Raw genomic sequence first — 144,179 nt, forward strand, 5'->3', positions numbered from 1 at the left:
AGTTTTTCATTGCGAGAACTACTTTCAGAATCGAGTCGGGCGGATCGCTCCCACCGCCCCCACTGCTCTTGCCTACGCCAGGCTAACCGCCAGGAGCTTGGAAATAGTGGAAGCTGGTCTTCCTAAATTTCATGGAAGCGGTTGGGGGCGATGAGCTGCAGCCCAAATTTAGCAAAGTAATACCTCTGAACTTCTTAGGAGTTGAAGGCCAACGAGTGTGCCACAGCCTCAGCGCAACAGGAGTTCCGAAGATCCTTGGGCAATAGTCACCTCAAGTGCTGACGGAGACTTCTTCAATGCTGCTCTCGGAACGCTGGATGCCCACTTCGCAACGATAGCAAACCACCTTGTGGAACGTCACCTGTTCTGTCAGCGCAAGCAACTACCCGGTTAGAACTGTTAAGCTTACGTAAATGGTCTTCGAGAACGTTGCACTACATTTAATTTCGGATCTGCAACTGACCGTATGACCTGTGACCAACTACGTGAGGGAACAAGTTCACAAAAGATACAAGAGCGCTCACAGTATGATGAAGCGTTTTATTTGTTGACATTCGAAAGCAGATCGAGCAAGCAGGAAAGCAATTAGAAGTATTCACCGACAGCGCTTCTGTGAACCGTGTGTTGCGACAGTGACGCCACGCACGTTCGACCCACGGACGTAATGCGCGCAGACCCTCTCAGGGGTTCCAGCTCTGTGCTCTGCTCCGCTGCGAATTAGCTCTCGGGTTACTGGGCCGTTCCGACCTCGGACATCTGGTGGGAGAGTGTGTGCTGAGAGGGACCGAAAGGACCGTGCCGCCAAAGAAACGGACCCCTTTCAGTCAGTGTGTGTTCTGTACGCCATGCGATCGATTTCTTGTGAACGTAGGGACAATAAATCTGTTCCGTTGCTTTGTTTTGACGACTGTGTCGACTACACGTATTCGCAAAAAAAATTGAAGCATTCAATCCCTTGCATGGTACCCGATACCGATGTGGGTCGGCTCCGCACCTCGAAGATATCTCTGCATGTCCAGCAAAAGCCAGACACTGCCGCAACTGTGGAAAGATTGGTCATTTTGCACACCCGGCAGCTCAAGGAAAAAGAAAAGCGCAAAAACCAGTGCCCTGCCAGAAAGCTGAGACAGCCGACGCCATCACAATCCTAAATGTCAGTAATCAGGATGGCCCCTCGAAAGAAATTAGTGCCACAGTTTCAATAGGGCAACATCCTTTTTCTCTCGTTTTGACACTGGCGCTACAGAATTTCTTGTGAGCAAATACCATTACCGAAGATTCTTAACGGACGTCCGTGCGTTGTGCTCGCATGCTGTTACCCTCCACAGCTACACCGGAGAGGAGGTAAACGTCATCGGAAGCTTTCTGGCCGAAATGACTCATGGCCAAACCACCGCCGGCGTGGTGTCCTACATCAGAGGCGGCTTTGCTGGATCTAGACGTCATACGCAGCATAACCATCATCTGTTCAAAGTTGGCCTGCTGAAGCGTCACGCACGCTGACTCCCCCCTCGCTCTCCACCGAGCTGAGGAAAAGCTGTCGCACCTCTTCACGGCGGACTTTGAACTCTTAACGAACTTCGTCCACCTCATCCAGCTTCCCTCTTCAGTGCCGCGGATTTCGTTTGAACAGTGGAGCATGCCCCGACTCTGCGAGTGGAAGTTTGAAGGCGCTGCATTGTTTGCAATCAGGGGGTGTAATACAACCCGTGTCTGCGTCGAAATGGGTGTCTCCCGCAGTCTTCGTGCGAAAGAAAGAGGGCTCGCTGCCGTTGTGCGTGGACCTCCGGGTGGCTAACAACACTGTATTCGCTATCGTGTTTCCATTCCCGCACACGGAAGAACTAAATCAACTAGCAGGTGGACATATTTTTAGAATCTGGACTTGGCACCTGCGCACCACCGAATCGAGCCTACACCGGAGAGTATCGACCTAACAACTTGTATTACCCATGATGGTTTGTTTGGATTTGAGAAAGTATGTTTTGGTCTGGCCTCTGCTCCTGCGGCTTTAGAAAGAATGATGCAGCTGTTGTTAAATAACTGCAACGGTGTGCTCTGTTGCATTGTGACAGAAGCGTCTGGGGAAAGACATGCGAGAAGCATATGAAAATTTGAAACAGGTACTTCAACGTATAAGTGCTCCAGGATTGAAGCTAAATGAAAAATACCGTTTCGCTGTTCCTGAGCTGCACGTTTTGGGACATATCGTTAGCGGGAAAGATTTGTGTCTATTGCGTTCCAATGAACTCGCTGTTGTGAATGCGCCTGCCTTTCATGACGTTGCAACGTTGCGTTCTTTCCAGTGACTTGTAAGGTACTACTCCGTTTTATACCCCGATTTCGTGTCTAGTCGAACAATTCAGGAAACATTTGAGGTCAAATCAAAGGTTTGCTAGCACTGAGGAAGCTCAACGCGGTTTTGATCTCGTCAAAAACGCCTTGTCAGCTAGTCCCGTAATTCAGATGTTCAACCTATATTTGGATGTAATCTTCACCGCACGCTATGGAAAAGAGTTTGGATGCTATCCTTCAGCAGCGCGATGTAAGAAATTTGCATTGCGAACCCTGATCGCCGAGGAACGAGGATATTCTATGGGTGAACGAGAGGCCTTTTTGGTATGTCTGCTGCGTGCGAGCATTGGAGTGTCTACTTTCGGGGATAAAAATGAAGAACTGAACAAGGGTAAATAGGGCACGCCTCAGGTCGCAGATGAGCCAACGTTTCGACAAGTGGACTTGTCTTCGTCTGGGCATAGCGATCATCACTGGCAGGGGTTTAAATACGCTTTTGCTTCCGAAGAAGAAAAGCTGGGGAGGGGAAAGTGGGTGCGAAAGAGTGGGGAGGAGAGGATGGGTGAGAAGAAAATGGGTCATGAAGTAGAAAAAAAAAGAAAAAAAAGAAGAAGAAAAAAAAACATCTTGAGTATGTACTTGTCAGCCATGGAACCAGGGATTCTGTAGCCTGCAAAAGAAGTAAAAGCGGCAGTACCAGGAAAAAAACTACAATGCCGGTTAGGTGATTAGTCACCACTAAAGACAGTTTGGTGAAAATACACCTTACAAAGGGAGGCTATGCGAAGGGCTTTGATAAGGCATATATCTAGGGGGATAATTCTTAAAAGGAGGGGGTAGGGCGGGGAATACATAGTCACAGGATAATAACCGCATAGTGAAAATAATAACCTTAAGTATGTATCTCAACCTAGAACCGAAGATCCTGTGGCCTACAAAAGAAGTAAAAGCGGCAGTAGCAGGAAAGAAAAAAAGAAAGAGAAGAAATCACAGTACTGGGTAGATGATTAGTCACCACTTAGGCGGGTTTGGTGCAGATACACCTTACAAAGGGAGGGTTTGCGAAGGGCCCTGATAAGGCATATATCTAAGGGGGACAATTCTTAAAACTTTCTGCAAAGGGGGGAAAATACAAAGTCACAGGATAATAAGCGCACAGGGAACCACAACTGACATGAGAAAATAAAAAAAGAAACAAAGAAGAGAAAAATGATAAGAAAAAATTGTTCGAGGACAAATTCAAGCAACAAGTGATAAGGAGGAAATGTGTTCAGAGGAACAGGGTTATGCTATTGCGGAAGGGAATAGGGTGTACATGCGTTGTGAATAAACTGTACAATTAAGGCTATGTGAGGTTGTTTTCCCGAATAGCTATGATGGAGAGGGAATATACCGGAGGGATTCTAACGTTCCCTTAGATATATTTATTCCTGCTGGTTCCAATGTTCTAAATTTATGAATTAGATACGCCTCTCTATATTTTCTGTCCCTTGCAGATTTAAAGCCTGACTGGAGAATATATAATTTAATTTCTTCGAACTTATGGTCTTTCTGATTTAAATGCTGGGGAACTGCTTTCGGGAGGTTTTTGCCTACGTCTGCCCGATGTCCATTAAGCCGCATGTTCATTGGTTGTCCTGTCTCTCCGATGTACTGTTTATGGCAAAAGGAGCATTCTAGAATGTAGATAACGTTTGAAGATGTGCAGTTAAAGCCTGATTTTATGTGAAAAGTGAAATCGCTTGCATTGCTTTTAACCTTATCAGGGCCCTTCGCAAACCCTCCCTTTGTAAGGTGTATCTGCACCAAACCCGCGTAAGTGGTGACTAATCATCTACCCGGTACTGTGATTTCTTCTCTTTCTTTTTTTCTTTCCTGGTACTGCCGCTTTTACTTCTTTTGTAGGCCACAGGATCTCCGGTTCTAGTTTGAGATACATACTTAAGGTTATTATTTTCACTATGTGGTTATTATCCTGTGACTATGTACTCCCCGCCCTACCCCCTCCTTTTAAGAATTGTCCCCCTAGATATATGCCTAATCAAAGCCTTTTGCATAGCCTCCCTTTGTAAGGTGTATCTTCACCAAACCGTCCTTAGTGGTGACTAATCACCTAACCGGCATTGTAGTTTTTTTCCTGGTACTGCCGCTTTTACTTCTTCTGCAGGCTACAGAATCCCTGGTTCCATGGCTGATAAGTACATACTCAAGATGTTTTTTCTTCTTCTTTTTTTTCTACTTCATGACCCACTTTCTTCTCACCCATCCTCTCCTCCCCACTCTTTCGCACCCACTTTCCCCTCCCCAGCTTTTCTTCTTCGGAAGCGAAAGCGTATTTAAACCCCTGTCAGTGATGATCGCTATGCCCAGACGAAGACAAGTCCACTTGTCGAAACGTTGGCTCATCTGCGACCTGAGGCGTGCCCTATTTACCCTTGTTCAGTTCTTCTTTTTTATACCGTGCAAACCATCTTCTTCCTTTCGTTCTACCTACTTTCGGGGATGAATGTTTGCGCTGCAACCAGGCCATCAGGCTTGGACTGGCATGTCACCCGCGAAGCTCCTACATGATTTTCAACCCAGATTACGGCTCAGTAATGCTGGATTTTCCTCTGGGAGCGACGTACACTCCATGGATGTGCTTAAACTAGTTCACGAAAGGTTGCAAGATAAGTGATCATACACAAAACAGTGTACAGATAGGAGATGTGGTGCTAGGGCCCCAACAATTCGAAATAGTAACATCTGGCGGGTAAGATTTCCCACAGCTGGAGGCAAGGCATTCCTTTAATACATGGGTCTATTTTAAGCCCCACCATGGTGTTGCAGTGGTAAGACGCCCGACTACTGTGCTGGAGTTCCCAGGTTCGATCCTGGCCGCCAGCGTCTCCGTTGCGATGGAGGCGGAACGAATTGGCGTCCGTGGGCTTCAGTGCGCGTTAAAAACACCCAGAGGGTCAAAATTACTCCAGAGCCCTACTACGGCCTCCATTTCTTTCTTTCCGCTCTCACTCCCCCCTTCCTCCATTTCCTTATGGCGCGCCTAGTGTGTCCACAGAACTAGTGTTTCAGATACAGCGCCTTTCCTTTCCTGCGAACCAATAATTATATTTCAAGTAGCCACAAAGGCCGGCTGGAATTCCTTTCTCCTAATTGGCGATCGCATCTGGAATGCATCTAAATTAACTCTCGTACCAGAAAACAGCTCTGACACTATATTGCCCTGGGCACTTTCTCTAAGCAGTCAAATACTTGTGGAGATCGCTCAGAACAACCATCAGCTGAAACAACTACATCTGAGCCGTATTCTGCTTCTCCAGCGGTTAAAACAAGCTCAACTCTTGCGTGAAGCAACAACACGGGACAAGGGCTGCGTCGAAGGGCAAAAGAGCGTCGTCCGCCTGACAGACTACAATACTGACTCTTCTGTTTCTGTTCTCTTGCTTCCTATATGCTTGCACATGTGTTTGGGGTTTTTTTAAGCGGGAGGTGATGTATCCTGCAGAAGTTTCGGTTGCGTTTTGCTTCGTCCCTTGACATCATCATCACCACATCTCTCTCTCTCCTTGGGTAAGCACACGGTCATACACACTGCTGTAAATTAAGAGTCTACTCTTACTGCCGCCTGCGCCTCGAAGTTCCCTCCGTTCAGATACCGGAGACCACAGCCACTAGACAGGGGATTTCTGAGGAGTACTACTTCCATATGACCCCGAATATACCGTAATTACAAATCATCTGGAGTACACTTAATCTGCTGCCTTTAAGGGCATGACGCACCAGATTTAGTGATTCCAGCTTACGGCTGCCTTTCTGATCATGATTCCTGTACTTCTTATCTGCACCATTCATAATCACTAATCCCATAATGTGTGCCTGGGGTAGCTCGAAAATCCTGTTTAGCCTATAGTATATATAGTAAGTTATCTATGGTATATATAGTTGAGAGCGTAGGCGGGAGACAAGGCTTTCACACAACGGGCCTTTCCCGCAGGCACCAGCCGACACGGCTCGAACGTCGTCGTCGTCCACGCCCAAAAACTACCGAGATTCTTCTTTTTCCGTCTTATGCGCATATCAGTGCACGCATCACCTAACGTAACAATATTATCTCCAGAATCACCAGAAACATACAGATCCCGCTTCAACCGGGCCGTAAGGCCACGTATGCAAGGCCTAGCTGTAATACCTCTGAGCGCCGAGGTAGGTAATTCGCACGGCTCAATTCCTCTCTCACCATCGTCCCTGTTCGGTGCTGAGCGAGCTTGCTGGCAGAGCAGTTCCGATCATGTCGTGTGGTCTCGTGACGCCAATGAACCTGCCGAATTATCAGCTCCTTCTCATGCCACGTTCGAAAGTGCACCTTCCAAAAGCATGCCTGTGATTTTCGCCGAGATTGATGCCGCCTTTAACGATGATGCGGGATTTTCAGCAGAATTTGGCTTTTAATGATGTCGCGTATAGACAAGCTGCTGTAGCAGACCGTGAAAAACTCAGCCATACTCCGATCCGTGACGGATACTGGTGTGCTTTTGCTGTGTGAATAAAATAATTAATTAGTTCGTTTTTCTGCAGCAAGCAGGATTCTTTTCTCAATTTGGACGAGTTCTAAACAAAACATTGCAGTCAGCCCGCTACGCCAGTAAGGCTCCGCCAGCTTTTCTGAGACGCTTTCCTACGCAGCTGAAGAGGAATGGGGATGACATACCAATGCAGCTGCCAGAGCTGCAGCATCCTGTTCCGAGTGTGCCTCTTGAACCGTCAGAGCTAGGCTCCCCCGGTGAACCTGTCGTTGGCTCGCTGACATCCTCGCTCGCCCTCGTCCTCGGCCCACGGGAAGCTGCACGGTAGCGGCGAGCAGCCAGTCATTAACGCCATCTGCGTGGTCCATGAAAAGACTGTTTCTAGTCAACCGATCCCAATCGCCTCGAAAAAAAGCTCGAGCGAAAGTGCTTCGTTTTCTTCTAGGTATGAGAGCTACACGTGTGTGTTTGGCGTTCATTATTTTCTTCTAAAAGGTAACTCGTTACTGGCTGGTGGCATGGGGGGCAGCTTGTTATTTTTATTTCCTGTCGTGCTGTGACGCATGATTCTTGGCTTCTGTGCTCAAGGCAAAAGCAAGACGTGATGATAAGATGTGTAAATGCAATAAACCTAGTGTTTCATTTATACTATATTCAGTCCTATAGTTTGCGCGCACCACCTTTCTTGCGATGGTATTTAAAGACGGGTGCACAGGCAGTAAAGAAGCAGCAGAGCACTACTGAGCAAAAACAAATCCTAAAGGGACGTTTCTATTATAATCAGGGTTGTGAATCCGCTAGCAGTAAGGTGTGCCGTCCACTCGGGCCGCTTCTCCTCTATCACTGCTGCTTGTCGCTTACTATGGCCCTCTGCAATCGATGATACTTGACCATACTTCCGCGATCGTCCTCACCCCATGCTGGGATTTTCCTCCTGGGCATACACACGCGTTGTTGATTCTAGCTCTGTTCCCACTTGATACCGAAGTTTCGGCTGACTTCGGGTCGACAAGACGAATGCTGGATGGATACTTAACATTTATAAATAACTTATGATTACGCTGTCGTTGGGTAACTTTTAACCATAAAGGAAGCTAGATATAAATACATCTAGCACGTAGCGCTTTGCAATGTGTGCTTTGCCTCGTATTGCGCTTTATCAGTGTTCTGACATCACTAATCTGCCACATCACGCAAAATTCTCATTAAGTTTGCAGATTACCTAAAACCATTCGTGCTCTAACGAAGCACCATTTTAGCTGAATGATGTACCCCAAACTGACATTTTTAAAATTGAGTTTGACCCCATTTTGGCTAAAATATGGCCCAAAAATTGGAAATTGTGAAGCGGTGGCCTTGTGGTAGAACATCTGCCTCGCGTTCGGGAGCTACCGGGTTCGATACCTGGCGCCGCCGGTTACCCACCGGTTTTTCAGTGGGTACAAGCTTTCCTCCGGGCTGGTGCTCGGCTCGTCTGGGGTGAAATGCTTGGGAAAAGGGGCACGGCCCAAATAGTTGCGCCGATGTGGCAGTGATCCTTTCCGCCATCGGCCAACAATAAGTCCGCCTCGCGTGGCAAAAGCCGATTATGTGGCCCTTTTTTTATTGTGCTTACTCGGCACGTCTGCATGGGCCCGTCAACAACTCGACGACTGCGCGAAGTCTTGAGTCAACTGCCCCCTCTCGCACGGTCGAGCTACCCTCAGCCTGTGGTCAACTCATCATTGAACTTCTCGAAAATTGCAACAACCCCACATGGGGTCAACACAATACATCGTCGAACTCTGCAAGTTCCAACCGATGGTAATCTCGAACCATGCTTACAGGTTGAAATGTTCGAAACTGATTCCATTCCGGAGAACACAGCGGGGTTAGCGAAGCTTCTTCCAAGCTCACCCCCTGAAGAAGCTGGGCGCCAGGCCGGGGGTCTGCTTGTACCCATTTTTACCGGTGGGTGTCCGGCGGTGGGTTTCGAACCAACCACCTCCCGCAGCCGAGACGGACGCCCTAACCACTAGGCCACGAACCAACATTTTTGGTTCATGGCCCCTTTTCCCAAGCATTTCATCCCAGAAGAGCCGAGCACCAGGCCGGGGGAAATCTTGTACCCATTGGAAACCTGTGGGTACCCGGCGGCACTGGGGATTTAACCCCGACCTCCCGAATGCGAGGCGGATGCTTTACCCCAAGGCCAAGGCTCTTTCCACCATACTTTACATCATCACTTGATCATCAACATGTCATCATCAATCTCAACTTAATCTTGAACCACCCTTGCAGGCTGACGTGTTCGAAACTGATTGTGCCCCGGAGGGCGCAGCGGGGTTAGCGGAGCTTCTTCCAAGTTCACCCCCTAAAGAAGCTGGGCGCCAAGGCCGGGGGTTCGCTTGTACCCAATTTCTGCAGGTGGGTGTCCGGCGGTGAGTTTCGAACCAACCACCTCCCGCAGTTGAGACGGACACCCAAACCACTCAGCCACAGTAAGTGGCCAGAGCTTACGATACCGCAGAGAGATTAGCTGATATTTGTGGTTCTTTGATTTTTGTTCCTCCGAATAATGTACTTACAACTCTTTCAAGGCTCGTTGTTCATCAAATTACTTCGGGTTTGGTCACGTCTAGAACATAGATATGGAAAATTCATACAGGAAAACAGCCATGGGATTGAGGTCTCACTTTTTTTTTGCTGGTGGTAACCACACTAACGACTCTCTGCTACAAAGCTCCGGTTCTGTTACAATGATCGTTGTAGCTTCGTATGAAATAAAGTGCCCGCAGGGCAGATTTGCGTGGACGTGAGCATACCATGGCAATTTCCGTGAAGAGACTATTGCATTTAACCAAAGGAAATACAGCGCTAAATTTTTGTCAAGCCACACAGAAAGACCAACGGGACAGGCGCTGTCTCAAACCAAGTTTATTTCTCTGTGTGGTTTTTCAACAACGCTGTATTTCCTTTTATTAATCAAAATGTCACACCAACTAGCCCAATAAGAGATACTGTAGACTATTGCAGTAACCTAGAAAGCTTTTGGCTTAGGCAATTATTTCCTGCTCAACATAATATTTCCGCCTAGTTTACTCAAGCATTTGCAACAAAATAGGGTATTGTTTGTCCACCACAGGAAAAGAAGCTCGTAATAAAGGGGTTCTTGCTTCAATAACTTACCCAAAACACGAAATGATGGAAGCTTATCCTTTTAAAAGGGACGTACAATGATAGTATCCTAAGGAATATCGCCTCAAATGACGTCTAATCCACCAAGTTTGCAACCAGAAGACGTGAAAAGCAAAGGCCGTACACATAATACACCAACTGCTTTGACTTCATTTTTTTATTGGAATCCTTTTTTTCCCTCCAAGCCCTGGGGTCGACGTTATTCCAAACTATCAGGGAAGTTTGGTCACTTCATATTAACAATCCATTGGTTAAGCGATGTGTAAGGCCGGTCTTGTAACAGTGCCGGCATAAATTCTTTGTTTTTTAAAAAAGAAAAAAAGCCTTCTCCAATTACCGAATTGAGGTCTACGTGCTTAACGAGTACTCGTAAAACAACCTTGGCTTCTACGTTTTCTCTGTAAGCTCGGATATATAGAGGCGTCCCCTAGTAGAGAACGTATTCTCTGTGTGTCTGTTTGTCAGAATGTTGTCAATGTGAGTTTGCTTTTCTAACCTACCGTTGCCCCTGTATCTTCTTGTAACGACAATTCGCGTTTTGTCCTCCAGCATGTACACCTAACGATCAGTCATTCCCTAATCAGCGTTTGGAGGGGACTGAACCCCTTTGAGGAGCTTCAACTGAGACATGAAAAGTTACGCAGCGTTTGGGCGCAGACAACCTCCTTGATGATGGGGATTAGGAATGGCCCTTCTCCACTGCCGGCGCTGCAGTTCAGAGGTGACTTAGTGCTCGAACTTCTGCACTGGTTCCCCGTAGCACGAGTGAGAGGCGTAGGGAGTATAATCCCCTTAACCTATTAGGTAGTAACGGTAGGTGCGGATGGCACAGCCTGGCTACCTGCAACTGTATACCGAGTGGTCTTCTGTATATATATATATATATATACAGAAGACAACCCTATATATAAATATATACGCGGGCGAGTTATGCACAGCGCACATATCAATTCCGGTGGCACTACTCAAGCAGCTTCGATTACGTGCCTCGTAAAGTTTACACCATGGTGAAAATGGCTGGGTCACTGGCGCGGGAATTCGTAGGGCATCTCTGTGAACCATGACGTTAGTTCGCGATGCGGGGCTGCTGTTACTGCCACCACCACTCGCCGGATTTTATCCCCACCTCTCCCTCTACTGGAGCCACGCTTGCCACTCGAACCTCGAGGCAGGTATTTGTGAGTTCGGTCAAACAATTTGACCCACAATTCTGAGACACCTTGCAACAGAGAAGCGGTTATGACATATTTTGAGATGGCGTTAAGCGTAGGTTTATACGGATTGTCCCAGATACCGATCATTTGTTTCTAAACTCTTCCTGCGCCCGTAACGAACAGTTAACGAAGCCTTAGAAAAGCAGCGGACTGTGTTATCTAAAAAGGCCTTTGGGGCAAATGTTGAAGATAGCAAGACCCTTTTTGTGCCCATACAGACTGGTACTGAAGGAGCTTTGTATGATTTACTTTTCGTTTTTTAAATTGAGATTTTTGTCGACAGAGTAAGCCGAATTTGCCCCAAAGTTTGGAAATAATAATAATAATCATCATCAGCCTGACTATACCCACTGCAGGGCGAATGCTTCTCCCATATTTCTCCAATTAACCCGGTTCTGTGCTAGCTGCATCCACTTGACCCCTGCGAACTTCTTAACCTCTTCCGCCCACCTAACTTTCTGCGGCCCCCTGCTGCGCTTTCCTTCCATTGGAATCCACTTTGTTACCCTAAGCGACCGTCGGTTATCCTCTCTTCGCACTACGTGTCCCGCCCATGCCCATTCCTTCCTGATTTCCACTAAAATGTCAGTAACTCGAGTTATGTCTCTCACCCAATCTGCACACTTCCTATCTCTTAATGTTACCCCTACCATTTTTCGTTCCATAGCCCTCTGCGTTGTCCTCAACTTAAGCAGAACCCCCTTGGTTATCCTCCACGTTTCAGCCCCATAGGTGAGTACAGGTAAGATGCAACTGTCGCATACTTTCCTCGTGAGCGATACCGGTAAGCTGCTAGTCATAATCTGCGAGTGCTTGCCAAATACGCTCCATCCCAATCTTATTCTTGTTGTTATTTCCTTTTCATGGCCCGGATCTGCGGATACTACTTTTCCTAAGTAGACATATTCGCCTACTACTTCCCCAGTGCTTCGCTAAATAATGTAAACTGCTGTTCCTTCCCGAGGCTGTTGAATATTACCGTAGTCTTCTGCATATTGATTCTGAAGCCTACTTTTCTACTTTTCCTGTCTAGGTCATCAATCATTATTTGCAGTTCATCCCCCGAGTTACGTATCAAGGCAATGTCATCAGCAAATCGCAGATTACTGAGGTATTCTCCATCTACCCTTATCCCTAACTGCTCCCATTCCAAGTCTCTGCATGAATACTTCCTCTAAACAAGCTGTGAATAGTACTGGGGAGATCGTGTCTCCTTGCCTAACACCTTTCTTTATGGGAATTTTGTTACTTTCTTCTTGCCGAACTACGATTGCTGTGCAGTCCCTATATATACCTTCAAGCACATTCACGTACGGCTCGTCTACCCCCTGTTTCGCAATGCCTGCATCACCGCCGAGGGTTCTACTGAGTCAAATTCTTTTTCGTAATCAAATAATGCTATGTATAAGGGCTGGTTATATTATGAGCATTTTTCTATCACCTGGTTGATGGTATGGATATGATCAATAGTAGAGTACCGTTTCCGAAAACCTGCTTGTTCCTTTGCGTCATTGCAGTCTAAGGTTGTCCTGATTCTATTAGCGATTACCTTAGTAAATACCTTATACGTAACAGACAGTAATCGGATTGGTCTGTAATTTTAAGCTCCTTAGCGTCCCCTTTGTTATGAATGAGGATAATGTTTGCATTCTTCCATTGTTCCGGTACCGTCGATGACACCAGGCACTGCGTATACAGGGTGGCCAGTTTTTATAGCACTATATCCCTCCCCCCGTCCTTCAACAAATCTATAGTTGTCTCATCCTCTCCAGCTGCTTTTCCCCTTTTCATAGTTTCTAATCCTTTCTTGAACTCATCCTTCGTCACTGGTGGAACGTCTGACTGTTTTTCCTTACCGCCAATCTCAATACGGTCCTGACTACTTTGGCTACTGTAGAGATTTGTATAGAACTCCTCGGCTACTTTGATTATCTTGTCCATATTCGTGATGACGTTGCCCGCCTTGTCGCTTAGCGCATACATCTGGTTTTTGCCTATGCCTAATTTCTTCTTTGCCGCTTTAAGGCTTCCCCAGTTCTTTACAGCAAGATCAATTTTCTCCATGTTATACTTCCTTATATCGGCCACCTAGCGCTTATTGATTAGCTTTATATCTCGGCCAATTCTATCCGGTCTGTTCGATTGGAAGCTTTCATACACTGGCGTTTCCTAATAAAATCTTTCATCTCCTTAGACAGCTTACTGGTATCCTCTCTAACTATCCTACCACCTACTCCTGCAGCGCACTCAGTGATGATATCTCTGAAATTATTGTTCATTGCCTCTAGGGTAATGTCGCCATCACGGTTAGAGCTAAATATCTATTCTGTAGCGAGATCCTGAACTCTACTGCCCTCCCCCTCATCGCTAAATCGTTGATGGGTTTCTTTCTTACTAAACTGTTGCGTTCCTTCTTGAGATTTAGGCTAATTCGGGACCTCATCATCCTGTGGTCATTGCATCGGCCTTTCCCGATTACCTCTACATCTTGCATAATGGTGGGAGCTGAAAACAGTATGAAGTCAATTTCATTTTTAGTCTCCCTGTTAGGACTTTTCTATGTCCATTTCCGGTTATTCCGTTTGCTGAAGAAGGTATTGAAAATTTTTACATGATATTAAGCTTGATATGAAAGCACTAAAAAGTGGGTTGATATTCATGACACCACTTGTGCTCGAAGTGGTAAAAAGATGCGAATAAATGATGAAGGTGATACTCGATGTGTTGACTTACAAGTGAGTTCCCCTGCTATATCGAAAGTATGCAAGAAACTTTAAAGCGTTAGAAGGACACTCTCACTGAAGACTCATTTCAAGCCGTATATAGCGACCCATTGAGGCTCTCTCCGGGAAAGTAAGGTTAATGTGCGAAAGGGAATGACATATGCTAGATGCGAGGGCAACAGCTAGCGGCACATGACTACATTGTCAAGAGCGACGTTTCATCTGAGAGCAAAATCAAAGCACTGAAGGAAGTGATGGCATCTCCTACCATCCCATTTCCCACTGTCACATATTCCGGTTTACCTTACGCCCCTGAATATATCGTTTAGGTAATCAACTTCGGGTGTGACGCTTGCTCTATTCTTCTTGAAACTAGCGAAAGAAGCAGCCCCATGTAGTACGCTCTTCTACGAGTACAATATTCTAGTGGACTGCATTATGCGAAACCAGAGCTTGTTGCCCTATTGGACAAGCTTTTTTTTTTTAGAAAAAGCTGCCGTGCACCTACTGTACACACAAATGTTCTCGAAGTACTTAAGATCCTTATTCAGTCAGCATTTCAGAATTCAACACTGAGTTGCCCGAAAGGAATTGACAACAGCTATGTTATTAGGTCCGCTTCTTTGATATTTGAATCATTTCTCAGAATTCTTCTTCTCAATTAATTATACCAGGAAAGTCACAGAGAAGACCGAGAGGCCAATTCCTTATGTGAACAAGCCGTGCAGGAAGATTTTGAGACTGAATTTTCTAGACGCAGGTCGCGTTTTGATGAATTGATGCACATATAGTGCAATGTGTAACTTTGAAGGACAATTTTTTTATTGTTTGCAGCTCTTTTCGATTCTGCTTAACTGTTTATGCCGATTTCCTTGATTAAAAGTAGTCGCGAGACTACATATACATCTTCGCACTGACGAAGCTAGAACAGCCCACTCCACTCGACAAGTAAAATTTTTACTATATGAGTAAATTTTTGTTCTTTACTCTGAATCTGAGACGCGCCATGAATTTTTGCCCGTTCCTCTTCTGATCTAAACGAAAACGGTAGCGGTTGACAGAATCTCCACCCAACAGTTCCCCATGCACTCAAGTCAGGTCTCGCTACACCTGCTTAAAACATTCAAAGGCACATTGCATAGCCTGGTAAATTTAGTTTTGTACAAAACTTAGGGGTAAAAAATGTTTAAGTGTACCCGAAGCTTCATTCGACCGTGCACGGCCGCACTGACGAAGGAGCGCGCGCGTGAGCGGATTGTTGACTGTATTCTATTCCTCGTAAACGATAATTATTCGATGCTGATTATGGATTTTGTATAAACCATAAGGGGCGAAATGTCAGGACCTGCCGGTTGCAACTGACGCGGGCGAAGCTAAAAGCGAGCGCGCGTTTCCCTTGCGCGTGAACGGCTGTAGCGGAGGAGCAGCAGTGGGCGGTGGCGACCCCACCGAGGCGCGACGGGCGGTAGAAACAGACCCCATTGGAGAGGCCGTAAGAGAAGAAAAGCGCTCTCTCCCTCGAGACCGGCCGCGGTTCTGCATGTCAAAAAGGGGAGCCATCACTGGCTATTTTACTGGCTAAAAACGTCCACTGCTCTCCATAAACACACACACATACTGAAGCACAGTGAAGCCACCTGTTCCTGCCTACTTCATTTTCATCAGCAGCTACATTCCACTGTGGGCAGAGAAGCAATGATTTTTGTCAGTACAGTAAAAGCTCGTTAATTCGAACTTCACGGGACCTACTGTGTGCCTGTCCACCTTTCCCTGAAACACAACCAGCCATATCACAAACATCACCTTGAATATGAACAGGATATCACTATGTGTGGAGCATATTATAATTCCATATTGCATAATCTGAAGCTGGCGCTCTTCCACTTTTCTGGATTTTATATCGCTGTGAGCTATTTGTGATCTCGTCATCCTTCGGGATGGCGGGCGCATGACCCCTGCGCCCACCCGCCACCATCGAACAGGCTACGGCGTCCTCGACGGGTCACCTCGACGTCGCGGACGTGCAGCTTCCAGACTCGGCAGATGACTCCACAGTGACTGAGATGGATTCTGACAACAGCTACACGCCTGTACAGTCGCGCCGCCTGAAAAGGAAGCTGCGCCGAACATAAGTAATGAGTGAGACACCAAAGAAGAATGCTGAAAAGCAAGGGATCTTTTCCGTGGCCTTCGTATCAACAACGGCAACGGCGAATCTGAATGTGATAAACAGACAGAACCTGACCCAGTTTTTCGACCAGCTGGTTCCCGGTGAAGTTGACGAAGTCAGAATTAATCCCTGGAAGAATGTCCTGACCGTGGATGTCAAATTCCAGGCTACAGTGGACAAGCTGAAAGGAATTGGTGCGCTAGGCAACATGCCGGTCCGTTCCTTTCTTGCACATGGGAAAAAGACTACTGCAGGTGTAATCACCGACGTTGACCCCGAGATAAGTGAAAGCGACCTCTGCACGCTGATCAAATGTACGGCGCGCATTGTGGGAGTTCATCGTTTCGGCCGCTCAAAGTGCGTTAAATTAGTCTTTGAAACTGAATCCCTCCCATCCCACGTTAAAGTGGGCTATGTGAGACACCCAGGTCGGATGTATGTTCCAAGACCTGTTCAGTGCCACAAATGCCACAAGATCGGACATGTGAGCGCCGTTTGTCGAAATGAGGTGTCCTGCCGTCGATGCGGCGGTACGCATCCTCATGACACATGCCAGACGGAGACTGTCAAGTGTGCGAACTGCTCGGGTGCCCATGAAGCGACGGCTAAGGACTGTCCTAAAATTCGGATCGAAAAACGTATACTAAAAAAGATGGTGAGAGATAACTCGACTCATCAAGAAGCGGCCGCGTCTATTCGTCGTCGCAAGCACCGTTCCCGACGCCGACACAAGGAATCGGAAGGCAAGCCTAGCCTGGATAAGTCAACTTCAGAGTTAACGTCAGCTCAGGTGCCACAACATATTGAGTCTAATCCCATTAAGAGTACTCTTGCTGTAATGTCGCAGACAGTGTCACAGGCCAAGGATCAGACAGAAGCTTTTGTATTACCTACCGCCTCTGATGTTGAGTGGCCTGCTCTACCATCAAAGGCCAACGCCAGGCCTCATCCCAGTTTGGTTGCCACACGTATTGAAAATTCCGACAACCCCGACAGCCAGCAGGTAAAAGAAATGCTGGGACAGCTGGTTCGTTTAATGCGGGTGCTGCTCTCCAGCATCAACACGCAAACAGCAAATTTGCTCTTCAGTTTTTGGACGCTTGTGAGCCACTCTTGGCGGCATTTCAATAATTCACAATGGCGCAACAAACTAACCCCACCTCTGTGACGATGCACTTGCGCCGCAGTGTAGTGATGCAATGGAATGCCCGAGGCCTGCGTGGTCGGCTGAGTGACTTCCGATAGCGGGTACAGAAGTACCGCTTTCCTGTGATTGTGATGTGTGAGCCGAACATGCCGGCTGCTTTCCGCATTTCTGGATATGTTCTGCTATGGTGTAGAGAAGCAGACGAAACAAGTAAAGCGGTGGTATGTGTAAGCCAAGACATTGCGCACGTCCGCCATGCTCTGCAGCCCCACAACACGAACCACTACATTTGTTTGACGTTAACCATGGAAGGACGAGTATGTTCTGTAATTGGCGCTTATATTCCACCGAGGGATGGCTTGGACAAATCATATCTATTTTCAACAATCCAGTGTTGTGCAGCTCCTCGTATTATTGTGGGGGACTTTAATGCTCACCACCCTCAGTGGGGCAGTGCCATAATGAGCAATAGATGAAGAGACCTGGCAGACTTTATGCATACGCAAGATCTCGTCAATATAAACGATGGCTCACCGAGGTTTCTACGCGGAACAACCTACAGCAGCTGCTTGGATGTGGCGTTTGTGTCCAGAAGCCTCCATCCCTCCGTTTCTTGGTGTAGTGATGTGGAAACACATGGCAGTGATCACATACCAACGTACATATGCATCAAGTGGTTTGCACCTGCCACTTCACCTCGTGTGCAATACACAGACTGGCCCGCCTTCAGGGCAGCGGTGGAGACTTCCAGCGTGGACCTCCAGTCACCATCTCAAATAGAGGGACTCATTACTTCCTCTCTCAGTGAGCACACTCGCTATGTTAGTGTGCCGGTGTCAGTGTCCAGCATCGACGTGGAAATCGAGCGGCTTCGCGCGATCCGTCGGCGGGCTGAAAGGAAGTACAGAAGAACGAAATCCGCGCAAGATCTAGCACTTTCCCGCCGAGCTAAACGACAAGTTTTGCGCCACCTGAAGAGGTTAGGATGACAACGTTGGAGACAGTTCTGCTCATCACTGGATCCCCGTAAGCCCCTGTCGCGTATCTGGCATGTTGCGAGAAGCTTGCGCACACCTCCGCGAGAAAGGCACCCTTTTCGTGCCCTGGCCCTTTACCAACGCCGCAATGAAGTTGACGTAGCTGAAGATTTCTGTAAAATGGTGGTGGGCACAAACCAGGCACAGGTACCAATTTCAGAGGTTTTTGAACCACCTTCGCCGAATGATCACTACGACGTGCCCTTTACAATAGCTGAATTAGACGCCACTCTTGCTTCTTGTCGGCATTCATCTGCACCTGGTGACGGGATTACTTATTCAACCTTGTCAAACCTAGGCAAGGATGGTAGAACTGCACTGAGCCTGGTTTGTGCCCACAACCATTTTACAGAAATCTTCAGCTACGTCAACTTCATTGCGGCGTTGGTAAAGGGCCAGGGCACGAAAAGGGTGCCTTTCTCGCGGAGGTGTGCGCAAGCTTCTCGCAACATGCCAAATACGCGATAGGGGCTTACGGGGATCCAGTGATGAGCAGAACTGTCTCCAACGTTGTCGTCCTAACCTCTCCAGGTGGCGCAAAACTTGTCGTTTAGCTCGGCGGGAAAGTGCGAGATCTTGCACGGATTTCGTTCTTCTGCACTTCATTTCAGCCCGCCGATGGATCGCGCGAAGCCGCTCGAATTCCACGTCGATGCTGGGCACTGACACCGGCACACTAACATAGCGAGTGTTCTCACTGAGAGAGGAAGTAATGAGTCCCTCTATTTGAGATGGTGACTGGAGGTCCACGCTGGAAGTCTCCACCGCTGCCCTCAAGGTTGCCCAACCTGACCTAGGACAACTGGAGATCTGTGCCGTGCGCGTCCGTATGGGTGACACGGACATCACAGTCGCTTCAGTATATGTCCCTCCAGGAGTTCCTTGGGACCCCTCCTGCCGTATTGCCCTCCATTCCCGTCTAGGTAAGGATGTTCTTATCTGCGGGGATTTCAACACCCACCACAGGGCATGGGGCAACCAGTCCAGCACCACCCGAGGTAAACAGCTCTTGGACGCTATCAACGCTGCAGGACTTCGTTTCCTACAGCCTACCTCCCCAACCTTCATTCGGCCAGGGCGGTCTTCTTTCATCGACCTGCCTCTCATCTCTGATGCCTGCCACTATTCGTGCGCCAGAGCACCTGACTCTTTGGGCTCTGATCCTTTTCCCATCTTCCTTAACCCCTCTGTGAGGGGTAGGAGAAGGGAAAAGCTCTACCCCATTACCAAGTGGGCCGAGTTCAGAGAACGAGTTAAAGTCATCCCACTTGCAGGTGAGAGAGAGAGAGAGAAAACTTTATTTCAAAAAAAAGGGGGGGGGGCAGTGAGTGGAGTCTTCATTTCAAGACCCCAGTGGCCTGGGCTGCCGCTCTTGCCTGAGTTACCAGCCTACGCTGGGTCTCTAGATCAGAGCATTGCAGAGTGGCCTCCCACTGCGCCTCCGAATGGTTCATGTTTATGTGTGGAGGTTTGGGGCCTGTGCACCCCCATGTGACATGGTAGGCGGTGGGCTGGTCATTGCACCAAGGGCATATGTCTGTGTAGTGTTCTGGGAACATTATGTTGTATTGATGTAGGTTGGGGTAAGTGTTGGTTTGAAGCTGTCTCCATTCCCGCATTTCTTGTGCATTTAGACCCTTGTGTGGAGGGGGATAAATCCTACGTTGTTCCCGTAGGTACTTAAGTCGCGCGCCGTAAGTCGCTGGGACAGGAATGCTGGTTGTGAGATAGGGATTAGTGGCCGCTCGGTTTGTGTGACCTCGAGCTAGCCTATCCGCGACCTCATTACCTTCCAATCCAGAGTGCCCCGGAACCCAAGTGATCTGATGTTTGAGCTGTGAGGTTGTAGCCAATGGGTTAGTTGTGAAGCTAGATAATTTTTTAGGTATTCTGCCTGCAAGGAGGAGCCGACACGCCGCTTGTGAGTCGGTGATTACGTGCAGCTCTCGATTGGTCGCGTCTCCGTAGGCAATGGCCAGTACGATCGCCGCCACTTCCGCTTCTGTGATAGTAGAGTGCTGGATAGACATGCTGGAGACTTGCAGGTGACTTCCTGGATCTCCTTGGATGTTGTGCCAAGAACTCCACAATCACCTGTGCAGTCCAACTCCATACACATGTCCCGGACCTACGTCTACTCGGGCTTTGTGCCTCCAGACGAAGGGCTGAGCGAGTGGCCGAACGCACCCACCATCCCGAACATTCGAAGGCCTTCCGCAGGATCGATGCTTGCTGCCATCGACAGGCCAATCGCCGTTCCCGGGAAAGCTGGGTCAGCATTTGCCGGTCCATACAGTCAGCCAGACAGTCCTCTGCTGCCTGGCGCATCCTCAAATCCCTTGTGCAGGTTGCCCCCAGTCGACAACCTGTCCTGGGAGCAGCAATCGCAAGAGGCATTTCCTTTCAAGACTTGGCAGAGCAACTCGCCGACTTCCTTGCCAAGTCAGTCACGCCCCCTCCATCCGCTGGACTTCCAGTGGCGAATCCCCCTTCACCCCTTGGGACTACCCCTTTACCACCAGCAGCCTTGGCACAGACCATCTCTGGCCTCTGCAATGACCCCATTGCCCCTCATGAGCTTCACCGTGCCCTCAACCGCTCGAAGAAGAAATCAGCTCCTGGCGCTGATGGACTCACACTCCAAATGCTCCGTAATCTGGATGCCCCGGAGAAGAAATGCCTCCTCACAGTCTTCAACGATACATGGGAGAGCAGTGTACTACCAGACAACTGGAGGAATGCCATCGTTGTCCCCATCCTTAAGCCCCGTAAGCCGGCTAAACAACTATCTTCCTACCGTCCTGTATCTCTCACCTCTGCAGCCTGCAAGACAATGGAGTTCATTGCCCTGGAGCGACCCACATGGATCGCCAGAGCAACCAACTTCCTTCCGGAGATGCAGACAGGATTTCGGAAGCACCACTGTACTGCAGACTCTATAGCGGATGTGGTTTCCACCCTTGAGGAAGCCAAATATGCGGGCGACGTTGTCTTCCTGGTCCTCCTGGACGTCCAGTCCGCTTTTGACAACCTGCCCCATACCATCATTGAGCAGGCTCTGGATGCCCTAGGAGTGTCTGGGAAACTGCGTCGCTTTGTCACGGCATTCCTCTCCAATCGCTCCTTCCAAGTTCGAGTTGGGCAAACACTTAGCTCTCCTCGTCCCGTTACATCTGGGGTTCCCCAAGGATCAGGGCTGTTCAACCTTGTCCTAGCTGGCTTGCCGAACTTCGTTCAGGAGATCAGAATCCCCAAGGTTTCCTGCTCCATCTATGCAGATGACATAGCCCTCTGGATCCGAGCACCAAAGAGACGTATTGTCTCTGCTGGAAGGCCATGCAACAGGCACTGGACGGCGTCCAGCACTTCCTGTCATCCAAGGGATTGACCCTCTCGGCTACTAAGTCTGAGGCCCTTGTCTACCATCCCAGAGGAGCAAGGAGTTCCCGCCGTCTTGCAACTTTGCATATCGAAGAAACCCCCCTACCATGGAAACGCCAGGTGAGATACCTAGGTCTCACAATTGACGACTGCCTCACGTGGATCCCAGCTGACAAAGCCCTCGTTCCCCAACTTGACCGTGTGGGAAGAGCAGTCCGGCGTCTCCTTGCAAACGGCAATGGTTGCTCATCCACTTGGGCAATCAAGCTCTTTGAGGCAGCGGTGACATCGGTCATCCTATATGCCCTTCCCTTCGTCTCCCTTCGGTCGACTCGAGTCATTCGTCCCGACACGATTCGAAGGCGCTGGATTAGAAGATTCCTCGGAGTCCCTCAGTCCTCACAGATTCCCGCTACCCTCGCGGAAGCTGGTATCTACCCTCTGGATCTTCTCCTCGCCCAGAGGGGACTGACCCACATTGATCGTCTCAACCATGCTCCAGATGGTGCCTCACTCCTAGCACGGCTGCACAGCAAATCCCATTCTCGAATGGGCAAGCTGTATACAGTGTACAGAGAAATCATTGGTCCCATCCCAGGTTTCTCAGTCCTACCCCCTCCACCCAATTGACCCCCAATTCCTGCCTTTTTGCATACGGACGGTCACACCAAACTTCACCCCCCTGCAGCTGCCTTCCAGCAGATAACTGCAGCCCTCCTTGAGGAGTGTAGAGGATCTACACTCCTCTTTACGGATGGCTCTGTTCGACCCGCTACCTTGCAAGCAGGTGCTGCTATGACAGCACCGCAGCTAGACCAGTCTAAGTCCTGCCGCCTGTCATTCCCTGCCAGTTCAACAGCTGCTGAGCTGGCCGGTCTACATCTAGCCGCACAGTTCATCACTTCCAGTGTCCCTCCTGGACCTGTGAATGTTCTGTGTGACTCCAGATCTGCACTGCAGCTCCTGACTATCTACCACGGCACCAACCTCTTGGTGAATATTCTCCGAGCCCGTCTCCTAACCCTTCAGGACTCGGGGTATCAACTGGCCCTACATTGGGTTCCAGGACATACTGGAGTCCAGGGCAATGAAGAGGCGGATGGCCTGGCCAAAGCGGCGTACGACAACGGCGACCCAGTCACTGAGGATGTCACACCTTTCGACTTTTCAAGACCCCTCTTGAGAAGGTCGATAAGGTCCTTTCATCCTGACCGTCGTATCGCCGCTGGTGAATACCTCCAACGGCTCTCTGACAAACTTTCACGGAAGGACAAATCCCTCCTCCTACGACTTCGAATAGGCTGCACGTGTACTCCGTCCCGCATGTATGCCTGTGGCCGAGCTCCCAGCTCAGCCTGTCTCTCTTGCGGCAACACTGGCACACTGGAACACTTGCTCCTCGTGTGTCCAGCCTCCGCTGGCCATCGCCAGAAACGTCTGAAATCTTGGTCTCCCTGCTGATACGGAAGGGCAATTGCTCTTCCCAGCTCGGAACCAACTTTCTGCTCACCGGCTTCTCCTGATTTATCTGGAGGAGTCTGGCCTCAGCTCTGTTCTGTAGGCCTGCATGAGCCTATAGGGCTTCGTGCGGAAATGACGGCGAAATATGCGGCGTCAGCAACCTCCCCCTCCCAAACCTTCCCCTAATTCCAACTTCCCCTTCCCCCTGGTCACCAAGAGTGATGCCACAAAGGTGGCCAACATAAGACGTGCCCAGTATCCCCACCCCAAAATAAACCATAGTCACCACCACCAGCACAACTACTTAATTATTTCAACGATATATGGGCTTCTAGTACTGTTCCTGAACTCTGGAAAATTAGCCACCTGGTTGCTCTTTTGAAGCCTGGCAAGCCTCCTCTCGAACTTACCTTATACCGGCCAGTTGCCCTAGCAAGCTGTGTTGGAAAAGTTATGGAGCGCATGGTGCTGGAAAGACTTGAGTGGTATCTAGAGAGTAATGATCTTTATCCGAATATTATGACTGGATTTCGCCGCGGACGCTCTTCCATTGACAGCGTCATCGACCTTGTGGCGACAGTAGAACACGAAAAGCGTCACCGTCGACTAGTAGCTGCTGCATTTCTAGATATAAAGGGAGCTTACGACAACGTCCTCCATGAAGCTATTCTTGATGGAGTTGACGACGTGGGAGTTGGTGGCCGGCTGTACTTGTGGATTGTAAGCTATCTCAGCTGCCGCTCTGTTTACATGACTATGCCTGAAGGAGATACTATCCGCTTTCAGGTCGGTCGTGGAATTCCACAGGGAGGAGTTCTCAGCCCAACTTTATTTAATGTTGCGCTAATTGGCCTGGTGAGTGAACTGCCAACTAACATCCACATAAGTGCATATGCTGACGACATCTGCATCTGGGCCTCTGGTTCGACGCGCCCACAACTACGTGCGAGACTGCAACGAGCTGTGTCATCAACATCGATGTAGTTACGGCGTCAAGGTTTATTTTTAGCGGCAGAAAAATGTGCAGTGATCGCGTTTACGGGAAAATGTGTCAGCCGCTACCCGATTACCCTTCATGGAGTTGTAATACCATACGTCTCCAGGCACAGATTGTTGAATGTAATTATTGACGACCGACTATCTTGGTCCAAACATATTGCTATGGTGAAGAAAAGGCTAATTAATTTTTGCCATGTACTTCGTTACATAGCAGGCATCAAATGGGGTCCCACTGTGCGCTCCTTATTACGGCTTTACGAGGCTCTATTTGTTGGCTACATCCGGTACAGTCTCGCAGTACTCTCTAGTATGAGCATTTCCTGCTTGCGGACTTTAGAGAGCGTGCAAGCGCAGGCACTGAAAATATGCCTTGGACTGCCCAGATGCACCTCTAACAAAGGCACAATTGAAGAGGCACACGCTCGCCCAATGTCCATATACTTGTCCCACGAACCACTTCGTGTATATTTACGAGCACTTACAAGACACCGTTTTCACCCACTCAGCAAGATTCTGGATGAGAGGCCGGACTGCAGTTTTACAAGTGCACTCCGCTGCCATCAGTCGCAAGTACCGACAGGATATGCCCTCCCATATCGTCCCACCCAACCACCATGGACGATGGATAAACCTTTGGTGCACCTTCGTGTTCCCGGAATACTAAAGAAATCAATGGTAGCAATTAGTGGACTCAAACAACTTACTCTGGCACACATCTGGTCAGAATATCCCATTTATATTCACGTATACACCGATGGATCTGTGTCAGCACAGGCATCCGCTGCAGCTGTGGTCATACCAGCTCAGAAAACGACTCTGCATTTCCTTTTGGGACATACCTCTACATCAACCGCTGCCGAACTTGTAGCCATTCGGGAACCTATTCGCTATATATGTGGGGAACCACCTCAGAAATGGTGTATATTCACGGACTCGAAGACTGCATTACAAATTTTGGAAAACTTCTTACGCCACACTGCCTATCAGTCCCTGGCACTAAACATTATGGAGCTCATCACATCTGCCCAGCTGCAAGGCCACATGATAATGCTTCAATGGATCCCTGCCCACTGCGGCCTCCATGGGAATGAACAGGCCGATGTTGAAGCGAAATGTGCACTCATCAATGGCTTCCAAACAGCTGTGCCTTTTTCAAGAGCGGATACGACGTGTCTTCTAAAGAGCTGTATGAATATTGCTACAGCAGCTTACTGGGCTCAACCAGACGCCCGACACATCCGTCTAAGAAGGCTCGATCGAACATTTAAATTTAATGTTCCGCGTGATATTCCGCGTCATCAGGCATGCTTGATACATAGACTTCGTTTAAACGTGGCTTTCACGCGCAAGTACTTACATTTAATTGGACAGATGGACTCACTGGAATGTTCAACTTGTGGCATCCCAGAGACTGTGGACCATGTATTATTGGTGTGTGCCTAGAGTATGCGAACGAAAGAAATGTGCTAGCTGCTTCCTTGAAGCGTTTAGACAAGAGGCCTCTGTCGGAGGAACTGCTGCTGGGCACTTGGCAGGACAAGGGGAAGGGCGTCCAGGCAGTGCGTGCTCTTTGTCGTTATTTGAGCACCAGCGGACTTGATTCGCGCTTGTAAAGCAAGCTGCTGTGTTTGTATATATATATTTTATATGCCTTCTCCCACATCGCCACCCATCATGACCTTCTTTCTTCTCTCCTTTTCCTTCCCCAGTGCAGAGTAGCAGGCCAGATTTGAATTATTCGGGCCAACCTCTCTGCCTTTTCCTTTCAGTAAATCTATCTATCTATCTATCTATCTATCTATCTATCTATCTATCTATCTATCTATCTATCTATCTATCTATCTATCTATCTATCTATCTATCTATCTATCTATCTATCTATCTATCTATCTATCTATCTATCTATCTATCTATCTATCTATCTATCTATCTATCTATCTATCTATCTATCTATCTATCTATCTATCTATCTATCTATCTATCTATCTATCTATCTATCTATCTATCTATCTATCTATCTATCTATCTATCTATCTATCTATCTATCTATCTATCTATCTATCTATCTATCTATCTATCTATCTATCTATCTATCTATCTATCTATCTATCTATCTATCTATCTATCTATCTATCTATCTATCTATCTATCTATCTATCTATCTATCTATCTATCTATCTATCTATCTATCTATCTATCTATCTATCTATCTATCTATCTATCTCCTAAGGAAGCCAATTAGGAACCACTGGAGAACAATTTAATGTTCTCAGATGTAAAGAAAACTAGACTTGGATGAAGGCAACCCTTTATCTTGCAAAGTTTTATCCTCCACTTGGCGATTCCCAAAGAAAACTTTCTGCAGTGGATGTACGGCATTGCGCTTTTGATTCCTTTCAGCACAATGCAACCACACACTTAAACCAAAGGTAGGCTTATATGCACGCCCAATGCCTGTATACAAGTGCACTGATAGTCGGAAAATATGCAGCTCTGAAAGTACCCTGTCGCAATCACGGTTTGCTAGACTACACTGCACTCCACAAAGAAGCCATTCGATTTGGCATAAGCATCCTGAAGGCAATTACGCTGGCAGCCGAGCTTTGGGCAAAGCTTTTTATTGCAATGATACTACCTGTCGATCACAGTTATTCACAGTATGCACCACTCACTTGTTTTGCATTGCATGAATACTCATAAGGGCTTGACAGTCGGTGCAACTGGATTACAAAAGTGTATCCCCATAGGTCAGCACCATGAGCGATGGCTCACCCACGCTCATCACGACCACCCACGCTGATGGCCACTGACAATCGCTGGTGCTGACATTCACAACACGGGAACTCGGGCTCACATACATTCACACTCTTAACCACTCACATGGAAACACTTACGCCCACTTACGCTGACATCTAGTCACTCACAACCATTCCTCAAAAATGTCAGTTCGAAAATCAGAGTGGATATGCGTGCGCCAACCTATGATGCCATATATTCACACAGTAACAACATAACTACACAATACTAACAGTTAAATGTGCATTCAGACCAGATCAGGTAGATACTTATACCAATCTAATAAAATAAGCTCGGTTAACCCAATGTTTCTCGGTCACAGGCTGCTATCACCTCCAGCCTGTCTGTGGCAGCACGTTATTATAGCGGCATGTGTACTGAGTCATGCCAGCACTCGCTAAAGAACCTCAGCATGTCAAAATCACCTGGAGGCCACCACTATGATGTCGAGCACATTCTGAGTCACTTTGAAAATTTAAAGGGGCCCACAAACAGCTCCCGAGCATTGCTCGCCAACTATCTCTGTCGCTAGGTTATGCTGCGATACACATCTGAACGTAATAAAACACGTCTACGCGCAGCACAGGTACCGCAATCCTATTCGAAAATTGGCGCTCTCTTTCCTTCCACTTTTGCTGTCCCTCGTCTCCTCCGTGCAATGCGTCTACGTACACGCGTTTTCGAACGACTATTGGTCTGCTTCTTTGCGACATCACGCATCAATAAAACTACCACTTATGCCAGAATAATTGTAATACGCTTAACCTTTAGTTATCAGTAAAGAAAATTAGAATGTTTTGTAGACAGAAACATTTTTTGAAAGTTTGTTTCCTTGCACTTCCGGTGTCACGCGGGCACCGCGGTAACCACGGTAACCACGGCGCGGTTGCGCTCGGCGACCTCGTTTCAGTTCCCTGCGGGGCGCTTTCCACCTGTGTATATTCTGGTTTCTTGTGTCTCCTATGCGAAATGAACTTCGAAATCGGCTTACCGGTCTCCAGCATTACGTCGGTGCCTTAAATGCCGTGCCCCCGTGCACCGCGCCGTACGTAGTGCAGCAAAATTTCGGAGGCAACTGATCCGTTCCCGTGTCCACCAAACCAAAATACGCACCTCGGATCGAGTCAAGGCGACAACATACGCTGGTAAGTAACGTGTTTACTAGCCTGAATATAGCGCACAGATAAGCGACGGTTTCATGGGTGCAATGAGTTAGTCATTGTTGTGATGTATCAATACTATGGCGGCTTTTAAAATCCTACCGCTTCAACTGTTGACTTGATTTCATCAAACTTGCTTTGTCACGTAGTAAGTTTGTAGCGTATGAACTTTTGTCGTATAGTAAATTAGCTAAGACAATTGTACCTACCTGGCTCGGCCGTGCGCGAACCCGTAGTATCATGTGGCGTTGGCAGCTTCCGGCCCCTGATACTGGCGCAGATTGCGGGTTCGCATTGTACGCAGCAGCAACGATTTAAGCACCCTTACCTAACTTACTGCGAGCAAATAAAAGTTACCGCAATATCAAAGCTCCGTGTGCAGTTTCACCACAAACTACTGAGCGGTTAGGCCGGAGAGATACAGCGGTAAACACTTATTAGGATTCGCATGCTGTATCTGCCCCTTGCAAGGTTTCACATGACGTGCAGTGATGAGGAGGCACCAAAGAAACAAAGAAAAACAATTTATTTCGTGAGAAGGTCTACAGCATTTCTCTACGTAAGTCCTAGAGCATATTCCATTATGTCCTGAGGCAGTAAACAATTGACGTTATTAAAAAAGAATTCTATCTGCGGCGAAGCGCTGTGCTTTCTTAGTCGCTCAGCAGTATAAATTACTGCTAAGAACACAGTATTATTTCGCGTACATAATAATAATCAGCGCATTTACACTGTTGTCTTGTAAACTGTGCAGCTTAACGGATGGGGAACAGCGAGCCCGTGAAAAGAGAGATGTGACATGGTCGCTTGTGAAGTCCGCTCACTTTAATTACTTCCATTTACTTCCAGCTTGACCTCAAGAAGCTGAACAACTCTGATCGGCATAATTATTCGCTATCTAGCCTTACACACACCCTGAACCCACAGTTGCTCTGTCTTTCCTACTTTTTGTTTCAAGCGGTAGCTTTGATACAATACTTGTAGGGCCTGTGAGCGGTCGCACACCATGTGGAGTTGCCGCGATAAGCAAACAGCAACATGTTTTGTGTGCATGTTTGCTTGGCCGCAGCCAGAAGCGAAACACAGAGACACGGGTACAAGACTGCACTCACTACGACAAAAAAAGTCATATGAAACTGCGCTCCAGCAATTGTTGGTCGCAGCAAACATATTGAAACAATTGTTTTGGCTCCAGCGGCCGATGCTGTGCCTCGCTGATGCCAGTCTGTGGAGCATTTGGGTTAAGTATACTGACAGTTGTGCTGTGCAATTGAATAGTCATGATGAAGCACAAATCTGTGCCTGTGTGCAGCAATTAGTTATTCTTTTGACGGTCTTTCTTAGGCATCAGTCATAAGGTGGCGCTCTGAAGCTATGCTTGCAGCTGTGTCTCTGTGTGAAGAGCCTTGAGACCGTTTCTCCGCATCCTGGAGGAGCCTCTTGACGTACGCTGCGTGAAATAGTCATCGTGATTACAACAGTTCACTTAGTTTTTTGTGTAATAATATAAGTAGAACAAAGTTTTAGCTTACAAAAAGTATGCTCCATTTTCACTGGAGCGGCACTGAAATGTCATTTTCTTCATTTTGCCATTTTCACTTTCCAGCCGTCCTCTGCTTTCTTCTTCTGTGCTTGGAGCTTAGAAGAATTTTCATTGAAGTGAATAACAGCCAGATGTGACCTAAAAAGAAGGTAAATATGAATGAATTTTTCATACTTTGGAAAAAAATGTGTTTCTTGTTTCCTACTATCAAAATTATGCCAAGTAGGGGCTACTATAAGAAACCATTATGCTTTATATTCACATCACTGCAGCACAGATTGCTTCTGTTTTAGCTTCTATATCCAGCGCCTTTATATCAAATTAAGAATGTGATGAAATGATCTTCAAGCAGCAAATTGAATGTATGACATGGGCTATACAACTTCATATCGTGGATCACCCGTGTTCTCCCTGCTGTTGTATTCTAGCGATCATCATTAGTCCAAGTGATCAAGTGAACCTTGAGCATTCTTTCAGTTTCAATACATTAGCTTCGGGACATTCGAGACGGTTCTAGAGGGGTCGGAAACTTGCGCTGATAACTTCCAGTTCTTTAAAAACTACCTTTGTCTTGGGACTGCACTAAGATGAGGAGCACAAAAGAGAGACGAGGTGTTTTTCCAGCCAGCCCTCCATGCTTGCCCTCAACTTTGCGTCATTGCAGTGTCTCAGCTCATGTCATTTCTGTCTGTATGTATTCCTGGTGCACTGTTCTTTTCTCATCCCATCTGCCTATTCTAAAATAACAGCAATGACTTTCAATGAGGACCCTTGGTGGCCTGTGCAGTACGTTTATAGCCTCCTGTCTCACGTTTTCCATGGAAGGGGATTACAGAATGGCTAGTGCTACCATTCTACCAAATATGTTTTTACCATATTATATGAAGCATCCATGAATGTCAAAAGTGTGTACTGCAGTCTCCTCCAAATGTATGATAACTACCTTTCACATGGCAGTGTTTCAAGTTTCGAAAAGAAAGACACAATATAAGTTCAGCTAATTTTACAGCAGTGTATTTACTATCAGGATGGAAAGGATTGTGGCAGCTGGCTCATAAGTGTATTGAGTGTCTACTTTATGCAGAAGTTGGGATTGAGTTACGTGGTGGGCACTTTTTTTGGCAGATGTCAGGGTCGACTCCTGTGAATCGTAATTGTAGGGTCTCGTTTTACCTGGCCTGATAACATGAAAGCTCCAGATCAAGCACTGCACTAAGGAGACTGCAGTCAAGCCCAACTTCCATAAAAAGAAGGCGCCAAATCCGTCCAGTAACACAGCAGCTTCCCCCTCCTCAGATTAAAAAAAAAAGAAAAAACCTTTGAACTCTTTTTCTCAAAACCTCAGCAGTAGACCATGAGAAAGACTGTTTTGAGGTGCTTGAAATTGGTCACAAAGCAATTTTTCAGCCCTCCAGGGCTATTCCATAGCACAAACTAAAAGCGATCTGCTTAGTTGCAAGTTCCAATGGGCTGCTTAGCAAGTTGAAGAATCAAAAGGAGCAAAAGGAAATGGAGCAAATGATATGAACTTCAGTTTTTCTTTTTCGCACTGTGTTCTATTTCCTTTGGTCTCTGCTCCTTTTATAATGACAATATTACATACATACATTAAAAGCTTCATGCAAGGACTTATTGTTTGCACATGCCATGCAGAAAAGTTGGACTACATAGTCACACTGGAGTGAAAAATAATGTCTTAGTCTTCTATTTCATTCAACAAACCTTACTTGCATCCCACCATCCGAGTATGCAATTGATTTGGGAGCAAACCTGATGACAAAGTTGTGAAAAGATTCAAGGGAAGATGTTTGGGCTTTGGGAGACAGTTGTCGAGTGTCAATCAAAAACCGGGAGTTCTTCAGAATGGAATTCAGCTTCTTGAAAGCACATGAATCTGTTAAAAATATATACATAAAAAATTATATATAAGTATTTGGCTGATGAGTTGCAGCGTTGGTTTGTGTTCTAGTCAATCGTAGATGCTGAACCTGCTTACAGCTGCTGCGTTGCAGCTGAAAACAGTTTTAGCATCATATTCATAAAAAGACCCCAGGTTTTGTACTACTATATTACGGTGAAAAGAAATCTAAGAGATGCTGTCGAGCAAACATGCTTCACTTTGTCTTCTTTAAAATTGTCAGTATAGGACAGTATGGAAAATCCAATTGTATTTGTGTTCCATACTGGCATGTATAACCAAGCTGCCTGAGTATTAAAATATCTTGCAGTCTCAACACTCACATTTACATTATTTTGTTTCTTCACTTCATTAGGGGTTTCTTTCTCGGCTATGTCATATGTGAACTTGCTGTTTGTGCAGATGTGCATAAAGTTTTTTCAGTGAAGTTCTATTTGCATTACCTAGCTTTTAAATTTATCATTGGTTGACAAATGTCACAAGTGTGAGCCATGCACCTTCCAAACAACATAAAAGTGAAAACTTTACAAAAAAAGACCTATACAAAACAGATTATCTCTGCTCATCCATTGCCTTTTTGCAAGGAGCAAGGAGCTAATGCAGGCATTTGCTGTATGGTCTATCATGGCCATCACGCTTATCGCATATGTGGTTCAACAGGCTGCACTACATGCTGATGATCAGGTCACCATTACCCTGGCCCAGGGCAGCAACATAGACTTGTGATTGTCTGGATCCATGGTTCTATTGCTTCACAGCCTTTGACCTGCTCACAGCTTCCAACTTCTTAAATGCAGTATAGAATAATGTTATTACCATCTATTCGCCATAATTATTAAAGCAAGCAACTGCATGCATCTTTAGTAATGGCCAAGCATCAAAGTAGGGCTGTATGGGCAATTTGCTGCTCTTGCAATATGTCCGGATAGCTGGGTGGCGGTCTGTAGATAGATGAAATTAAAAACTCATTACATAATAATATATATCAGCAAATGTATCTCTTCCCCAATAGTTTGCAACGATGAAATATTTTGTAATTCAATTGTTTGTATTATATAATGATTATTTGATTCTTTTTATGTATAGACATGCAAGCAGCACTTACCAAGGGCACTCTTGGTGAGGCTGAAAATAATTTCTCCTAACAATATGCAGAAATTGTCGCCTTTTGTTTAAGACTGCACTGAGACTCGTTAAGTTGAGGCCAGGTCCCATGCTCGCACTATTGGGCACTGCAGCTAACTTCATACAGTTAATATGAATTGCAGCTTGCCAATTTTCGTATCGCAGCATTGCCTTACCTCTCCTATTCTTACCTGTTCCCATTGTAGAATATGGTCAGTCTGAATGATAACAACGCTGTACGTGCAGTACTTGGCGCTGTAGCCCGGGGAGTCGCAACGCCCATCTCCTGCGAGGTTCACTTTCATTCAATACAGCTGGCTGATGATCTGCACCCGCTGTTCCTGAAAAAGCTGGGACAAAAATAAATGTGCATTTGTGAGCCACTTGTAACATTGCGCCGAACTGTGTCACTCGATCGTTGCACTACTGCATGCGCGCGCTGTTTTTTTTCTTTTTTTTATTGCGCAAGCTTGCCATAAGGCATATAAGAACCCGTGCAAATTATTTTCCGTTAGGAACCGGAGAAGGCTCCTGCTCTTATTGCTGTCGGTGAGCCATTTTGAGAAGTCCGCTTTCCTTGTTGCGGTTTATCTCACCCCCCCCCCCTTTCCGCAGGAAAAAAATCATCATCATCATCATCAGCCTGAGTATACCCACTGCAGGGCGAAGGCCTCTCCCATATTTCTCCACTTAACCCGGTTCTGTGCTAGCTGCATCCACTTGACCCCTACGAACTCCTTAATCTCATCCGCCCACCTACCTTTCTGCCGCCCCCTGCTACGCTTTCCTTCCCTTGGAATCCAGTTTGTTACCCTAAGCGACCATCGGTTATCCGCTCTCCGCACTACATGTCCTGCCCATGTCCATTTCTTCTTCTTAATTTCCACTAGAATGTCGGTAACTTGAGTTATTTCTCTGACCCACTCTGCACGCTTCCGATCTCTTAATGTTACCCCTACCATTTTTCGTTCCATAGGCCTCTGGGTTGTCCTCAACTTAAGTAGAACTCTCTTGGTTAGCCTCCACGTTTCAGCGCCATAGGTGAGTACAGGTAAGATGCAATTGTTATATACTTTCCTCTTTAGCGATACCGGTAAGCTGCTAGACATAATCTGCGAGTGCTTGCCAAATGCGCTCCATCCCAATCTTATTCTTCTTGTTATTACCTTTTCATGGTCCGGATCTGCGGTTACTACCTGTCCTAAGTAGACATATTCGCCTACTGCTTTCAGTACTTCGCTACCTAATGTAAACTGCTGTTCCTTCCCGAGGCTTTTGAACATTACCTTAGTCTTCTGCATATTGATTTTCAAGCCTACCTTTCTACTTTTCCTGTCTAGGTCATCAATCATTATTTGTAGTTCATCTCCCGAGTTGCTTAGCAAGGCAATGTCATCAGCAAATCGCAGATTACTGAGATAATCTCCATCTACCCTTATCCCTAACTGCTCCCATTCCAAGTCTCTGAATACTTCCTCTAAGCAAGCTGTGAATAGTACTGGGGAGATTGTGTCTCCTTGCCTAACACCTTTCTTTATGGGAATTTTGTTACTTTCTTTCTGCAGAACTATGGTTGCTGTGCAGCCACTATATATATCTTCCAGCACTTTCACGTACGGCTCGTCTACCCCCTGATTTCGCAATGCCTGCATCACCGCCGAGGTTTCAACTGAGCCAAATGATTTTTCGTAATCAATGAATGCTATGTATAAGGGCTCGTTATATTCCGAGCATTTTTCTATCACCTGATTGATGGTATGGATATGATCGATTGTAGAGTACCGTTTCCGAAATCCTGCTTGATCCTTTGCTTGATTGAAGTCTAAGGTTGTCCTGATTCTATTAGCGATTACCTTAGTAAATACCTTATACGTAACGGACAGTAAGCTGATTGGTCTGTAATTTTTAATGTCCTTAGAGTCCCCTTTCTTATGAATGAGGATAAAGTTTGCATTCTTCCATGGTTCGGGTACCGTCGATGACACCAGGCACTGCGTATACAAGGTGGCCAGTTTTTCTAACACGATATCCCCCCCGTCCTTCAGCAAATTCGTAGTTATCTGATCCTCTCCAGCTGATTTCCCCCTTTTCATAGTTTCTAATGCTTTCTTGACCTCGTTCTTCGTCACTGGTGGAACGTCTGAAGGTTTTTCCCTACCGCCAATCTCATTACGGTCCTGACTACTTTGGCTACTGTAGAGATTTGTATAGAACTCCTCGGCTACTTTGACTATCTTTTCCATATTAGTGATGACGTTGCCCGCCTTGTCCCTTATCGCATACATCTGGTTTTTGCCTATGCCCAATGTTTACCGCTTTAAGGCTTCCCCCATCCGTTACAGCATGCTCAATTTTCTCCATGTTATACTTCCTTATATTTGTCACCTTGCGCTTATTGATTAGCTTTGATATCTCGGCCAATTCGATCCGGTCTGTTGGATTGGAAGCTTTCATTCTCTGGCGTTTCTTAATCGAATATTTCGTCTCCTTAGACAGCTTACCGGTATCCTCTCTAACTGTCCTACCGCCTACTTCTACCGCGCACTCAGTAATGATATCTCTGAAATTATTGTTCCTTGCTTCTAAGGTAATGTCGCCATCCTCGGTTAGAGCTGAATACCTATTCTGTTGCGAGATCCTGAGTTCTTCTGCCCTCCTCTCACCGCTAATTCGTTGATGGGTTTCTTTCTTACTAATCTGTTGCGTTCCTTCCTCAGATTTAGGCTAATTCGGGACCTCACCATCCTGTGGTCACTGCATCGCACTTTCCCGATTACCTCTACATCTTACATAATGGCGGGGGTTGAGCACATTATGAAGTCGATTTCATTTTTAGTCTCCCCGTTCGGACTTTTCCATGTAGATTTCCGGTTCTTCCGTTTGCTGAAGAAGGTATTCATGATTCGTAAGTTTTTGCGCTCTGCAAACTCCTATTCCTAGAACCAATGCCATAGTCACCTACTGCCTTGTCTCCTGCCTGCTTTTTCCCTACCTTGGCATTGAAGCCGCCCATTAGTACAGTATACTGTGTCTTTACTTTTCGCAGTGCCGATTCTACATCTTCGTAGAAGCTTTCAACTGCCTGGTCATCATAACTACATGTAGGTGCATAGCCCTGTACAACCTTCAATTTATACCGCTTATTAGGCCTAATTACAATGCCTGCCACCCTCTCATTAATAATATAGAATTCATCGATATTACCTGCTATATACTTATTGACAAGGAAACCTACTCCTAGTTCTCGCCTCTCCGGTAAACCTCGATAACACAGTGCATGCCCATCCTTCAGTACAGTATATGCCTCATTCGGCCTCCTAGCCTCACTAGGCCCTATGACATCCCATTTCATACCTTCTAGTTCCTTTAAGAGCACTGCTAAACTTGCTTCACTAGCTATGGTTCTAGCATTAAACTTTGCCAGGGTCAGTTTCCAATGGCGGCCTGTCCAGCGGAGCCAGGCTTTCTTAGCACCCCCTGCTGCGTCACAGGTCTGACCGCCGCCGTGGTCAGTTGTTCCGCAGCCGCTGGTGACTGAGGGCCGGGGTTTTGTGGAGCTTATCATTAGAGGTTGCGGCCAATTACTGCACCAGGGTGGCCAACTCCTGTTCTGGTGAGGGAGTGCGTTGCCGGAGGTGTTCACTGGCATCAGGTCGCACCCCAAACCTGTTTATGCAATTCCATCGACACGCAGATTTTTTTTTTTTTAATCTGGTGGAGGATTGCGCGGCACCGGGATTTGAACCCCGGTCTTCTTGCATGCGAGGCGGATGTTCTACCGCTACGCCACCGCTGCAGCTAGTTGTGTATAACTCCTGTCTATGCTCCTGTCAAAACCAACTCTTACACTTCCGATCGGCAGCTGATCGCTTAGGGATAAAGACGCACAACTTTGAGCGACTAAGCCAGTTCACGCGAGTAATAACGTTCCATTCGCGACCCCCCCCCCCCCCCTCTTGCTGAAGGGTAAAGACTCTTGGCACTTTTTTTTCTGTTTCCATCTCTTCATTCCTGACAGTGTCCCTCCTTTCTTCTCTTTCATCTTATCAACGCTCATCTCGGCTTTCACGTGTTTCTAATTCCTGACCACCTCGGTTGGTGAACTTGGACGCGATTCCATCCGCGCGACATTTCAGGGTGCGCTCTGTACTGTACAAACACCCCACGGCGTAAGAAAAAAGGGTACAGGGCGGGAGTCATGCTGCGATAATAATCGGGCACCGAACAGAGTTTGTTTACTTCCTGTCGGAGCGCGCGTTCGCCGTTGCAGTCAGCTGACGCTGAACCACGGCTGGCAAACTACACCACAGCGCACAACTACGCAGTCCCCTGCTCCTCATCCCCTTCCTTTTTTTTTTCTTTACAATCGATTGTTATCTTTCACGAAGGGGCCTCGTATAGTCAAAAGCAAGAGGAGCCTAAACACGAAGGTTTTAAGGTTCGGGCAAGGTGCACGAGAGAATTTCCCTCCGCAACGCCCGGAAGACCGCTCTCAGTGATCTCGATTCTGAATTTCTAGTCTTTCGCTAACATCTCATGCCCTTGCTGCGGTACAGATATTATGGGCCCCGAGCTCGAAAAGCGACTTCGGCGAATGAGTACCGAGATGGGACTCGACCCCCATAAGTACACGCCGTTGAAGAATCCGCTGCTGAACTCCGACGATGATAGTATACGGCTTATATGGGTGCATTGGTGCGTGGGGTCGACTAGCATAACATTTAAAAATAATAAAATGCTATCGTAAGCTCGCCACTGGTTTATTTTGAGCAGTGTAGTTCACAGTAATCATGACAAATCTTGCTATATGCATGCCACAACGCCGAACAAGATCGCCTGAGTTAAAAAAAAAACAATCCACAATGTACTGTGATAACGCGTCTAAAGCTAATATTATTACAATCTTTTCATTTTACACTTACCGGCAGGGTTGGAAGAAACAGCGTTGGTACTGCTCCTTCACGCAGACTCAGTCTTGTTGGGATCCCCAAATCGCGAACCACATATTCGGGTAAAGCAAACGTAGATAAACGCTTTCTTCACCGATGCTGGCTATCCGATGAGCTGTAGCCCCTGTTTCCGGAGGTTGGCGTTTTGAAGCACTTGATGCAGAATGTTTTTCCTGCCGTCACTAGCAATACCATCACAGCCAGGGACTGCACACTGTAACAACCTCCCGCTCATGTCCCGTCAACAACAACAATTCAGCGCTTCGATAACTGCCTTCGCGAGCTCAAGAGAGCGACCAGTGTAGCCCAGAACTGTCCTGCACCCGTCGCGCACACGACGTAACACAAAATCCAAAGTGAGGTCAACGCCAGGGATGTATAGCGTGGCAACAAAACTTTCGAGTTGTGCCGAACGGCGATGACGATGAAGCAGACGACAAGAGGCCCCCGGCGGCGCGTCGGCAAGCAAGCGCGACAAAACGGAAGTTGCGGCGTGCGGCGCTAAGCAAAAGAAGTAAAAGCGCAGATGCGTCAGTTGTGACGTGTCAGTGGGCGAGGCCTTGGAGGAGGGCCAGCCTTTGCGCGCGCTAAAAGGTTGAAAAGAGGAGGAAAGCCGCGAAGGCGCAGATATTCAAAATTTGATTGCAAATAACTCTGCTTCCAAATGCCGCATTTAAAAAAATATTGTGGGAAGGTTATCTTACATCGACATTCATTCTTTCACATACTAGGCATAGGGAAACTGTATCGCTAAGCCTGATTTGGGCCCCTTTAAACACCATAAATGATACTTCAGTGTTGCCTTCTATTTGCTCACTGTAGCTATCCAACAGCACGTTCCCTATCATTCACTCATATGCCCTCAGAACAACCCTTAATGCCTCACATTCACTCACAAGTTGCCATTTCCACTCACAACCACTGCAGCACTCACACTTACGTCTACTTATAAAATGACTCACTCGCACTCATAACCACTCACTCACTCACACCCACTTACTCGCTCTAACATCAACTCACACTCTCGTCCACTCATTCACACTTGACCACTCAATCAATCACTCACAAGTGAGTGCATCGACCTATTGTTCCAAGCCAAACCAAGAGACCATAGTCACACATACTTATTTCTGCACTGCATCACGCCAAACAGACTAGCAACAAGCGTTACTAGTGAGCGTGGATGCTTGGCATAGTTTAAAAGAGCTTTTCTCAGGGCTTCACCTCTGGTGTAATCACTACGCAAAGCTAATAAACTGCACGCAACACTAAGGAGGAAACTGCATGCATATACACTTGCAAACAAGGGAAACAAGAAAAATGGGGGCTCTAGGTTACAGCGCATGAACCCCCCGCCCCCCCCCCCCTTCTCCTCCATATCATACTTTAGCAATATACCCCGTCTCACTTCAAGTACAAAAAAAGGCGTGATCATTATGATTAGTTCGAGAATGATGCATTAGTTTGGCAACGCACTGAACACAACCATAACCACTAACGCTGAGATGAGGACATAACAAATAATAAGGGACTAGACCGGAACTCTGACATGACCTACTTTCCTCTGCCGAAGCTGAAGAAAGATTCCTGGAAATATTTGAGATTTACGGCAAAGGTGGTGGTGAACAAATATTTCCTCATTATCTCATCTATCCTTCCTGTGACACTTTTTCGATGTTGCTTATGTCCAGAGGATGGAGGCATTCACAGGAAGCAATGACAAACTCTTTTCCAATTCATAAGCAAGCGCAGATCACCTCACAATAAAGGGACCACCAAGAGTTGTGGGGAATAGCTGTACTTGCAGCTCGACAAGGTCTCCGCAAAACCTAAGTGAAGTCAGATTAGACGGGAGGGGCTCCTCGTTCTGATTTTCTCTCTATATATTTGTTGCTCAAGATTCCATTATTTGTGGTTCCATATGTAAAGCAGGTTAGAATAAATAGGCGCCCTGCTACTGTCCTCAGAGGTGAGGCCCTAACATGCAGCACTGGATACTACACCTGATTGCAGCCTCTTTAGCCGACACCATAATCTAGCGCTGCTTGCGAAATATATATAATGCACACAATCCAGGTAGCACAATGCTCACGAGATGCGAGTGTGCAAAACATTGACTTCGGGGCGGTTATATATTCCATTCACTTGAAATGCGTGAAGGTATGCGAGACATGCCAGCTCTATCTGCTCGTAACAATACGCGAAAAGCTCGCAAAGCAGAGCTAAACTTTTTTTTTTCTACCGAGAACACGAGTTCCGTATAGATCTGTGGACGACAGTAAAAAAGCTGTCCAGCTTTTCTTTCTGGCCACTTGCGGGTACATACGAGTCATTGCAAGGTCAAACAACGTGATTTTATGAGTGTAAAAACTGCATAGAGACTAGGATGATTTGAAGCTGACCTTTTTTGATGCATCATCGTCGCCACGTTTGCGGGGCCGCATGCGACGGCTTTTCAGCCAGCCCTCCATCTCCTCTCTTGTTTCTGAAATGTTCGCATATAAACGCGAAAATGTAAGTTGGGTAGCCACGCGAAAGATCAATATCAACGTCATAAATGCGCACCAGTCAAGTGCAGGATGCTGGCATTGTAATAGCCAACGCGGGTAGCATCGTCTCCCTCCCAAAACGCTTCATACGTGTGGCGCGGTTTGAAGTCGTCCACATCCTTTGGCACAAAGTTGGTTATTGCGCTGTGTGGCACAATGTGTTTCTCCGTCTCATTCTCGTAGCGAATTAACGCGAACATTATAACACTCTAGAGGAGGCAATGCACACAAGAACAAGCGAGCGGCTCACGAGCTCACGATCACGATGGCTCACGTTCGATGCTCACTACACAAGGCAAGGTGAGGCCGACAACGCAGTTGGATATGCCGTAGAGGGCGCTGTATTTAAGACATCCTCGTCCCAACGCTCCATGTACCATATATATATTATGGCGGCTCTCTACATTGTAATGCAAAATGTATGCGGCGAAGAAGCCTACAATGTATTGCCAGAGTATTCTAAGAACTACACTAATAAGTTCAGAGAGAAAGAGTTTGAACCAGCGGGTGAAGGCGCTCCGGCCCTCCGTCGCTTGGGGCGGAGGACGGCTCCGGGCTGTACTTTCGCATGGCAGTTCGGCTGTCGCAGCAACATCGACGAAGGTATATCTACTTCCTCAGGCGGCAAGTTTGCACTGAGATTTCCTAATGAGCATTTGAGCTCTTTTCTCGATCAACGCTCCTTATGCCTTATGGTAATCGAAACGCTTTTTTTTTACCGCGAGAGGATGCATATCCTGTCCCGTACGGTCTTATCTATTTCAAATTTGGGTTGGGCGCTCCGCAAGTACCGATCCTTATTTATGCCAGTACGGATCTGCCCCTTGGAGGTTAGGCGGCGCCACTCTGAGAAATCGTAGAGTTAATACAAGTGAGAAATGCGCACCGCACTTCCGCGAGCATCTGATATGTGGCATGGATGCCCAGCTGCAGTGTGGGAGACTTTACAGCTTTTTTAACACTCATGCAAATTACACGCTCCGATTTCTCTTGTTGCTGCCTGGAAGTGTAATACTTCGTAAAATAGGCGGTTCAACTAAATTATGGTGACTAGTTTCGGCTTCGTTTTCAATTGCGCAAAGGACGCTGTGATATATATATATATATATATATCACGGAAGAGTTGAGCCAGTTATTGTACCAACTGGCTTTAGCTCTGTTCGGCTTCGAGAATTGGTCCAAACTGTTGATATTGTAGCAGCGCTCGTTGATCAGGAGAGCGGTAGAAGAAAGGTAGAGGAGCCGCATGGCCGTGAGCGCTATAGGAGCCCGCATTAAGGTGGCGGTCGGTGATGAAAGAATAAAATTCTTTAGTTCAGATCTTGTTTTCCAACAGCTGAGAGGGGGGCCGAGGCCTTGGCACCCAGCTGAATGCTGCATTTCGTGTTCTGCGTGGAGGTGTTATCCATATGTCAAAACTGGATATAACTAAACCCGATTTAACGAAGATATCCCTATTCCCCCTCATTCGCTCATATGGCCCAATGCTTTGAGTAACTCGAAATAACGAAACTAATTTCGCTACCCGTTCCGATGTAACGAAACTTTTGATAAATATTGATGGTGAAAATGTCTATTTTTGGTCTATTTTGCATAAAACGCTCAAGAATGTACTGCTTGCGAGCCAATGGTAACACCGTGCAGCAACTACCTCCCACTTCTGCCAAACTGCGCGGTGCGAAACGCGAGTTATATTGATTGTAATTCCCGAGATTTCGCCAGCGGTACCACATGTCAACACCGGGACAAATATCTGCTGCGGCAGTTTGCCGAAACGCATGAAGGAAGAACGCACGAAAATTCCTGGCAGATGTTGCTTACGAACCGCAAGCAAGCAAAGATCAGCGATCTCTTTTCTGACAAATAACTTTCACCCACCCTTCTTGCCGAGGTTGTTCGTGTCGGTGGTTGCACGGACCGCACTTTCATTGTAGCAACATAGCATATAGTGGACAAGTTGGTATACTGCATTTAAAGATGACGTAACAGCACAGCTTCCCTGGGCCTTCGTTCAATTGAGTTGGCTGGTGCGTCCTTCCAAACGGGATTTCATTTTTAGCGCATTTACGCTTCGCAAATGTGATGCCACGTGGTACTTCCTTGATGCCTCGACACCATATAACAATCGACTGTATCAGACTAAGTGACCTAGAAATGCCTCCCTCGATTTAGCGAAATTCCCGATTTAACGAAAAATTTCTCAGCTCCCATCAACTTCGTTAAATAGAGAAGATTTGCCGGGCTAGTTCATTCATATTGAAATTGCACTGCGCGAAAAAGTAGGACAACAAGAACTGTCATATGTGCTTCTTCCTGTTGTCCTACCTTTTCGTGCAGTTAGCACAATTTCAGAGTTTAAACTGTAGCTTTTTTCGATCGTTTCAACAAGGGCCGCAAATATCACGTTCGGGGGTCACCATGCTGTAGTGCTCTGTTCGGACAGGAGACCTGGACCAACTTCTTTTTTATTTAATAACTTCGTTTATTGCATCAGGGCATAAAGGCATATAAAAAGGAAATTAGAACGGGCACTAAATGAAAGAAAAAAGGTTAGCAGTTCTATGAACAACCAGAAGTATTTATTCTTTCATCACTGGAGCGCCACTTCTGAGCCCGAGCTCTCACGGCACGCGGCTCTTGTCCCTTCTTCTACTACTCTCCTGATCTGGAGAGCGCAGCTTTTTTTTAGCCACAATAATTAGAACGAACTTCTAACTGAACCCTTAAAGTTTCAGCAGTTGGGATTTTCACCTGTCATCGCAACACCACTGAGAGCAAAGCATGGTTGCTGTGCTTCCAGGGTCGATTAAATAATGCAATATTAGCGAAAACGGAGGAGAAATGGGCTCACCGAGCTATAACAGAATATAGCTAGGTTATCTGACTGGTGAATAAAATAAAGGCAAAACGTGCTCATTGAAATAGAAATAATAAGAAAGAGATCAGAAAATGGAGCAGAGGGATGAAAGGATCAGAGGAGGTTGAAGGGTAGTGCCCGCCACATATATGAAGCCGGCTTTCGTCGCGCGATATGACGTACGCCACTGCACGTGTTGTACGTGTTCCGTTCAAAGCTCGAGTGCACTGGGCTTTGAACAGACGCGCCGTAACATCCACGCGACGAAAGTCCGATTTCGCAAGTGGTGGGCACTCATTCGGTGCCAACAGCCCCTACCCGCCACTCCCCTTCAACCATCAACTCGAGCCTTCCCCTCCGTTTTCTCACCTCTCTTTCTTCTTTCTATTTTCAGACGACGCGCACCTGGGCTCACCCAATACAAAGGAGCCACAACTCCTCCTCCTCCTTGGTTCAACTAGCTCAACCTTGTTCATCCGCCCAGCCTGGGTGTCCAGCTTTTTATCCCATCGGTGCTTCACCTGTGCGCACGGAACTTCCCTGGAAGAGCTTTTTTAGCGAGTGTGCATTTTTATGAATCCGGATAATAGAGGTGAAGAAAAACAGCGAAAACAAAGGCGAGACCACACAACTCTTCTTCGTTTTCGCGCTGTTTTTCTTCACCTCTATTATGCACCAACTAGCCCGCCAAAATGCTCTCTTGAATCCGGATAAAACTTTTTTCCTATGTGTGCCGTACAGGTTAATTAGTCTGCAGGTTGGCTGGAAGCGTCTTGTGGCTCTGTACCTCTTATTTCTGTACGCCGAGAAGTTTGCGTACCAGCATGCCACCGAAGAAGAGGTATCGCCGCTATCTGGAGCCGGGGGAGCCTTGCCGGCTCCCTAAACAGACTGCTCATTACCAACGAAACCTACAGAAGCAGCAGTATGCTGACGACGCACCCGCTGACCTTCCGGAAAATGGATGCGATATGCGTGCCAACGCCGCCAGTGCGGCTCCTGGCCTTGCCCCTGCTCTCCTGCCCCCGTCGCCGACAGTCGGGAACGCATCGCCGCGAGAAGACAATGATGACTACATGGACTGCGATGATGACACGGACGACAGCGGCAGTTTGCAAGATCGCGATGAAAAAACCAACGGTGAAGACCTGGAAACCTCCGAGCTCAAAGATTATATAGAGAAGTGCTCAGAAGAAACGTTACCAAATCAAGATTTAAGAAAAGCCCAAGCATTGCTGCTGATTCTGGCCTATGTCGTACACGCGGGCCTGTCATGGTCACAAGTGGAGGGGCTGCTGGTCCTATTGAACACACTCTGTGGCACTGATGTGTTACCACACAGCAAATATATGTTTAGAAAACTGTGGAAAAACAAGCTGAAATGACTGGACATGCACTTTTTTGTGCCACCTGTCGAATACATCTTGGCATAAGGAATGGAAATGATGACCAACAGGTTTTAGGTGTACTTCATGCCACAGTTCATATAGCCATCAACAGCTCACTAGAAAAGGCAGCTTCTTCCTTATCTTTGACATCAGGCGCCTACTTCATGATAAAATTATACAACATCTAGAACAGTTGTACAGCAACCTGCCAAAACTGTCATCGCCGTCTTATGGGGTTTACAGCGACATCACAAATGGCCGTTTTTATACACGTATAAGGTCGCAGTTGAAGATGAAGTGGTGCGACTTGATTGTGACTTTGAATACTGATAGATCACCAGTGTTCAAGTCGAACAAGTCCAGTGTGTGGCCTGTGCAACTGCTCATCAATGAACTTCCATTTAATGTGCGATTTCAAAATGTGGTCATTGCGGCCTTGTGGTTTGTCAAATTCCATCCACCAACCTTGCTGTTTATGAAAGATTTTGTTGAGGCCTTCAACAAGCATGGGGGAATTACTTCGTACTATGCTGGACAGACTATGACATCAAAGGTGCACGCGACTTGCTGTTGTGTTGACTCGCCTGCAATGGCTGCAGTACTGAACATCAAACAGTTTAATGGCTATTTTGGATGCACCTGGTGTCTTGAAGAAGGAACCATTGTAGATGGTAAGTAGATGGTGCACAACTTTCCACTGTCATGGTGCCTTTCTAATTATATTACGCACCGACTTTTCCTTTCTTAACTAAACCTGAATTGAGCAAAAGTGTTTGTTGAATGATATAGTGATTTGTTTTAGCATAAGAGAAACAGAAAAGCTGGGCTGTGTGTACTTATAGCTGCCGTTAATTATAGACAAAGGTAAGGTTGATGGAAAAACTATCATGAGATGGAGTTAAGTAATCACACATATGTATATAATAATGTGACATGTCAAATATGTGCAGTGAATAAAGCTGTGAAATGGTGGTATGTTTCTAGATGCTGTCACATTTGTATATTGCTGAAATATTGCTAACAGATAGCCAGACCTGTGGAAGGTGTGATGATGAATACCAACAAATTGTAGTAATAAGAACATAGCTAGTGCTTTGGACAGAATGTTTTTACATGCAAAAATATGGCAATGATCTACCATATCGAATCAGAAGGGAAGAGCTGCAAGGCATCAATTCTTGGTGCAACGGTAACAACAGTTTACTTTATATTAAAATGTTATTGTTACATATGCCACGGGAAAGCTTACAACTTCACTGTGTGCCGCTTGTATAATGTTTCCAGTGTTGAAGTTAACTGTGCTGAGATTTTTCGCACTCACCTGATCGACCTCTTGGGGCGTTTGATTCTTATTGTGTGGTTAAGTAATTATTTCAATTGGATGGTTTCAGCAGAGACGATGTGATGAGACGTTGAGTCTGGAATAGGGACAGCACTTAAGACAAGGGCCTCTTAATTGTTAATTTTGTAATCCATATGCTCAGTATGTTCACAGTTCTTATGCCACCTTCAAGCTATTTGCCAGTTGATACATGTGAAAGCACCACGAATTCTGGTGTGGTGTCAATTGCTTCAAACCCCCTTTTCAAGGTTGCCTATAGCATAGCCTCATTCATGAAGGAGTTTAAAAAGTACAGTACCTGGTAGAAGCAAGAAATGAAACCCAAGCACTTAACATTTGTTGTCATTGCATTACCTGGCAACTTCATTAACAAAGGCCTGCTGCCAAGCATTTGCACGTTAGAAACGATTGCTTTCCAGCACAGGTAGGCAGGTGTAGCACATATTGCAAAGTGTATTGCATGTTTATGATATTATATGCCGTAAATAATTTTTAATAAATTGGAAAACCAAATTTTTTTCTCGCATGTAATTACTTGGTGATGCCTGCAATTTTGTGTAGCAAAATCAATGTTTAGTAACAAAGCTTACGTCAGAAATGACATGACAGACTTGAATTGCAGTAAGATATCATTAATTCCAATTCGCTGGGACCGAGAAAAATGTTGAAATTAACTGAGTTTTCAATTTGTATCATCATAAAAACCTGGCCCATGTAAGTTTCATTGCGAGAACGTGGTGGAACATGCGGACCACGTGGCTAACACTCTGCCAACCCCCCCCCCCTCTCAGTTCCAATGCCTCCACCTTTGCAGTGGCACACTTCGGCAATCGGCAAGTCATACTACTGGGTGTTTATCTGTGCAGGACGCTCTAGGGTTGTGGGCGCTACGACCTATCAAGCGTAACTGTCGTTTGTGGCTTAACTTTGCAGCTCCGAGGTGCCGTTGCTTCATTGGTTTGAGGCAAAACTAGGATCGAGCATTCTAGCGAGGCACTGAAAATTTTCAAATAAATGGGGTGGGTGCAGGTGGCTCCTTCAAATTGTGCAGTTAAATTTACATCAAAAATTACGGGACCATAGAAAGTTTTTCATTTATCCAGGATTTCGAGGTGTACAAGTTAGAATTATTGAGGTTTTACTATATATGGAATAGGGTTCTTGAGAAGCCGTTTGTACTTGACATTTAACTCAGAAGAGAGAACCTATGTGTGTTTACCTTCCTAATTTCAGAAAATGAAGGGCTTTTCTGGTTAGGCGGCCTAGATTTGTGTCATTTTCTGGTAGTATTTAATATAATTTATGGCACAAGAAACAGTAGTACACCAACTTGAAAAAACAATGCTATCACAGTCTTACGGTGTTTACACCGATGTCACATAGCAATAAGTCAAAATAAAAATAAAAAGTGGGGCAGCTTAGCTGAAGCAGAATATACTTTTATCAAATGATTAGCCAGGAGAATAGGAATGTTTTTTTCTGAAACATAATACTAGTTTTCTTTTTACAGGGGTGCTTCGCTATATCGCAGGAAGAAATGCACCAGCACCAGGGACGCACAGTAGCATGCTGGAGGACATGCACGAAGCATACGTACGAAGAGAGCCAATCAGTGGAGTGAAGGGGCGATCACCACTCATGAAGCTTGAAGGAATGATTCAATCTTGTGTGGTGTATGCCTCCTGACTACATGCATTGTGTCCTTGAAGGTGTTGTTAAACAATTGCCCGAACTGTGACTCTCAGCAGTCGGAGAAGCATATTACATTGGATGCTTCATCAGAGAGTTGGACAGTGCCGTCACTAAAATGAAACCCCCAATTGCCTTCTCTCGACTCCCACGGCCTATCTCTGACCGAGCTCATTGTAAAGCCACTGAGTGGCTCTATTGGCTTCTTTATTATTCGTTACCTTGTCTGAAAGATGTGTTGCCACCGACCTATCTGAGCCACTTTAGTACACTGTGTCAGGGAGTGTTTCTCCTCCTGCAGACATCTGTCACCGATGCCAACTTGCAGGAAGCCGACAGCATGTTGTCATCATGTGTTAGCAGGGTGTACACATTATATGGAGCCACTGCTGCAACATTTAATGTGCACCAACTTCTTCACCTTGCTAAAAGTGTGGAAATGCAAAGCCCAGTGTGGGGAACATCCATATTTCCCTTTAAGAATGGCAATGGACAGCTCCTCAAACTCGTAAAAGCAGCCCAAGAAGTTACACTCCAGATTGCTGAATGGTGTGTGATGAGGGCATGGTTAGAGACAGCGAGCAAGTATGTAAGCTTGTCAACCTTTCTGAACAACAAATGGAACAAGATAATGAACACACGCTCTTGTGTCAACTACAAAGTCCGTGTCCTCGGAGCCCCACTGCTGTCTGTGCAGGTGGGCAACACAATAGAAGGCCTTTTCATGCAAAAGTATGGCACTGTTGCATGCATTGTTCACTATTTCGTCTGCAGTTTAATAACGTAACAGTTACCACTACCTTCTATACTCGAGCGGTGAAAACTTTTTCTTCTTGTGTTCACTGCTTAGTAAGTGACATTTCCTCTATATTAGTTGATACCAGGAAGATTGTGTTAGTTTGTCAGGAGCTAGTAACAACTCATTGCACTTTCAAAGGAATAATCTACATCCACAAGTGTTACTGCCCTCCGCCAGGAAGGAATCTGTGCCTGTATTCAAGTGATGACATTTCAGACCAGTGTGCTTTTCTTCAAGGTGCTGGCATTAGCTATATTTCTGCTGTGTCCAACAACTATAAAATTGACTAATTATATTCACTGTGCATAGTGGAGAAGCAAGCTGAAAACTTTGGATCTGCTACAAAAATTCTTTAAAAGTTAGTTATTTGGTTTGTTGAGTTAAATTTCCCAAAGCGATTCAGGCTATGAGAGATGCCGTAGTGGAGGGCTTCAGAAATTTCAACGATCTGGAGTTCTTTAATATGCACTGACATTGCACAGTACAGGGCACCTTTCTTTTTGCCTCCATTGACAAGCAGCTATCTGGCATTCGTGGGGTTGAACCCAATCCTCGTGTTCAGCAGCAAAGCACCGTAACCACAGATCCATCATGGCAGGCCTCTGAACAGCTGTTGTATGTGATATGATTTGGTAACAAACCGCTAGCAGAAAAATTTTAAAGTCGGCTCCCTTGTACAAGCTCCAAACTAGTGCTTATTACTCACTGCTGTTGTGTTATGAAATAAGTTCATACTTCTCGTTAGCCTAGACCTTTTACTTTCTGCTGATTGGAAACTCATAACAATCTATTTTTACTTGCAAGTTGTATTCAAATGCCTGTACAAAATTTTATGTGCTGGGTTGTGCAATGTTCTCAAGCTGTCAATTTCCTAGTTACATTGCTACTTTGTGTTTTTACCTTTGTGCTTTAGCTCATGGATTATGACATCACTAATGATGTAAAAGTTAAAGGTCAGTTTAGTTTTCCAGGTGTGCACATTGCAAATCCATTAGCTGGACTGGACATTTATGAAGTGCACTGTCTCAGGTAAAACGTATACAGTCAAGCTCACTTATAAAAATACCTAAGTGCCATGAAAGCACCACTCTTGTAACCGATAACTGTTAAAACTGGGTTAAGCCAAAAATATAGAGAAGATATGACAATCTTCTGAAAGTATGGCTCACACTTTTCACTTATTTCCAGGCAGAAATCAGTAATCAGTCAGCTTTGATTGCCTCATGGTGAACTTGTTGACATCTCTCTGCTAGGCATCCAGTTTGTGCAAGTAGCCGAGTAAAATATTCGAGCACAAATGAAGTCCCGGCACCGATTTGATCATTCTTAGTGCTTCCTGGTGTCATTTGGCCAAAGGGGTCACAATAGTATTTGTGAGTCCTTTTTTTCTGCTAGGGTTCGCACTTAGTGACCAGATTTAATGGTCATAACAGATAATCAACCATGCGAGCATTGCTATTAATAGTTTACTTTACCATAGAATACATGCTAAAGATGATAGTGCCATGATTGTTCATTGTGAGATCTGATATACTGTTCAAAGTGGTATCGTTATAAGTGGGTTTAACTGTAGTTCATCGTCATCATAAAGACCTTACAAAAAACTGGTGGCAGGAATGAATTGCATAGCAGCCCCGATCTAGGTCAGTGTTAGCAGTTTTCATGTTGCACAATTCATAGCATTTCTGAGAGCTCAATGTTATGCTGGCTGTTCTTTTCCTGTGTTGTGAAGGCAATAGGGCCTGATGTAGATTTACTTTCAAATGATGTTTCTTTGGTAGGTTAAATATTGTAAACATGTTAAAAATTGTGCCATTTCTATACTTGGTGACAAGCTTGCATGACAATTAAGAGAAGGCCCACAGGGTGCAAAGCATTCATCATGGGCATCGGTAAGTGGGCGTAAAAGGAGAACTTGCCACCCCCTCATCTCTTCTTTCTCATTTCAAATATACCCCCCCCCCCCCCGCCCTGCTATGATTCAATGGGTTCGCACACTCCAAGACAAAACCCTGTCGATGGCCATGGCATCGATAACCACCAATTTTTGCCACACAACAGAACCTTTCTCTCAATGCTGTCTGTCATTGGTGCAGCATTGGTGGTCTCATCAATGAAACTTCCCTGTAACTTCCATGTGTCTCAAAGCACTGAAATAGAGAAAGTCATCTATACCTCTGTTTTTATTATTGAAAGTTGCTGATTGTGTTATGTGTCAGAATGTAGCTTCCATGAAAGATACTGACGATCTATTGAATTTTTTTGTAATGTATATATTTCATCGTGCAAGAAGAAACTGTGGATTCAAGCTCCATAGCTTCCTCTCCACTACTGCAAAGAGTTGTTTTGGGGTGTATTTTCATCCTATATGATGTTCTAGTCTAATTAGTTTGGGATATGGTTGCAATTTGAAAATGTTACTTGTGTTTTACAACTGAAACCAAAAGCAGTATCCTCATTTAACTGTGTATAACCATGTATTATGTATTATGTACTCAGTATAGTATTTGTCCTAATTTGCACAAGGTAATATTCCCATTCCTTTGACGCTGCTGGAGACTATGTCATGCTTGGCCCATTTCATTGAATTCTTTGGATGTAGAATTTTCAGCTCCCTCTTAGTGCTCTGTGCTGTCCTCACGCATGCCCATGTTAACTGCTGCCAGCAACAATTTTGCATCTGCCTGCCAAAGAGGACTTCATATGGAGAAACCTTTGGCTGGTGTGCAGACAAGTGCTGCATCTTGTTACACAGTTGTAGATGCTTGATGCCGTTTTTTACCTGGATGCAATGGGTTCTCTTTGCTTGTGTTTTGGTGTGAACGTAGTATTTTGCTTAATATTCGGTATGAGGTAACAGATGCTTCACATGGCAGAGTTTGGAACCAGGCTCACTTGTAAATTGCTCAAATTCTCTCGAAGGGTGGGTCTTGGTCACAAGAAATGTAAAAGGACTTCGATTAGTGCCGATGTACATGTCAGGAGATCTAGTGTTGATTTGGCATTTTGGGAGGGACCCACTATACAACTGCAAAGCTTAAGAACTTCATTAATATGAGTACAATTTTCAGCATAAAAGGGGAGAGGAAACTGACCACACAGTTTTTCATTTTCATTGGTTCTCAGGGGGTGAGGGGCACCACTGACTACCAGATCTCCATTTTTATATTGCACAGTGGTGATTTCAGTGGAATAAGAGCTGATAAATGCTAATTGTACTGCATTTACTGCTCCATTTACTGCTCATCCTAAACTTTCTCTGGCTTGTCTTGCCTTCTACATATCACAAGTTTTGCTGTGTTGTACAGTCTTACAGCGCTGTGTGTGTCTCGTCCTCCCCTTTTGTCCGTGTGTAGCTTGCGCTGTTCCCCCTTGCGATGAACCAACTAGCCCGCAACGTTTTGTTCAAGTTCATTTCTAGTACATCGGGAATTCCTTCCTCTGACAGTGCTGTGTGTGTCTCGTCCTCCCCTTTTGTTCGTGTGTAGCTTGTGCTTTTCCCCCTTACGATGAACCAAATAGCCCGCAACGTTTTGTAAAATGACAATTTAAATGAAGACCTCAGTGATAGTTCAGTCACATTTAATCATCTTAAATGTGCAACTGGTTCTGCACAATTAGTCTTACCTCACTGCTACAACAACTTGACATCTGGTTCTATAGGTTGAAACCTACTGAAAACTTTAGTGTTTGTTCTGCTGGGGGTTGTCAGTCGAGAATTATTTTGGTAAACTCTATAGTCCAGCTTTTTGATGAAGTTGTCAGTAACAAGGATTGTGTGCTTTGCTTTTCTGGACTAATGTGTATGTTTAATTCTCCTCTTAAAAAGGCAATGCATTGGGGTAAGATGGGCCTTTTGTTATAGCTGCTTGCCCCATGATATGAATGCAATATAGAGTGCCACTGGCTTGTGATGATTGAATTTCATTTGTTTTTGCACTTTGAAACTATAGGCAGCAAATAAAGAGCTTTCATAAGAAAATTCTCCACTTTGTCCCTTGTTTTATTACTTTTTATATATTGTTCAATTCCATATATACCATTTTCACTAATTATAGAACATTTCCCCATGAAAAAGTTCCTTTTACTGGCTGAGTGTTGACCTTGTGAAGCCCAGCTATAAGAGCAATACAGCATTACTAAAAGCGGTGACTGAAGTTTCGGCAAGCTGTGTTAAAAAAAAACACATATCCCCTAACATAGTTCCCATTTATTGCATGTAACTTATACATACATTTGGCATTCATTCTTCAGTTATTTGAGTACCACCTTTCTAAAGCCATTTTACAACGGTAATTGTCCTTGAATGTTGAGCGGCAGATTGTCTACACTGATAAGTCTTTTAAAATCACTGGTGTATTTATAAAACTGCACCACATGAAAAGAAGAAAGCAAATTCATGATATGTCAGCACATTAAGCAAATGTAACGTTAAAATATTCCCTGAGACCAGCTTTTTAATTCATCAACTTACTTTTTCACTAAAGACATGGCTAAAACTCGAGTGCAGAAAACAATCATGGTAGTTTTATTGCAGCTGCACTATAACGTACCACCCCGCAAATTAAGCAATTATCAATTTAGTATCCATTAGAGGAATATAACGGAAAATCAATTTTGGTGAATTGTACTATAAACTGTCCAAATTTACCGCTTAAGTGGTCCAGTAATATATACTAGGTGACCAGAGCAGCAGCTAGGAACAACAAGCCATATTATGCGCAGAAAGCAGTTCGCAATTTATATACCATCAGCTAGACAGCTTACTTTCTTGAATGCGTGCACAACGGCAGAAGAGATTTCGAATAACTAAGACATGAAGCTATTGTAAGAAAGCTGAGAACACATCAGTTGCTGATGTAGCGATGATTTTTTGCACCGGGCTCGCGTGCGATGAACGTGCACGTGCGTTCGTTGGCCTAGCGCTGCATATGCTGGTGCAAACATTTACGTTGCGCAGATTTTGAGATGTGTGCCTGAAGACACCACTTGTATAATAAACGCCATTCTTGGCTAGCATACCAGTAAGGGCAGGTGCCGATCATCTACCGCACAACGCCATGCAATGACATCCGCCACGCCGCTCGGCATTTTCGAGTTATATATGTATCGCCTCAGCCGCGCAGAAGTGCGATCTGAACCAACAAGTTTTCACAATCAATGAAGTTATTCTCCTACCATGCATGCTTGATGCTTGAAATAAAATAAATTGTCTGTAGTCGAAAACACTTCAGCGCAAGCGAGCTGCTTTAACGCCAGCGCACAAATCGAGGCACACAAACTGCGCTTGCTCGTGGGACCAGCTGCATGGACAGCTCCACATATTTATCATGAGGCCGCGCCTTTGGAGACAAGGAAAACTGCGCATACGGCGACGAACAATTTCTTCACGGCTCTCGCGCAAGTAAGGTGGGCTGGGGTTGTTTTGGCTACTGCTTGCGACAACACACACGTTTTGTTGCGAAAACGGTACCTGTTGCGAAGATATCTTGTAGTCGCGACAAGACCGCCTGCCGCTGGAAAAATTTCTTTTAGATCTCTACAAGAGCATCGACGACAATATACGTCAACAACGAAAGCATACAACACGCTTTTCGTCACAACAAAGAAAAACTTGTTGTATCAACCAAATGGTTTGTAGTATGGAAAAAAACGTTTGTTGTGAGGTGGAAAAGTTTGTTGTTACAAGAATCCTTTCTTTTGTGTTTTGTCGCTACTACAAAAACTCCTGTTGGGTTTTCGATCGGGAGTTGCCCAATAAACTTAACTCATCGAAGTTATGTAGGAAGAAAGCAGATTGTAATCAAAATAATTTCCTAAATGGTTCTCTTTCGTTTTAACCAAATGTTTTTATGCTCAACGTGGCTTGAGTACACCAAAGGATCCACACCATGAGGCGCAGTTGCATATGGTGTGCCCTTTTTCATAAGCATAACCTCCCGCCATACTGTATTTTTTTGGCATCACGTCCGATTATTTTTTTTTTTTTGGAAAAGACTCGATGTGGTGATAAAGTGTTTAGCCCATCACATACAGAAGTTGTGTTCAATCGACCGATTCATCGCACAGATACTTATGGTAGACATACGTGAACATAGCTAGCAGGAAATAAAAATAAATAAACAGGAAGGTACTCTCGAAGTGACAGCTGCGTGAAAGTACACATATATTTTCACAATTTACACAGTACTGTGTAGCACCCACACCAGCACAAAACGCGAACCGCAGAATAATGGCAAGCAGCCCGAACGCCGTGCAGCTACGGACGTTTTGTGTACAATGTCGTTTTGGACTATTCACAGCTTGCTTAGAGGAAGTATTCAATGACTTGGAATGGGAGCAGTTAGGGATAAGGGTAGATGGAGAATACCTCAGTAATCTGCGATTTGCTGATGACATTTCCTTGCTAAGCAACTCGGAGGATGAACTGCACATAATGATTGATGACCTAGACAGGGAAGGTAGAAAGGTAGGCTTGAAAATCAATATGCAGAAGACTAAGGTAATGTTCAACAGCCTCGAGAAGGAACAGCAGTTTACATTAGGCAAGGTATATGTACTACGGTAGCGAAGGCTCCATAGACGCCCATACGTACAAAACATGGCGGCTCATGGGCTCCAGCGACCAATGAAAATTGGGGGGCCATGACGTCAAATGACGTCACGCATACGTTCACTTTGGCGCGAATTATAAACAAGTTCTTTTTAATAAAACCGCCGCGTTGCATTGACGAGCCTGCATCTTTTGAAGGTTGTTGCCTTTCAGCGCGCGCCAACCTTTGCCATCTAAAAGAACTCGAGTTTCTGTTGTTTACGCCCTTGTTTATAAGCAGTTGCTCCAGCACAATGAAAGTGGTTGGCAAACGTGGCGGCATAGAAAGGCAGCAACACTTCCAAATAGATGCCACGTATGCAAATTCATAATGCAAATACTGCTGCTAGTCATCCAAGTACTTTGGCCATTTACTTTGTCCCTCAGCACAGTAAGGTGCGGTCCAGAAACACTGGTGCAACGGGGCAGGCGTGCCCAGTTCGCAACAGAGTGTACCAAGTCAACAATTATGGTTTTCATACTCATGGTTTATTGCATCGACCAATACAATACAGAAACAAATCACAACAATAAAAATGCGTGTTGCAGACAGCACAAACAGTAGCGCTGTTTAAGCAGGCTAATCATCTCAATGATCACAGCCGAGGCATGGAAAAGGCTTGATGAGCCTGCCACAAAACATCACCAGATAAGAAACATGCATGTACAGAAAGCAAAGCTATGACAGCGGCAATTGAAATAAAAATGTCATGAATTAGTAGGTGCATAAAAACATACGTGGCGCATAGAGCACTGGGATCAATCTTCACATTTAATTTCTTTGCCAGAAAGTATACAGCAGTTTTCAAGGCAATTTCAAGGTTGCACCAGTCCAGATAGCTTTAGAATCACAAACGTGCTTAACACAGGAGCATTAGAGCATACATTGAGTCTATGGGCAACTTCCAGGTCTGCTCACCGGTGAAAGTCAGCCCGGAAGCGGTAAGACACCGACGGTTGAGTCCACGCTGTCGCAACGTGCCACAGAGCATCGCTTCTTCACTTTGCGCGGGCTCATCTTGCGATAAAACTATAAGCGCAATCAGTTCAGTTCAGTCGTTCAGTCGTGTCCGACTCTTCGTGACCCTATGGACTATGTCACGCCACGCTTTCCGGTCTCTCACTATCTTCCTAACATCACATAACTTCATCTGCAGTGCCTCGAGGATGCCATCTAACCATCGCGTTCGCTGCCTACCCCTTCTCCGGCGACTGTCAACCTTTCCCAACATCAAATCTTTCTCCAGCGACTCCTCTCTTCTCATCAGATGACCAAAGTAGCTGAGCTTTAACTTTAGAATTTGACCCTCCAATGAGCAGTCAGGGTTTATGGTCGACAATATCGACTGATTTGATCTTCTGGTAGTCCAAACAACTCTCAAGAGTCTTCGCCAGCACCACAATTCAAACGCGTGAATTCTTCGGCGGTCAGCCTTTTTCACAGTCCAACTCTCGCATCCATACATCACAACTGGAAAGACCATAGCACGAGTTATACGGATCTTGGTTGGCAGACTAATGTCTCTGCTCTTTACTAGGCGGTCAAGGCTAACCATTGCTCTCTTTCCCAGAAGCAGACGTCTCCTAATTTCATGGCTGCAGTCTCCTTCCGAGGTAATCTTGGAGCCCAAGAAGAGAAAATCTGTCACAGCTTCCACTTCTTGTCCATTGATGCTCCAGGACTTGATAGGGCAAGACGCCATGATCTTTGTCTTTTTAATGTTCAGTTTAAGCCCAAACTTCTCACTCTTCTTGTACGCGCATCAGAAGTCTCTTGAGTTCCTCTTCACTTTCTGCCATTAAAGTGGTATCATCCGCATATCTAAGGTTGTTGATACGTTGATACACTGCTGCAAAACGACTTCGCACTGCCCGCACGACGAAGGGGAGGAAACCAAAAAAAAACAAGGTTGCAGGGGGATAATAAATCTCACCAAACGGCGACAGAGCAGCGACCAGCAGGGACGTCGAAATCTTCGCAAAAGAGACATTTTCAGGCTTGCGAACCAAATTACGCTTTCCCGGGCGCACCAAGGCTCGCACCACAGTCGAGGAGCAGCAGACAGCGATAAGAAACCGTTTCGTGCTTCGCCAGCTTCGTTATCTTCGTTGCCTTGGTTACCTCTGGCAGCGCCTCCTGACCGATGCAACATCAAGGTGGTGGGGCGATAAGAGTGTTGCAAGATTTTAAAAAAAATTGAGAATGCATTTATAAAATACCTTACCTCATTCACAAGCGAAGTTATTAAAATGTCTATTATTTTATGTTGATTGATACTATTATTTTGTAGTAGTAGAATTAATCTGAGTGGTTGGTCCCCCGACCTGTCGCTATGCTGCGGTACCGCTGAACCACTTTTGGGCCCAGCCTTCGCCACCATTCTACTTCCGCCATGCATTAGGTAGCGAAGTACTGGAAGTAGTAGGTGAATATGTCTACTTAGGTGTCACGAAATCGGCGCACATTTTTACTAAGTTTCCATGCGGCGACGCGCGGGCCTCGCGCGTCGCCGCGTGGAAACTTCCACAAGATTCGAGAAAAGCCTCCTTCCCCGCGCAAGAGAGCGCGTAGCTTTGTACGCGTCGCCGTCGCCCTCTTTCTCGTTACCCGGCGATGACGGTGACTCATAAGTCTGGAATATGCCAGAGCTCTCCAGAAATTTCTACGGGTCCTAGCCGATGACGACGCGTGGCTCGAAGGGAGGAAAAGGAAGCGCTCTAACCAGCTAATATAAGTGTGTGTGCGCGCTAGCTTTAGCGCGCCTTGACAGACGCGGCGCGCCCTATTTATTGAGGCCACGCCGCTTGTGCGGTCAGACAGTCAGTGAATCAGTGGTTGCGGCGTGTTCGCAAGTGCGACAACTGGACTCCAGGGGATTACCCGCTGCTGGCAAGCCCACGGACTTGCGAGGGAGCGGCGCTCGTCCTGCATGGCGGCCACATCGTTACTCTTGAGGCATCGGATTGCAACAGTGCCCGGTGAACAATTTGGTGTTTGTTAATGTGACTCTCTCGTGTTTTATCTGTGTTGTAAAGCCTCTGTCTTATTGAATACCTCTGTAGTTGCATGATTAGCGCTTGTATTTTGTGAACTTCTCGTCTGTGCAACTTTAGTGTTCTTGTGTATTCCTCTGTATCGTCTCTTGCTGTGTATAAAATGTGTTTTGGTTGTTACTTCTGACTCCAACCCTTACTCTGGCTTGAACCGGCGAAAACTGAGCACCAAACGGCCACCCCCTCCTGTCACTACAAGGTATGTAGTAATCCCGATCACCATCAGCTCGCGCGCCAACCCGAAGAGGTAGACGAAGTGGAGCCGGAACCTTGTTGGCACTGCACTGTTGGTTCGAACGCTACCCCCGTCGCTTTCGTTTGCGGACGTTGCCTGCGGTCTTGGTGCTCCAATAAACACCTTACACTTGGTGGAGGTGTCTCGGTCGTCGCCCCAGTCCTCCTCGCAAATTTCACCCTGGAACTTCGGAACCGCACGCTACCGCCTTCGGTCACAAATGCAGGACGCTCCCAGCAAACCATCGGCGCCCATCCCTGGCACTCCTACCACCATCTTCTGTCCCGGAGCACAACGCCCCCGTGAACCATCTTTCTTCAGTGGTACCGACGACCATGACGTTGACGACTGGCTGGCCTCTTTCGAGCGCGTCAGCACTTACAACCGCTGCACTTACAACCGCTGGGACGATTCCATAAAACTGAGCAACGCCCTCTTCTACCTCACGGACGTGGCAAATCTGTGGTGTCGAAACCACGAAGCCGACATTTCGACGTGGTCTGTCTTCAAGAGGAACTTCGCGGATGTCTTCGGCCGTCCTGCGGTACGCAAACTCCGCGCCGAACAACGCCTCCATGCACGGCTTCAACTTCCCGAGGAAACGTTTACCAGCTACATTGAGGACGTGGTTGACCTCTGCAAGCGGGTCAATCCGTCAATGCCCGAGCCCGAAAGAGTCACACATGTTCTAAAAGGTCTCACTGATGATGCGTACTATATGATGTCGGCCAGAGACCCTACTTCCGTATCCGACATTATAACACTGTGCCAGAGGTTTGACGAGCTACGAAAGTAACGCGCTTCTACGCGGCAGGCTGCCGCACCTGCCGGCATTGCTGGCTTGGCACTGGCTACGTCGTCTGCGGAACAGTCTCAATTTATGCAGAATATCCAAGACTTCATCCGTGAAGAAGTTGCGCGCCAGCTGTCCCTCCTCCATCCAGTTCAGCCGACCGTCTGCACTTCGCAATTAGCGCCGGCCAACACGCCACCCCTCTCGCAGGCTATTCGCCAAGTTATCGAGGAGAAAGTCGCCGAAGCGCTGCCTTCTAGTGTTCCCATCGCTCCTGTGCAAGCCCCACTCACTTACGCTCAAGTAACCGCTGGAACGCGCGGTCCGCTTCTTACATTGTCTTACCAGAACGGCCCCACATTTTATGCTCCACCTCGTTTCATGGCCCCTCAGTCTCCGATCCCTCGACCGCGATGCCGCATTACGAACCCATGGCGAACCGCCGACAATCGCCCAATTTGCTATGCTTGCGTGCTCCCGGGTCACGTCGCTCGCCTTTGCCGTCAGCGCCCGCTTCATCCTGAGAACGCAGCCCGTCAGCACCACTACGATCCCGAGCCGCCCTTGAGCAACGTCTCTTCTGAATCGTCTCCACCTCGGGCTCAGTACACGACACGCCGTTCTCCTTCGCTTCGCCGACGTTCCATTTTGCCGATGCTCCGGCGACAGGGCTCTACGCAACGGGAAAACTAAACGCCACAGTTCCGGAGGCAAGAACTGCGCGTTTGACGAACTCGTTAAGTCATCTGCCTTCACCCGCCAACGTCATTGAAGTGTTCGTAGAAGGTTTTCCCGTTCTTGCGCTGATGGATACAGGTGCTGCCGTTTCCGTAATTAGTGATGCCCTTCGCCGCAAAATTCGCAAGGTCACGACGCCGCTTTCTGCCTTTTCGCTTCGTACGGCCAGTTCAGAGCGCATCACCCCTGTGGCAGTGTGCACAGTACAAGTTTTTATCAAAGACATTACGTATCTCGTCGAGATGGTGGTGCTTTACGCCTGCTCCCACGACATCATCCTCGGCTACGACTTTCTGTCGACTCACAGTGCTGTGATTGATTGTGCCCGTGCTCAAGTTGAGCTTTCCCCTGTGTGTAATGTTTCCCTGTGTGACCCGCCTGTACGCCCTGCTAAACTCCTTGTAGCTGCAGAGGCCGACATTCCTCCCTTTTTTTCTGTTCTCGTTCCCCTTATTTCGACATCTGCCCTCCCTAGTCCTGTTCTCTTTACGCCCAAACTCGCCTCCTCCCACCATAACCGCCTCCTTCCTTTCGCCGTTCGAACGATTTCTGATGGCAGCTGTGTCATCTATGCTTCCAACCCTTTTCCTTGCCCGAAGGTTGTTCTTCGCGGGGAGTGTCTCGGCAACATTGAAGAGCTGGACTCTGATCGCACTTACATGTTCTCCGAACCTGAAGTTTTTCCACACATCGCTGCCCGGACGTCTTGTGCTGCTACGAGTGATGAGCTTCCTGTCGACGCCCTTCATCGAGCTATCGCGACCGACCTTCCGTCCGGCCAACGGGACCAAATAGTCGCCCTCCTTCAGCGCTTCAGTGCATCTTTTGATGTGTCACAGCCTTCCTTGGGCCGCGCCTTGAGCGTTTATCATTCAGTCGACACTGGTCCTCATGCTCCCCTGCGGCAGCGACCATATCGCGTGTCGCCCACTGAGCGCCGCGTCATTCGTGGCAATGTCGCCGATATGCTTCAACGGGGCATCATACGACCATCTCATAGCCCTTGGACCTCCCCCGTAATGTTAGTGACGAAGAAAGATGGCACGATCCGCTTCTGTGTGGACTACCGGCGTCTGAATAAGATAACCCGCAAAGATGTTTATCCACTACCACGAATTGACGACGCACTAGATTGTTTGCAAGGAGCGGAGTTCTTTTCGGCGCTAGATTTGCGCTCTGACTATTGGCAAGTACCGATGGCTTCCGCTGACCGCCCGAAAACAGCCTTCATCACTCCCGATGGCTTGTATGAATTCAATGTGATGCCTTTCGGACAGTGAAACGCCCCCGCCACCTTCGAGAGAATGATGGATAACATTCCAAGTGGGCTCAAATGGGAAACGTGTCTTTGTTAGCTAGATGACATTGTCGTTTTCTCGAAAGATTTCCCTTCCCATCTTCTGCGCCTTCAGCGTGTCCTTACGCGGCTTGCTGAAGCCGGCCTACAGCTCAACTTGAAGAAATGTCACTTTGTCGCTACCAAGCTCACAATGCGTGGTCATGTCATATCTAAGGATGGCGTTCTACCGGATACTGCCAAACTTCGTGCCGCCGCAACTTCCCCAAGCCCACAACCTTGAAAGAACTTCGCAGTTTTGCCGGTCTATGTTCGTATTTCCGCCGTTTTATCCGCAACTTCGCCAGTATCATCGCCCCTTTAACGCAACTTCTCGCCGGAGGCCCGAACCTGTCCTCTTGGTCACCAGCCTGTGATGCTGCGTTCAGTACACTACGCCGTCTACTGGTCTCTCCCCCCCACTATACTCCGCCATTTTGACCCTGCCTGCTCGACCGAAATACACACTGATGCAAGCGGCGTAGGTCTGGGCGCTGTTCTTGCTCAACGGAAACCTGGTATTCCAAGTATGTCGTCGCGTACACTAGTCGTACCCTCACGAAAGCGGAATCGAACTATTCTGTGACCGAAAAGGAGTGTCTGGCCATCATATGGGCCATTACCAAGTTTCGTCCTTATATTTACGGTCGCCCATTCTATGTTGTTACCGACCACCACGCGCTCTGTTGGCTATCCTCCCTCAAAGACCCCTCCGGCCTCCTCGCCCGCTAGGCGTAACGTCTTCAGGAGTACGATATCCACGTCATCTATCGATCTGGACGCAAGCACACCGACGCTGATGTCCTTTCCCGTTCACTGCTTCCTAACGACTCGACGGCTGGCTTCGTTTGTGCCTACGATATGTCGCCGCTCAACATTACCAACATAGAATCTGAGCAGCAGAAGGATCCCTGGATATCCTCCCTCTTAACATTCCTGCCTACGCCCGCAGAGCTGTCTCCGTCACGTGCACTTCGTCGTCAGGCCCACCACGTCGCCACTCGTGATGGACTTTTATACCGCTGCATTTACCATCCTACAGGGCGAAAGTGGCTTGTAGTGATTCCGTGACATCTCTGTGCTGAAAGCTGCGCCTCTTTCCACGCCGGCCTCTCATCCAAACTCCTATCGCGCTATCATGGACCTTACCGCATTCTCGAACAACCTTCTCCAGTCAACTACTTTGTAGAGCCCTTGAATCCATCTCCAGATAATCGCCGCCGCGGCCGAGAAACTGTACATGTCGACCGCCTCAAGCCGTATTATGATCCCCCTACCCTTTCCTCCCCATGAGTCGCCAGGATGGCTCCTTTTCCGCCGCGGGGTATGGTAGTAATCCCGATCGCCATCAGCTCGCGCGCCAACTCGAAGAGGTAGACGAAGTGGAGCTGGAGCCTTGTTTGCACTGCACTGTTGGTTCGAACGCTACCCCCATAGCTTTGGTTTGCGGACGTTGCCTACGGTCTTGGTGCTCCAATAAGCACCTTACAGGTAGTTGAATTCCGGCTGAGCTTGCCACGCAAGTCGAGGGCATCTCCTTTGCGACCGGAACAGCTACCCCCCCTCACTCTAAGGGTGTCTGGGAGTTTGCGCACCGTTAAGGGCGCATCGTTAATAATCCTCATAATTATTAATGGGTGACATTAGGACAGGTAGTAACCGCAGATCCGAACCATGACAAGGAAATAACAAGAAGAATAACATTGGGATGGAGCGCATTTGGCAAGCACTCGCAGATTATGACTAGCAGCTTACCGGTATCGCTCAAAAGGAAAGTATACAACAGTTGCGTCTTACCGGTACTCACTTATGGGGCTGAAACGTGGAGGCTAACAAAGAGCGTTCTACTTAAGTTGAGGACAACGCAGAGGGCTATGGAACGAAAAATGGTAGGGGTAACGTTAAGAGATAGGAAGTGTTCAGATTGGGTGAGAGACATAACTCGAGTTACTGACATTTTAGTGGAAATCCAGAAGAAGGAATGGGCATGGGCGGGACACGTAGTGCGAAGAGAGGATAACCGATGGTCGCTTAGGGTAACAAAGTGGATTCCAAGGGAAGGAAAGCGCAGCAGGGGGCGGCAGAAAGTTAGGTGGGCGGATGAGGGTAAGAAGTTCGCCGGGCAAGTGGATGCAGCTAGCACTGAACAGTGTTAATTGAAGAAATATGGGAGATGGCTTCGCTCTGCAGTTGGTATAGTCAGGGTGATGATGATGATGTCGTTTTCGAAGGGCTCGGCGCACGCACGGCATTTTTCAAGCACAGCACGCACACGAACCGCGATCAACACATGTGATCGACACGTCGCAGAAACAACGTAGTGTGCTCGTTTCTGTTACGGTAACTGCGACCAGCGGAACGGGTGCCAGACTAGCTGTCACCAAGTTAATTTCCGCATTAGGAGAACACAGGGGGTAACGGACTTTGCAAGCATGGACAGTTCTCTTCCTTGATAGCAGGCAGTCGCTCAAATCGTTAACACTTTCGCAACTTTTCGATGCGCAAAGGAGCCGATTTGTGCGCATGACAATCACCATGAACTACGGTTACTGGCCTTCGACCGTGAAGATCCTCGCGGGTGTTAGAAACAGTTGCGATAATCACAAACACATAGTGACACCTGTGTCACGTGCACTTCGCCTGTTGGAAGATCACTCTCTTCCGCTCAGTGCAGATAAGAGTGGCGCATATGATCCGACTTGAGGGGAAATTTTACAGTCGATAGTAGCATTAGTATTAGCCATGCGCGGTAACTATTGTTGGTTATTGCGGGAACGCAACAACCACCTTCTACGCTTCGCTCGTCACTTCGCTTCGCACAGCACGCGGACGACAGATGCGGGTGAGCGCAATTGTTTGGCTCCTCCGAACCATTCGTCTCGGTGCGGCCGCACACGTGCATAGCGGATCAAGAAAGCGTAGAGGACGCCGGACTATGGCAACGGTAAAACAAGGATGAAGTGAAGAACGTCGAGAAGCATAATACTGAAGCGTCAAGAGGCGGACTGACTAGGCCAAATGAAGCTGGGGATACGACTGAGCAAAAAAGATTCCTTACACTTCATTTATCCATTACAAGGACGCTGAAGAAAGATCCCAGCGAGAGCGGCAACGCGGGTTCTCGCTGGCGTTCATCCCTTAGTGTATCTTCAAGGACCTGTGACGCGAATGAAATAAAATTCATAAGCGCCCCAAGTAAAAAGTGGTTCGAATTTTGATTTTTCCAAACCGTTAAGGAGAGAGTGGTTTGTAGATTTTGCCGCCTTCGACATGATCAAGGTGACTGAGATTTTTCATGATCAAGATGTCTGGCATTGATGTAGTTTTTAAGATGGCGGTTCCTTGTCATTGTGGGATTAAAAGGCAGGTGCAACGAATTCTGTCACTTCATTTCCATATTTGTCGGAGCAAAAGATTTACCTCAGTCGGGATACCTGTGATAGCTGGGTTGTTAAATGTAAAGTAAGGCTGCCAGGGTGCAATCCGTGCTGCTGGCATCAACGGCACCGACAGAGGCGACTCATATGTGTCCACACGGAGACAGAGAGCGTATTCATAGGTAGTGCCGGGCGCAGGAGAATACATTGCTCAAAAAATCGAACAGGTTCGTCATAGCCAGCACAACCATGCGACTGGTACAAATACCGATACCTTCCAATTCAAGGAATTCGCCTGATATGCAAGGAATATGCAAGGATATGCAAGGCATGTTGAAGCAATGGGTAGCTTTGTGAAATAAGAGCATCAAAGCTGACAACTAAGCGAAAGTTGTGCGTAGCGACGGAAAAAGTTTGGAAGCAAATATTTATGAAAAAGACACCGTGTAAGAAGAAAATTTTAAAGCTTAGGTATGCACACGACCTCACGTGACGCCCAAAAACCAACTTGTTGCAAGCGCTGAGCCCTTCAAAAGCATTTACTAGCATCGCACTATTGCCCGTCCCAACCGACAGCAATGAATTGGACAACAGGAGAAAGGCGAGAGTTAACCTCATGCTCATGAGTGCATGGTCCCCTGATCATGGCAAAAGGCTGCGTGGCAAGGTTGCGGTTCGGGCCGCAGAACAAAGCTAACGCACTCATCTAAGTCTGAAAGAAGCCCGTAGTAAAAGAGGAAAATAAAACAGTGTCTTCCGAAGGCGGCCGAGTTAATAGAGAGATTTAAAATAGGGGGCTTGGGGCGTCGAAATGCGCATAAGCGGAACGTAAGCCGCACTTGGGGTCTTGGGTTGACACTAGGGGCTGCCCCTATTTTTCGAAAATAGCGTTCGCCCCAAGCCGCCGTTGGGTCGCTTTTGTTACGGCAACATGACGGCGTTCGGCCAAGCGGCGGCCGCTCGCCTCGGCCACCGTGGCCTCGGCACACATTCGTCGTCACCGCTCCATGCTGTCACGCCTTCATGGAAAACGAAAGGCCAACGAAGCTTATGCTATGTCTCATGATGCCCGCACCACCAACTATTAGCGCTAAAACACACTATAGTTTCTGATTGCTTCCGGATTTACCGAGCTGCTAGGCTTAGCGAGTTCGCCTCCTTTGGTTGCCATGGGGACCAGACGGCGGAGAGCGCGGTAGATTCAAATGAGGTTTCCCAACCTCGGCCTGATTGACAATTGGCCGATTTCGGCCTGTCTGACGAAAACGATTTTATATAAAAAATTGGTTCACAGGAAGGGAAAGGCGCAGTATCTGTCACACTTGCTCTGTGGACACCTGACCGCGCCGTAAGGGAAGTGAGGAAGGTGGGAGTAAAAGTGGACAGAAAGAAAGGGGAGCCATAGTGGAGGTCTACGGAGTAATTTCGACCACCTGGGGATCTTTAGCTTGCGCTGACATCGCACAGCACAGGGACGCCACTTCGTTTCGCCTCCATCGAAGCGCAGTCGCCGTGGTCGGGTTCAAACCCAGGAATTCCGGCACGTTTTATATAACTGGTAGTTTTAAGATAGTTTTTGCACAATAATACTACTTTTTGATGAATAAAATAGCGTTGTTGGCTTTTATATATTTAAATGCTTTTCCTTGGTTTACCGTCGTGGCGTTGCAATCGACGAACGCAAGCCCGGCTCCGCTGCGTCGGGAAAACCCCTATTCTAAAACTCGCCACTCGGCTAGCACGTTGCGCCGCCGCACGCTATTTCCTTGGGGGCCCCAAGCCTTGGGTCCCCATATTCTAAAACGCCCTCATGGTACGCGTTCCGCGGACGTTTCGTGTCTGTCACGCGCCCCGCCACATAGTTTGGAGTCAGTAGTACGGGCTTTTGAGTCACCGCTCAGAAACGCCACCAAGATCGCATGGGGCACTGGTAAACTGGATATCGCAAGCAGGGATGCAGGAGAGCCGCACGCCGGAACTGTGCGCGAGCGGGGGTCCATTGAACCGAATATGGAGCGAAAGCATTAGCTGCCGGTTACCTAGAGTTCTTCGTCTTTTTCTTTTTTTTTCTCCTCCTTTTTCTTCTGTTACACCTTTCGTAATAAAAAAACAGTATGCTGTCGTGCTCCTTTGACCGAGTGTTGCGGTGCAGCGGCATCAGACGTTTGCCAAAAGAGTATTGGGTAAGCGCGAGGACGGAAGCTGGCGTGTAAGAACACTGTCGGACTAGGCAGACAGGCATGCGCTATAGAAGACTTTACGCACCGTAATTCTTCTATTACTTGTCCGTCTGCGGAAGTTCAGCGCGCAGACGATGGGATGATAAGCTCATGATGAGCTTGAAGAGCCTCGACCTTCGCTAGCAGCCGCTTGGTAAAAGAAGGTATCTTACCGAACTGCCCAATGTGAACATACGCGGTCGCAAGCTACGTAGACGGAAGTTCAAGCAGGTATGCGCCCTGCGGTAAATGTGAAACTTATGACGGATGCTGATGTAGTCTGAAAGCGGCTTAAGATGAGAAACCAAGTGCCCAAGTTCATTTGACGAGAACTCCACTTTCGTCAAAACTTGAAAGCCCTCGTTTTCGTACCATTAACCTAGCTGAAGATTTTCTAGAATACGTTTCTGCAGCCTTGTATACGTGAGCCGACGGAAGTGGGTTGGATGAGGGGGAGCCGGTTGTCGGGCTGATCAAGCCCGACCCGTTCGGGTTTGCATGAACTCATTTCTGTCGGGTAGAGATCGCTGCCACACCGTGTGTTGAGCAAGTGAACTAAGCGCAGGTGAAAGAGGAGGAAGAGAAGGAATGCTCAGACGAACAGCTCACGGTGCCCTCTCCGACCAGCAAGGAGGCAAGATAGGAAGCGCCTGCCCGACGCGTAGGCTCCTCGCCCAGCGGGTAGGGTCGAGTCGACCTACCCCCTGCAGTCGGGCTGGCAGAACCCGACCCCACGGACGTCTAGCTAGACCCCAAGCGTATAGTTGAGCCCGACAGGCCTACCCGACTCGACTTTGTCGGTCTTTTGTAAATCCTCTCTATGATGGCGCTTCTCCATACCGGTGCTGCGGTCGCTGTCAGGTGTGCAACGCGTGCTACTCTTCGAGAAAAGGGAAGGCGCTCCTCTCTTTTTATGTGCTACGAACTTCAAGAGCGCTCTTCATTCAGCCGTTAGCAGCGTGTACTGTTTGAGTATTCATGCAAGGCATTTTACGTATGATCAATTTTATCGTTTTTTGTCATGTTAGCATGCGTTTACCTTAGTTTACGAAATCCTGTCGCTCTCCGACATGGTCACCCATGTGTTGAGGCTCAAGTACGGCTCTCTTGCTGACCAATCTTGGGCCAGGCGAAGTTCTTTGGATACCTTTGTTTCTGGCACAGATCTTGTCACATTATACAGATGTTCCTGCGCGCTCTTCCGTGATTTGACGTTTTGCTATGAATCTTCTCGCGATAAGAGTGTAGTGTTCTCGCGGTCTCTTTGTTTCTTGTACCTTCACTCTCTTTCACTGCGTAATGCCCGCCTCGCCATATACGCCCGCTCTCACCACATTGCTGGTTTCGAATCCGTTGTCAAGCCCTTTTGCTTGTCACCGCGGCAAATGCGTCGCCACCATTCAGCACTTCGATTCATTTCTCTACACACGCGGTCCACCGGCTCCGGCGTCCACCCCGTTGTAGACAGACATTTTGTCGCTCTATTTATGCAACTCTTACTCCATCTCACCTTCTTGCACACCGTGAGGAGATTGGCTCCTCTTTCGATTGACGAAAACAAGTCGATTTGGGGCACATGTTGACGGTCGAGCACCTCATTGAAACCGATGCCCATGCCCTTCTGCAACAACGACCATGTCGTGCTTTCGTCAGGCAACGATTTATTGAAGAACATGCGGACGCCATGCTGAAAAGCAGTTATTCAGCTGTACCCGCCACAGCTGCGGCTCACTTCAGCAAAGATAGTTTCTCTTTTATTCCTACGCAGTCACTCCCCTTGCCTTCCCTTCTATCCTCCAAAGGTCGGCCTGCTATCTCCCCTTTCTATGCGCGTCAGGGGACTCGATGGCTCTAATGCGTACCAAGTGGCGTTAAAAACAGAAACGTAATTTATCTTAATTTTTGTTAAAATTGTTAAAAGCCGGCCAAGAAGCAGCTGGTCATCTCGAGAAAGGTCTGCCGCGCCTAACCAATCCCGACATGCGCCTTGGTGGGAGGAAGAAGGGACGCTTGCGTAGTGAAAATTATGCGAATGGGCGCCCCTGGCTTGGCGTGTTGTAACGGTCAGGCGCAGTGAGATTGAGGTCGCGTCGTTTCAGCCAGTGTTGCAGCCAGAGTTACAGCGAATATTGCCGAGAGATATTGCACAATATTGCACTGAGTATGGCTCCCGGGGTCAATACGCTGTTCGGCAGGCCCTGTGATTTGCGAGAGAGCGGCACAAGTCTGCAGGACAGCCACAACGCGACTCTCCAGACGTCGTACTGCGACAGTGCCCGGTGAACAATTCGGTGTTTATTTGTTCTGACTCTCTCGTGCATTGCTCATTGTTGTAAATCCTCTGTGTTTGCTCCAAGCCTTCTTAGATGCATGCTTTGCATTCCCTTTCTGTAAACCTCTTGGCTTTGTATTCTTACTAGTGTGAATACTTCTGTATCGTCACTTGCTGTATCAAGTTTGTTTCGTTTGTTAACTCTGACTCCGACTCTTTCTACTCTTTCTGTGGCTTCAACCAGCAAAAGCTGGACACCAAACGGCCGCCCACTTCTATGATATAGGTAAATGCTTCTGGTTGAGCTTGCCCCGCAAGTCAAGGGGATCTCTTTCCGATAGGAACAGCTACCCCCTCCCCCCCCCCCCCCCCCCCCGCCACCCAACACACGCACTCTAAAGGTGTCTGGGGATGTGGGCCCTAACAGTGGCGCATCGTTAATAAATTATAATCATGAACGGATGACTTTTATAAAGATATCATCAGTAGTAGCAGCAACCTCGAAGTATTGACTGAAGGGCAAATGCCTCTCTCATATCTCTCGAATTAGCACGTCCTGTGCCAGATGCATCAATAATATTCCCGTAAACAACTCGTCCGCCCCAAAAACGTTTTGGCGCCCTGTGAGAAGCTTGCCTTCCCTTGTAATTCTCACTGTAACCCTTAGCGATCATTGGTTACCTTGCTTTCACATTACAAGCTTTGCCCATACGATAAAAATATGCCATGCCATAAAGATAAATAAAACCTATTTTATTATGATTGGGAGACGGCGCAGATGTGTAAACAATCTGTGCTAAGAAGTGCTCAGATGCTTGACACACTTCATTGAGATGCTTCTTTCTGGTTTCTCCACCTTAGACCGTGTCTGGCCAGAAGTTAACTCAGTTACTTGCTTCGATGAGACTAGTATTATCATATAGCGTGATGATTTATAGGCTAGCAAGAAAAGAAGTAATCACTGCATATGATTTTCATGGCTCATACATGAGTGAGCGGTTCTGCATTTCAGAATGTCAACTGATGCGTTTAAGTTTGTAGAACGACTTGCTCTGTTATGCAAGTGTTACCTGCTTGAAATGCGTCGACAAGAATTTAAACATTATGGTATGTACAAACCTGTCGAAGGTATATTCGATTTTAGTAATTTTCATCTTCCCCCACATGATACATCACATCCGCTGAGTCTCCGTAAGGTGGCATCGGTGCGAAAGGAAGAAGTTGCACATGCGCGTGACAGAAGCACCTCGTTGGCAATAGGTGCAGCAATTACACCTTGTGCTGGTCTGAGCTCTGAAGGAAGAAAAGTGTAACAATGGTGAGACACATTCTTGTTTCATCGTGTTTTCGTGGCTAGCTTGATATCCAATTCTTCATCCTACATTAATCTGTTGCGGCGTACCGTATTTAGGTGAAATTTAGCTACTAGTCGGTAATGTACGTTTTAAGGCGTAGCCTTCGCCGGCGGGGAACAGACCGTCATAGCTGCATGGCTGGTTTATGTTTGCCGGTATCACTTCCGCAATTGCATACGGCTTTCAGTCTTGAGTAGCGTTTTAATGCCACAGTAGTTCAGAGCTTACGCGATGGTGGCGACGCTGTCTTGGATTTGCCCTAGCCTGAGGTTACTACTGGTTGCCGCAGAGTGCAGATAACCGCAGCACGGTGATGGCGCCGACATTCTTCTGCTCTTAGCTATTGTGTGGGAACGCCGCTTCATGTTCGTTGATACAATTTAAGCTCACGAACGTACCGAAGCAAACGCGGTGTCATGATTGGAGGCGTCAGTCACGTCCTCTAAGGGACATAATATTGCAGAGCTAGCTTTTAAAGATTTTTCGCTGATTTATGTTTACTGGTGTCCCATTCCAAAACACATATGATATTCAGTGGTAAAATATATGAAACTGCTAAATTACATAATTTCAAAGCTACCTTCTTGGGCTATGCTGCTGCAGGCCCTGGCCACCTTCATGCATGCTGCATTCAGCTCCACGTTGGGTTGAAGGCAATCGTGCGCAATCGAATTTGGATCAGGAACTAACCCGACCCTTCTTGTCTACCACGATTAAATGCAATGATTTATAAGCTTCTGCGCTATTTGACCTTTACAGTAGCAACAACATTCAGGCACGGTATCTTCAATGCAATCATTATTTCGCGAACGCATTGGCTGTGATAGCTGTCACGACAGAAAACGGCTGTGACAATTGCCAATGGCTGTTAATCCTATGCTTCCTGGTGCAGGTCGTTAAGCCTACCGCGAGCTCTAATTGTGTTTCACATTACCACGCTACCTGACATATATGACTTGTTACCTTCTCTTTATCGCTGAGTATTGACTGAGCGTATAGCTGCTCCGAATATTACGGAGCAGTAAAGAACGCGCCTGTCGCTAGCTGATGCCATTAGTGCAGAACTGTCGCTGAAGAGTAGTGCATGCACTCCGTGGACCAAACAAACTTCGATGACACATTCCAGAAAAAGGCTACTGGCTGGTTCACATGTATTTTCTTACAGAAACCTGCCTGAGTAACCTGACGTTTGATGAACACTCGGTTACTGCACGCTGCTTAGGTGCCATCTGTACCGTAAAACATTCCTTTTGTTATCCTGCATTCGAAATTGTGTTTGCTGGGTTATACTCTTAAGAAAACAAATTGATCGATTGATGGGATGAAAGGAAAAAGTTCTAATTTCGGTTTTAAAAACAACTGTTTGACAAGGCTCGAATAGATAAGATATAATACTGACAACTAAAGATAGGGCAACCATGTAGGACAGCCTTTCCTTGGAGATCCGCTGGGACGATGACCGTACTTTTCTCTAAAAACTAGGATGACGACTGGGGCTTATCCTGCGTCAGGATCTCAAAGGGGGTGCACTAAAGAGTGGAACCTCAGTGACTATAGTCCACGAAAGTCTAGAATAGAAGTGTGAGTCGACAAACGCACAATATGGCCCCGTATTGTTCCTCTGTTCCAGGTAAGCTTGAGGATCTTTACGCACTGAATTACTGGGTATAGCGACACAATTAAGGGGTTATGACGTCATGGTTGCTTGTATTAATGAAAACAGGCCTGGCTGTCGAGTGGTCGATAATCTAGATCTTCCGAATCTATCATGCAGTATTTCTACTTGGCTTATTCCTCCGCAGATCCAGCATAAAAGGTGGTTTGCTGCCGCCAAGCGCATACTGCTGGGTGGCTTGAACATGGATGAAATGCCGCTTATGGAAATGGAGACGTACTCCGTATCCTGGAAGAAAAGCCTCGCAGTAGAGATACCCTCGTCCATGGGCATCTCGCATGGTGTGAAAGAAGACTATGTGGGAAATAAGGTGGCGGTGCGTCAGCAGTGCTATCGCAGCCAGCGTTCATCCATCCCGTCGTCTGCATCCATCAGAAAAGGGGTGCAGGGTGATACGCACACACTGTTGGCCGTGCGCCACCACTCTGAAACGCCAAGGCTTCACGCGTGGTGAGTAAAACATGATGCTGTCAAACCACACAACACGGTAAAATATGTGACCCGTCGTTTTCCTAACTACCTCAAATTTGTTGCTACGTCCAAAAAATCGTTTTTTGCTTTCTGCAGTATTCACGCTTGAGGTATTTACACTCAAAGGAAAAACCAGCTCCAGAGGGAAGTAACACTAACTATGCCCATCAAAACGCCCCGCAAGTCTCTTAGATATCCCATGCCATGTCTCATGGCAAGAAAGCATGTTGTACGCAAATTGTGCCGACTAATTGCAGAGGAAACGACTGACAGAAGGACTGACCGCAGAATGGCAGAGTATGAAAACTATATGAAAAGACGTACACTGCAATTTTGCTCTTTTTTTAAAAGCAGGATCTTATTTAATGAACGCGAGAACACAACTGCTGTCTATGCTGTGGTGAATAGACTATTTTTTTAGAAAAAGGGATCGTGGAATCACTGCGATAGAGAGTTGAGAACCTGAATAAACATGTACACGATGCGCTTCAATGCACGCCGAATACGATTTTTAAGAGCAGATACATGGGATCGAATTTCGTTCTCTCTTGTCTAGGAGCGAATGTGAAACACTACTGCAAAGCCGACACATTAATAAGCGGCGATATTGGGAAACAGCAATTGCACTGCCCCCACTGTCCCTTAGTTGTCCCTTAAACAAAAAAGTGGCTCCTATCTTTGTTTGAACGTTTTAACTGGTTTCACCTTGCAGCTGCCAGTTGCTGAGGTCAGGACAATGTTAGGCCCCCCCAAAAAATGGGAAAAAGGAACGACTTATGGCAGCGAAGTACTTGGCATAAATACTACACTAATACACGGCGCGCCATCTTTCCTTTTTTTTCTTTGCTTCATAGGCTGAGTCGCTTTGAGAATCTAAATTGTATAAACGAAAGCTATGTTTTGGCTAAAGCCATTAACTACGACCGCTGTGTTTATGCTGCAGGACGTACTGCAGCTTACTGTAAAAATATACAACTGTGCAGTCAACATCATTTGAATGAAAACCAATAATTATGCTAACCCGTTTGCATCGAACTTTTGAATTTGTGTGCTTCATATATAAGCCTCCTCTTTGCCTCCTTGGTACTGCTGCTGTGGTGGAGTAGTCGTTTGCCCACAGGGTTCCCAAATTAAAAGTCGTGAGATCAAACTCGTGTCAGTGTTTTTTAAGGTGTTCTGCTGCCTTTATTATCTTTCGCGTAACAAGAGCTGTCCAGAATTATAGCCCACAAACAGCGGCGGAATTGGAGGTGATTCCGCATTTTTGTTTTTACTGCGGAAGGCTGCTCAAGAGGAGTAACTGTTGTAACAGTTTCCAAAAGACGAACTGTTCATCCCTTCACAGTTAGTGTTGAACGTCCCTTCACAACAAACTTCCATAGTCCGTGAAGAAAGAACGCCGGTGGCTGGTCAGTTACTACTGAAAAAGATTACTTTCGTCCTCTACTTCTTACAGCGCAATCCGCCTTTTGCGCGAGTTTTCTGCGCATGCGCGAAGCCCCAGCGGCGACTGATGAAAACACACTGAGCGGCGTCGACGGCGCTTCTCGTCGCCGCACTCATAGCCAACGCACGGGGGCTGGAGGCGCGGTCACGTTCAGATCAGAGCATGGGTAAAACGATGCCAACCACCTGTGCCGCTTACGGCTGCCACTCTCGAGGCGCGCCGGGATGCAAGACGCGTTTCGTTAGGTTTCCTTCGGCGAGCCGCGACCTGCAACGGCGTGGAGCTTGGATTAGGGCAACCAAGCGTCAAGACGTGAATGGGCGACCTTGGCACCCGACTGCGTGCTCTCGACTGTGCGAAAAACACTTCGTTACAGGTATGTATGCATCTAAACGAAATGTGCATGATGAAAAGTATCTACCGGAGTTTGCACCAAGCCTGTAACCCACCAGTGATAGCCGCAATGAGCATTTGTTCGGGGTGTCTGATGGCGATGTATTTTGTCGTTTGTTTTATTTATGTGCGACGGGGCCGGGTAGCGCAGATATCACAGGTGGCTGTGTGCGCTAGACCGTAATATTTAGCATTTTTTATCGCGACTGCCGCCTGACTAAAAAGAAGAAAAAAAAGGGTGTTTGTTGTGATGCACTGCCGTTCGCGAGCCTCATGACCAGCTCAACCACTCGGCTCGCGAACGGCAGTGCATTAAAACGCCGTATTTTTTTTCCTTGTTAATGAGGTGGCAGTCACGATAAAACATGATAAATATTGCGGCCTAGCGCACACAGCCGCCTGTGATATCTAAGCCACCTAGCCCTTTCGCACATAAAGATAAGAAGGGACAAAATACATTGCCTTCAGGCCCCGGTGCAACTGAAGCAATCACGCACCGAAGAAATCCTCATTGCAGCTATCACTGGTGCGCTACAGCCTGGGTGAAAACTCCAGTAGGTACTTTTCATCATGCCTATTTCGCTTAGATGCATACATACCTGTAGTATCTGTGTTCTTGCCGCTCGGAGCATATGACGCACTTGACACTTGCACGACGCACAGTATTTTTTTTAATTAAAGGCTCGCCTTCGTGCACGCCAAAGCATCCGGACTTTGTTCCTTTAATGTACGCAATCAGATGCACTTCGTTAGGGAGCTTGATAATCGTCGTCTTCGTCCAACCGTTTGCAACGGCAAGGAAACCGCCCGGCACAATAAATGAGTCTCCTGGAGGGTTCATGCTCGTTCACTTGCAGAGTGGATCGCTCTGAACGTAGAACAGGGTTGGTTCCTGACCGAGATGCGCATCCGATATGTAGGAGATTCACATGTGTCACCAAGTTGTTGATTCCGCAGAAATCGCGGCGGAGGCAGAAATGAACGTTGGAGATCCTTTCACAACAGAATGACCATTCTCTGCGCACCGAGAACCTTTTCACCACTGCGACCACATCCGTTCTGACTCCTGAGGACAGAAACCGGCTACAGCTCTGAATCATCCATTGCCAAAAAATGCAGCGCGTTTCCTGCAGGTGTGCATTCCGGCCGGGACAATGCCCTTTCCACGGGGCGTGTATATGTGACTCTCTGCCGATCTTCGTGGATGAAATCCTATAGCTGCACGGTTGTAGATGACGCGAGGAGGAAGCGACGCCCATTGCACCATGCCGGCGCCGCGGTGACCGCATTGTGCTCGGTAACTCAAGACACCCCGCGCATATGCGCCGCGCAAAGTCACAGGAGACGATTCCACCTAGCTCTGCAGCATCAACAAACCCCTGGCTGCTTTGCCCTTTGAGATCCCTCTCTCTCTCTCTCTGCCCCCACGCTCTCCTGTCTGCCGAAAACCTGCACGCTGAGAGCGTCTCATTCTGTCCCGTCGAACACGGCCCGCGCTACACGCTCTTACAATACGAATATAGTTATGCGTACGTGCGTTATGAGTGGATTGTGAAAACGCTCTACCTTCCCCCATACTGCGTGAACATGATGTGCTGCAATCACTGTCACTACTTTCCGCTCCGAGACCAAAAAAGGGGGGAAGCTTTCGCTTTCTACCAGCGTTGGCGTGGCCATTTCGTATGGTGCGCTTTCGCGTCGTCTGCTACACTGCCGCTCAATGTGTTTCCCGCCCGCTCCCGCATGATGGCGCCACATCCTCGCGCAAAAGGCGGATTAGGGACAAGCATAAAAATGAACTACCAAAATAACTTTTTGTAGAAAACTATACCTCTGCTCCCTCTGAGACGGCGTCAGCTTACGTTATAAGAATGATCAGCAACATAGTAATATAAATGAAAGCCGATAAAATAAACCTTTTCTCGCAGTGCCTGCGTTATAATGGCAAACAGCGAGGGATTAGCGTATACATCTTAAAGCTGCAGACGCATGCGCTCTACAAAAAAGAACGTGCAGCCTTCAGGTGAACACCTCAACCACGTCGTAAGAGAGGAGGCCAAGGGAGGGTTATTGAGACAGATAAATTGGAGATATATTGGTTAAGTGGACTTGTAATAATGTGCGCGAGCTGTGTAAACTTGATTTTCACTGATAACGGAGAGTACACGCAGAAAATGAACGCCATGTTCAAATCGGTCTCTGCGCCAAGTTCTGGTCATTTGTGAATGCATTGACATATCCCGCATAAAGGACTCTCCAGAGCAGTTTCTGTTTAGCTCCACTATACATCGCGAAAGCCAGAAAATGAAAGCTGGTTCTGTTAACCTTGCAGGTCTCCAACGACAATTTTCCTGTTCTCCATGATCGTCGGGGGAATCACGATAGGCATGATCGTCACTCTTGTGCGCACGTCACCGGATAAGAACAAGGGCGGAGTGCCAGTTGCGGACCACCAGCCCTACTCCAGCCACTCAGTAGTCAGCGTTGGTAGTGACGTCAACGAAACTAGCGCGTCTCCTGTCTTCAGCTCAGCAGTAGCTAGCGACAGTAAGCATGAAGACATGACTGGGGCTGACCGGAAGCAAGAAGACGAAGGGCCATCAAGCCGTGATGAGCACAAGCGATCAGCATATACGAGTCCTCGAGAGCTGCGGAGTTCAACTTTTGGTAGCGTTGTATGGTGGAATGACGACGGTTTCGGACCACAACCTTCCTTATTTCTGTCGCCGAAGCAGCAGCCCAGGCAGCTTGTCGAAGACCACCAGCGTGGCCCCGTTGCACAGCACCAAGAGAAGCCATCGACGGCAGAGAAGGGTACTATGGACATTGAACGTTCGTCAGACAAGGAGGAAGGTGTTGATGAGTACCGCAGAAGAAAAAGGCTCTTGGGAAGACCAGACAGAAAGTCTTACTTGAAGAGCGTAGACCTCCGCAAGCTACGAGATAAATGAACTCTTTAGCGATCATTTGGACATCCTAGTCACGTGTGCGAATCCGCTCGTGTTTAAAAGACCTTAAATTTGCCTCTAAAATTGCACCTTTTTCCATCGCTGGGTCACAAAAAATGACACCCATGAGAAGTGGCTTGATGTTTGACGCAGCCATAGCTCAGGCGGGATATCTCGAGGATTGACCACGAATAAATATACTCTCGCACAAGTGTAGAGTTCATGACATTATTCTCGAGTGATATAATGGTGCTCTGGGGCGCAAATAAAGCGGCAGTATAAAGCAAGAGTCTTACAAGAACGGATAATACTTGTGCTTAAGGGTAGCCATATGTACCGAAATTGAAACTGTACCGGCAAAAGGGCTTTAATTAAAGCGAATACCCACGGTAAGTTTCAAATTCATTTTCTCCGCTATCTAAAATAGATGAGCTCTCAGATTGTGGTGAGAAAGAAGCAATGGAGAAAACTAGACAGGTATGTTATTTCATTTGTCGTAAGAGGCTTTTGTGTCTACGTTAACCGAACAGGACGTTAAAGAAGCTAAACGCATTTTTCTTATTTCAGAAGCTGTTAGACTGCGGATAAAGGCACCTCAGAAAGGATTAAGCTAAACTGAAGGTGATTGCGTTCTGCGGCGAGGGATAAACAATGACATAATAGATTTGTCCACCACCGACCTGGTCTCGTGAAAAGGAAGCCGAAGGAAACCAGCAGAAAGTGTGCAGAGAAGTTTTCAGTACCCTCTCTAGGCAAAAGCTGTGTAGTTTATAAATTGTTATATCAAAGTCATGTTGTGAGAACATGAGTATAGGCGAAATTGTCTACATTTTGCAAAGGTGTGGCCCTAGTTAGGCATAAATTTATAACAATGTAGGCAATAAGAGAACAATATAGTAAGTGGGTTCTTTTGGCGATATCTGTTCTGGCTATTCAGATAATATCATTCACAATATTTGTTCGGTGACGGAAGTGTTCGTGATGACGAAAAAGAGTATCTGAATGGAAATTAGCATAAGGGGAACAGCCTTGACTCAAGAGTACGAAAGCTGTTAAAATATCCCCATCAAAATTGCAATTTCTTTTTAAACTGAAGAAGTATATTTCATTTGATAAGAGACGTGCTCCTCATTTTTTTCTTTAATTGGTATGTTCAATATCCTCGTGAAGAAAACACTTTTTTTTTCTGAATGGAAAGAAATTTGGCATTATCTACATTTCACCGAGGCGATAAAATTCTTCACTAAGCACCCCAGTAAGTGCATGTCCTCATTAATGCCACTCTCACACGGGCACTTCGGATTGCGATCGGTACCGATCGTGGCTGAAGTTCCAAGTGCGGTCTAGATGGACCGTGAAACACTTACCAACTCGATTCCGATCTAAAAGATAGCTGCACAATAGATGCGCTGCGCGCATTTTAATTATTGCCGTAGGTTTTGATCAAATTTTTTTGCAAAATTATAAATTATGAACAGGAAAACATATTAACGACTTTGGTTGCACATCGCACAGATGGCCTGACACTCTTCCGACAGCCGGCAGTAGCCAGATCCTTGTCTAGTCGCGTGGCTCATTCCACGTGTTTGTTCCCTTTATTCCTGTGCTCTGCTTGTAAAAAGTCTGCGAGTCAGCGCTACACGTGAGCGTTTCTCTACCTTTGTACAATCCCGCCAAGAGCGATGAGTGACCTTGCGGCTTAAAGGGAAGCTGAAACGGTTTTCAAGTTGCATAAAATTCGATGCTTGGAACGAAGGGGTTTTGCTAATAATGTGTGTCAACTTTTTCTGAATTCTGTCGATAAGAAAAATCCGAAATCGCTTGTTAAAAACGTGCCGTGTTCACGCCCTCGTCGCTTCCGGGATCGGTGGGGGCGAGGCGCAGAAACTGGGGACCAGGCGGATGTGACGTCAATCTCGGAATGCCGGCTTGCCGGTTAGGCAGGCCGCGCGTCTTGTACGCTTGCTTCGCTCCATGCCGCGCTTTAGTGACCAACGGATCAGCGCAATCTGGTGCCGTTTGTCTTCTCCAGTAAGGTTGTTCTGTGGTGAAGGTTCCGCGTGTTCAAAGGTCAACCAGCAGATACGCGGCTGTTGGGGAGTGGCGCGTCGCGCGCTTTTTTCGTGTCATTAGAGAAAAAAATTCTTGTGAGTGCGTAAAGCGACCAGTCACTATCAGCATGGCTTTCCTTTGTGCGAATATTGGTGGTCCAGGCGACATGGTGCTTTATAATTACAGAGGATAAGGAACTTTCAGCGCTGTGGGTCTGTATCATGAAAAGGAAAATTTTCTTGGCTTTGAATCAGCTCTGTTTTACACGCATGATTTTCTTGCGAATGACGATAATCGAATCTTGGCAGTGATTGCGGCCTATTGGGGTTCCAATTAAATCAGCGCAGCTGAAGTCCGGTGCCGTTTTGTCAATTTTCTCGCACCTAATTAAGTTAGTACCGCTTTTGCACGGCTTGCTTCACCGTCGTTACAGTTAACGGAAGATACCTTAAAACGCGTTGCGGCGCGCTGTTGTTACAAAGCTCGCTATCATTCTCGGGTACGCCAACAATTACCAATTAGGTACAGCAGATGAAACTCATGATCCGCGGAACGAAGCTGCATTTGCAATAGTCATTTATAACGCAGTGTCTGGAATGCCCTGCTGTTCGCGCGGCAACAGCGCGCTCAAGCATCGTCCGAAGACAGAACTGCCTCCAAATGCTGCGTTTGCCGCATCTTCCGCAAGCTGTCCGTGGATCCCTTGAGCTAGCGTCAAGAAAGCGGGTTCGAACTGATTTTTATCTTAAATAATGAACCCAGGAATAACGGAATGTCCACAGTTAACCCCTATTCAGTATCTCTGACTCGTACCGAGATGCTGGTAGGATTGATAATTGCTATACAAGCAAGTTTCTCTTCACAACTGTGTAGCGGCAGTCACCAGTGCGTCGCGGCTCATGCGATCTTATTGTACACATAGCTCCTTTGTTAGTGCGGCGCCGTATTATGGAATTGCGTAATTTATGATATATTCATTTCATTGTGAGACAAAATTTTCAGTGTAGCCAGATCTATGAGTAGCCTGTTTACTATAGCATTGCTGAATCCCCAAACGTCGTCTGCTCTGGCACCGATGCGAAATATAGGCCTAGCGACGACCAGGCAGTGCGCTCGGCTAGAGCGTCCGTCAACCACGCGCGCTGCTTTCTCCACTCCGGTAAGCTAGCTCATCTGGCGCTGTAAGTGTTGCGAACGTATCTGACTTTATGATGAGTCTTAAGCCGGACTATTTTCGGCGTTGCGTAGAACAGCGCACCGCTCAAACTCAGCCGGAAGGACGGAACGAGCTGCAGCTGAATTGCGCGTGCGTTTGTCGTTGCGCCGTTGCGTGATACTCGAAGGTTGTATAAACGCGCTGTGGACTAGAATTGCACTCTATACAATGTCTATTCCATTGTTTCCTATTGAAATGTGATTTAGTGCGTAAAGAGAAGTTGTTAAAGCTGGTCAGCTCGTGCGCTTTCCGCACTCGGGACCGACTCAGGTAAATATGCTGACTTCGCTTTCGCTGTCCACGCACTCGACAGCGTCTTTCGTAGCGCCGTTTTATTTCACTGTGGGTTGCTCGAGCGCGTACGGTAAGTGTCCAAGGTGTTTGAGTTTGTTCGAATAATTAATAGCATTTTAAATCCCGTTATCAAGTCGCCTGAAGCAAAGCGCACGCAATAGAATGCCGGCGCCGGCCTGGCATACCGAGCATGACGTCATAATGGGCCTGGCCAATTACCGGCAACAGCGGCGTTTGCTTGGAGAGTGGAACCGTTGGTGCTCATTTTTTTTAAACAACTACCGTTCGCGTTCATGTCTGCCATTTTAAGGCCTGATGGCCTTGTTCAGCTGACAAGAAAACTATAAAATTGGCAGCGGGCGCCACCACTACGAGTAGTGGTGGCGCCCGCTGCCAATAACAAAAATTCTTTCTAAGCTGCAAACTTTCAGATTTTGATAAATGCTCAACCACATGAAAAATAATAATAGGACGAACAGTTGAAACAGCTTAAAATTCTTAGACAAAACAGGCGTAAACTAAAGTTAGAAGGGAAGAAAGAAAAAAATTGATTTTATGAAGGCAATGCCGGCAATAGCAGAAAGTTTCTGTTGACCGCTTGTAGCTAATGCGAAAATTTATAGAGACCCAGAAAGTGCGTATTAAAACCAGTTGCTTTTTAAAGTGGTGTTTCCTAACTGGTTTGACCAAAAATATCTTATGGGAACTAGAAAGCCGGTTCGAGCCCACAAGTTTGTTTACCACTGCCAAAAAACGAATGGGGTGTCGAAAGTATGATCTGAGCTATGCATTTCAAATAACATAAATTTAAATAAGTTACTTATTTCAAAATTGTACATTTTCATCATAAAAATTTTAGGAATTTGTACTTTTTGCTGGCATATTTAATTAATGTCTGGGAACGAGGGTAGCAGCGACAGCTCGACCGCGGTAGAGCAGGATCGCGGTTGATAGCCATTGATTTCCCCACGTAGCAATGGCGGATGCGTATCGGGTTCGATTTCAATCGGCTTGATCACGACCGAAATTGCCCATGTGACAAGGGCATAAAAGGACATTACAACGAAAACACAGTCGAGAAAGTTTTGTCCCTTATGCTCATGTCATTGAGGGCACCGCCAGAGCGATGAAGCTGCATAATTGGTTGAAAAATGGAGGATTTGTTTACGACGAAGATAGGCGAAGTTTTCCTTTCCTCTGAAAACAGTTTTTGAAACAGATTCCCGCACGAAACAAATATCCTAAGGGGCACAGATGTCTTTGAATACAGTCGCTGTTCTACTAATTTATTTGCATCACTGGGCCGCACAGTATAGGCTTTCTGCCACATGTTGGCATCGCAACGCGAGAAAAAGTGACATCTGCGTGCGGGAATCATCCTTTGTTGGACTCTGGCGCAGCATGCCCTTGTGTGGATCACCGCACGACGGACGTTTAATCAACCTGTGATAAGACACACATAGTTTATCGTATCGTTTTAGTGGAAAAGACAATCTGGAGGTCAGTACCCTGAGCAATATCTTGTCATGCTAGAGGAGCATTGTGATTGGTCAACAGCTGCACAGCTGCAGCTACACATAGCAAATGTATAACAGCATAAAAGCAATGCTCTGCTTATATTTTATTTCTCATCGGTTCAACAGCAGACGACGCTTGGGGGTGGAGCAGCGCTGCAGTAAACTTGCTACCCATAGAACATGGTACTGCAAATCAAGTTGTTACCCAATGAAATGAGGGTATCATTTTATTACGGATGCCACCCAAACAGAGGAACTAATGTATACAAGATCGGAAGAGTCGCAACGCACAGGCGACTGCCGCGCGTTGTGAAGAGAAACTTCCTTGTATCGCAGTTGTCCCTCCTACCAGCATCTTGGTACGGGTCGGCGACTTAATAAATTCTATTTATTGACATTCCATTATCCCTGAGCTTATTACTTAAGATAACAAGAAGTTTGAATACGCTTTGTTGACGCTGGCGCAGGGGATCCTCGGGCAGCTTTCGGAAGGCGTGGCCGGCGCGGAATGTGGAGGCAGTGCTGCGATCAGACGGTGCTTGAGCGCGCTTTTGCCGCGTGAGCAGCACGGCATAGTAAACATTTCTACAGATCATGCATTTCATTTCCTGTATCTAATTGGTAGTTACTGACGCAGTAATGAACTGCGGCGAGCTTTTCATTTCTCAGATATAACAAAAAATAACAACACTACATTTTTTACTACATTTACAGTAGCACGAATGAGTCGAGCTGATGGGTATTCCCGTCTACAGAGCTATCTATACCAGAAAAAGAGAAGGCGAGCCAACACGGAGCGAACCCACTATTCGTAGGTCACGCTTTGCACGTTAGGTGGAGCACGGATTTGCTCCTTGTCGCTTCGCGTTTTCATGAGCTCGACAAGAGTACTCGTAATCTCAGCTCATTCATGCTGCTCCCATAAATAAATAAAAAATTCCACCCAAACTATGATGCTGTAAAGCACTTTGCTTATGATTGTACTTTTGTGCACTCTAGAAAACTGGTCTTCAAAATTAGGAAATTGCTAATTTTTTTATAACCATTGAATGCGCAATTGCACCTCTCAGTAAAAAATATATACAGGATGTACAGAAGTTCAAACTGTCACTGTCGTTCTTCCATAAATTGACAGATATAGCAAACTTATTAAGGCGAAATCCTTTAATGGCTCGTACTGTCGTCTACAAAAGCTGCCCGCGCGAGCGGCAAACCTAATAGGTGATCTGAGAAGTGGCGTCACCAGCCGCCTGATTCGAAGCGACAAACCAGAAGTATCATCCTGTTCAGAGTTCCTGTCATCTGCAATTCCACACTTGAACTCGCGCCAAGGAACGCCATGCTATAGGAGCGATGGTGTACCGCCAAAACGCACACTTGTCGGAGAAAGTGTGGCAGATACTGCGCCTTTCCTTTTCTGTACACCAATTATAATTATATGTAGCACTGGAGCGAACGCTGATAAAAAGCAAACTATGAGAGACAAATGATAGGAGTGGAAGGGCAGGCTTTCGTCATTCTCCTCCAAAGAGGCATATAAGAGACTCATTAATTTTTCCATTTTAAGCTATCATCAACCCTGTCAACAAGCAGATAAAGGCCTTATAAGCATTGATATTTATTTGGATACTGCATAAGATGAAACGTAACACAATTTTACAAAAACTAAGTCCAAAGTTCGATGCCCACTCCTAAAGCGCAGGCCATAATCACTACCATAAAATGAAAATGCGCTAACTTTTATATTTAGTTTTATATTTTAATAACGTAACGCAATACTTTTTAGTAAATGATATTTATAAAGTACTGAGGATTGTTTCTAGTTGATTTCGATAAATATCGAAGTCTGGGTAGATTTTTAAATTCGAATCAAAGTTGCCCAATTTTTTAAAAGATAATGTTGAGAAAGAACGGACAGTTGTATAGCTTATTTATTTTTTTCCTGAAATACAGAAGAGGGCATGAATAATATTGAAAAAAAGTTTCAGTGGCAATAATTTATTGTGACGTGCCAGAATGTTGGGCTGAATACTGACAATTTTCACGGCAAGCGCTCGGTTTAATTTTTAATTTTAAACGTTTAAACAGAATAATGGAACTTTTTTTTTTCAGTCGCTAATATTTATCAGGCACTAAGGATTCTTGAGAGGGATTTTTATAAAAAACGATCAATTTTTTGTAACTGAAATCAAATTTGCTCCTTTTATGTTGTTTTCAAATTTCGGGCGATTTTGATCCCTTGTGGGCAGGAAGAGGAGGAAATATTTATGTATAATGAAATGGGGATTTGCGAAGGGAGGTGCGTATGGTTGTGGAGCTGAATGGCAGACCCTATTCCGGGACGCCAATGGCCGCCGCCACTGCCCGAGCTTTCTGGACCGGGGCACAATGGGCCTACAGGTTCGAGCTGGACAAAGCCACCTCCCAGCCCTCCCTAGTTGGCTGTTTTATAACTTTTATTTTTGTGTTTTGCTGGCAGGCCCACACCATGTGGTGTAGGTCAGCATACTGCCCGCAGAATTTGCACCTACCCGTGAATGTCGGGTCCATGTGTTTTAGCATGTTAGGATTTAGAAAACACCCGATTTGGAGCCGTACGCTAAGGTGGTAATCCTCAGACCTGTCGAGGCATTTGGCGGATCCCGGGAGTGCCCTCCTGCAGAGTCGTAAATAATTTGTAATGTCCGCATAAGTTACGAGCGGGATCGGCATGGTTGCCGCACACCTAACAATCTAGTTCTCTAAACGTTACCTGAAATTAAGAAAGTAACCCGAATGATAAAACAAAACTGTTTTGGTGCAAAAAACGTATCGTGATGCCAATATGTAAGGTTGAAAATGAACTTTTTTGCACCACGTTTCTCCTGAGGCAATGTTTAGACTTTTTTTAATAAATCATCTGAAACACAAAAACGGGTTTCTAATATTTTTTTTTGTAAAATAAAATGTTGCATAGATGTAATGAGTAAAAGTAATAGACGACAAGATCTTAGTACGGAAGCAGCAGGTCTCCATGCTTGCAACCATTTTAAACGGCGAAAACAGCGTTTTCCACGTCTAGTGGTATACGACTTATTTCCGAGAAAACTGCGCCATATTTTGAAAAAATAAGGTTGATCCCTTAAGATGACCGCCTCCTCCTGACTAAGTGCCGCGTGAGGCGAGTGCAAACCGGGTCATTCCTAGCCCCGGCAATGCTACACGTCCTCCACCAGGCATCTACACGAGTGATATGTGCAGTGTATGTCAAGTGGGTCCGGCAGACCAATGGCACATCATGTGGGACTGTTGCAGGTTCCCGATCGAAGCTGCATCCAGGACATACCCGCCGGAACATGAAGGTGCTGTGCAAAATACAGACAAGGACATTCAACTATGGGCCGTCCAGCAGGCCCGGGTTGCACTGGAAAAGCACAAGCCTCACAACCCACCACAAACGGGGCAAGTAACGTAGTGCAGTGTTGGGCATAACCCGGGGTCCACGCTTGGCCAGCATCACGATGCTTAAACCCGTCGTTTGACGGCTCCTTAACAAAGGTATACATACATACATACAAGGTTGATTCCATTGCTTCGAGATATTTGCCCATCAAGTATAGAAATCTCCTTGCAACCAAAAAATGGTCATGGGACCTCGATTACCGTTCGTAGCTGAACACACCCATACATATAAGCCTTTGTTAGACGACGAAGTGGCGCCACGATCGTTCGCCGACGCCGACGCGTGGAGCTGCTGTCTTCGCTCCGGCACTGAAGAAGCCGCTCTCCTGGCATGTCAACTGCAGCGGGGTTTCGGCTTACCTATGGGATTGCCGCGAACTGAACTTCCCGTCCTTGGAGGTGACAGCAACTCCGTGACTACCTTATTTCCATGGAAATGTAGGAATGAAGTTGTTTGTGTGTGTTAATTTACAAGTTTTTTTCTTTACAACTGACTTCGCTTTGATGCAACCGAACATGCCCCCATAAGTTTGCAGTTCTGCCTTCAATTTGCCAGTAACATTGTGCTTGTTTTGTATTCGGAATCATCATTAGCCGTAAACACTATGGATTCAACAAACTGTGTGTGTACTGGTGATTAGAACAAATAAAGAAAAAAAAGAGCACAGCTTTCGTGAGCTGTGGTGTACGTGCTCTTTGCACTAATTCCCCTTTCTCGAATATTCTCTCGTGGTTATTTGAGAGCGTGCCAAGTGGCTATCACCAGTTCCCGGTGATGCTACGGCACCACTAGCAGGCAGGCCCCAAGTTCGTGAAACAGAGCTGTGAGTTAATAGACAGTTTTAGTTTCACGTACGTGGAAGCGTCTACGTGTGACCAGTGCGCATGCGCAGAACGTGAAGGATCCGCATGAGTTTCATGGATGTACGTGAGATTCGGATTTTCACGTTGAGGTTCTCGCGTTGCTGACGTACTTTTAGCGGTGACAACATGATGGCGCCCAGAGCGCCCGGTTCACCGTGATAACAGTTCATTCGCTAATCCCTCGATGCGATATCGTGTTCTAAACTATTATATTCGCCTTTAGTTTTCCCACTATTACTCTCACATACAGGTTCAAGCGATAAAACGTTTTGTTTTTCAGATAGAAGGGCGATTTAGCAGCTCTTAAGCGTGACGAAGTAGCATTCTCTGTTGCCATAGCATTGATCTCGCGAGAATGGCTATACTGAGGCTGGAAAAATGGCTTGCTTTTGACTCGTTTTGTATCAGAGTGGCTGCAACAGTGTCTGTATTTGTTAATTAATGGCGCTAGGTACGACGTACGGCATGCATTGCTAATGTGTATCTATAAGGGTTTCATGCGCGTCGGCTACGTAGACTTCTCACGTTCGCATACGTGAACGTTTCTCGTATGTGAAACTACAACTGTTTAATGCTGCTTCATTTTTCGCGGATTCTCGCGGAGGTGTGCGTAGCGTGAGTCAATTTCTGTGGTCGAGCTTAGTGGGCTCTCGGTCTGTTGTAAATAACTTTCTGTACAACGTGCTTTTATTGCTATGTAACGATACGTTTCGTCGTGTTGCTTCAAGTTCGTTCTCCTTCGTCACTACATTTGTGAACTACACGTCACCTACCAAATCGACAAGCCCCTTGAAGGGGTGCTGAAGCCAAGAAGAAAGAATACAATGAACCTGATTTTACTGCTATTACCTTTGCTTCGACCGAAAAACCTGCTTCGTTCATCAGATTCCTCCTACAAGGTAATGAATCCCATCTTCGCTGCTTTTAGCACAAACAGACAACAAAACAGGGCATGCTGGCACACATGAAACATTTCCAAAGATTTTTACTGACGACATGGAAACAGCGTCAAGGCTCCTTATCGCCTTCTACTACACGTTTACGCCTTTCTTATACCCGAGGGAAGCTGCTGCTGCAAACAATTCATCCTGAGTGTAGAAAAAGCATTCGCAATTACGAGTGCGGAAGTGAAAGAATATCGAAGGAATTTGCTGCTTTCGTTGACGGAGAGTATGCAACTACTCACATGGGGCCGAATATTTCACAGGTCAGCTACAAAACGTAATATACTTTGGCATAACCACGATTAATCTCTGCAATAATTTCAGTCATCTCCCGTTCTTGCTAGAGCATCAAATTGCAGAAGTTGGCCCGGCAGCGTCAGGTTTGTCATGGAAACAGCCGGCCATCGCATTGCGCTCACAGTGCAGCCGATCGGGAGAATGGCGCTGTACACACCGCGCTTAGAACACTGCCTCTACCCTGAAAACGACGCTGGCCATAGAAGCAGCCTACTGCCTCATATTGTGGCAAGTTACAGTACACGTTCCGAGAAGCCTCCGGAGCAGTGAAAACCCGTCCCGCATCCTTGAAGGACCAGCGGCGTTAGCAACGAAGGGGACCAAAAGGCAGGTCCCGCCAGACCAGTCGCCTGCACTTGATAAACTTCCTTGACAGGCTAACTGCTCTGGTTTCCTTTTTTTAATTGTAAACTTTCATTGGGCGATTACTCAAAAAAACATTCAGCTAGATTGGCTTCCATGCAAAGAATAATGAGATTTATCGGTTGAAACCGAAAGGGAAACAATGAATTCGCCTTACTTTTATCGAGAGTTCATGATTTCTAGAAAAACGGCCAACTCTTAGTAATAATCCGCATGATATCGACGAAAGCTGATGGTTTCTTTGCCAAGGTGATGGTGGATTTCGTCGAGTTGCTTATTCAAGGTTGCTTTTAACAGTTTTAACTCCTATCTTCTATAGTTGGTTCTAGTAATAAACAAAAACCTTAATGAGCATACAGCTCTCCCTCGTTCGATATTAGTGGATATGAGACAGCTCTGGCGACTGCAGCGACTTTCGTGGTGTAGGTAAAAGCTCGGGCCTTCTGCATTGAATTGAGGCGCTTGCTGTCTTTTTGCGGACAATTATCGATGGCAAGCTTAAGAAGTTTCTTTCGGAGGGATGAAGGTGAAAGCCAAAGGCAGCGGTGCGACAAGTAGGCACTACAGCTTCGTCGACGGGTCGCATTCTCGGCTAATGTGCGCTGCACTTCTACGTTGAAACTTGACTGGCTCGTTTGCGGCTCTTAACTCTCGTGCTTGCTGTTCGACCGCGCGACGAGTAGCGCAAGAACAAGCGCTTGCAGCCCGCGTACTGTCGAGCGCGATTTGAAGGTTATCGCGCGAGCGTCGACCGGGAACATGAACAGCGCCATGGCCCAGAATTCTCTGTCGAGGCGAGGGAGGTATCAGGTAGCTTCCCTCACTCTTTTTGCTGTTCCTTTAGCAGCCATCACTCCCTGCTGGGACTTCACTTTTTTTTCTTTCGGTTCTGAGAACAGGCAGTGATCGTTGTGCGCACGACGTATTCTTCGGTATTATCTGAAATTGGACACTTTATCGCACCAAATGGAAAGCTTAGAATAGAGGGAAAGGGCGGTGAGTTTGTCGCGGGGGTGATGGTTGTTGTATGGAACAGCGAACGAGGGAGAGAAGAGTGCAAAATCATAATTTGCCCTGTTCCATACCCGGCCGCCAGGTGCCTGGAGTGCAAGGCTGGTCGACGTTCGCGCGATAATCTTCAAATCGCGCTCGACTGTACGTAGTTGTAAACGTCACTTTCAATGCGACAATTCGTGAAATGCAGGGAAGCATCGTTATCAACTCCCATTGCCCTGCATGCTGCCTCAGCATCTGTTCGTAGAGACAAAGAAAAACTGTTGGCAGTTATTATTAGCGGTCGCGCCGGCCAAGCAAGGTGGCACGCTTTTCTATTTTCACTCTGACTCATCATCGGTCGGTTCTACACCGCGAATAAATCTCGTGAGGATCTCGACAAAGTCAGGCAACGTTATTTCCCAGATGTGAATTTTCTTTTAAAAACTCGTTCAGATCCTGACGAACACACAACAATCCACGTATCTCATACACTGACCAAGCAGGATAAGTATGATAAGTATAGAATATAACCAACGTGAAATCGACTAAGAGGGAGGCAAAATAAAAAGGATGGAACGACGCTTGAGTAAAAAAATTCAATGCATGTAGAAATTGCTCAGCAGAGTGAGCATAATGTTCGCAGCAAGCTGGTGGACAATATTTCCATATGCGATCATGCATCTGTCCTATAAAACCAAGAGAACAAAATAAAGGCATTGTTGCGGACCGCCATGTATGCTACCTGTAAAGGGCCCTGACTAGTGACGCAAACGTCTCTTTCATCATGCAGAATAAAACAGGTTGGCATTTCAGCAGGCGAATGTATAAAAATAATTAAATGTAGAAATATTCTTATACACAAAATCTACATATCTTAGGCTGCCGGCAATATTCCATGTCCTCTACAATAAAAACGCTTGGAGAAGCAGAAACGTATCAAAAGGTTCGTCATATGGAAAAGCGGCTTCCAGTCGACCATATTGCGTGCGCTAGCAATAGGCGCAGAAATTGAAGAGTGTAAATGAGTAGTATTCCTTATAACTTCCTCTTCCTTGTTTTAATTTCTTTTATTAAGTCACTGCTACAGTCGCCCTCCGCAGCTGTTCTGTTGTTTATACGGAGAATAAATTTGATACAGCACTCCGCGTGGAAATTGCATACAGCGAATAAGCTGAAAAATAGAATTACTACTCTCCATGCATAAACAAACATTTTCAAACACAAACCTCGCACACTTCGAAATATTCGCACGCGCCAGTTGGTTTCGTAGGCAGAGTCGCTTTGCGCAATGTTCGCTGCGTTTTATGCAGCACCCCTGTCGCTGCCAATCACTGCGCCACCTTTGTTGACAAGCATGACGCATGGCTATATGCAATTTATTCTCAAATATCACGAGTTCTAGTTACAATGCATCAGAAGCCCACTGGATCAAACTATGAACTTTCCTCTAGTAAACTGTATTTATAATTCCTTAAGAAAGAATTACAGAAAGTAACGTCTCAAAATTAGCGGTGCAAAATTGGTTATAATTTCCTGCTAACCTTTCCAGCTATTGATGTGATCGCGGAAATCGCCTTGCAAGGAGTTTTCGCGTTTTTACAAAAACCTTCGCATAATAATCCGCTGTTCAGAGACCTTTATTCTCTACCTTACAAAAACTAATATAAAAATAAAGTTCCGCGGTCGATTCGCAGTGCTGCCAGCGCACTGCGGAGTGGAACACGCCACATTGAGATAGCTTGCCGATTTATTTCCAGACACACCTGCTCAATTGCACATAAAACCGACACCGAACGCCCAGGTCAAATCTCCTACCACATGGAAAACTAAGTAGAAGCTGCTTTTTTCATCATTTGCGTTATTACAGTTACCAGACCACCGCAGAGAGCCCACGCCGCAAGCTTTGCTCGCTGCACGCGACTGTCGGATGGGACCAACATGGCTCCGCATGTGAGCGCGTGTTAGTACAGAGGCTGTCCTCACCTCAAACAGGAGGAGAAGACATCCAGGACACTATTCGGCAGCATATTCCTGCTGGCTCGCGTCATCGGCACCCACGTTCTCGCTGCCTTTAATTTACTCGGCATGTAAGATAAACCCATGCATTTAAACGCTCCAGCGGAGCACGCGAATTTTGGGGATGGTATTTCTGTTACAAATTATGAAGGCTTGTGGTGGGTTTGAAGGAGAAAGCCAAGCACCCAGCACTAGTTCCTCCCGCCGAGATCTCTGTTCCAAGCGCTTCAAGGAAGCGGCTAGCACATTTTTTTCACACGCATACCCTGGTCACACCAATAGTATATGGTCCACAGTCTCGGGGATACCACAAGTTGAACATTCCGGGGAGTCCAGCTGTCCTACTAAATGCGAATACTTGCGCATGAAAGCCGCGTTTACGTGCAGTCTATACAGCAAGAATGGATGACGGAGGGGAATATCACGCGGTATAGAAAATATTCTTACGTTAGGCGCTGCATGAACTGATATGCGCATATCTGATCTGATCTGCGGCCGAACAGAATTATTCCATCACTGAATGTGAGTGCTTAGCCCTAGTCTGGGCTATTACGAAGTTCCGACCGGCTACTCACAGAAGTCACTGACCACCACGCACTGTGTGGGCTTTCTACGCTCAAAGACCGTACTAGCCGCCTTGGATGTTGGGCTTCGCCTTCAGGACCACAGTTTCACGGTAGTTCATAAGTCTGGCCAGTTGCATCGAGCCTTCACATTCGCAAAATTACCAATCGCCTCAGCGCCGATCGCCATGACCCTTCCCTTTTTTTTTGTGCACCAAGACAGCACCTTATACCGGCACAATATACAACCTGATGGTCCCGACCTTCTACTAGTACTTCCTCAGCACCTACGCACTTTTGTTTTTGAACAGCTTCACGACGTTCCCAGAGCGGGTCATCTAGGCGTCTCACGCACATACGACAGTGTGCGCCGTCGGTTCTTTTGACCAGGAATGAATGCACGATGCAGCCACGTAGCGGCGGACCCTGCAGTCCGCCGCTACGTGGATGCTTGTGACCGCGGTCAACGCAGGAAAAAGCCGCCAGTTTTAACGGCTGGACTTTGCAGCCGATCGACATCCCCATAAACCAATTTTCTCGAGTGGGTCTGGATCTTCTAGGGCCTTTCCTACTGTCCGCATAGGGGATCAAATAGATAGCCGTGGCCACTGATTACACCACAAGCAACGCTTGTACACGGGCAATACCAACCAGTTGTGCAAGTAATGTCTCTGCTTTCCGCCTCAACGACGTTATACTCGTCCATGGAGCTCCCCGCCAACTGCTCACCGACCATGGCCGTTGCGTTCTTGCGCGTATAGTCGACGAGATCCTACGGTTGTGCAACATTCGTCATTCTTTCACGACTACCTACCATCCACAGACGAACGGGCTTACCGAACGCCTTAAGCGGACACTGATGGACATGCTGTCTGTGTAGTTTCTGATGACCACCACGACAGGGATATAACGCTGACATTTGTGATATTTGCATACAATTCGTCGCGTCGCAACACTGCCGGCTACTCCCTCTTCTATCTTTTATACGGCCGGGAACCTCTGCTTCCTTTTGACAGCCTGCTCGCTTCTGCCGCTACTACGAGCTCATATGCTCGTGACGCCATAGCCCAAGCTGATGCTGCCCGCGTTGTTGCTCGCAGCCGACTCGCAGCCTCCAAGCACACCCAAAAACGTCGCTATGATTCCTGTCATCGCAACACCCCGCATTCTTGCAGCTATCTTGTGCTGCTTGGACCCCAGCTCGCCGCGTTGGCCTCTCGGAAAAACATTGTGCCGTTATACAAGACCATACCGTATTTTACAAGTGTCTCAAGTGACCTACAAAATTGCGCCCTTGCATACAGCACGCCATACCTATACACCACGCACCGAGAAGGTCCATTTTGCTCGTCTCTAGTCGTTCTACACAGACCCTGGTTTGGACGCTAGTGTGCACCAGGACGGTGCCTTTCAGCCGCCGGCGGGTTAGTGTTACATTAGGCGGTGCAGGCACTGATTTGCGCATAGGAAATGTAGAAGAAGAATCTCATGAGTTTTGGAGAAGACGCCGTTCAAGCAGTGTCGGCTGGTGCCTGCAAAAAACGCCTGTTTCTTGAAAGCCTTGTTTTCCGTGTCCACTCTCCGCAACCTCAAGCTGAACTACCCCGTAATAATAACAATGTTCGATGGAGCCTTCTTAGATGAATGTGTCGGTCGTCTGGCTGGGCCCAGTAGGCTGCCGCAGCACCCTTCATTCAGTTCATTTGAAGATACCTCGACACCCATCATAATCCTTTTTCTTCTTCCCTTCCCCTTCCCCATTGCAGAGTTGCAGAGCAGATTTTATTCATCTTGAGGTAACAGCGCGGAACACAGGACGGGAGCACAAGATTAGAGGACGACACAACGAGCGCTTGTTGTGTCGTCCTCTAATCTTGTGCTCCCGTCCTGTGTTCCGCGCTGTTACCTCAAGATGCATAACCAACATGCCCAAGCTGCTATTCTAGCTAACTAGATTTTATTCACTCCGGCCTACCTCTCTGCATTTCCTTTCAATAAATCTATCTAGCTACGTATCTATGCGTTGCAAGAAAAATTCCCCATCAAACTAGATCAGCGTATCAGCTAGATTTTCTCGCAAGTTACTGAAACCACATTCCCGCTCGGAGCCCCAGCTCTCGTCTGAGGTTTGCCCCTTTGGGTTAAATAGGACAAGGCAGGATAGTGTCGCTGAGTTCAAACAAACTAATAGTAGCAAGTTGTCAGTCCCAGAAGAATCTGGCATGCCTCTTTCTTGTCGGACAGGAAGTTCTTTTGTCCTTTGTAGGGTCGAGGTTAGGGGAGACATTAATCATGGCTAAATTTGGCGCCTCAGGAATACGAAATCTTTTGTTCCGATCACGCATTTCAGTTGGTTGGCAGTGACAACAGAATCTTTATTTCGGGCAAAAATCTTGTACAATGCTTGTTGGTGATTTCACCTTGGCGCAAGTGCAATCATTAATCCGAAAACATCATACGACACGTCGAGAACTCTTGCCAGGATGATACGGATCAACCTCATAAATAAGCTGGCGCTTTCTTAATCATGAAAAGCGTATAGATGCATTGAAAGTGCTCGTGCCAGCATCGCCTTTTAGTCTGGCGACAGCGGTACCTACCAGTACCTCTTCGATAAATATAGCTGTAATTTTTTTTTCTTGCGACCTACCGAGGCGATAAGTTTTTCCGCATTGGTGTATGGGGTCCGGGTCGTCTGCGTTGACTTTGTCAGTTGCCTAAACTGATTGCTTAGCAAATGCGTCCAGTCAGGCTAGTGTTGCCCCGATGGCTCAGTACTGAATAATCGGAACAAGCAGTTTACTTCTGGTTCAATCGCCTGCCTTACAATGCGCGGTAGCGGATAGTTTTACATTCATTGCCTGCCGGCTTGTAATTGAACTTGGTCCTCAACCAGCGTGGTCTCTCCTGGAAACTTCAAGAAATGCCTTAGTAGTGTTGTTTCAGATGTTCCTTGGCTCGTTTTACCCTATGCCGCTAGACCTCGGAGATGTGTACCGGTGCTGACAAAAGTAAACGGCGCACGCTATTTGCTTGTAAAATGTTTCACGTGTTGCATAATTTAAAATGGTAGTCGTGGTGTGCGCAAAATGGTAATAGATGTCGTTGCCCGTTCGCTTGGACAAATATCGTTTTCCTGTCTCCAGTGCAGAAAGCGTGTTTATAAGAGAAATGCGCAACAACTTAGACAGGACGCAGGAAGAAACACATACAACAGTACACGAGCGCGTTGTTGATGTTAATGTGTTGTTAATGTGAAAATAAAAGCGTGCTCCGTTTACTTATGTCCACACCTGTACGTCCTTGTGAAATCCGGCCGTTTCTGTAAGCAGCAAGTAGAATGCTTCCCGAGCCAATATATGGTCGAGCTAAAAACAGATCTTGGACCTATATTTATTCATTGAAAAGGCCAGCAAACAAACGATGATGGTTTTCCAGTTTCGAACAGATAATTATATATATTCCTATTGACTGGCTGTTCTACATTGGCAACCCAACCTTATCTGTAAGATATCGTAATATTTGTCATCGGGTGTTCTTCACTGGCTTTTAATGGTTTTGAACATTTCCATGCTCTGAAATTCATTAGTACCGCAATATTTCGGAACCAAGCATACTTACTGGCATGCATAATATTTGGAATTTATATATTGGTTTCATGTTTTCTTGCCAATTCGTTGCTTGGAGTCATTCACATGCTTACAGCTGTTTGTGCAACTCACTGGAAAATGCACTCAAGCCAAACCAGACATATGTGTCGTGAATTCTATTTTTTATTTACTAATGGAAGAACGCGCATATGGCCCAGAGGTTTAAGTAATATTGTTTGTGGAAGTTGTGACCGGTGCCATGCTCAATCAAAGGCCCAGTGGCTATATATGGGAAGCAGCAGATGTATTTAATGTCGCTGGTGAATATGGAGTTTTCCAAAGGCGGCGCCGGCATCGTCCAAGAGCCGGTCAAGGGGTTATATGGTGGTCAGTTGCAGATGACGTATTAGAAAAGTCAACACGGTGTCTCCTCCAGCCTCTCCTGCGGTCAATTGCTATGGGAATCCCTCTGATGATGAATAGCTATATTTCAGTGATGTCGATGTCGTCCTTGCAATAGATATGGCATCTGCAGAAACAAAGAAAATTAAAAGAAATATATTCTTTGCAGGGTTCTCCACGCGCATTTATCGTGTGTTTTATCTCCGGCAGGGAAGATTTCAGCAGCAGTCTATCTTTAGGAACCTTGCAGGGTGGGTAATATATGTTTTGTAATGCTTCCCTCTGCGACCAGCCTGTGCACCCTGCTAAACTGCTTGTATCTGAAACATCGACATTCCTCCCTCGTATTCTCGTTCCCATTATTTCAACCTCTGCCCTCCCTAGCCCCGTCATCTTTGCACCCAGGCTCACCTCCGCTCCACCAAACCACCTCCTTCGCTGTTCTAACGATTTCTGATGGCGGCTGTACTATCTATGCTTCCAGCTCCTTTTCCTGACCGACGGTTGCTCTTCGTGGCGAGTACCTAGGCTACATTGAGAAGCTGGACCCTGATCACACTTACCTGTTCTCTGAACCTAGAGTTTTTCCCTACGTCGCTGCCCTGACATCTTTTGCGGCTAAGAGTGGTAAGTCTCCTTTCGACGCCCTTCATCGAACCATTCCTAACGACCTTCCGTCAGCTCAACGTGACCAAATAGTTGCTCTCATTTAGCGCTTCAGTGCACCCTTTGACGTGTCCTAGCCTTCCTTGGGCCACGCCTTAACTGTCTCTCACGAAATTGACATTGCTACGCATGCTCCCTTCCGGCAGCGACCGTACGCGTGTCGCCCACTGAGCGCAGCATAATCCGTGACAATGTCGCCGACACTCTTCGACGGGGCATCATATGACCATCTCACAGCCCTTGGGCCTCACCCGTTGTTTTGGCGAGAAAAAAGATTTCACGATCCGCTTCTGGACGGACTACCGGCGTCTGAATGAGATAACACGCAAGGATGTTTATCTACTACCACGAATAGACGTGTGGCTAGACTGTTTCCAAAGAGCGGAGTTCTTTCAAATGTTATTTTTTTACCCTGTCTCTTAATTTACCCTCCGACTATTCGCAAGTACTGGTAGAGTGGTGTTCCTCGGCACCAGGGGTGCGCCACCAGAGACGGTATACATGTTGAAGAGTAGGTTCCTTGCGCCGGTATGAACGACATGAACAAAGACTTGAAGAGAGGAGTTCAGAAGAATGATAACTGAATATTTATGTACAGAGTATTTGCAACATTTTCAGGTCCAGCCCTAGTTTGCACAACTTCCAATCACCACAAACATCAACCTGATTGGTTGGTTCCGACGTCCATCTCCACCTTCTACTTTAAGAGAATTAAACCGTCTCTCTCGTTAAAAAAAAAAGGAAAAGCAATAATCGTAGGGTCACGTCCTTCCTAAATTCCGCGGTACACGTGGCCATTCACCTGGTTGTTGCAACTTTAAAGTCAATGGGTACCGTTGCTGCTAAAAAAAGAAAAGAGTGGTCCGTGGTTCTGTCACCGCTCGGCTGTCCTCCGCTCTGGTTGGAGCTCTCGACCACATTCAATCGGACGCTCGCGTGAACGAGCGTCGCACCTGCAACCGCGAGGTCAAGACAGCGCGCTCAACCCGGTGTACAAAAAAAGGGAAAAAGAAACGGAGCGGAACAGCGATCCAGCCACGGCTCGCCTGTCGTCACGAGTGCAAAGGCGATGTTAGGCGCTCGCCACCGCATTCCATGCCCGCATGAATATGTGTATCGCCTGCGACTGCAGGATTAAGACGGCGCGTGCAAGCTGGTGTTCGCCACGTCAATGACTGTCACTCAGGTCGTCACGCTCGTCATCTAAATGGCTTTGCGTGCTTCGCCAGGTGCCTCGCGGCGCCCTCCTGTCTGCACACCACCTGCGGCCACTCCTGCTACGAGAACAAAGAGGAGCTGGGCTGGTCACGTTCCCCGACTTCCCGCGCTGATCTGTTGTGCCCGTCGGTCCCTTACACGCCCCTTCTAAGATTCTACATTGGGCCCAATGGCGCCGTGTAGATGTAGTTTAATCAAGGGACCGATGCAGCCCAGCGCCCTTTCAGGGGTATGCACAACTGCTCAAATGCGACTACAACACACTCAACAGTACATACGGACAAACAATACTCAAATATTGCGGGGGTACAACGCATGCGCACCTGCATAAAAAGCAATACAGAAAGCAGAAATTAAGAGTTGTCACTTCACACAAACACAAAGTTTGCGTGTACAACTTGCGCCTCACACAAAGTTAAATTCATGCGCAGGCATCAGTTCTCGGGCTAGCACACACCCTTTTTATCCTCGCGAACACCCACACCTAGACGCACACTTGCAAGGCTTCAGCACTCATATGCGCCAGTGTTTCGTCCATGGACGCCAACCTGAGTCTCCCCGGTCGCACCCCTTGCCGCTATGTGCGCTTGAGCCGGCGTGCGAATGCCTTGGACCGTAGTCGCAACAGAGTGAAAACTCACCCGCTGGTGTCCCCCTGATCGAGGACCTCCTGGATAACACCAGGGCCTAAACACTTAACCTGTGATGCTCTACAGGGCATGCTTTGCATTTGTTCCGCGACAATGCGACTTGAGCTTTGCCCTCTTCACCACCTTTGCGTGGGCTAAAGAAACCCGTGCACCCCTTGACCTGACGTGATGAACTGTAGATAGCACGGTACCTCAGGCTTGCTTGCAATATATGAGCTACTCACCAGTCTACTTGCACTTTACTTCGTTGAGCGCCTTTCGCCGCATTCCCTTCGTCCCTAACATTCCGAATGCCGTGCCCTGCTTGACAGGAATTTTCCGGCTCCGTGGCATCATGTAACACTCCATGTGGAGGAATTGCTTTGCTGTCACTTGACACAAATTTGTTCGGCGGCCCCTCTTTGTTCTCGGGCAACGCGATCCGAGTTTAGTCTAGTGCGTTTGAAACCTGCCTAGCCCTATCTGAATCATTCCCCGCTGGCCCGTCTCCATCCTCAGCCTCAAATGCAACGCCCTTTCTGTGGACGGCAGTACAGACCACAAAAACGTCAGCGGGAGTGCATTCGCGCGACCATGATGAATTTCCGCCGGCCAATAGCTCGACCACATCACATTGATCGGCCTCGACAGTTTCAAGCTGTGTGAACCGCTTCTTCTCGGAACTCGCCTGAGGCTGCTTTTGAGACCTCGTAAAATCTTTTTCATGGGAACCTGGATCGCTTTTTGCCGATACCTGGCCGCTTTCCGCGTGATCACTTGGCGCTGGAGAAGCCGCCATATCCTCATTCAAAGAGCATGTCAGTAACTGACAGTTGTCTAGTTTTCCATAACAGACACTTTAAAATCGGTTGTCTCGATTACGCTCGTGCCACCAGAGCTGTACGGCTCGTTTTCTTTATCCTTACTTGACGTGCTTAATAAGCAATTGTTTTCCGGCTCCGGTGGTGTAACTAGTGGCTCTATGCTTGAAACTACTGCGCCCACTGCCCTCATCCACCGTGTTGCCATAGCGATCTTCCGATCAGCTTCATGGCGCTCCGCTATTGCAATTTCAATCGCGTGGTCCAAATCGAGCATACTGCCCCGAAAATGGACGCATTTCCTCCTTTTAGCCTCTGCAGTTCTGTCTGTACCTCCTTTAACCGGGCCTGTTCTGCTTCCAAAATTAGTCTTCTATCCATTTCTAGTTTTTTTCCTCTACCACAGTTTCAACTGAGATTGTATGCATGCGGACACACGCACTCTTAAACTACACTACCGGCTCGAATGCAGAGAAACACGAACAATGGGACTGGGAAAACTCACGGTTTCGATGTGTTGATCCCCATTGAACGCTCTCCAGTGTCGATGTCCGCCGCCACCTTGAGTGGAGCCTGCGATACGCTGCCGCTCGCCTCGGGATTTGGGTGTGTTGCTGCCTACTTGCGTACACCCGCCGCTGACCGACGCGCTGCGCTTCCTCACCGGCTGCAGTCCCACGTCCCTGGTCCGGTCTTCTGGTCCCTACTGCTCCATCTCCTGGTCTTCTTTGCTGTAGCTTCTTGCTGCCTGCACCTCATTCGTCTTCTCTGCTGCTTTACTTCGTCTCTATTTGACCAGTAGAGGCAGCCTGTACGACTGCGCCAGTGATGGCAATCCTGTCAGACTGCGCCAGTAATGTTCCGTTGCACCATAGTAGCGCCGTCAGAGACGGTATACCGTGTTGCAGCGGAGATTCCTTGAGCCAGAGGCGCCCCGTCGGAGACGGTATGTAGCGATGACCTGAAGACAGGAGTTTACGAGAAGAATAACTGAAAATTTTTATACACAGCAAACATTGTCAGTATGTACAACAGAAATACAACTTGAAACTGGCTAAAAGGAAATATTCCCTTTCCAGAACGCCGGACTGGGCCCTCGGGCTCGGTTTTACACCGTGAGGTCCAGCCCTAATTTGCACAATGTCCAGTCACCTCAAACATCAACCTGCTTGGTTCGTTCTGACGTCCAGCTCCCCAATCTACTTTATGAGAAATAAACCCTCTCTCTCATTGAAAAAATAAGGAAAAGCAAAACTCCTAGGGTCACGCCCTTCCTACATTCCGCGGTACACGTAGCCGTTCACCTCGCCGTTGCAACGTTAAAGTCAATATGTACCGTTACTGATTGATGGCATAGACAGGAAAAGTAGAAAGTTAGGCTTGGAAATCAAATCAATATGCAGAAGACTAAGGTAATGCTCAACAGCCTCGGGAAGGAACAGCAGTTTACATTAGGTAGCGAAGTACTGGAAGTAGTAGGCGAATATGTCTACTTAGGACATGTAGTAACCGCAGATCCGGACCATGAAAAGGAAATAACAAGAAGAATAAGACTGGGCTGGAGCGCATTGGGCAGGCACTGCGCAGATTATGACTAGCAGTTCACCGGAATCGTTCAAGAGGAAAGTATACAACAGTTGCATCTTACCTGTACTCACCTATGGGGCTGAAATGCGGAGGCTAACCGAGAGAGTTCTACTTAAGTTGAGGACAACCCAGAGGGCTATGGAACGAAAAATGGTAGAGGTAACATTAAGAGGTAGGAAGGGTGCAGATTGGGTCAGAGAAATAATTCATGTTACCGACATTCTAGTGGAAATTAAGAAGAAATGGGCATGGGCAGGACATGTAGTGCGAAGAGAGGATAACCGATGGTCGCTTAGAGTAACAAACTGGATTCTAAGGGAAGGAAAGCGTAGCAGGGGGCGGCAGAAAGTTAGGTGGGCGGATGAGATTAAGAAGTTCGCAGGGGTCAAGTGAATGCAGAACGCACAGAACCGGGTTAAGTGGAGAAGTATGGGAGAGGCCTTCGCCCCACAGTGTTTATAGTCAGGCTGATGATGATGATAATGATGTAGCATTGCTGCAAAAAAAAGAAAAAAGTGGTCCGTGGTTCTGTCACCGCTCGGCTGTCGTCACGAGTGAACCGCTCTTGTTACAGCTCTCCACCACATTCAATCGGACGCTCGCGTCAAAGAGCCTCTCACCTGCAACCGAGAGGTCGAGACAGCGCGCTCAACCCAGTGTACAGAAAAAGGGCAAAAAGAAAAGAGCGCCCAGGGTCCTGCCACGGCTCGCCTGTCGTCACGAGTGCAGTGCTATTGTTAGGCGATCGCCAGCGCATTCCATTGGGTTCCCGCGTGAGTGTGTGTATCACCTGCGACTGCGGGGTTAAGACAGCGCGTGCAAGCTGGTGTCCACCACGTCAATGACTGTCACTCAGCTCGTAATGCTCGTCATCCTAAATGGCTTTGCGTGCTTCGCCAGGTGCCTCGCGGCGCCCTCCTGTCTGCACACCACCTGCGGCCACTCCTGATAAGAGAACAAAGAGGAGCTGGACTGGTAGCCACATACTTTCCCCGACTTCCCGCGCTAATCTGTTGTGCCCGTCGGTCCTTTACAGATGGCTTCCACTGACCGCTCTAAAACAGCCTTCATCACTCCCGACAGCTTGTATGAATTCAATGTGATGCCGTTCGGCCAGTGCGATGCCGCAGCCACCATTGTGAGAATGATAGATAATATTCTCAGTGGGCTCAATTGAGAAACGTGTCTTTGTTACCTGGATAAAACGTTTTCTCGAAGATTTCCCTTTATTACGTCCTGTGCCTTCAGCGCGTACTTACCTGCCTTACTGAAGGCGGTCTACAACTCAACTTGGAAAACTGTAATATTTTCCGCTACCAAGCTCTTACTATACTCTGTCATGTCATATCCAAAAATGGCGTGTTACTACATACTAACAAAGTTCTTGCCTTTGCAGACTCCCACAAGTCCGCACTTGAAAATCATTCGCAGTTTTGTCGGCCGATGCTTATATTTTCGCTGGTTTATCAGCAACTTCGCAAGTCACATCGCCCCTTTAATGCAGCTTCTCGACTGCCGCCCGAACCGCTCCCGTTGTTCGCCAACCTGTGATGCTGCATTAAATACATTCTGGCGTCCACTCGTTTCTCACCTATACTCCGCCATTTTGACCGTGCCAGCTTGAGCGAAATACACACTGAGGCAAGCGGCGTGGTCAGGGCGCTGTTCTTGTGCAACAGAAATTGGAATATTCCGAGTATAATTATGGTGGCACCCTCACCAAATCGGAATCTAAATATTCTGAGACCGAAAAGGAGTGTTTGGTCATCAGATAAACAATCGCCAAGTTTCGTTCATATATTTACAGTCGCTCATTCGGCGCCGTTACAGACCACCATGCGCTCTGTTGGCTGTCCTCCCTCAAAGACCCCTCTGGTAGCTTCGAATGCTGGGCATTACGTCTTCAGGAGTACAACATCCACGCCATCTATCGATGTCTACGCAAGCACACAGACGCTGATGCCCTTTTCCGTTCACCGCTTTCTAACGATTCGATGGCTGGCATAGTCTGTGTCTACAATATGTCGCCATTCAACATTACCAGCATCCCATATGAGAAGCTGAAGGATGCATGGATATCTTCACTCTTAACCTTCCGGTCTAAGCCCGCCGCAACGTCTTTGTCCCGTGCACTTCGTCATCAGGCCCACTATTTCGCATTTCGTGATGGACTTTTCTACCACCGCAATTACCGGCTTACAGGGCGAAAGTGGCTGCTAGTGATTCCCTGACATATCCGTGCTGCAATATGCGCCTTTTTCCACGCCAATCCCCAATTCGGCCATGCAGGTGTCCTGAAAACGTGTGCTCGACTGCGTATGTGATATTACTGGCGCGGCATGTACCGCTTCATTCGACAATACATCCGATCTTATACCGCCTGCCGACATTGGATGAACCCCCCCCCTACCCAGCCAGCCGCTGTGTTGCAACCATTGCCTTGCCCCAGCCGCCCTTTTGACCTTGTTGGCGTCGATCTATATGGCCCGCGTTTGACAACTTCGGCTAACAGGGTCATCGCAACCGTTGACCACCTATCACGCTACGTGGAAACATCGGCCTTGCAAACTGCTACATCATGGGATGTTGCTTCGTTCATCATGCATCACCTGGTTCTTCGTCACGGCGCACCGAAAGAATTGCTCACCGACCGTGGACGTGTGTTTCTTTCCGACACCGTCGAAGCCCTCCTTAAGAAGTGCCAGACCATTCACCGGAGCACGACAGCTTATCACCCAAAACCGAACGGCACGACTAAGTGATTATCTCACTCTTAGTGACATGCTAGCCATGTACATTGATGGCGCTCACTCTAATTGGAACAAGGTGCTGCCTTTCGTAATGTAGTCTTTGTCAAAAATATACAGCCCAAGGGTTTTGCTTCTAAGCCCCGTAACGGGGCTCAGTATGCATCTGCACCGTCGGAAATCTAGTAGACGGAAACTCTAGTCCCCATTCTTCTCTATGCCTATCTATATATTTCAGTATTGCTTTCTGGGGCTTAGAGTGCTCAGAAGCAAACCCTTTGGGCCGTATATTTTTGACGAAGGCTGTACGCTTATAATACGACTACGCATACCAAACTTTGTTTCCCCCGTTTTTTCTTTTATACGGTCGTGAAACCGCGTCCACAGTGGATACCATCCTGCCCTACTGCCTCGAAGCTTCAGAGACCACTCTTCTGTCTGAAGCGCACACATTTGCCGAAGAAAGCTGACATTTTACGGGCTCCTTCACAATGGAGAACCAGGCTCACCAGAAGAATAATTAGGATAAAACAAATCAAACGCCCTCATAATACTCCAGTGCACTTTTTTGGCTCTGGTTGCCTTCCTCCTCTGCCGGCCTCTCATCTAAACTTCCGTCGCGTTACCACGGACCTTACCGCATTCTCAAACAGCCTTCTCCGCGAATTATGTCATAGGGCCCTTGGACCCATCTCCAGACCGTCGACGCCGCGGCCGAGAAAGTGCACACGTCGAACGTCTCAAGCCCTATTATGATCCACCTACCCTTTCCTCACCATCAGTCGCCAGTATGGCACCTTTTTGCCGCGTTGATATTGTAATAATTCCGACCGACAGCAGCTCACGCGAAAACTCGAGGAGCTCGACGAATTGGAGCCGGAGCCATGTTAATGCTGCAGAGCTGGTTTGAGCGATACCCATTCGCTTGGTTTTCGAACAATGCCTACCGTACATGTGTTCCAATAAACACCTTAAAGCTTAATCCTTTTTTACAGCGATTTTTACACCAGAAATGTTCCTCGTGTATGCGTTTTGCCATTATAAGCCAGCACTGCACAAGAGCATTGATCGAAATATGGGAAGTTCGTAGTACCGTAAGCATGAAGGCAAATTCTTTTCTTTGAAAAAAGTGGCTTCTTGTGCTCCATAATAAAGTAATGCGCCTGCGAATTTAGTAAACATGTCGCAGGTTGCATTCCTGATTTATTTCCGCAAATGCAAAAAGTGGAGGGCTTTCCGCTTCGACAGTAAGCCATATCAAACGTCGGGATACCGTAGACAATAAGTGGGAACAAAATGCTGGGATCCGTTGATGCAATATATTTCAGGCGCATGGCAAAGTTCACGCGTAGAATGGAATTTACGATCATAAAAACACGTGAAGAGATCAGCAAAGTCCAGGTTGGTTGATTATCTTGGATACTTCTTGAGTTCTTCAGCCCCTGTCCAAAGTGCTCGGCGATCTGGAGGGCAAAGTGTAGTTCACACACACACACACACACACACACACACACACACACACACACACACACACACACACACACACACACACACACACACACACACACACACACACACACACACACACACACACACACACACACACACACACACACACACACACACACACACACACACACACACACACACACACACACACACACACACACACACACACACACACACACACACACACACACACACACACACACACACACACACACACCCTGATACAAATGACGATGAACTTTAAAAAGCAAGACAAATTTTAAATTTATATAATGAAAACAAAAAGTATAGAAAACTTATTTCCAAAAACAGATAGGCGACTACATTTTGACAAAAGACAACAAAAATTAGCACTACTCCGCGAGCGGGCCCGCTAACTGCAACATGAGCTCGTTGCTCCCTTTACGACCAGTCTAAGCCGGGGCCTGCCTTGCTACCACTATCGTAGCTTTGTTGGAGACCATAAACGCTGATCGCCGCGCGGCTGGTTCTCAAATAACCGCCGCCGAATTCTCAGTACGCAGAAGAGGAGCGGAGACAACCTAGCACAGGCAAACCTACGCTTCACCTTCTGGTTCTCTAGAAAAGCCGAAAAATGTCTATGGGCTGAACGCTTGGCCTCTTCAAGAACGCGGGACCAGGCATATGCGGTGAGAACCATGCCTCAGTCAGCGCGCCGTTTCACTAGTGTCGACGAGAGCGAGGAGAGGCGGTGCGATGGCCGGAATTGCGCATGATCACGAAGACGCTTTGTCTTCTCATCTGCGCCGTTTTCTCAGGCGTGCGCGCTGAAACGGTTGGAAAGGACCACCACGGTCTCACAAGGTCCAGTGACAAATAAGTGTTGCGTAGTTATGTGGAAAAGAGATACACTGAGCCAGCTCGATTGCTAAGAGGCATTGTGGAGCTGTTACGCTTTCATGAAGAAAAGAAGCACTAATGGAAGGTGCTAAGCGCTGCCAATAAAAAGCAGAACATATATAAGCTGAAGTGATGTATGACTGGCTTATATAAGCATCACTTGTTACTGCTCCACACAGCTTTTAAAGTGGCTAAAGGCTTGTTTTCTTTCTCTCCATGCTGCATCACGCCAGCGACGCTGATGATACTCAAGGAATTGTATTGCAGTCGCCGGGAGGATGGATAGCGTAATTGCAATTGGTGCTCACTCTGAAAGCAGAATTTAAGATCAGATGGACATTGCAAGCAAAAATATGAAAGCTTCGTGCAGAAACCGATTCCTTACAAAAAGTTGGAGCTAACCGTATTATATGCGATCGAATATTGATTGATCAAGAGTGCGAAGCAATAACACAACACCGCGTATGTGTACGCTCCGATTCTATTAAATATAGCGAGAGTGATTTGTTTGGGAAAACAGACCTAAAAAGAAAGGTCCCGCAGAAGAGCCTTGAGGCTCGTAAATTCTCGCCACAGCAAATTTTATTTCACAAATCATAATGTTCTCTCCATTACATATGCGAATTTTTGGAGCTAACTGCATCTATCAAAAACGCAAATTAATATAGCAAACAATATAATTTTGTACAGCAAATGGAGCCCTAATTTTGGCATCAAAAGTGAAATACTCCGAACTAAGTCGACTGAGGCTAAGCGAAAAGTAACTCTGTCGGCCATCGTTATCGACGACCTTTGCGGCAATGGCGTAGAAAAGAAACGTTTTGCAAAAAATAGGCTTTGAGCAGAAACCAACAGTTTTTCATGCTGCGAACTCAATTATCAGACTGAAATTAGGCAGAAACAAAGGAGAAATAGCCTTTTTTCAGCTGTAATACGCAGACCCCGCGACGGGGCTCACTGCGGGTCGCGTCGCCGCCTGTGATTGGCGAAGACGCCGCGTGACGATGTTTTAATGACCGGGGAAGCTACCGATGCTGCCCCTTCGCTGCGATATGTGCTGATCGCAGATCTCTGCGGCTTTGTGAATGTCATCATAGCATGTTATTTCCACACGAATGACCATCGGGATTTTCACAGCATGTATCCGTACCAGATGCCCCCACAAACGATGCAGCGCTTTCCTTGTGGGGAGCGTAGGTTTGGCATTAAAAATTGCATCGGTTAGATTAAGGCATTTTGAAAAGTAGTGTGTGTCATGATTAGCAGAAACTACAAGGCCCTCAGCGAAAACTCGGTTTGCATATTCCTGGAAAGGAAGGGCGGCAAACAATACGCCCTAGCCGATGACTTTCGCCTCGGGCCTCCCGCCCCGCCCGAAAAATCATGGTCGGGAAAAACGTGCCCAAGACGTATTGTACCAAAATCATGCTTTAAGTACCAGGCGTGATACCTTGGTGAAGAAACAATTTTATGGAAGGGTAAGCAGTACACAGCTGCCACCAGAAAAATGAAAATAGCGAACGTGCTTGCTCAGCTCTGCAATGCATGCAAGGCATTGACAGAGCCATTATGCTGGAGACAAAGTCAAATACGGGCAGAATGCTGCTTGAGGCATAGGACATTTAGCTCTCAAAAAGGCACTTGCAGCCCCAACCGTTCCTGGGTAATCAACAACCGTGCCTCGTAGGACAAAGTTCAATAAGCTAGCATGATGTGAGTGTAAAGCGTTATTTCTCTTCAATTCAGAGCTTTTTGATCGATGCAGCTTGAATCGCTTCTTCTGGAAATAAGAGTGCGATTATCCGAACCATTAAATCAGAAGGAAAACGACTGAAATATTTTTTTTTCGCGCAGCATGTGTAACAAATTAGCGTATTTGCAAATATATCGAAGGCGAGAAGCTCGCTGAACACAGAGTAAATATGGTCCTCGAGTATTATTTGCAAAGGTATGATCTTAAAAACAACACACATTCTACCTAAAAAAGCAATATTGCTCTTGGCTCAACCTGGCTGTACCTATACAAAGCGCCCCTCTTGTAATCCGTGCCACAAGATGGCAGCATACCAATCTTGACGGCTGTTCTTGTCATGCAGGACACATCTCGGTCTGAGATTCACCATCTTACGCCGGGCGGCGTTGCAGCGTGTATGCTTCTTATAGCGTATTTACCTAGGTTTAATGAAAGATCACCGCAGATTGAACTTTATGAAGGCGACGATGTTCAGAGCACAGCACGAGCGTGCGTTGCAGTTTTACAAGATGCCTGATCACTTGTATGTACAATCATAAGAAAGCGCTTTAGAGCATCACAGTTTGGGTAGAATTTTATATTTCTTTATGGGAGCAGCATGAATGAGCTGGGATTACGAGTATTCTTGTCGAGCTCATTGAAAACGCGAGCCGACAAGTAGCAAATCCGTGCTCCACCTAACCTGCAAAGCATGACCTACGAATAGCAGGTTCGCTCTGTGCTGGCTCGCCTTCTCTTTTTCTGGTATAGATAGCTCTGTTGACGGGAATACACATCAGCTCGACGCATTCGTGCTACTGTAAATGTAGTAAAAAATGTAGTGTTGTTATTTTTTGTTATATGTGAGAAATGAAAATCTCGCCGCAGTTCATTACTGCGTCAGTAACTACCAATTAGATACAGGAAATGAAATGCATAACCTGTAGAAACGTTTACAATTCCGTGCTGCTCACGCCGCAAAAGCGCGCTCAAGCACCGTCTGATCGCAGCACTGCCTCCACATTCCGCGCCGGCCACTCCTTCCGAAAGCTGTCCGTGGATCCCCTGCGCCAGCGTCAACAAAGCGTGCTCAAATTTCTTGTTACTTAAGTAATAAGCCCAGGGATAACGGAATGGCAATAAATAGCCCTGATTGAGTCACCGACCCGTACCAAGATGCTGGTAGGAGTGACTACTGCGACACAAGAAAGTTTCTCTTCACAACGAGCGGCAGTCGCCTGTGCGTCGCGACTCATCCGATCTTGCATACATTAGTTGCTCTGTTTGGGCGGCATCCGTAATAAAATAATATCCTTATTTCATTGGGTAACAACGTGATTTACATTGCCATGTTCTATGAGTAGCAAGTTTAGTGCAGCGCTGCTCCACCCCTCAAGCGTCGTCTGCTGTTGCACCGATGAGAAATAAAATAGGCCTAGCGACGACCAGAGAGTGCGCGTGGCCAGAGCACCCATCCGCTGCGCTCGCTGCCACACAATTGCGGCAAGCTTGCTTATCTGGCGCTGTAGGCATAGAGAAAGGAGGGTAGAGAGCGGACACTTCCATAGGGCCCAGTGGCCCAATTGACTGTAGCGCACCATGCGGCTGATGCTTGACGCACATCCGCTTTAGTTAAAGGCGCACCGTTTGAATGTTATCAAGCGCTTGCCCTACTGCTGCGCCCTCTTGGCACATTATTTCCATTCTGTACGGTGTGGTATTATTTTTATATTTATTTTCAGCAATGAAATATAAAATTAGGTCCGAATTACTGCTGATTGGCCATCAAAGCAGCTGCGTCAAAGCCTTTGCCAAACAGCAGTATTGCTGGAAAGATGCCAGGAGCATCTGTGAAAGGAACATTTATTTTGCTTCATACAATAACAAAATAGATACAATTCTGTCGCAGTTTGCTGCACGAAAGCAACCAGGAAGAGTGACAAAACGTAGAATTCATTAGCCCACGTGTAAATTATAAAAAAGCAAAAAGAAATTACACAAGCCAAGAAACAATGCATAGGTATAGACAAATGTAGCACTGCATGCAGATATACAAAGTATGCCAAATGATCCACAAGAAAATAGACATACACTATGCTAAAATACATTCGCGGCTCCCTCACAATACCCTGTACTTTATTTTAAACACAGATTTCAAACAAATATACTTCAAGTAGTCTTGGGTATTATGCTATAGACACATTACTTTCAGCTTAAATCCGCAACCTTCCCCATACAATCATGCGCTTTTTCAATACGACCTTGGCAGCAAAATTCCAGCAGATGGTCACGTCTTTCATCCTCAGGATTACCTTTTGCAGAAAGATTGAAGGGTTTCCAATCACAAATATTCTGTAAGCCCGAAATAAGCTGGAAAACATTGACTCATGATACAAAGTGCCTTGTATTCATTTACAATGACAATGTAACTAGCACTCGTCAAATTCATATCCAGAATGCTCACAAGGGTCAATATAAGAATGGTTCCTCTATTATGCGCGTCTTTATAGCCTGGGTCTCTTTGGGACGTTAAATAGAAACCAATCAAGCTTAGCTTGCAATGTCGTCAGAGGGTCAATTTGTTGGAATGTGAAAATATGTACTGATATTAATATTTCAAGAAAAAAATTGGGACATTTATTTCATGCCTATGAACACATCTTTTATGGTAACAATTATATCGTTGTCGAAATACCTGATGTGCATATTAAATCATGTGAAATGGCAAGCCGCATGTGAAAGCTCAAACATATCGACTCGTGGAATGCGGGATATTGGTCCGGACCTCTTGCACGTATGCTTCAATCGTCTCACCAGGGCACACAGCAGGGACTGCCGAATCCTGGCATCAGCTGGAAACTTTACAGTGGAAATATATGTCATCGTGATACACCAGTTACTGACACTGTGTAAACATATTAAAGGCGAGAAATCTGTAAAGGAATAAAGTTACGAATATTGGTCATTGATTTATCGAACCTCGCCTGCATACACACGTAAAATACACAAATCAAGCTACACGGCGAAGACTCCTATTACTAATTTCCAAGCATTGCTTCATTTCGCGATGTGAGTCTTGGGTTTTAAAAACTGCATTGACAGCCGACTACGCGTTTCATTCAATAAAAATATTTGATACCTGGCGGCAACAACACAGGGGATACCAGTGCGCGTTAGTTGCACTGAAAATAAATGTGCGGGTGCAATGCATGTTTTCATAACGGAGAAGACCGAATTATCGGCGCGCCACTTGTTTAGTATCACGCTGTTTAGAAGCACCTCGGTGTTTCCTTTTCTATCGCCTTTTCTTTAAGCACATTCCCCGCGGGTTTTTCGGTGCAGATGACGATCCTCGACACACAAGTTTCTGGTTCTCCATATGTTGTGCGGTACCTTTTTTTTCTATCGTCTTAACAATAACGGCCCCGTGTGTAGTACACACAACGCGAAAACGCTCGTCTTTAACACATTAGCCTACTTTCGTTGTTCAGATTTCACCTAGCCAACACATCACCTAAACCAGAGTGCGCACTGGTGAAGGTAATAAAAAAACACCCCAACACAGAAGACTCAACGAGAAACCACGCAAAAGTAACCACTAGGCCAACCAAGCTAAGAACGCCAGGTGTGGGTTCGCTCTTAACTGCGCAGTAACCGGCGAGCCCTTGTTGCGCCATTACCGAGCATATATAGGCCTTCTCTTCCCAACCGCGCCAGCCAGAGTACTCAGCTAAAACTGCTTGAAATGCAGAGTTTGCAAACAGAAAAAAATATCTCACCTTGCCTTTGCTGGAAGCTGCCAGGTTGTCACGAACCGCCCGACCCATGACTCGTGCACCGGCGCCTATTCACGAGCTGCGCAATTCAAGAAACCGGCCGGCGCGGTCAGCATAAACTGCTCGAAATGCAACGTTTTAAACCAAAATAACGTTCCTCACGTTGCCGTCCTGACAAACTGCAGTAGTTCCGCTTCGAAGGCCAAGGAAGCCGTGGTCAGATCTCGCGAACACGCAGCCCGCGCAGACGGCGTTACAAATCCGCGCTTCCGCCGTCTGCTTCGGTCTGCGCCGGCAGCACCCGCGCGCTCGGCGCGACAAATGCTGGGGACGCCATCCATTTCGTCGCATAGAGAAAGAGATTGTTCGTCGTGCGTGAAGCTGTTACTAGCGTTATCAGTCATGCGTCATTTAATGGGGCCAGATTTCACCGAGTGTCCGCTCTTTACACAATCCCTTTCTCTATGCTGCAGGTGCTGAGAACTTGTCTGATTTCATGATGCGGCTTAAGCCGGACCATTATCAGCGTTGCCTTAAAGTGTGCCCCGCACAAACTAAGCTGCAAAGACGGGACGGGCAGTTACAGTACGCGTCCGTTTGTCGTTGTGCCGTCGGGCAATACTGAAAGGTTGTATAAATAAGGTGAGGACTAGGATTGCATCCCATGCAACGATTATTCCATTTGTTGCTATAAAGCGGCCCAGCTTGTGCGCTTTTCGCTTTCGGGGCCGATTTCCCACTCGCACAAAGGCGCTGACTTCGCCTTTGTTGTCGACGTACTCGACATCTCCTTCGTAGAGCCGCTTTTTGCAACAGCTGGTTGCTCGAACGCGTATCGTAAGTGTCCGAAGTGTTTTACATTGTTCGAATAAAAAACAACATTTTAATCAAGCTATTAAGTCACCTGAAGCCACGTCCACGCAGCAACACCGCCGACCTGGCATACCCGAACTTGACGTCATGATGGGCCCGGCCAATCACGGACGACAACGGCGTTTGCTATGAGGGCGGAGCCGCTGGTGCTCGTTTTCTTGTAAACACTGCCGCTTGCGTTCATTTCTGTCATTTTTAAGTATGATAGTCTTGTTCAGCGGACAAAAACTTTAAAATTCTGCACAAAACTTTTTTTTTTTGCGAAAAACGTTTCAGCTTACCTTTAACCTGGCCCTGGCTTGCCACACGTCGTTCCTGTTTTCTCGGCGCTCTACTGCGTTGTTATTTAAAGCGGAGTGGTGCACTTAACAGAAAGTAATTTCGAAAAAAAACTAGTTGCTTTTGGTGAGATATTGCTTCGAAAAAGTAACCTATTACATTACAATTGACCGAAAAATAAGTTATATAACAGTAATTTCTCTACTATAGTTCAATTACTGCCATGAAAGTTCATGAACTACAGTGGCATTGTCGTTACGATGCATAGCTGTAGGTCTGTGTGCCGTGGTGTAGTTGGAGAAGGATGTTCTCAGGCTAGTTATGTGGGCGGAAAATAAATACAGATTAAGGGAAGTGGCCTACTCCCTCTATGTATGGAGACAAGCGGTCCTCGAACCTCATCTCTATAAGTATGCCCACACACGAGGTCAGTGGTATGGGCGCAGGTTGTCCGTGATCACTGGATTGCCTGGTTTCGGTGTTAATGTGGTCGAAGGTGTATTCTAGCCTGAAGAAAGGGGACGCCCTTCTGATCTGCTTCATGTAGTCCATTAGGTGTAGGTAGGCTGAGTTATAAAGATTCTCCATCAGATAATTATTATTCGGCAATCCCAGCCGCGAGCCATAAAACCTGCGCATTTTTGCCTGTGCCGCCTTAGTCTCATACAGCGCAATAGGGGCGTTTATATTCTCACTGGGCTTAACTAAACGCACATACCTGGGCCCGACCGTGTCTGCTATGCGTGCAGAGGCACCGGTCACTCAAGGTACCCACTAGCTGTGCCATCGAGCCTTGATAGCCATGCAATGCTCACTGGAGCTGTCATTGAGTCTTAACCCCCCCACTCGTTTGAGAGGGGTCAATGAGACTGCGAAAAAGAGGCCAACTTCCGCTCGAGATCATCTGATAGACTACTAAATTGCAAAACTCTATCCAATTTGAATAAGCGAGCTGGATAGCAAATGCTAAGCCTGCTTTGTTAGCTTTACGATACGCTCCTTATTTTTCCAATTGGTCCGCTTGCTTTCACCGACGGCTGAGGTTTCGACATCCTTCCACAAGTACAAGACGTCATTGCCACTGGGGCAATGAGCTCAGTAGATTGTAGTATTGTCATACGTCGGCATTGTATAGTGTAGACTTTTTTTCCCCCTCCGCATAGCCGCGGGGTGACAGTATGGGTGTAATTTCAGGCGTTCGGAAAATATGCCAATGTGGGCGTTTGGCCTGACCCACTTCTTGCGTGCTGTCCTCGCCGGAAGTTAGATTCTAAATAGGCAGTGGTCGCTTCTGAGGGAGTCGACAATATTCTCCATAATGCCGCCCTTAACATGTTTGACAAAATAAATGTTAGGGCACGTTGTCGTGGGTCCCGGAGTTCGCCATACGTGTGGGACATCCTGGATCTGTAAGCAACGTGATGTGCAGAGTGGAGATGTGCTCCGCCAGCTTGCACCCCGTTCCCAGCAATCACCAAGAGTTTATTTGCGAATAAATTTACGGTGATGAAAATCTTTTAGCCTAGCACTCAAAGCTGGCGCATCCTGGGGCAGTAGTGAGGTGCCTGCCTCCGAAGATGAGGCAGTGTGCATTTTGTTCATGTTCTAGAGAGCCCTCTGGAAAGGTAGTCATTTGACAGCCGAACTGCTCGCAGCGCCTCTGTGAGCAAATACTTGGTTACTGTAGAGAATTTGGCGCGGCACTTTCTTCCCATTCAAGGTGACGACTGCGACGTAGGGACCGCGCTCAGCTTTCTAACGGGAAGGATGTCTCTGAGTGGCTACCTCAACGTTTCTGGCTGATGTTTTCCGGCGGTCAACTTGACTGGCTCCGTGCAGATGTCACCCGACGCCTTGAGGTGGCCCCGGGAGGTCAACTGCTAGCCTTCCACCACCAACAGCACTTCCCCGGCAAGTTGCGGGTGGCTTCCTCTGAATTGAGTCCACACACCAGCATATGTTTCCCACATGGGCCATATTAGCAACTCCACCTCCCCGCATTCAAGAATGGCGCTGAGCATAGCAACACCAGCTTGACCTGGAGTGAAAGAGGTCTTCATTTCTAGGGTCCAGCGTGGCTTCAGGGTCACTGTGAGTGCGTGATGCCCCCGATAGAAGAATACACTGACTGCGGTTCCCTCCCAGCCGACACGTCTGCTGTGGGTGCCACTGGGTTTTGTGAACTCCGCCATTCAAGGTAACGCGAGCAGCTAACCTCTGAGTAACGTCCATGAAGTTGGCAGCCACCTTTTGCTTTGGGGCAGTGCCGTTGACGTTAGGAGCCTTCGCATTGTTTTTGCGTAGGCATATTCAGACGGTGTGTTCGAAATATATGTCTCCTTCAATGTGCAGAAGGTCCTCAGTTTGCACCGCGTCCATGCGTACGACTTCTATGGAGGCCGGGTTTTAGCCGGTGATCGTATTTTGCAGCCATGTAGAGGATCCCTGGTGGAGGCCAAGGGGAGCCTCGCCGCCTAGGATGAACGCCGCAGCGGCACAGAAAATGTCAAGCGCTCTGCAGGCCATTAAAAATAGTCCTACCTTGGCAAAGGATGTGTCCACTTGCGCAGCCAATCATATGAAAATGATGACAGTAATTGTTAAGGCCTACAAGGTGATCGACCGCACTTGCTGACGGGCATTGACGACGCCGATGCAAGACACGTTTCCTTCCGGCACGCAAATTGCAGCCCTCTTGATTTGTCTGGAAAGGAGGCCACCATAGGTAGACAAAGTAAGCCGCACGGAAATTACCGGATAATCAAGCGCTGTATGAAGGGTGCTGACGAGGCGAGAACCGAATGATTGAAGCGACGGGAGTAAAAGCAACGGACGTAAAATATGTAGGGATTATGCAGGGAATTTTCCGCGCAGATTTTTTTCTCCCAAAAGCATAAATTCTATGACGCTAATTGGGTTTCTTAACAGGTGCGCGGTATCCAAAGACATCCAGGGAGCTGAAAGATTGCACTTCAGTATTAAGCGAAAAGTCTCTTTCATGGCAATACATTTGTACCGAAGTGGAGCTGGTGGCCTCCGTTCATCCTGCTTTCAAGCCAACAGGGAGGCTTTTAAATGAGCCATTTATATTAAGCGCCAGTAGTACTTTGACCATATTTCTTCAAACTAAAAGCCCACACGCGTAATTCTGATTTCTCCAACGGTAGATTCCTGTAACCTCTTCTTTCTCCTTATCGGTTGCTTGTTAGCGAGTTATATGGTGATTTCTGCGCAGAACTGTCTCTGAACACAAAATAAAAGGTAACACAAGCCACGGAAGGTGGCGAATCCTTACATTGAAGTTGAAGTTGAAATTATAGTTTCGAATAAAAAACAAGGTACAAGAATATACAGCGAGAGGTCCCATGGTATAAGATCGCAGGTGGGACCTCCTATGGTAATAGATTTCGATCATCATCATCATCATCATCATCATCAGCCTGAATATACCCACTGCAGGGAGAAGGCCTCTCCCATATTTCTCTACTTAACCCGGTTCTGTGCTAGCTGCATCCACTTGACCCCTGCGAACTTCTTAATTTCATCCGCCCACCTAACTTTCTGCCGCCCTCTGCTACGCTTTCCTTCCCTTGAAATCCAGTTTGTTACCATCAGCGACTATCGGTTATCCTCTCTTCGCACTACATGTCCTGCCCATGTCGATTTCTTCTTCTTAATTTCCACTAGAATGTCGGTAACTTGAGTTATTTCTCTGACCCACTCTGCACGCTTTCTATCCCTTAATGTTACCCCTACCATTTTTCGTTCCATAGCCCTCTGGGTTGTCCTCAACTTAAGTAGAACTCTCTTGGTTAGTCTCCACGTTTCAGCCCCATAGGTGAGTACAGGCAAGATGCAACTGTTGTATACTTTCCTCTTGAGCGATACCGGTAAGCTGCTAGTCATAATCTGCGAGTGCTTGCCAAATGCCCTCCATCCCAATCTTATTCTTCTTGTTATTTCCTTTTCATGGTCCGGATCTGCGGTTACTACCTGTCCTAAGTAGACAAATTCGCCTACTACTTCCAATATTTCGCTACCTAATGTAAACTGCTGTTCCTTCCCGAGGCTGTTGAACATTACCTTAGTCTTCTGCATATTGATTTTCAAGCATACCTTTCTACTTTTTCTGTCTAGGTCATCATCATTATTTGCAGTTCATCCCCCGAGTTGCTTAGCAAGGCAATGTCATCAGCAAATCGCAGATTACTGAGGTATTCTCCATCTACCCTTATCCCTAACTGCTCCCATTCCAAGTCTCTGAATACTTCCTCTAAACAAGCTGTGAATAGAACTGGGGAGATTGTGTCTCCTTGCCTAACACCTTTCATTATGGGAATTTTGTTACTTTCTTTATGCAGAACTATGGTTGCTGTGCAGCCACTATATATATCTTTCAGCACTTTCACGTACGGCTCTTCTACCCCCTGATTTCGCAATGCCTGCATCACCGCCGAGGTTTCAACCTGATTGATGGTATGGATATGATCGATAGTAGAGTACTGTTTCCGAAACCCTGCTTGATCCTTTGCTTCATTGCATTTCGATAGATTTCGATAGTCAACATAAAGAATGATATTAGCAACACTGAAAATAAATAACGAAATACATAGTAAAGAGTGCAATGCCGACAGATTTAGATGCAAAAATAGAATACAGAAAAAGTACAAAAACGCTTAAGAATTCCGCGACACAAAATATAAATAAAGAAATCACAAATTAAGAAGAAAATTTGTAATTTCAAGTTGAACAAAGAAAGTGTATTAGTTTGCTTAATGTAGAAATTCAAAGAATTAAAAAATGATATGACAAAAATTGAAGGCCTTGTTTGCCGTAGTTAGTACTGACCTTAGGTAGTAGAAAATTATTACGTAGAGCGAACCGTGTAACGCTATTGTCTTTGATCGTACAGGGAGGAAAAATGCTTAATGGGAGCCGATGGTGACGAATCTTAAAGAATAGAATACCGATATTATAAAGATAAAGAGGAATGTAATATTAATGCGTGAGAGTTGTCCCGTCCAAATATTTTTTGTCGCCTCCCGAATGTTTTTACCCTTTTTTGATGCTATCCAAAATTCACTACGCAACTCAAAGGAGAACATATTCCCAAAATTATGTTAGTAGTTTTCCAATTGCTTTATATAGTACTTAAGAGAACAGAAGACAATTCCACAATATTTATTCTAAGCGATGTTTTAGTTTTGAAATATATAGTGCTCAACTCTGGGCAATAGCTTTTTTTAAACCTTTACTTATAGATATTCCGATCCAGTACAGATCGAGAGCTATATTTGCATAAAATGTTTACAAACGTTTACAAACAAAGTAGGACGAAAGGCACCTCCAATAAACAGAATAACAGAATACTTTACGGGTGCGCCAAAAAAGCAGTAAGGGCACTAATAAAGCCTTTCATTTTTCCCGCATCTTCACCAAAGAAGCAGAAGAGTAGTGGGCTTTAATTGTGTGATTAGTTTTAACATACTTTTTGATATTGCTTTTTCTCGATAGGATAGGTAATGCTGCTTTGAAAATAAATGGAGAAATTAAACTTTAACTGGTTCACGGAACTGCTTGGGTAGTTTTCCTCAGCCCAGAAATCTAATGGTTTAGGCTGCTTCCCGGGCCTTAGGGAGGAGCTTTCACTGCTGAGAGAGACTGGTGTGGGAAAGCTCAGTCTCCCACTCCGCTTGGCTGCGTGCGAGGGCGAGAGTTTTATGTCTCTATATGCTCTGTTGTGTTCGGAGTTTAGCGGTGGGGCAGTTGCGCGTTCCTGCCGCGGTGTGGTGCGAGTGTGCTCCAGACTAGTAACCAGGCGGGGGAGACTGGCGTCACACATATATCAGCGGTGCAGTGGAATGCGGTGTGTGTTTTTCTTGAGTGTTGTCACGGCTGGGGCCGGAGGAAGTTAAATAAAATGTTGTGAACCCGACGTAACATTGGCGACGAGGATGGGATTCTGGGTCGACGTCGTTTCTGCTGCGGCTAAGGGAAGTTGACATCGCGGACGCCCACCTGTGCAGCATGGCCGCCACCGCCAGCGAGGGCTACATTGAAGTTTTCGACTTGTCCCGCCCCGAGGACTGGGAAGATTATGCACAGCGTTTCGAGTTCTTCCTGGATGCGCAAGGTATAACAGACGGCGGGAAAAAGCGGTCCACGTTCCTTAGTCGTTGCGGCTCCGCCACTTTTCAGTTGGTGAAAGCGCTCGTCGCGCCGGCCCAGCTCGGAGATACCCCGTTCGAAACAATACTCGCCGTGCTCAGGGAGCACCTGGCCCCGAGGCCGCCGGAGCTCGCAAGGCGATACGAGTTCCACCGACGCGACCAGGTACAGGGAGAGCCGGTGGCCGCCTACCTTGCTGCCCTTCGAACCACGGCGCAGCATTGTAATTTCACCACCCTGGACATCGCGCTTCGAGACCGTTTTGTTTTCGGGTTGCGGAACGACAAGGTAAAGCGACAACTTTTGGCCAAGAAAGAAGTGACCCTCGCTAGTGCTGTGGAGGAGGCAACCGCTGCCGAGGCCATCGACCGGGAAGCTAACCGCGGCGTCCGTCCAGGTCTAACCACGCCGCGCATCGAGCCAGTACATCAGGGAACGAGCTCGGACGTCGATAATGAGCAAGACGCAACCGAAGATGTCTTGCGTCTACGGAACATTCCTGCCCAGCGGACGGACCCAGAAGGAACAGGGGGCGTCACCTGTGCTGGTTGCGGCGGCCCCCACGAACGTCGTCTGTGCCGTTTCAGGAACGCCCAGTGTAGGGGCTGCGGAAAAATTGGTCACATATTGAGGGTCTGCCGTTCGCGGAAGCCAAGGAACTACCGCCAGAACTCCGAGACTGACAGCAGGACGCCTCGCGCGAATATTTCCTACTGCGACGACCAAACTGCGACCGCTATACACGATGTGCCTGCACCCGCCCTGAAGAAGGTACATGTGGTGGTCGAAATTGAAGGTAATCCATGCCGAATGGAGGTGGATTCGGGGTCAACTTTTTCACTCGTATCTGAAGCCACAGCCAGGCGGATTTTCCCGAGCGGCCGTTTGCCATTGCTGAAACCACTGGATATCATGATGAAGGATTACCAGGCCAATCGCATAGCCGTGCATGGGTATGGCACGTTCAGAGTGAAGTTTAAGGATTTCGATGGCCTGTTACGTCTTATCATTGTCAAGGGTGAGCGTCCAAGTCTGCTTGGACTGGACTGGTTCCCAGCATTGGGTATCAACATTACAGGAGTGCAGCATATCAACCAGCCATTCCACTTGAGTGCTGACATATTCCAGGAGTTCAGTTCAGTGTTTGATGGAGCACTGGGGTGTTACAAAGGGCCACCTGTGCAGTTTGCACTCAATGCCAAGGTTGAGCCAATCCGACTGAGGGCACGCAGAGTACCTTTTGCACTTCGTCCAAAAATCGATGCAGAGCTGGACAAGCTCATTCAGCAAGGGGTCCTGGAGCCAGTTGATCATGCAAGATGGGAAACACCTATCGTCACTCCTTTGAAGGCTAATGGGGACATCCGTATCTGTGCAGACTACAAGTGCACAATAAACAAAGCATTGCAGCAACATGCATATCCAGTACCAGTGGTGAGCCATGTGCTGTCGTCCCTCTCCGGTGCAACTGTGTTTGCTAAACTCGATTTGGCTCAGGCTTACCAGCAACTGCCAGTGACCAAGGAAGCGGCGGAAGCGCAGACTATCGTAACTCACCGGGGAGCTTTCCGTGTCCACAGACTTCAATTTGGGGTCAGCACCGCACCCGGCATTTTCCAGAGTCTCATGGAAAACCTTCTACGGGGAGTACCTGGGGTTGTTGCTTACTTTGATGATGTCATTGTTGCCGGAACCTCGGAAGAAGAGCTGCTCAGTCGTCTTCGTGAAGTTCTCAGAAGGTTCCAAGATGTGGGGCTTAAGGTCAAGAAAGAGAAATGCCAGCTTGGGGTGGCTGAAGTAGATTTTTTGGGGTTTAGAGTCGACGCCGAGGGAATTCATCCAATGCCGGAGAAGACTCAAGCGATTGTGAAGGCACCACGTCCTGCAGGCAAGACAGAGCTACAGGCATTCCTGGGGCTCCTCAACTTTTATCATGCATTTCTGCCCCATAAGGCAACTGTCGCAGAACCACTGCATCGGCTCTTGAACAAAAATGCGCCCTGGGTCTGGGGTCACACACAGCAGAGAGCGTTTGGTAATGTGAAGCACCTCCTGTCATCCAACCAGGTCTTGGTGCATTTTGATGAGAACAAACCACTCATTCTGGCTTGTGATGCCTCACCATATGGAATAGGGGCTGTGCTAAGTCACAAAATGCCAGATGGCAGAGAAGCACCAATTGCATTCTACTCAAGGGCGCTGTCTACAACTGAGCGGAATTATGCTCAGATTGATAAAGAGGCACTTGCAGTAGTTGCAGGCGTAAAAAAGTTCCACGACTATGTATATGGCCGGCCGTTTCAGATCCACACGGACCACAAGCCACTTCTGGGATTGTTTGCACCAGACCGCCAGACGCCGCAGATGTTGTCCCCTCGGATGCTGCGCTGGTCCATTTTTCTGAATGGGTACCAATACTCTCTCCTTCACCAGCCTGGAAAACAGCTGGGCCACGCGGACGGCCTCAGCAGAATTCCCCTGACAAACCAGCAACCCGAGGATCCGTCCCCAGCTGAGATCATTATGCTCTTGGACACTCTTCCAGAACCCCCACTCCATGCGGCTCACATTGCCACGTATTCTGCCAAGGACCGTATAATATCCCGTGTACTCAACTGGGCATGGAAGGGGTGGCCACCAAAGCACAGCATTAGTTCTGAGTTCACACCATTCGTGGTCAGGCAAAATGAACTATCGGCCCACAAGGGCTGTTTACTGTGGGGTGACCGTGTAGTTATTCCGCAGAAGTTACATTCCAGGATTCTTGAAGCCTTGCATGCCGGGCACCCAGGAATTGTTCGGATGAAGGCACTTGCCCGCAGTTATGTATGGTGGCCGGGAATCGATGCGGCTATTGAGGAATGGGTGCGACGATGCTCTCCATGTCAGGAGACACGGCCAGAGATGCCCAGAGCACCAGTCCATCCATGGGAGACGACGCGGACACCATGGTCCCGCCTACACATTGACTTTGCAGGGCCGTTCCAAGGACAGACGTTCTTGATCGTGGTGGACTCGTATTCAAAGTGGCTGGAGGTCATTCCAGTTTCATCGATGACATCACTCACTGTGATCAACGCTCTGCGGAAGCTGTTTGCAACACATGGCCTTCCAGCCACTATCGTGTCTGACAACGGGCCTCAGTTTACGTCTGCCGAGTTTCGGGGGTTTCTCGATGCCAACCTAATTCGTCAGGTGACTTCTGCACCCTTTCACCCGTCCACAAATGGTCAAGCTGAAAGGATGGTGCGAACCACTAAAGAAGCACTGTCCCGCATTATTCAGGGGAATTGGTCACGGCGGCTAGCAGATTTCATGTTACAGCAACATGTAACCCCGCACACAGGCACAGGGCGATCACCAGCCGAACTTTTGATGGGCCGCCGGCTGTTAACCATGCTGGACCGGTTGCATCCGGACAGGGCCCCAGACAGGTCTTCCCAGCATACAGGAACGCTGCCGATGCCACGTTCATTCCAACCTGAAGACCCGGTGTTTGCACGCAACTATGGCCAGGGGCCTCCATGGGTCTCTGCTGTGGTAGCCCGAGCCACAGGCCCAATCTCCTACGAAGTTACGCTGCCAGATGGCCGAGTGTTGCGCCGGCATGTGGACCAGCTCCGTCGACGGGCCGCTACCCCTTGCATAGGTGAAGGACCAGTACCCACAGAACAGCAGCCAGAAGTCTGCCCCTCACAAGGAGGGCCACCGGTAGAAGCTTGTCCTATGCAGGGAACACCACCCGAAGTAGTGAGCAGCGAGCCACCTGAAGACCAACCAGTGGAAGAGCAGCCAACAGCTGAACCTTCCTCTGACGATACTGTCACACCACAAACAGTACCAATGGCTATGCCTCTACCACTGTCTTCAGGGGAGAAAAGTGACCCTGCTGAGCCACCAACCCTACGTCGCTCACTTCGAGCTCGGAAGGCTCCGTCCCATCTGCGGGACTTTGTGCTGGCTCTGGCCGACTGTTGAGTCCGAACTAAGGGTGGAGGAGTGTTGTGTTCGGAGTTTAGCGGTGGGGCAGTTGCGCGTTCCTGCCGCGGTGTGGTGCGAGTGTGCTCCAGACTAGTAACCAGGCGGGGGAGACTGGCGTCACACATATATCAGCGGTGCAGTGGAATGCGGTGTGTGTTTTTCTTGAGTGTTGTCACGGCTGGGGCCGGACGAAGTTAAATAAAATGTTGTGAACCCGACGTAACAGCTCTATGGAATTTCATATCATTGGAATCATGTCAGATATTTCTCCGCATGTGGGACACTACCATTGACCTAACGGAATCATGCTTGCTGCACTGCATACAGGCCCCGAAAATATGCAACCATTCTCATCTTCTTCGAACGCACAATACTAACCCTGTATTGTCGCAAAAGAACTGAAATAATGCCGACGGACAGGACAGAAACTTGTACTTTTTATTTGAACTATACCTAGCTTTCCCTGCATTTATTTTCTAATTCCTCCTAAATTGACGGCTCGGTGATCCTCACTAAAAAGCTGCAATATTAGAGGAGCAAAGAAGATGAAGTCACTGTGATCTCGCTTAGAAGCTGTGGCAAAGCTCTTTTGTTTCGTGCGCGAATACCAACTTCAGAAGCAGCATGGACGACTTCCGCCGTAACGTGGACGACAACCCGCAGTTCAAGAGGTTCCTGGTGGAGCTCTTCACCTTCCGTGGATACTCCTCCAAGACGTGGTGGTTGACCATGGCGGTGGGCGTCACCGTCGGTATTATCGCTGCGACAGTCTTGTTGAAGGTGTATGAATCGAACACCCCTGGCCCCTTTCCGAAATAACCGTGCTTATCATCATGGTTCAGCCACGTGAATGTGATTGGGTGAACTGAGTGCCGTGCTCCGCATGTGTTACCCTCCTCGGATTTTATATGTCAAAGCTGTTTCAAAAAGATGTGTGCGTCTGCCCAGTGAACTGTGCGAAAAGGGGGTGTTAGGCGGGGACCTCAGACTTGCAGTGACACTGTGTATGTTGCACTGACGTACGCGAGAAGCGGCACTTTGAATTTCAGAAGACTTCCCTAATGAAGGAATTAGTGCTGCAGTTATACAGTATCTCAGAAGCGAAACAACGCATTCCACGCTAACCGAAGCTGGCTGATATCACGCAGACAACGAAGTTGTCTGTTGGAGTGGTGCACCGAACTTGGACTGAGGACAGTGCCATTTTTGTGCGGCTATGTGCAGTTTGAAAGTCTTCCTGTGAAATCTGTGACGTAACCAACCTATGTGGGGCTGTGAATGACAAGAACTTCTGATTCGCACGCGACTTCAAAAACATAAATCAAACTTGAACTTTCTTTTATCGATATGTTTTACTATAACCACTACTGAAAAAATGAAAAATAGAGGGCTCAATTTCTCTTCCACCTTCGTATTGCCAACAAGCGCCCAGAGAATGAGTGATGCAATGACCATAGTCAATCGTGTTTCAACTTGCTGATACTCTGAGTACCAAAGGCGATTAAGAGAGATGAAAAAAGGTGTGTGCATATGCTGGCAATTCTGTAGCTCTCACTGACCCAGATGTAACGGGGAAGGCGGAGACAAGGAACAAAGCCATGGCTCCGAAGTGCGTGCCATAGCATATGAGTTAAAATGCATACGTGAAGAAGCGGACAAGTAGCCGCAGTGGATCGTGACCTCAGTCTGTGATCGGATAATTGGTTCCTAAATGAGAACTGTACTGGCATACTGCTACAAAAACTTTACTGCGGCATTAGCTCAGCTAAGCCCTGCTATGGAGGCGAAATAATCGTTATGCGTTGTTCTGTATTTCTAAACCAGGTTAAATTCATAGACCTGAACCTAGTTTAGCGAGTCATTTCATCATTAATCATGGTCAGACAAAAGTTTTCTTGACTTAACTCCTTCATAGCTGTCAGCGATATTCGAATAAACGCAGCTGAAGCAGTGATTCCAGCACGGGACTCGTCCATGGCTGTCTGCGAACCTCAAGGACCTCACAGACTTGTCTTGACGAAACGAAGATGTCGAAGGCATTTTGAACGGGGAGATCCAAGGTAGCCAGCGAAATGGGCAGCGCTGTCGCAAATATAGAGATTAGGTCGTGGACATGAAGGCTGTGTAGCATCAGGTAAGGCAGTTTTGTGTATTTGTGGAGAAACGTTCCGGTACGAATTAAGTTTGCCAGTTGTGGGAGAAGAAGCATCAGCAGCATATGTGTGAAGTAGTAGAAAAAGCGACCTGCAGCAGCAGTCGAAGAAGGCAGTGCCGCCGGCTCCGCGCCCCGCACGTGCTAAGGAAGCGCGGAGCCGGATCATTGCGTTGCTCCTGAAGATAAATTTCCGGCCTCTATGACATTGGCTCCGAGAATACATCCTCCAATTCATACATAGTTGTCAAGGCAGGCGAAGGCATGGAAGCAGTCCACTGAAAAGAAAAAAAACACGTAATTTTTCTCCGCTTTGCACATGGCTCATTGGTATGAAGCCTGGATCATATTGCTTGTTTTATCAGGGGCAGAGATTCGACCCTAAGCGTAAGTGTTCTTTTTATTTTTTTTTAACTTTGTACCCCCTTCGTCCGGTTTGCAGAAAAAATAATGCAGGGGTCACTAGGTGCAAAATTAGAATGGGAAACTATATTTCCTTGCCGGTTTTCAATCCAACTGAAAATAATAGTTCGAAAAACAATGCTATTTACTATTTTCCGAAATGCAAACGAACCGTAGTTAGTTGACAACGGACGTGATTAGAGTTTCCCGGCAGTAAAGAAAATTTTTTCGCTCTACTCAGAATGAATTATAGTGCGATGAGAGGTTAAAGTTAGGCGTCGATTATTCGGGCCACCATCGTCTGGAAGCTCCGATTGTCTGGTAATGTGTTTGGTTTAATGGGCCATGGAATGCATCAAGTCGTGCAGTATATTAGTGCATTTGCTGCTATAGTTGATGTTTCGTGAGAATACGATGATAAGCTACCGTAGATCATGGAGAGCGCGACGAAGAGGTTGATGAACCTCGCCGTCCTTTTCCTGCGAAAACCTCATACTGGAGGAACCGGAAATAACTATAAAACTAAGTCACTCTTATTTACAAAAATAAAAAAGCATCTATTTTCAAAATATAACACTTTCATCATGCTATTAGAATATCGAACAACACTGACTTTGCTTTTCAAGCGATTACTATTTTTATTTTCGAACCACTACATTACGATGTGAATGAGGAGTGCGAACAGTTACCGCAGCCTTTTGGCTTCGTTAACTGCTATGTAAGAAACGCAGTATAGTAAAGATTTTCTCTTTAAAATAAAGTACCTTCACCTTTGGTGAGAATCATGGCAGATGAAGGTCTCGCGACAAGAACCATATAGTTGCCACTGGCAGTGATGCGACTTACGGCAGTTTCACCTGTTCTCTGTGCGGAGTATATGACGGGCGATGCGTGGAACATTGTCATGTAAAGAGTGAAAATGAAGCTTATTTTGTACATAACTCGATCGTCACGTGAATCAAGAAAAGGGGATGGTGGTAGGAATAGAGATGAAAAGACTGAAGGTAAAGGAAGCTCGAAGAAGTAGGGAATCCCATAAATTGTGAGCTATTTGCATTATCGTGCTTAACAAGAAACCGCTCGGCTTGATATTAATTATTTTTGGGAGGAATAATTCAAGGGTACTCTTTAGGCAACAGGAAAATCGGCACGTTAATAAGAATTGAACTATTTGAAATTTGAATCTTGTGATTAGAGCTCGAGAATGCCATCATTACAAATGAGCAAGCTGCTGTTCCAGTGCGTTTCACGTATATTGACCGTTGGGGCACTGAGGACGTGCGTGACACATTCATACCTGAGTGTGAGAATAATCCGGAACAAGGTACGCACCTATAGGCTGCAAAGCATTGTTAAGAAAAAAAAGGTGCGACGAAAGCAATATGCCTGACACAGAAGCAAATTATTTTTTGCAATCATTTTTGTTTTTACTCCACCCTGTTTCATTTTTCATGTCACTCATTTCCTTGCTTCCCCTACCGCTTCCTTACTATCCCTTTATTTCTACCGCCCCAGTTCAGGCGCTCCAGATATACATAACATACCGCGGCCGGAAATAATCCTTTCCTTCTCGTTTTAATATTTGTTTAATAAAGCATCACCTACAAGACTAAAAAAAAAACTGGAAAATTAAATAAACTCGAGCGATACCAGCACCGAAAATAAAAATTAGGCATTGCAGGTGGCACTTCTACAAGCTACAGTTCAGTGACCACGCCAATGTTTTCCGCGATGTTCAGCACTGCAAAAAACAGATATGCATGCGCAGCCAGCCTTGACACAGTGGCGCTAACAGATGTGTTACCCTGCCCATCAATGGAGTGGTTTTGGCTGCTGCTTCTAGACGCGGAACAGTATTTTTGTGCATTCAGATGATGAATATCAGAATATTTTAACCAGTGTGGCCACAGAAACAATAATTTACAACAATTTATTTATTCACGCTGATGGTGAAGCAGTCCTTACTATGTCGATAATGTACTCCGCACGTTAGTTCTCCTTGATATGCCCCTTGAAGTCAAAGTTCTAGATTTTAGGGCGTATCAAGTCTCCCACTCCGTTTGGCTGAGTGCGAGAGTTTTATGTCTCTCTGTAAGCTCTGTGGAATTGCATATGATGTAAATGATGTCTGAAAGTTCTCCGCATGCGGGACCCTACCATTGACAAAAAAGAATCGTGTTTGCTGCAGCGCACACTGGTACTGAATATGTGCAACAATTCTCTTGTTCTTCGAATGCAAAATACTAAACTATTGTCACGAAAGAACTGAAATTGTGCCGACGGACAGCACAGAAGCCTACACTTTTTAATTTGAACTATATCTAGATTTCCCCACACTTATTCTCTAATTTCTCCTAAATTGGCGTCATGGTGATTCGCCCCAAAAAGATTCAATGTTAGAGGAGCAAAGAAGAAGTCTCTGTGATCTCACTAAAACCCGTGGCAAACCTCTTTTGTTTCGTGTGCGCATACCGACTTCAGACGAAGAATGGACGACTTCCGCCGTAACGTGGACGACAACCCGCAGTTCAAGAGGTTCCTGGTGGAGCTCTTCACCTTCCGTGGATACTCCTCCAAGACGTGGTGGCTGACCATGGCGGTGGGCGTCACCGTCGGTATTATCGCTGCGACAGCCTTGTTGAAGGGGTATCAATCAAGCAACCCTGGCCCCTTTCCGAAATAACGGGGCTTATCATCATGGTTCAGCCACGTGAACGTGATCGGGTGAAATGTGTGCCGTACTCGGCGTGTGTTACCCCTCTTGTTTTTTATAGGTCGAGGCTGCTTCAAAAAGATGTGTGTGTCTGCCCATTCACCTGTGAGAGAAGGTGGTGTTAGGCGGGGACCACACAATTACAGTTACTCTGCGTATGTTGCACTGACTTTCGCGAGAAGCGGCACTTTGATTTTCAGAAGATTTCCCTAATGAAAGAATGAGTGCTGCAGTTATACAGTATCTCAGAAGCGAAACAACTTACTGCACGTTAACCAAGGATGGTTGATATCACGCAGAAAAATTAAGTTGTCTGTTGTAATGGTGCACCAAACGTCGACGGAAAACAGAGCCAGTTTTGTGCGGCAATGTGCAGTTTGAAAGTCTTCCTGTGAAATCTGTGGCGTGACCAACCTATGTGGGGTTGTCAATGACAAGAACTTCTGATTCGCACGCGACTTTGACTACATAAATCAAACTTGAGTTTTCTGTGACCAATATGTTTTACTCTAAACACTACAGAAAAGAATGAAAAATAGAGGGCTCAATTTCTCTTTCACCTTGTCCTCGTATTGCCAACAAGCGCCCAGAGAATGAGTGATGCGATGACCATAGTCTATCGTGTTTCAACTTGCTGATACCCTGAGTACCAAAGGCGATTAAGAGAGATGAAAAAAGGTTTGTGCATATGCTGGTAATTGTTTAGCTCATAGTTAGCCAGACTTAACGGCGATGGCGAAGACAGGGAACAAAGCCATGGCTCCGAAGTGCGTGCCATAATATATCAGTTGAAATGCTTACGTGAAGAAGCGGACAATTAGCCGCAGTGGATCGTGACCTCAGTCTGTGATTGGATAATTGGTTCCTAAAGGCCCGTTTACACTAGGCCGACGCGATGCCGACGCCGACGCGACAGCGACGCCGATTATCGGCCGACGAATCGGCCGACGGCGTCTTTGCCAGACGAGCTAGTCATACTACACCGACGACGACGGCGACGCCTCCGACGACTGAAGATCGTCGTTGTGTGAAAGTGTCGCCGACCGACGACACCGATGAGACCCGTCGGCCGACGCGTCTTTGCCAAATCGGCGACCGAGCGAAAGCAGCCGCCGACCGAACCAAGCTCCGGCCCAAATTGTATTAAAAATGCACGTGCAGCAAGTAAAACACAGATACAGTTCTCTATGGGCATCGACACTACCGTGCATGTGCACATGTACCCGCGCAAATGCGAACGTGCAGGCAATTTCTCTGTGCGTTTGGCGAGGGCTATCTCGTTTCCTGAGCTTTCTCGCAACGATGCCACAGCCGGCGCTTTTCACGCTTGAAGAAGAGGCCGACCTAATATCGCTGATAGAAGAACGCCGCATAATCTGGGATGTTCGGCACCGGCACTACCACCGAAGAGAATTACAAGAGCTTGCATACAGTGAGATAGCAGCAGCGTTCGGAGACAAGTTTACCGGTAGGTATTTTTCTACCTTGTCATACGGTGTTGCCGTTTCTGTACTGTTGAGTATGCTCCTAGTGCTGATATATTCACTTTGCATAACGTTACCGCTGTTATACATGTCCTCAACTTTGTTCAGCCTAATTATGATATGCAGTTAGCCCAACGATCGAGTCCTACTAGAAAAATGAAATACTCCAATAGATTCAGCATTTTCGTCGCCCAGGTACGTTGCACCGAATTGATGCTACATTATTTTTACTTCTTTTTCAGCTGCACAAGTACGCACAAAGTTCGCTAACATGCGAACAACGTTCACCCGTGAAAAGCGCAAAATTGAAATGCGTTCAGGAGCGGGCGCTGACGACGTGTACGAGCCGCGCTGGATACACTTTAGAAGGCTTTTGTTTTTAACAAGTGGATGCCCGACACAATCGAGCACATCTACAATGCAAACGGAAGAGGAAATTGAGGCAAGTTTTTACATTTTTGTGGTTGTTGGCGAGAAGTATTTTTTATACATTGTGTACAGGGCAGTGCTGCTGGCAGTGAACAAAAATCGAAAAAAAAAAGCATGTAGACATATGAGCAGAAACAGGATGGAGACAGGCATATATGAAGCATTGCTTCACTTGCCAGTCATGGTTTGTGAAGATACAGCACATATATTTTCTCAAGTTTCTATGTTTTTTATTAACCTTCTTTGTCTAGTTGTGCAAAAATGTTTTGCACGAACCTTCATCCCGCAAACTGTTTTTATTTACATGAAGAATAAAAGAGAGATCCATAAACTGTTCATAATTATACTTTAATGCTGAATCATTTAGCACATTTTTTTCTTTACTTGAATGCAGTATAGCAGACTGTTCGTGGTTAAGATGCAAGTTTCATTTATTACTGCCATTATATTACTTTTTACATGGCGTTCGTGGCCTCAATGAATGCTGATATGTTCTTTTCACCTACTGATGCGAGGTTAAAATAAATGTAGATATGTTTACCCACACGACGTTCAAAATATTAAGCGTTTCATTGGACCTGTGTTTCCTAAATATAAATCTGGAAGCCACTCATTACTCTGTAAACATTAAGTATGAATGATATGCAACCTGCACTGCTGTATATTTCAGTGGGCAGGAAACATGCATGCAGGAAAGACCCTGTTTTCAAACTTTGCTTTTATTTCAGCATGTGGATAGCCAGCTAGAGCTGAGCCCACAGCACCCTTTGGAGACCGATGAGGCTGTCACACCAAGGCGTCACGCTGATCCGCATGGAGGCACCTCAGAAGGAGAGGCCACTCAAGACGAGGAAACTGCAACCAGGCTTCCAAGTCTATCGAGGGCTGGGGGAAAAAGAAAGAATGAAGACAATGAGGCAGAGCAGCGGAAACGGCTGCTAAATTCAGCTGTGGGCGTCCTTGAAAGGAGCCAGAGCCTGGCCGCAAGGGATGAGTGCGATGCTTTTGGCACACTCTTAGCCCACACCTTACGACAAATACCAGCGGGGCCTCAAAGGCAGCTGGCAATGCTTCAGACGTATCAGTCGCTAGTGAAGTACAGCATGTCCCTTCACGGGACCACTGTCGACGTGAGTGTCATTGATCTATAATAAATGTTTGAAAACATACAAGACATACTTAGCCACACAAGTCGACTGCCAGCTGACTTGTCCCTCTTTGTTAAAATATTCCTTGAAGTTTTCTCTGACTTTCTGAGCAGTTTTGCAAGAATTGCTCCCAGTCTTCTTAAGTGGCTGCATGGCACTTGCTCTGCTTTCTGTCTCTCGCCATGTTCCCCTTCGAACATCAGCTGTAGAAAGCAGTGAAGCCTTTTACTGAATGGTCACTTATATTATTGTTTTGTATGCAGCTGGGTTACAATACGTATTCACCAGCACCAGAAATGTCTCACAAGACGAATAATATGGAGATTGGGTTTCAGATATTTATGGAGTACATCAGTTCATAACTAGAGCTCAATAGTGCATGCCAAGTTTCTTGCAGATTAATAACATCTACTCAACCTGCTGAACCACATATAAGGTCTCCACAGGCCCCACCACCTGCTCAGAAGTAGTACATATTTTTAAATGCAGCAGCATCACTACCTGCATTCGTAGATCTTGCTGGGGAGCCTGTGAAGCCACCTTTGAGCAACCGCTCGGATAGAACCTGTAGCCAGTGAATTTCAAATCCCAGCCAAGGCACAATTCTGCAAAGCTTCACGTGTTAGGTTTTATTTACTTCTTTGCTTGCAGGCAACTAAAGCTCCCATGCACCCAGGAAAGGTGTGTTTATTATGGCTTTTTAAATAAGCAAAGAGTGTTCTAATGACATCGACTCTTTTATTGTCTGCCCCGATTAGCATGGTCTTGTAAATTAATTATTTTGATGACCTTTTCTGCACTAGACGGTAAAAGCCAATAATTTCCTTATTGCCTCTTCGTACGGCTACATGTGCACCCTTAAATAATGAGAGTATGTTTTCCATGGTTTGCAGCTGTGCAGACACCTGCAATTGGAAATGCACTGATTCTAGAATGCAAAATTTACTAGTATTCAAACATGAGAAAGGAAATGACTGAAACAATGTGAAAACCAGTACGCACACTCCATTTTTGTTGCAGTCATACAAGTAGTCTATGATGCACCGGCATGCGTGACAGTAATATTCAAACAGATTATGTGGCTTTACATTATAATGCATGTTTCAACCACTAAATGTCAAAGGCACAAAGGCTGATTGCTGATTGCAAAGGCTCCAGCTGATTACAAAGCCTGAATATTTTCCCTACCTGCTGACAGCACGCTTTATATATGTGCCAAGTGCAGCAGCCCTTATTGCTCTGTCATTCTATCACTGTTTGAATATACATAATGGCACATGCAGCAGCAATCAAGTTGCCTGCTTCGCCTTCATAAAGGCAAATCATGTTTCTGGATATTACAAAAAAAAAGATAGATGTTAGAATACTGTGAACCAACATATTACCATGATAAAAGCATCCAAATCTTGACTGTCCATTGGTATTTAAAGAATTTGCAAGCCAATTTTGGTGGCAGTGGTCAACACACAATTTGTGCACTGTGTGAAGCTTCTTTTGGACTTGGTCAATTGAATTTTCATATTCTGGTTCTCAAAATGCAGCATGTTGTATACAAGGGTTGGGGGTGGGCCAGGTCCATCACACAAATAATTTATCTTTAACACACTTTAAGATGACATTTTTTTTTCTTGCGACTTCTTTAACCCACTGAGCTACTCCCTCTCTCCTTTTTTTTTTATTCCCCTCGTCTTCCTTTCTTGACTTATCTTCCTTCCCACAGTTCCCCGCACCTTCCTTCATCATGGCCACTTGCGAGCACATCGGAAGTTTCCTGGCACGCTGGATGCAGCCTTGTGTTTATATTTTCGTCTCTAATCAGTCATTTTGTCGAGGGTCATTTCCGCCCTAAATACCACTTTTACCCCCCCCCCCCCCCCGACAGTTGTGGCATAGTTTTCCTTTTCTGCTAATTCGCTTTCCTTAAATTTTTTCTTGGAAGTTTCCCATTTTCTTTTATTTGCAATTGCTTTTATTTGCTATAACCTCTGTTTCAGTGCCAGCTTGATACTTTTACAATAAAGGACTAATATGCTACAACCATATTCAATGAAAACAATCTTTTCGAACCCTTCTTCTATATTTATTTACCAATCCCCCCCCCCCCCCCCCTGCACAGAGTAGGACGTCATGTAGCACTTAATGGGCATGCTGCTTCTCTTGACCAAACATGTTTGTAATAGTAAAAAGAATGCCTTACCAGTCAATATGTCTTCAACATCTAAGCTCTCAGGAGGCATGTAGAGCTGCCGAGTTCCTCTCCTTAGTCGTAGGAAGTTGTGGAGGACAATTGTGGCTAGTACAAGGTACTTCGATCTTGTGGGGCTGTGCCGTAATGGCGCCCTGTACATTTCCCACGAGTTGGCAAGGATGCCAAAAGCATTCTCTGCTGTACGTCTGGCTCTAGACAGTCTGTAAAAAATAAATTAATAGCATAATACTTATCTCAGCTTGTGAAAGGGATTGCTGTGTACCCTTTAATAGAAGCAAGAACATGGTAGCAAAAGATGTGGCTGCACAGCTGTGCTTAACGGATGAGTGAGCAAGTGCTGTTAAGACTTCCCCATCTTATATCATTGCGGTAGGAAGGTAAAAGTACATTTGGGCGGAAAAAATTTTATCGACCCTGCACATAGATCTTGGTGTGCCTAAAATGCGTTAGATATAGTTTTCTGAAATTTCCCCATAACAGTGCAGCCTCACATAGTTGTTAGCTTCCTGCCTTTGCAATTTCATGCTGCAATTAAATTCTTCAACACACCCTGAAGAAGAAAAATGAAAAAGTATACAAGAAATGAAAACTGATCTTTAGTACAGAAGGTTGTTACCTGTAGTTGAAAATTCGCTTCTCATGCTGCAGCTGTGCAGCAGGGTACGGCCTCATTAAATATGGCTTTAGGCCGAAGCCTTCATCTCCCACAATCACGTATGGTGCTGGAGTAGACGAGTGTGGGAGAACTGTGGGTGGTGGTAGAAATTCCACATTGTGTTCAATCTTCTTGCGAAGGTCTGCGGCTAACCATACCCCGCTGTCATTAACCCGTCCATTTTTGCCTACATCTGCAAAGATGAAGTTTAGCTCCGCATCAACGAGGGCCATCAGCACAATGCTAAAAGTACCCTTGTAGTTGCGGAACTGAGCTCCACTTTTAGGTGGTTGTCGTATGACAACATGCTTGCCATCCAGAGCACCAATGCAATTTGGGAATTGCCATAAGTCTTCGAAGCCACGAGCCACTTTTTTTCATTCCTCGTGTGTTTCCGGAGTCTGGAACAGAAATATCTTTATCAGTGCATAACATTTATTAGCCTCACGTGCAGAAGAAGTGTCTGCAGAAAGTGTGTGGAGAAAGCGTCTGCATGCCCGGAACGTACCCTCTGGACACACTAAACGGCACTGTGTAGAATTAGATATGGTCAAATTTGGTGTCCAACCTAATTTGAGTGCAGCCAATTCATAGGTTCAAAATATGGCATGCTTATGTATTTTTCGACTGTGGGAGGCTAAAAGAAGACTTGTAATTTTTTAGAAAAATCAGTCAAGCAGTACTCTGACAGAATAAAATGTGCACATTGCACACTGACAAGATTCCGTGGACCTACCATGCTGTACACACATTACGTTCACCTCAGTGCGTACTTGAGCAGGTAATTTAAGATCACTTTTCAGTATGGTAGGGCTGGCCACTTAATCTTTTTATCTGCCCACCCTAACATCTGTCAATAAAGTAGCCTGTCATGGGCAAAAATATAAGCATGCAAAGGATGCTTGTCTAAATTATCTTCTGTTTATGAAATGACACAGACGCACATAGCTGCAACAGAGATTTAATTACTGTTTGCTTTATCACGCAAACCATGCCCCATAAAGGTATGTATGGCTATCGCACAACTTCCAGGGCCATTACAATTCCTTACACTGTGCGATGAGCTTGCGCACCTCAAGCAGCTGTACATCAGAGCCTTAGCTGAAAATAAGTGTGAAAAGTATTTACCTTCACGACCTCTGGTGCGAGAACGTGGTACAAGGCTTTGCAAACTTCAAATACTATGCCCGAAATGGTGCTGTGGGCAACGTAAAATGCAAACTGCAATGACATCTGGCTGTCACCTGTGGAGGTAAATATGACATCATTGAGTGTTGTGTGACTTTAGACTTCTTACATCAACTATACATTTCTTTTTATAAAGAAAGCTGAAAAGATTGCACTATGCACAGCTATAGAACACTTTTCTATGTGATTACATACTGTGTGCTAATGCAGTTAGGTGGGTGACAGTTTGGTTTGCCTGTGTGAATTTCAATAATATCATTACTTCAATTCTGCCTCTACTATTCGGGTCCAATGAAGTTTTGGTTGACTCCGGCGTTCTTGGAGCTCGGTGCTTGGACGCCTTTTATTTCTTTTCTATATTAACGTTATTCTACAACACATTCCTGCTAAGGTTAATATGCATGCTGATGACTGTGCTCTTCATTCTGAGGTTGAAAATGCTACTGACCAAATAGTTTTAAATAATGAATTCAGTAATAAGTGACTCTTGCCAAATGCCTTAAATTTTTAATGGAACTAACTCGAAAGAAAGTACCTTTAAAATACCAGTACCAAACCAAAACATTAAAGAAGGTGTACCAAATTAAGTATATAGAACTTTGGATTACGAACAATCTTAACTGAAATAAACATGCCGTAACTCGAACATGGCCTCAATATTAATATTTATATCCACATCCGGGTGTCCTGTCTGTAACTAACAGAATAGTGAGGTAGATATAACTTGTTGTGGGTTTGCTCGGCACTGAACCTGATGAGAATTTGGCACCTGACAGTAGGGGGTCTTTCGCTAAACAACCTGTCTTCCACTGCATGGACGCAGAGGCCTCATCATCGTTCCTTCTTGTGCTTTATTAGAACTGCCAACTTTTTTCTTTCAATTTATAGCCTTTTCATTTTTATATATTCCTTTATGCCCTGAGGCAAAAGCAAATAATAAAAAAACTATACTATGTGATAGCTAATGCTTAACGTGAAATTGGTTTTTCATCGAAGGGCCCTTATGCTTTAAACTCTTAGTGCTCGTCTATTGCATAAAAGTCCATCCTATTTCCAGATAAATGAAGAAGAAACGAGGGGCTCGTTATAATACATAAATGAAACGAGGTAGTGGGTTCAGTCCCCACCTTAGGCGCATTATTTTTCCTTCTACATTGTGTTTAATTATCTTTCCCCCTCACGGATTATATTACTAACCGAGGTCCATACTAAAGTAAAAAAAAAACCCACCGTTTGCTTTCCTTCACCTCGCCGACTGTTGGCTTCTTTCCTTCATCTTATTTCCCGTAATAGATTATGCTGCCATAATTTGGCACCCATACACAAAAACAAAAACCAACAAACAAATTTGAAAGTGTGCAAGGACAGCTGTTTGCTTTAACACCTTATGGAAAGCATGGGGCAGCGCATTACTAAAACACGAGCAGCTTTAGTTTCATTACTTAACACAAATTGTGCATCGTGTACTAACTTTTGTACCAAGTAATTACTGACAATAAAACATGGATTTTGCAAACATTACTTTCTTTTCACATGGGCATGCCACAAGTCATCACCATAATCTGACAATAACCACTTTGTTGCACAAATAACACCTTTAAATACGCATTTCTGCTCAAAACTGTGGCTGAATGAAGCTTATTCACCAACACTCCAGTTCTCCAGCCGTCCTTGAAATTATTTGAATGCCATCTCTAGATTGTCTATATGTTTTGTAATAAGACGTTTTATCGTGCTTGGTGCTCTTTGTTACCTTGTTTCTATTGTTGAAACACGGTGTTGTTTTCATTTATCCCTCTGCCTTGAACTGCATTCTTTTTTATGTATTCCCGCTGTGCTAAAACCCGTGCACGTGATTGCAGAATGTATAAATGAAAATAGGCATACACAGAAACAGTAGGATCGGCGGTTCTGAGGTAATCACTGAATTTGGTAGCATTGTCAAAATACGTTGCATATCAAAGCTGTTCAATGCCCCCAACTTGGAGCGCAAGTAGTACATAGGAGCTCACTCACCAGTTGCAAGATACCGTAGGGTGATAGCCAACCGCTCCCCTGCCTGAATCGCCTCTCGAAAGGAGGTATTTTCTTTTTGTATGCGGGGCCGGATCTTCGCGAGGATGGTCTCAAATGCGCTGGTGTCCATACGAATCCATCGTCTGTATGATTCGCTGTCTTCAAGTGCCAGTTCGCGCATCAAATTTTCGTATGCGCCCTGTTGCTTGCGCTGTAGTAGCCACGGCTGCACCCAGCACGTCCTTGGCTTCTTCTTGGGCGGCTCGATCGCTTCTAGCAGCAGCACCGCTGCTGCAACAGTGGTCGCTGCTTGCACTTCATCCATTGTACCTGCCGAAAAGGTGACTGCGATGACAGCTTGATGCTTTGCCGGCCGCTTGCCGCACGGCTTGTTTTCCCGCGCGCGCTGGAGAGGGTTCCGTCGGCACGTGGCGGTCGGCGCTGTTGTCGCCGTATGTGACACGCGGATCGGCCGATGGCTGCCGAGACGCCGACGCGACACCGATTCGCTTGTCGGCCGACGATCGGCGGTCGGTCGGTGTCTGTGCGGTGTGACAAACTCGCCGACGGCACGAATATCGTCGCTGACGACGATCGGCCGACGGAAATCGGCCGATTATCGGCCTAGTGTAAACGGGCCTTAAATGACAGCAGTACTGAAATACTGCTAAAAAAACTTTACTGCGGCTTTAGCTCAGCTAAGCCCTGCTATGGAGGCGAAATATTCGTTATGCTTGGTTATCCTGTATTTCTAAACCAGCTTAGATTCATAGACCTGAACCTAGTTTGGCAAGTGATTGCATGATTAGGCATGGTCAGACAGATGGTATCTTGATTTATCTCCATGACAGTCAGCGATCTTCGAATAAACGCAGCTGAAGCAGTGATTCCAGCACAGGGCTCTTCCATTGCTGTCTGCGAACGTCACGGGCACCGCAGAGTGGTCTAAGACGAAATGAAGATGTCGAAGCCATTTTGAACGGGGAGGTCCAAGGTGGCGAGCCAAACGGGCAGCGGTTCCGGTAGATATAGAGGATCGCTCACGGATTGGAATTCTGTGTGGAATTCTGTCAGGCAATGTTCTGTATTTGTGGAGAAAAGTACCGGTACGAATTACGTTTGCCAGGTGTGCGAAGAAGTAGCAGCAGCATGTGTGCGAAGTAGTAGAAGAAGCAACCAGCAGCAGCAGTAGAAGACGGCAGTCCTACCGGCTCCGTGCTCCGCACGTGCGAAGCGTGGAGCCGGATCCATGCGTCGCACCAGAGGATAAATTTTGTGCTCATATGACATTGGCTCTGAGAGGCTATCCTCCGTTTCATACATAGTTGTCAACGCAGACGAAGGTATGGAAGCAATCTGCCGAAAAAAAAACAAAGGTAATCTATTACTCCGCCTTGCATCGTGGCTCATTGGTATGGAGGGTGGATAATATTGGTTGTATTATGATTTGCGGAGGTTTGACCCTAAGCGTGTTTTCTTTATTTTTTTTAGTTTGTACCCCCCTCCTCTGTTTTATAGAAGAATGAGGTAAGGGTCACTAGTTGCCAAATAAGAATGGGAAACTATATTTAACTGCCTGCTTTCAATCAAACTGAAACCACTAATTCTAAAAACATTACGCGGTTTATTTTTTCCGAAGTGAAAACACAGCGTAGTGAGTTGGCAACGGACGAGATGAGAGTTGCTGTTTTTTGCGCGCTGCACAGAATCAATTATATTGGATGATGGGCTTGAGTTAGGTGTTGATTATTCGAGCTACCTTTGTCCGGAAGCTCCGATTGTCTGGTGATGAGTTTGGTTTAATGAACCATGTAAGGCAACAAGTCTTGCAGTATTATAGTGCATTTGCTGCTGTAGTTGATAGTTCGTGAGAATACGATGAATAGCTGCCTTAGTTCGTGAAGAGGGTGAAGAAGAGACGACCACACATGTCCCCACTTCAGTTAGTATATGGTTCATTTATTCTCCTAACTTTAGTAAGTCCGATCACATTCCATTTCATATAATCTAATTCCTCGAACAGTACTGCTAAACTAGCCTCACAAGCCACGGTTCAAGCATTAAACATTGCCAGGGCCAGTTTCCAATGGCGGCCTGTCCGGATCTACAGATTCGTATCAACCTTTAGTGTCTTGCAGGTCTCACATTATCCGTGGTCAGTTGCTTCACAGCCGCTGGTTAATTAGAGCCAGGGCTTCCTAGAGTATTCTTAGGAGGTTGTGGCCCATTGCTACACCAAGGTGGCTAAATCCTGTTCTGGTGAAGGATTGTGTCTCCGGAAGTGTTCACAAGATAGGTAGCACCCAAACCTCTTTACTGAATGCCATCGCCAAGCTTTTTTTTATCCTGGTGCGGAATCGCGCGCCCCGCGATTCCAAACACGGTTCTGTTGTACGCGAGCCATATGTTTTTCCTCTATGCCACCGTTGCGAGAGCATTCAGTTGCGAAGCAGTCCGCCGGCAGATGCGTTTCGGTGCAGGCCAAATGGAGAGAAGCCTGTATGCGGTGCGACAGAGCACGTTTTAAGCACCCGAGGTTTTCGAAATCATTCGTTTGTAGACCGAATCCACTTTCACGCCCTGCGCGTGTGAGGCAGGTAGAAGCTTTCCTGCCTTAATCGGCAGATTTCCGCGGCGGTGCGCACACGCGAGTGAGAAACTATCCTTCTCCTCCTCTCCCCTCTGGTGGGCATCTTCTGGCATGCTGCTACCCACCTCCTCTCTGTAGCAAGCACAGCAGCGGAACACATATGGAACGGCGCAGCTGATTGTTATGGTTACAGCGCATGCGCAGTGGTGGCCTTTGCTACGCACGGGAACCTTGCCTTTATATGGTGTAGTGAAGCTTTCACTTCAAAAAGCGTTCCAGTTCTTGTGCCTCGACACATAACAGGCGTTTATGGGAAGGGTCACGTAGCATTAATCAGACAGGACTATAAGACGACGTTTACGGCAGCAGAAGAGATTGTGAGCACCCTTACTTTGGCATGCTTCCGCTTCTCATTTACTTTTCGGCGAAGCACCACAGACCAGTTGCCGCTCGCGCGGTACTTTTCAAGAGTGTGGCCGCATCATCATGATTCACTGTAAGAATCTTAAGTCAGTCATAACGCAACGTAGCAAGAACTTTGTTCAAAATATCGTACTGTAATAAGTGGACATGAAAAAACAATACCCATAGTGATACATTGCAGCTGTAATCTGCAGAATTTGAAAGGATTAAGACTTGAGTCAGAGTAATAATCACGGATCACTCAATACTGGCACAAACGATTCAAATATTTATTAGTTCTTTTTATCGACAGCCGCCGGCATGCAGCCTTATCACTCTGATTATGACACGCGTTTAAATTCTGTGTTCTTTATCAATTTCTTTGTCGCGCAAGATGCGCTGAGATGGGTATCGAAGATTCTGCCCAATCGCACATGATTCTCCAATTTTCTAGGCTGTGTTAGCCACCGGTTTCGTCTTTATCCAGGTGCCTCCTCGCCGCCTGTAAATTGAACGTTTTTCGGTATGGCGGAGTTAGGGGTTCCACGACCTTTGAGCATGATTATTGCTGTCGATTATTGCTATGCAAGAAAGCCCAAGAAAAAGCTGATTCCTGTAGACATCAATTCTCGTCATGTGTTGCCGATGGCCTTCACCAGTATGTGACATCTGGTGGAAGTGTTGCTCTTCGTGTCCCAGTTTACCTCCAAGCCAAGACCACATCCCTGTTCCTGCCACCCTGCGGGATCAGCATACCCGCCACCGAACTAGCCGCCAACTTCAAGGGTTCCAACCCGAACACTGTCTTCTGCTTCGACCTCGCAAGGCGTCAGCTTTGGCAAGGGCCCAGTCAACCGTACCGATTGTCTTCGTTCAGCCACGGGAACCCTCATCTTCCAAGGAATATCCACTGAAAATGCGGAACACTGCATGGACATTTTCGACCACCTGGTAGAATTCAATGGCTCGAATGATGGTGCGAAACTCCGGAAAGTCCACTTTTCTCTGCAAGGATCTGGTTGAGATTGGTTCGAAAATCACGAGACTTCCGCCGCACCGATTCTATCATAACAGGGGATATCGAGGTGAACCTGTTGATGCGCGGGGTGAAGGATCAATTATTTGTAGTTCTTTCCTAGCGGTAGCGGCGAGGGCTTGAAAGGTCACGTCGGGGCTCAGGACGACGTAATGCATCAGCGTAATAGATGTCTGTTGCTTGTTGCAATTTACTGTCGGATCCGTTGCGAGAGAAACGCCCAATGCTTGCTGGGCCTCCTCACGTGACGGCTCCGACAGCTAAATTGCAAGAAGCAACTGACGTTAATTACGCTGATGCATTACGTCGTCCGGCTCCCCGACGTGACCTTTCAAGCCCTCGCCGCTACCGTCCTGTTCCCGAAAGCCGTCCCTGGGCCCCCACCCGTCAAGCCTACGAATGACCTTCAAGCTTCCGGAAATGCGACGCCTGGCTGACGTCTCTCAACCAACCACTCTGCTTCCATTATGGTGAGGCTGGACACATCTGTACAGGCATATCGGCCTGCGTGGTTTCGCCATCGATGCCCGACGACCCGTCCCGGCGAGAAACCACAGGAAATCGACAACTGCTTGTGAAGGGAAGAGCGCGCGTCGCAAGTCGTCTGTCACGCTCCCCATCGTCGTTCAGATCCCGCTTTGCGTCGCCAAGAAACAATGTGCAAGAAAGGTCTCCTAGTCCGCGCAGGGGTAACTTAAGAGTGCAACCTTTAAAGGTGAGGTTGCTTCACGGTGAAAACACGAAAATTCTCCGCCGTCGACCACAAGTGACAACCATGCAGTCATTAAATCGCCGCTCCACACGACAACGTCGGCGAGAATATGACCTGACTCCAAGTAGATGCCCCCGCCCAGTGAAGTCACAGTGGTATCCCCCAGTTACGACCTCAACCAACGACGAAGCCGAGATCGAACACCGAAGCCAACATTCAACACGAAGACATGAATAAGTGACCAAGAAATGGCTGTCGACGGTGCACGGTTACCACCATAATGAACACCGGAGCCTACTATTCTGTCATCAGTGGAGATTTCGCCGCCCAGCTCAAGAAACTGACGACCCGCTAGCCGGTACGGCTGGGGGTAATGTTATGTTGCCGTTGGGGCAATGCACCGCAAAGGTTAGAGTAAATGCACGTACTTACACTACCAGCTTCGCCGTCCTACAACAATGCTCGCGCGATGTAATCTTGGGTATGTATTTTCTTAAAGAACATCAGGTGATCATGAACCTTTGCTCAAAACTCATCAAGTTCTCGACGGGCCAAGCCAAAACTGCTACAAGAACTTCGACGCAGCACGTCGCTCTCTAGTCGTCGACGGAGAATTGAACGTACAGCCCCGACCAAGTGTCAGCGTCCCAATAGTAGAAAACGAGTCGAAATCGCTAAACGGGTCGTCGAAGGAAACACTCAGTTTTTACTGGACAGAGGACTTGACAATGTAAGAGGCATCGCCCATTTCCGGAATGGAGTGCTGGTAAACAAATTCCGCAAAGAACACTGGCATTTCAATGAGGAACAACAGTCGCCTTCCTCGACGAATCATCAGACATCAGGGATGTCTTTGCCCTCCCCGAGAGCCCGCAAACGCCCAAACCGACCGAGGCCATCATCCCAGGTTCTGTATTAATTCAGCACTACCCCGAAGTAGGAAAGACCAGATACGAGCCATTCTTCAAAAATCCAGCGAATGCTTTTCGTCAGCTTCGAAAGTGCGGCAGACTCCTTTGGCCAAGCAAAACCTCATCACGGATGAACACGCCAGACCTCTGCACAAAGCTCTACATATATTCTCGCGGTGAGAACGCCAGGACATCCGTAGAAGAAATGCTTCGGGACGAAGTTATCAAGCAATCAAGGAGCTCCAGGGCGGCGCCAGTCGTTTTGGCACAGCAAGACGGCACCTTTGGCTTCTGCTTCGATTACCGGCGCTTGAATAGCATAACGAAAAAAAGACGTATACCCACTCTCCAGCATCGACGACACACTGTACCGGTTGTGCAAAGCTAAATACTTCACATTGATGGACCTGAAGAGCGGCTATTCGCAAAGTGATGTCGACGAAAGAGATCGCGAAGATCACATTCATCACACAGGGTGGCTTATTTGAGGTCAAGGGGATTATATTCGGCGTTTCCGCGGGTAATGGACACTGGGCTCGTGGACTTGAAGTGGCAAATTTACCTGGTATACTTATATGATGTCGTTGTCTTCTACTCCAGCTTTGAAGACTACCTGAAAAGGCTTCGGACAGTGCTTGAAGCAATCGAGACATCAGGGTTGACGTTGAAACCAGAGAAATGGCACGTCGCCTACGAGGAACTAGACCGAATCCACTTTCACGCCCTGCGCGTGTGAGGCAGGTAGAAGCTTTCCTGCCTTAATCGGCAGATTTCCGCGGCGGTGCGCACACGCGAGTGAGAAACTATCCTTCTCCTCCTCTCCCCTCTGGTGGGCATCTTCTGGCATGCTGCTACCCACCTCCTCTCTGTAGCAAGCACAGCAGCGGAACACATATGGAACGGCGCAGCTGATTGTTATGGTTACAGCGCATGCGCAGTGGTGGCCTTTGCTACGCACGGGAACCTTGCCTTTATATGGTGTAGTGAAGCTTTCACTTCAAAAAGCGTTCCAGTTCTTGTGCCTCGACACATAACAGGCGTTTATGGGAAGGGTCACGTAGCATTAATCAGACAGGACTATAAGACGACGTTTACGGCAGCAGAAGAGATTGTGAGCACCCTTACTTTGGCATGCTTCCGCTTCTCATTTACTTTTCGGCGAAGCACCACAGACCAGTTGCCGCTCGCGCGGTACTTTTCAAGAGTGTGGCCGCATCATCATGATTCACTGTAAGAATCTTAAGTCAGTCATAACGCAACGTAGCAAGAACTTTGTTCAAAATATCGTACTGTAATAAGTGGACATGAAAAAACAATACCCATAGTGATACATTGCAGCTGTAATCTGCAGAATTTGAAAGGATTAAGACTTGAGTCAGAGTAATAATCACGGATCACTCAATACTGGCACAAACGATTCAAATATTTATTAGTTCTTTTTATCGACAGCCGCCGGCATGCAGCCTTATCACTCTGATTATGACACGCGTTTAAATTCTGTGTTCTTTATCAATTTCTTTGTCGCGCAAGATGCGCTGAGATGGGTATCGAAGATTCTGCCCAATCGCACATGATTCTCCAAT

The sequence above is a fragment of the Amblyomma maculatum genome, chromosome 7 (genome assembly GCF_055883805.1).
Source record: "Amblyomma maculatum isolate TAMU_Amacu chromosome 7, ASM5588380v1, whole genome shotgun sequence".
NCBI classification, from domain to species: domain Eukaryota; kingdom Metazoa; phylum Arthropoda; class Arachnida; order Ixodida; family Ixodidae; genus Amblyomma; species Amblyomma maculatum.